At 48.3% G+C, this 140,635-nt stretch overlaps 5 protein-coding genes and 1 non-coding gene across 24 annotated transcripts; 4 read left to right on the top strand and 2 right to left on the bottom strand.

Moving 5' to 3' along the window:
- Positions 1-8,049: 8,049 nt before the first annotated feature.
- On the bottom strand, positions 8,050-17,311 carry CENPM (centromere protein M). Of its 3 annotated transcripts, none has more exons than XM_005302614.4 (7): positions 16,720-17,311; positions 16,353-16,546; positions 15,503-15,582; positions 11,893-11,991; positions 10,632-10,711; positions 10,031-10,122; positions 8,050-9,571 (listed from the first exon to the last, which is right to left on the bottom strand). In XM_005302614.4, exons 2-7 carry the CDS (start codon positions 16,407-16,409, stop codon positions 9,446-9,448), a joined length of 534 nt encoding a protein of 177 aa, XP_005302671.1. In that variant the 5' UTR covers positions 16,410-16,546; positions 16,720-17,311; the 3' UTR covers positions 8,050-9,445. The 3 variants fall into 3 exon arrangements, with proteins under 3 accessions (XP_005302671.1, XP_065419070.1, XP_065419073.1); XM_065562998.1 differs by having other exon boundaries at positions 16,725-16,942; XM_065563001.1 differs by lacking the exons at positions 10,031-10,122; positions 16,720-17,311 and having other exon boundaries at positions 9,432-9,571; positions 16,353-16,544.
- Positions 17,312-26,690: 9,379 nt separating this feature from the next.
- TRNAH-GUG (transfer RNA histidin (anticodon GUG)) lies at positions 26,691-26,762 on the top strand. The gene has a single exon. It is a non-coding gene; the product is annotated as a tRNA-His (tRNA).
- An 842-nt stretch (positions 26,763-27,604) lies between these two features.
- On the top strand, positions 27,605-34,354 carry SMIM45 (small integral membrane protein 45). Of its 4 annotated transcripts, none has more exons than XM_065562985.1 (4): positions 27,605-27,738; positions 28,820-28,901; positions 33,407-33,482; positions 34,011-34,354. In XM_065562985.1, exon 4 carries the CDS (start codon positions 34,013-34,015, stop codon positions 34,217-34,219), a length of 207 nt encoding a protein of 68 aa, XP_065419057.1. In that variant the 5' UTR covers positions 27,605-27,738; positions 28,820-28,901; positions 33,407-33,482; positions 34,011-34,012; the 3' UTR covers positions 34,220-34,354. The 4 variants fall into 4 exon arrangements, with proteins under 4 accessions (XP_065419057.1, XP_065419045.1, XP_065419050.1 ...); XM_065562973.1 differs by having other exon boundaries at positions 34,008-34,354; XM_065562978.1 differs by lacking the exon at positions 28,820-28,901.
- Positions 34,355-34,388: 34 nt separating this feature from the next.
- SEPTIN3 (septin 3) lies at positions 34,389-86,667 on the top strand. 9 transcript variants are annotated; one of them, XM_065562919.1, is made up of 12 exons: positions 44,436-44,566; positions 45,010-45,967; positions 67,096-67,287; positions 67,625-67,753; positions 68,171-68,252; positions 69,436-69,573; positions 70,429-70,546; positions 71,610-71,705; positions 75,558-75,657; positions 76,110-76,161; positions 78,169-78,717; positions 86,184-86,667. In XM_065562919.1, the coding sequence occupies exons 2-11, from the start codon at positions 45,037-45,039 to the stop codon at positions 78,302-78,304; spliced, it is 1,974 nt and encodes a 657-aa protein (XP_065418991.1). In that variant the 5' UTR covers positions 44,436-44,566; positions 45,010-45,036; the 3' UTR covers positions 78,305-78,717; positions 86,184-86,667. The 9 variants fall into 9 exon arrangements, with proteins under 9 accessions (XP_065419008.1, XP_065418991.1, XP_065418997.1 ...); XM_065562925.1 differs by lacking the exon at positions 44,436-44,566 and adding an exon at positions 44,616-44,734; XM_065562936.1 differs by lacking the exons at positions 44,436-44,566; positions 45,010-45,967 and adding an exon at positions 34,389-34,557.
- A 2,688-nt stretch (positions 86,668-89,355) lies between these two features.
- On the top strand, positions 89,356-105,398 carry WBP2NL (WBP2 N-terminal like). 3 transcript variants are annotated; one of them, XR_006172856.2, is made up of 9 exons: positions 89,356-89,493; positions 94,482-94,590; positions 96,277-96,412; positions 98,446-98,538; positions 99,447-99,653; positions 100,231-100,368; positions 102,093-102,169; positions 103,234-104,537; positions 105,002-105,398. XR_006172856.2 is itself a non-coding variant. In XM_005302619.4 (8 exons), the coding sequence occupies exons 1-8, from the start codon at positions 89,435-89,437 to the stop codon at positions 103,279-103,281; spliced, it is 867 nt and encodes a 288-aa protein (XP_005302676.2). In that variant the 5' UTR covers positions 89,356-89,434; the 3' UTR covers positions 103,282-105,398. The 3 variants fall into 3 exon arrangements, 2 of the variants coding, with proteins under 2 accessions (XP_005302676.2, XP_065419037.1); XM_005302619.4 differs by having other exon boundaries at positions 103,234-105,398; XM_065562965.1 differs by lacking the exons at positions 102,093-102,169; positions 103,234-104,537; positions 105,002-105,398 and adding an exon at positions 100,458-101,268.
- Positions 105,399-110,869: 5,471 nt separating this feature from the next.
- NAGA (alpha-N-acetylgalactosaminidase) lies at positions 110,870-132,388 on the bottom strand. Of its 4 annotated transcripts, XM_065562957.1 has the most exons (11): positions 132,125-132,375; positions 128,941-129,042; positions 128,666-128,800; positions 124,146-124,323; positions 119,234-119,408; positions 118,783-118,960; positions 117,767-117,861; positions 115,374-115,535; positions 114,699-114,896; positions 113,954-114,097; positions 110,870-113,114 (listed from the first exon to the last, which is right to left on the bottom strand). In XM_065562957.1, the coding sequence occupies exons 4-11, from the start codon at positions 124,298-124,300 to the stop codon at positions 112,932-112,934; spliced, it is 1,290 nt and encodes a 429-aa protein (XP_065419029.1). In that variant the 5' UTR covers positions 124,301-124,323; positions 128,666-128,800; positions 128,941-129,042; positions 132,125-132,375; the 3' UTR covers positions 110,870-112,931. The 4 variants fall into 4 exon arrangements, with proteins under 4 accessions (XP_065419029.1, XP_042699427.2, XP_005302678.2 ...); XM_042843493.2 differs by lacking the exon at positions 132,125-132,375 and having other exon boundaries at positions 119,234-119,412; XM_005302621.5 differs by lacking the exons at positions 128,666-128,800; positions 128,941-129,042 and having other exon boundaries at positions 132,125-132,388.
- Between the last annotated feature and the right edge of the window lie 8,247 nt (positions 132,389-140,635).

Below are 140,635 nucleotides of genomic sequence, written 5' to 3'. Positions count from 1 at the left end.
CCTACCCCCCTAGCCCCAGCCCCACACATACACCGCAGTCTTGTTTGCCCTCAGCACAGCAGCAAGTTGATGAAGGGGCGCTGCTGAGAAAGGGGCACTGGCACTGCTGAGAACTGGTGGGTGGAGAGACTGGATAGAGAGAAGAATTGTTTAAGGTGGCTGCACCAGGTATAACTAGGGAACAACTGGATGAAAATGAGCAAAGGGTAAATATGGCAGAAAAATTCCCTGCATGATGAGAAAGAATGGGCCGTGGAATCATCTCCTAAGGTAACCCAGCTTCTGCCAATTACTAGAGTGGTTTAAAACTAGATTGGACCAAGCCCTGGAGAGCAGAGTGTAGAGAACAACTGCATCACCCTGAGGTGTGCCTGCATGGTGAACAAGATGGGACACACTGCAGTGTACCAGTCTTTTATCTCTCATTCTTTTGATTCTATGCCACGCTGCATAACAACTCATGATAATTAGTCACCTCTTTCCCAGGGGTGTTGTGAAAATTAATTAGTTGCTGTCTGCACAGTGCTTTGAAGATGAGAAGTGCTATCTGCTGTAAGAGCTATGGGCTGTTCATACAGGATGAAGGCTGAGTTGAACACCGTTCTGGTTTGGGCTTTGCCTGCCAACTTTTGACAGCTATAAATAAGGAGATTGGAGGAGAAAAATAAACACAGACATTTTAACTCACTTGAAACACACCGGAGCAGGAGAGCTTCTAGGGAGGGGCAGAGTGAAGAAATTATCAATGTTGACAGAAAAAATAGGGACAGTGCCTCCAGTTTATGTATTTTAAATGTTCATGATTGTCCATTTGCATCGCTGTTTTTGCAGGAAAGGTCCAGGCAGGGACACTAGTGCTTTATAGATCCAGGAGATCAGAGATGGGTGAGCACCAGGTACCTGGATCCAGGCTTATGATTTGCCACTTGCACTTCTTTCTATATAAATGGACCAAACCCAAACAACCCAAATGTGAAGGAAGTTTGGCTTTAGAACTGGATTCCAGCCCCACTCACTACAAAGACAAGACGTTTGGGTTCAGAAGTGTGGAGGGTGACGTCCATCTCTACGTAAAACTGCCCCGGCGATAAAAATATGTAGAGCACAGACAGCCCTGCTGCCACTGCATGTTAGGAAAGGAGATGGACTTTAATAGGAGAGTTTGCTTTGGTCATCGTCTCTGTGTATGTCCTCTCACTACCTTCCCTTCAGCTCCTCTTCCTGTGCTGTCTGGAGCCCCCCGAGAGCTCTTTCAGCAGGGGAACACAGCTGCACCTGTGCTCAGGGGGAACAGCAGCCTGTGGGTATGTAAAATAAGGTCTCTCTCTCTTTCACACACTGCTGCCTTCGTTGAACCGTGAAAGGATGCGTGAAGGACACAAGGGGAGGGCAGTGGCTTTCACAGCTGTCAATTGCTATCATACCATTACAATGAGTGATGTTCTGTACAGGAAGGAGCCCCCGCCTTAAGCCCTCTAGTTAGACAGTACTGGAGAACAGAATAGTACCTACAGCTCCTCCTTCCTCCAGAAGGACTCCAGTGGATTTCAGGGCCTGTAATAGGGGAAGCAATATGGCATAGTAGACGGTACTGCACTTGGAGTCAGGAAGCCTGGATTCTATTCCCAGAGGTGCCGGAACACTTTTAATAGTGGGGGTGCTGAAAGCCAGCCCCCTTACCCGTGACCCTACATGTGGGTCTGGGAGCAGAGCCTCACATAAACCTGCACCAATCCTGGTTAGCATCTAGGCCAGGGGTTCTCAGACTTGTTTACTGGTGACCCCTTTCACACAGCAAGCCTCTGAGTGCGACCCCCCCTTATACATTAAAAACACTTTTGTATTTATTTAACACCATTATAAATGCTGGAGGCAAAGCAGGGTTTGGGGTGGAGGCTGACAGCTCGCGACCCCCCATCTAATAACCTCGTGACCCCTTGAGGGGTCCCGACCCTCAGTTTGAGAACCCCTGATCTAGGCACTAGAGCAATATAAATATTTAACAAAGAGAAATACGTATAGAGGTTTGCCCGAGAGCTGGGCAGAGAAGGAGTCCTGAAAGTTGGTTTCATTCCATTTCAGGATAAAACCCAGAAATTTCAAAATTCTCTGCCGGGGGAGTGAAGCCCTGGCTCCGAGGCTGCCTGCATGATGGGGCTGTCACACAAGGGCTCTATCAGTCTGCCAGGCGAGCTGGCAGAAAACCAGGCAGGTTTTGATCAGACACCTGCCTAGGGTCTGTCAGAACTTCTGTGAGATCGCTCTGTCTCAGGCTACGTCTGCATGTACAGCACAGGCACTACACGTGCAGCAACATGCCGCAGTGCAAGGCAGGCTGCGGGCACACTTGTCACCGTGGTGCATAGCTATGTGCAGGGGTGAAAGGCTTTGGCAGGGGAAAAGCAGCAGGGAGCTGCCAGAGCCTTTCAGTGCAGCAGGGAAAGGTCCGGCAGCGGGAAACTACACTACTGAAAATGGCAGTGTAGAAATGGAAGGCACTGCTTGGGCATGGAGAGAGCCATGTGGGAGGTATACCCTGGGGATTCAGTCGTGTAAGGCAGAGATTTGCAAACTTTTTGTTGTTGACAGACCCCTTTTCAAATGCAATGTTAATCATGGACACCCCCCACCCCCCCGAGAAACAGATTGACAAAAGTATGCGTACATCATATAAACATGTCCGGGAGGAGTGGGATGCACAGAGCCTGCGGAGCGCAGGAAGCTGCCCAGTCCCCACTCAGCACTCGACAGTGCGGAGCCCGGACATGGCTGCCCAGCAAGGCAGGGAGGTGCTGTGGTAGCCAAGCCCTGAGAGGAGCATGTGAGCACCCGGAGGAACATGGGGACCAGCTTGGACCACAGGAACCTTCTGTGCCTGCCTGTCTCCATGATGAGGCTCCCTCTGCTGCTGGGGATGCTTCTTTCCCGAGCTGTGAGTGCAGTGGGACTTGCCGGGCTGGGAGCTCCCCGGTGGGGGGCTGGGGAGTAGGGTGACCAGATGTCCCGATTTTATAGGGACAGTCCCGATTTTTGGATCTTTTCCTTATATAGGCTCCTATTACTCCCCACCCCCGTCCCGATTTTTCACATTTGCTGTCTGGTCACCCTACTGGGGAGGGTGCAGGAGCCTGTGCCCAAGGGGGAAGTGACGTGCAGTCCAAGAACTTACCGACTCTCCCCCTCTCTGAAGCCTCCACAGCCTGGACCCAGCACCGAGCTGACAGCCCAGGCAGGGGCATCGCTCACAGCTACCAGGGCTCAGAGTCTGCCAGGGGGCCAAGGGGTCCAGAGGTTTCAATGCAGACGTGCAGTGACATTTTTTAAAAATACATTTTGGTAATATTTCGCAGCGCAGTCTCTGTGGGCCCCAGCTTGAGAATCGCTGGTGTAGGGCGCTCTACTCACCGAAGCCATGCCTCTCTACCCTGCTATTTACAGTAGATTCTACTTAATAGCAACCCAGATATTAACTGTTGGTTAATAGCAACTTGTTGCTGGGACCCAGTCCCATCCCACTGACTTTAATGTTAATGGGATTCAGAGATTGGCAATGGTATGCTGCTTCTTAGCAAGATTTTTTGGGAGACAAGTTCCACCAGCAGGCAGGTTTGCAGGGCTGCAGCCAGGGAAGGCACATCCCAATGGTTCCTACCATGACTGCTGCTTTGCAAACTTGCCTTCTTGTTAGCAACCGCTGGATAATAGAAGTTATTGGTTTGCAACAGAGGGGTTGCTAATAAGCAAAATCTACTGCATGCACATACTAGCTGGGCCTGCAGTGTCTGTACTCTGCATGCTGCCATAAGCATAGACGTACGCGCAGGAAGAGGTTTCAATTTCATTGCATCAGTAAATCCCGACAAAAAGCGTTTTCTCTGAATTTTTCCAGTCAACTCTACTTTGCACTTCTATCCCACGCTTCATCTGAGGGGCTCAAAGCCCTTTACAAATGTTCATTCATTCTCTTAACACTCCGGTAATTCACAGAGATGTGACCCCTGTTTTACAGATGGGGAGAGTGAGGCACGGAGACTTTCAGAGACATGCCCTAGGCCATGCAGGAAGTCAACAGCCGAGTCAGAAAAAGACCCCAGCCCTCCCGCCGTCCAGTGCTGTGCCACATCAGCCATTGCTTTCTCTTGCCCACGACTCATCCCTCCCCCCAACGGGCAGCTAGTTGCAGGCTGTAGAGTGGCAGCTGTTCAACAGCTTAGGCTAGGAAGTGAATAGGGCACGCAGTGGAAACTGCAGGGGGAATTAGGCCAACAGACCGTAAATAGCACAGCTGGAATTTGGCTGGGACTAAGCCCCCCGTTCGTACAAAATCAAAAATGAAACCAGACAAAAGGAAAACAAGTATTTTCCTTTTCTCTAATCAGCATTGGGACCTTTGGTTTGTGTCTCTTCTGGCAGTGGAGACCTGCAGCTATTCAGTGGCCTCTAACACCATACAGTGCCATCAGTTCAGCATCGACTCCACAGAAAGTGCCCCGCCTACCATCTCACTAGCGTCACCACTGATTGCAACACTCAGGAGAGCAGCTACCAAAGCTTCACTCACAAGCGTCACAACGACATCCATCATCTAGTGTAGCCCCTGCACTGATTTTACCTAGTGAGCACCCTCTAGCTACACTACTTGGACAGTTAGATTATTTGGTAACTACCCTTAGTAGGCTTCAAAAGATAAACATTGGAGATATCCTTAAACAGGAATCTGAACTCACAGACTGTTCCCCAACCCCACACCAAATTGCAAAGGGTCCACATTTAAGTCCCCAGATCTGAACCCATCTCTATGATTCTGGTTCCAAGTCAATTCCAAACCCAGGAATGGCCTGTTTTCTGAGTCTGGTTTAGAACTGTTTATACTAGTGGCGCCAATACTAGTTTGACTGGCATAACCACCAGTACAAGCACTTGTATATTGATATAACTGTGTCTACGCTAGGAGGGTTTTGATGGCATAACATTAGTAGATTCATCCTCACAGCATCTGAGGGAAGCAGGGGAAGGAGGCACAGAGAGATGAAGGGCAGGATAGTGGCATATTGCACAAACAATTGATTTTCACTAGATTTCTACAATTTTGGCCAAATCTCTCATGAGAGTTCAACATGGTGGAGCCTAAATGTAGTCCTAGTTCAGCCTCCAACTCTTCCATAAACCTCATCTAGATGTGAATGCCACCTCCATAACCCAGCTCTAGTAAGTATTAAAGCTGTGCTTTGAGTCTAGCTCAAGATATTTTTGGCTGTCTAGCCCTGCTCCATGACAGACCTTGCTGTCTCCTGTCTAAATAAACAGCCAGCAGTTCCCAGAGGTCTTTACATAGTTGTGGTTGTCACTTTAGATGAGTCCCAAGAACTTCTATTTGTAAAATGTAATGGACCTGAGAGACAGCGTCGCACTCTCAGGCATGCTCCAGTTATCCTGCCAGTTATATTACAGAAAGATCAGTTGATCAGGGCTATAGGTAAAAGGAGGACATCCTTTCTAACTATCAGAGAAATATTTGCCATGGGAAAGGGGGGGAAAGAACAGCTGCTCTTGAAGGAACTAGATTTCATCTTGAAGCAGTAGAGATTCAACCACCTGTAAAAAGTCTCAGAGGAGAGTAGGACAAATGGGTTTCAGCATTTTCTCTCTTCAAGGGTTGTGGTGAGGGAGGATATACTGTACTAAAACCATGTTGGGGTACACAGATTGGAGTCTGAGGGTAAAAAGGTAAGAATTGGTAACAGTTGTACAAGTGGGTGATAGTGAAGAGCACAGTGAGGACTTTCATCCCAGAGTAAAAATTGTAGACTATCATTAAGGGTACGATTCTCTCACAGAGGTCACGGATTCTGTGACTTTCTGGGACCTCCATGACTTCCGCAACAGCCAGAGCAGGGGCCCCCAACAGCCCCACCCAGCTACACTCCCAGTGTTAGTTTCCCCCCCACACACACACGTATTTTTAGTAAAAGTCAGGGACAAGTCATGGACTTCTGGAAATTTTTGTTTATTGCCCATGACTTGTCCCTGACTTTTACTAAAAATACCAGTGACGGAATCTTAACCTTAATTCCCAAGAAAGTGATGGCTATTAAATAAGTGATATGTGCAAAGTCATGCTTGTTGGGAAAAAATAATCCCAACTAGACATATAAAATGATGGGGTCTAAATAAGATGCCAGCACTCAAGAAAGATCTTGTAGTCATCATGGATAGTTCTCTGAAAACATTTGCTCAATGAGCAGCGGCAGCAGTCAAAAAAGCTAACAATGTTAGGAACCATTAGGAAAGGGATAAGCAAGACAGAAAATATAATGCCACTATATAAATTCATGGTATGCCCACACTTTGAATAGCAGTTCTGATCACCTCATCACAAAAAAAAGTATTTTAGAATTGGAAAAGGTACAGAAAGGGACAATAAAAATGAATAGGGATATGGAACAGCTTCTATACAAGGACAGATTAAAGACTGGGACTGTTCATCTTTAAAAAAAATGACTAAGGAGGAATATGATAGAAATCTAAAAAAATCATGAATGGTGTAGAAAAAGTTATTTATCCCTTCAAATAAGAAGAACCAGGGGCCACCCAATGAAATTAATAGGCAGCAGGTTTAAAACAAATAAAAGTAAGTACTTTACACAATGCAGTCAACCTGTGGAATGTGCTGTAATGGGATGTTGTGATGGCCAAAAGTATAACTTGGTTCAGAAAAGAACTAGGTAAGTTCATGGAAGATAGGTCCATCAATAGCTCTTCGCCAGAATGGTCAGGACATAACATCATGCTTCAGGTGTCCCTAAGCCTCCAACTGCCAAAAGTGGAGACTGGACAAAGGGGCTGGATCACTTGAAATTGCTCTATTCTATTCATTCCTTCTGAAGCATTGGGCACTGGCCATGGTCAGAGACAGGATGCTGAGGTAGATGGACCACTGGTCTGACCCAGTACAGCCAGTCTTATGTTCTTAAACGACTCATCTGATTTCTACTGTCTGAGTCACTTAAAAGTAGACTGGACAACTGTCAGGAGAATATAGTATAAGGAACCATCCGGCATTGGCTAGTGAAGGGAACAAAAGAACATAAACTGGACTTCTTCCATTTCAATTACCCACCCACATGAGTTTAAACCTGTGCTTCAAGATCACATTGAAACTACTGGCTCCTCCAAACTGTGTGCTGGTTTATTTCACGAGCCCTAAAGGGAAAGCAGGGCTGAGACAGCATACTCAAAATATACAGGAGGAAATAGAACCTCATTTCCTTTTTGGCACCACAATAATGCCAATAGGGACAAGGCCTTGGCTACTGAGATCATGATCCACAAAGCTAGCTGAAAATAATTCACATTGATTGAGCTGCTGTGGGCTTTGAATTCTTGCTATATGGGCATGAAAATCCACTCCACTTTTTCCTCCCGTGAGTTGCAGCCATTGCTTTTGGACACAGAAATACAGCTTAACATTTTAGCTCTTTTGTGCGAGCTGGCTGCTGGAGACCTCTCCATCTCCCTCCCCACTGTCACGGTGTCAAAAGGATTGTAGATGGGATTTGTGTGCCCTCTGGGTGTTAGCTCAGGCTCTGCGCCTCCCTAAGTCCTTTCTGTGATGACTGCAACACCCAGAGCTGATTGAACCTGCATTGCACTTGGGACTGGGGCTCTGTATTCATTAGTTCAGTGTGAGGGATCACCCCTCATCCTGGTTTAACTTAAGGGACTTCTTTTAAGAGGTTTTTTTATTCTAGAAAAATATTTATTTCCTATTCAGTATGGAAGAGTCTAGACTACGTGTTCAGGAAGGCTGTTGAGATGTTTATTAGGGGGTTTATTCCAGTGACGAGGTCTTAGCACCACCTTGTGGATTGAAGTGGTAATTGCAACCCATCTTAAGTTAATACAACAGAAGCTAAACATGGTGGTAAGAACTCCTGCACTCACTTTACACTGTTGGTAGCACCAGTGTAGCTACACCACTGATGAAAAATACCTACTGTTTTCCCAGCGCACCCACACTATGTATAAGTGAATGTTACCAGAGACTAGTTTTTAGATATTATACATTTTATTAACTTAATATTCCAGCACACAGTATCAGATTCATGGTATATTCCCAATACAACTACTGCTATTTATGTCTTGACAAGTATAGTCTGACTTTGGGGTTTATAGGCACATGTAAAATGTTTATAGGCAAATGTAAAAGCACGTTATGCAGCACGTTTATAGCCAGGTTAGCCACATTACACCTTTCCACCCATGAAGAAAGAGCAGAGATGGCACAAGATCCAGGGAAGCTAGAGGAATGCAGATTAAGGGCCTGACTTTCAGAGGCACTCAGCAGTTCTGAATGTTAGGCCCCTTGAAATCAAACTTTGTTAGAGAGGAACCATTCTGTGGATCTTTATTTTTAGAACTAATAATAAAACTCATTGAAGAGTGACTTCTGCACTTTTCTGTGTAATAGACACACTTTCACCACTGCACTGAGCAAATCCATGCCCCCATTCACACACCTGGACTAGCAACACTCCCCCACCTCCTCTGATGCTCTGATATTCTCTCTGTCCTGTGGAGACTTTTTGACTTGCAATGGCACAGCATTGAATGTGACCGTCAGACTCATTAGTCAGGTGTGTGTGTGTGTGTGTGTGGGGGGGGTGTTACCTGCCAGGCAGTTTGCTGGGGCTATATAACAAAAGATGACCATTTTTTTCAAAGAAAGAAAAAATGCCAAATTGCTGGGCTGTCTCCTTTAAGCCCCTCCTCCCTCTCTGCTTAGATATTTGGGGATTAGAAAGGCTAGGCCAATCTTTCTTTGCATATCCCCCAACTGCTTGTTCATTACTGCCAACTGCTGTATGTATGGCGGCTACTAAACTGGCTTCCTTCCTTTAAGGGGCTTTATGGGTAAGTGAATGTTTTGCATTTGAGAGAAGTGCCCTATTTCAATTTGAATACTGCAAAAAACTCTTCCTAATGCTTTCCTATGTTCTCCCTGGTGAAATAGTCCATTGGTACTAGGCAGAGAACAGGCAGCAGCCTTGCAGACTTCTGATACTTCTTCTCCATGACTGCTGTGCCTCTGAAGAACACCTACCTGCTATGATACACACTGACCTAAGGACATGGCCATCTCCCACTTCCCATACAGCAATCAGAAGGCTACACAGCTCTTGGTCACTAACAAATGGGGTTAATTCAAACTGGGACCTAGGAGTGAAAGGAGATTCACTAGTACGGCTCCAGCCACCACCCACCAAATAGGAACTAAGCCTTTCCTATAAAGGTAACAAAAGCAAGGAGCAGCATGGGATGAGCTGGCCTCATTACAAATCAACAGAAAAAGCGTCTCAATAAAATTCCCATTACTGTCTATTTCTGCAGTTTGAAACAGCATCAGAGTGTGGACAGGAAGAATGGCAATGGATTTACATCAAGGTTACTCATCAATGGAGCTTTTCATCAAAGAACTGAAGAAGAGGGCAGAAACCCCCGGCATGTGACCAGCGCAGATCTGCAACATCCGGAGCAGCCGCTGAGCTGTGGCAACTCTGATTCCTTCAGACTGGAAGCAGAGGGAGAAAAAAAAAAAAACCCCAAAACCCACAAGTTATTTAAAAATAAAGGGAGGGAAATGAAAATCTAGTTGGTGCTGAGGCGCAGGCAGGAACCAAAGTTAAGTGGGACCCAGATCAACTAGACATAGAGGTTCCCAAACCTGCTCACCTACTTGTCTAGGACCAGTGGGAAGGAGGGGGCAGAGTCACAAAGATTGAAAGCCCCTTTGAAGAAGTACTGTGGACCCAAACCCACTGGTATGAGATTGGGGAGGGGGAAGGAGGAGTGAAAAGGGGCAGCAGAGCCACAGGTTGATGAGGGAAGGTAGGGGAGGTATTCACTAGATTCAGGATGACCAACTATGTGCAAGGGAGCAGCAAGCCATTTCCATTATGCAAGCTCTCTTCCCCCAGCCCTTCAATCAGCAACAGTTGATTAACCCCTCCCAAAAATTAAGCATCCTTACATCCAGCTCACAGAATAGGACAGGGCTGCAGTAGAGGTTTCCCAGTTTCCGGACAGCATTCATCTCTACGCTGCAGTGATTCATCCTACCAACTTCAGAGAGAAAACAGGATGGCATTAGGGAGAATTTTGCAATATTTCACAGCCCATCCTCAGTGGAGAAGAGAACTGAGGAATGTTTAGCTCCACAAATGATCCAAATCTAGCATACAGCATAGTCCTCATAATAGCAAAGCTCATTCAGGCAGTAATGAGCAGGTCAAACAGAATGGCATTGAGACTACCATTAAGAAAAGTCCATGGGAAGACACACTGCAGTTCTATACAAATCAATCTTGCAATTCGTATCCATGGGGGCAAGGGCAGAAGAGACACCTGATTGGAGGAAATGAAGGGAAGGACCAAGTGAGGTCAGAAACATGTTCTGAGCTGGGGAGAAGAGAGGAGATTCAGCAACATTTAAAGAAAAGCTTCTGTGACAAGCTGTTGGCTTGTTTTGTTTAAGGTGAAGAAGCCATTCCAGGTATTTTAAGGAGTAGAAGAAGTGATGAAACACTGGAAGGAGGAGGAGAAAGAAAAAGGTGGATACTCAGCATACATACCACCTGTGATGAGGAAGCACACTTTCCCAAGGAAGAAGTTGGCATCCATGTGTGATAGTGAAGCTTCAACATTCCTAAGACTGATGGAAAAGGAAAGAAAAAAACCACATCATATAATCCAGTTAAACCAGAGGTTAGGCTAGTGCTAGTACCGTCACTAGCACACCAGAAAGCCAGGGCAGCACGAAAGGAGAGACTTTCAAAAGGCACGAATAGGAGATGGACATCCACCTCCTACTGAAAGTCAGAAGGACTTGGGTGTAGCTGCCATTTATGCCTTTCAAAGTCTCTCCTCTTTGTGCTTAGATACTAATGATGGGTGCTAGAGAAGCCATGAAATAGACAGAAAGGAGAACAAAACTCAAGAGTAAGAGGATACTGTTCAAATGAATGAATATCTTGGTGAAGATCTTTAAGGAGCCCAAGGAAGTTAGGCATCCAAATCCCACTGGGCACCTAACTCCTTTAGTCTTCTTTGAAAATCCCAGTCCTTGTATTTTATAATGACTTTCATCTGGATAGCTGTCCAGTGTGACCTGTTACTTTTGAAGATCTGTTCGAGTCCAGAATCAAAGGTCACAAATGAAGCGGCTTTGGCAACACTCTTACCTTTCCCAGCAATGAGGTTTTATCCTCATTATAAAAATACAAACAGGATTGGATTTCTCTTTGTATCAACACTGAGGTGCAATGGTACAGCTGAGAGAGGTAAGGGATAAGATAGACAAAGATCAAAGATCATATTAGTCCTGCTGACTGATGGAGCTCCAATCCCAGAGGGACCTGGTTTAGCAATTCCATCATAAAGAGTACCTGCACACACCATTGACTCAGATCTGACTGTTAATTAAGACTGCCTAGGGTAGGCCAGCTATCAGAACACCGTAACACCCACCACCAACTTGTATGTTGTTTCCATTTTACAGATGGTAAATTTTCAGATTTCATGCACCTGACTCTACATAAGCAGATTACTAGCGTGATCAGAAAGAAATTCCACCCTCCTTGGTATGGCAGAGCACTGCACAATTAGGTGTGTTAAAGGAAAGCAGGTCTCACATTATTCATTAATTGCCATAGGCAGGATAACTGCTGGAGGAATTATTGATCTGTTCCACAGCAGTGTTTGAAAGCCAATGGCTCCATGCGCTTCTAACCATCACAATGATGCAGCTGCTGGATCAGTTTACCCCAGGTTAAACTGACAACTAACTCCTTCCTCAAGTTCTCCCTCCGCTGTTCCAACCCCTTCTGCATTTACCTGTGTTTGCTTTGCATGTTAATCATAAAGGCAATCAGATCAATCCGGGGCCGGATATGATCTCTCTCAGCAGGTAAAGGGAGGGAGGTCGCCACGTGGCTGAAAGACAAAATAAGTTTGCAGGTTTACCCAAACTGAATAGATGGGCAAAGCAGAATCCATTTCGCCAGCCACTTACTTAGCTAGAATGGTTAGCAAGAGCAGATTTAGTGCCATGCATTTCAATGGCCATAAGCAGTTGATGAGACTCATTGCTTGGTTAAATGGCACTCCTGGTGTCCCCCATAAGCCTATTCATAGTCATTAAGAGCCACAATTGACATTTGGTAGCATAAACTTTGTTCCCTCCAAGCTGCTTAATGAGGCCATCCCGTATGACAACAGCTTTCTCCAAGGATTCGTACTGTACTCTTCCCTATAAAAGCCCTAGCAAGGTATCAGGAATTGTGTGCTGTTAGAAGTCCATCTTTCAGATAAGATGTAGACCAGAGTCATTAGTGACAGCAGGGTTGTTTTTTGTTTTTCCTTTTTTAGTTGTCAGAAGGAGGGTGTTAGCCCTGGTCTCCTTGATCAACTTCAAATCAAGTAGCTGTCATGGTCTTGTACCAGATATGGACTGGCTACAGAGTTTACTTCTGAGCAAACTATACACCAAATCTGTTCATCATAGGATCCTTTAATGCTCTGCCAGCTATGGCTTTGGTTCGTTTAAATAAGATATTTTACTCATAGCACACCTAATAGAACAGCATAATACAGTTTGTCTTTCCATTACAATAATTACATTTTAGGGGCCTAAAATTTCTCATGTAACTACAGTTGAATGAAGCACTGTATTTACTTGGCAACACTGCATGTGTGTAGGATAATGTCAGTAAATAGTGCTTTGCATTCTACATCAGAGTCTACTTCAGTAGCACATGACTATCCTGTAAATCAGTGGTTCTCAAACTTTTGTACTGGTGACCCCTTTCACATAGCAAGCCTCTGCGTGCAACCCCTCCTTATAAATTAAAACCACTTTTTAAATATATTTCACACCATTATAAATGCTGGAGGCAAAGCAGGGTTTGGGGTTGAGGCGGACAGCTCACAACCCCCCCATGTAAGAACCTTGTGACCCTGTGAGAGGTCCCAACCCCAGTTTGAGAACCCCTACTGTAAAGTACCTTGAGGCTCTGTAAGTTAGGAGATACAGTATTTTTTTATTTATGTATCACAGAGAGAGTGTAGCATCTTCCCAGTTAAAACTTCTAACCAGCTCTCTATGGTATATTTAATGATAACAACCCCTGCAATGCTCAAAAAGTGATCTTTTCGGCTTCCAATAGAGTGTGTTTTATGTGTGGCTAAGGGAGAATCTTTTTGGCCATATTTTGAAAAAAAAAAATGGAAGTCATTTCTGAGATATGACAGTTTAAAAGTCAGGGGTGAAAACTATCTCTGGAAAATACTTTTGTTTGTAACTCCATTTGTCAAAAATAATTTGGCTTAAAAACTTCAGATGACATTTATGGAAAAGTTCAGGGACAGATCTAGTGACTTTTATCATGTTTAAGAAGTGGAGCTGCACATTTTGGAAGGTCTCCATGGCTGAATTACAATCAGAATGGTTTGGAGGTCCCCAGCACAGTTGATATCTGGCAAATCTTGTACCTTTGTAACACTTACATCTTATAGGTATTTGCTAAGTGAGGCAAAGATATAAAGTTAAGGCAGTAATGCAGTGGTCTTACAGGTCTTGATGCTTGTAGGCCAATAGCTTAGCTAAACTAATTAGGGCATAAGGCCCAAAAAAACTTTAAGCATAAGTAGCTAACAAAGACCAACCATAGATCATAAGATATCACAAGACAGAATGTGGTAATGACTAAACTGCTGACAGGTAACCACAAGATGCTAGTTTATATCAGCTTGAGATATTTTAAGCTAGAGACATCAGCAGATGTCTGACCACAAGAATGCCATGTAACCTGGCTGTACCCTGGCCTGTGTGCCTGGGGAGATGCCAGGGTGATGACCATTGATGATGGTGATGACAGTGAGGGGGAAAGACTATACTTAACACTTCAGGTTGTTCTGCAAGGGATGGTATAAGTATAGGGATGCTCCACTCATTCTGTACTATATCTACCTACCTTGCTTGGTTGGAGCATTTGTGATTTTGCTGATTGTGTTAATAAAATTATTACAAATACAGAAGGTTTTTCCTAAGTGTGAGTGTTGTCATTGCTGTCTGTGCACATTGGAGCTCCCAGCTGAACAGTAATTCTGATAATACTTGGCCTAACCTTGGGACAAGAACCTACCAAATTCCAGAGTGCTAATTGTGGAAACTAAATCGGTAATGTAATTCACCTACAATCAATGGATCAGGCAAGACACTTGCCAATGGACTTGAATGGTCCAAACAATGTTATGGATTTTGGAAGTTTCTCAGGAGTTCTGGTGGACAATTATACTGCTCTAGAATCACTAGTTCTGCAGCAGCGAGAGAAATATACCCTTCTCCCAAAAATCCAAGTTAATGCATTTCCTCTTGTGGATATAATTGCCAAAGTCATCACATTAGCAATAAAGGGAATTCCCAGACAGAAGTTATCATTTAAGCTGGAGTTAAAATTCCAAATGCAAATCAATAACGTGAGGAGGAATAACATAACAAAAGGGTGCGTGTAGGACAAGAATTGTAGCTAGTGGACATTTTACAAGGAAACTTGAAATCTAATCAGTTTAAAGTAGTGTGAGGCACTACACCTGCCTGATTCCCCCTGTTGATTTCAGAGAGTTTCCCTTTTTGGATGGAAGACCCACACACAGACGAAAAAAATCTATTAAGATGCTTATACTGCACCCAGCACTGATCTTCAAGCACCTGGGCTACATATGGGGTATGTCTACACTGCAGCTGGTATCAGGGAGGGCAGACAGACTTGTGCTAGCACACTAAAAATAGCAGCGGGGCTGTCGCGGCACAGGTTGTGGCTCGGGTTAGGCACCCAAGCTCAGACCCAGGTGTCCGTTGCCAGACAGCTATTTTTAGTGTGTTAGCTTGAGCAGAGATAGTGCAAGTCTGTCTGCCCACACCAGGAGGCATGTCCCCAGCTTCAGGGTAGACCATTCCACAGAGGGCTAAGTATTCTCCCCCTCTAATCAGGTGTGGGCTGCTATTTCCTGAAGAAAATGCAACTTGTCTCTTGTACATACACCTAAATCCTACTGAGAAGTTGTAACTTGCAGTTGCACAACCACATCGATGCAATATTGTGCTCTGGGGGTTCAGAGCAAATTCTATCCTTGAAGTGAATGCCCTTGGACTACACTTGATTCCATTGCTACCACCGTGGAGATTGGACCTGTGAGTGAGCTTCAGGTCTGCATTTGACAAGCACAGATGCAGCCCTACTGAGCCACTATCCATTTCCTGCAGTGCCTCAGTTTTAACTTAATCTGCCAGAACCAATACTACTTCCACAAGCCTATCTGACCAGATCTCAACTTGAGACTGAGTCTAGAAGAGAAAAAAAAAAAGACACAAATAAACCTTGGCAAAGAATAATTTCAGAATTGAATTGGGAAGATTTTTGTTCCACCCTTTTCCATCACTTACATATTTATCTTGAAGTTTTTTTTCTCCTTAAGAATTGCCTCTGCTAGCTGCTGCTGCTGACTTTCATCTGTGCCCACCAACTGCTCAGGAAGGGAAAATGACTTGTAAGAGATGCAACCAAAAGATGCAGGGGGGGGAGTCACTAGCTAGTGCCCTTCACCTTGAGAGGTCCCAGGGCACGTTATGAACTACAAGGCTCGGGGAAGATGGTTCACACACAGGCAGCCACCTCTGGGGCAGGACGGGGCACCTGGTTAACACAAAACAGCACCTCTGTGGGGAGAGGTTGCAGCCACCTGGCCCTACATTTTGGGCCTGCGCCCATCAAACCCCAGGCACATGTGTCCAGCTGTGCAGGACTCTCAAGCCCCTGGCACTAGGGGAACACCTAGCACAGGTTAAGGAGAACAGAGGCGACCAGAGTGTCAGTGTTGTAGCCCAGCAGAGGAGGTGTCCTCGGTAGTGCCACATCCCCCACGGTCAGGCTGGGGCTCAGTTAGCCATCCACAGAGCACGCATGGCCCAGTCACCCCACCAGCCCCTGCTCCAACCGGGTCCGCTGTGCAGGTACTGACCAGACAGGATCCTGCTTAGCCAGAGGGGAGGGCACGAGGGGCGGGGCAAACAAGCCTCCCCGCCTATCAACACAGGCCCCTGGGGAGGCAGGGCGACTTGTTTGCATACTAAAATCAGAGCACCAATCAGGACGTAGGGCGTGGCCAAAGGCGCCGGAAGGCGCCGATTGGCCGAAGCCTACGGTTAACTGGAGGGATGCGGCGGTAACGGGAAGGTTGGTTCCGGACGCCCCGGGAAGGGGACGGGACGGGACACGGGTTCCTCACAGACCTACCAAGATAGCGGCCGAGTTGAGCGTCGGGAGTTTATCGAAGGGCCTCACAAGCGACATCACTGCAGAGTACCGCGCGGGCTCTGCCGCGCCAGGACTTCAAACCGCCACCACGTGCTGCGTCATCACCCGCCGGACCGCCCAATGCACGCAGCGTACGCGGAGCGAGATCACCGCACACCACTGCGCATGTGCGACTGTGCGGGGAGGGGAAGGGAGAAAAGTGTGAGGTTGAGCGACGCGCATGCGCAGGTGTGTGTGTGCGCGCGCGCGCGCCCGCCGGAGAATCACACCGCGTGCTGTGCGCGCTTCCTTGGTGTGGCGTGAGGGCCCGCGCGCTGCGCGCGCGTGTGCAGTTCGCTTCCGTTACCTTACTTCGGTCTCCCGGCGCGTGACCGTCTGTCGCGTGCGTCACTCCCCCTCCCCGGTGCTGCTTGCGCAGCGTAGTCTCGCTAGGGGTGAGCCGAGGCCGTGTTCCTGCGCGTGCGGCTTGCGGCGGGCTGCACGTGCCTGAGCCGCCTGGGTCCCAGCCGCGCGTTAGAGAGACGGGGGAGCTTGGCCCAACAGACCTGCGTTGGAGCCTGCGCAGGGCTTTTCTGCTCAGGGCCTCTCAGTCCCCTGGCCCAGGGTTCTCGGCGGGGGGCAATATAAGCGCTGGCCCCGCCTCACTGGGTTTCTCCTCGGCCCTGATGCCAGTAGCCTGGCTCATAGCCCAGGGGTGAGTCGGGGCACGGGAGGCTGGGGTCAGGTTCTGCCCCGGAGGGGGGGGCTGGAGAGCAAGCTCAGCCCACAGTAGTGGCTCCTGTGCCAGGTGAGGCGTTCCCCCGCAGTGCCCTGCGCCTTTCCTGGGGCCACTGGGTCGCCTGCCCCGAGTGGGGCTGTGATAGGCCAAATAAAATGACCTGGCCAGTCAGATGCAGCCCCATGGTCACCAGTTGCCATCTCTGAATAAATGTGGTATTGGGACACCACTGGCATTAATCATACATATTGGTCACTCAGTTTGGACGTTCATAATAATAAATAATACTTGGCAGTTTTGTAGGTGCTTTCTATCCAGGTTCTACAAAGCCGTTTAATAGAGATGCCTGGTGTTTATACAGATATTAACTAATCACAACAACCTTATGAGGTGGGCTGGGAGGATGAATATTAGCTCTATTTTACAGAAGGGAAAACAAACACAGATTAATGCTCCTAGAGGGAAATAAGAATTAAAAAAACCGATTGGGGGGTTAGGCAAGAAAGGGAAGGAGTTACACACCAGTGGCATGCTGTCTGTATACAAGGCTTGCCTTGTCTGCATGCTTGAGTGGCTGTATGTTGTCCAGCTGACAGTGCTCAGGATGACTGTCCACTCCTCGTGAAGGATGGCATTTGTGAGGATGTAACGTCAAACTGCATTTGTAGAACAAAATGGCATCTTCTGCACAGCGTGATCTCAACCCAGGTGTGACCGGATACATGAGGTCATGCCACATGGAGGATGCCATTTTGGACCACCTAAACATGTGAGTTGTTGCATGCCTTACTAAAACCATCATAACACGCCACTGCTACATGCAAACTATAAGTCATTTTCTCACTATTAAAATGCATCTACCTTTAGGATGAAATACAAAAGATATTTATGAGCACACAGCAACACTAATCAACAATTGAGATGGGAAGTGAATGTTTTCCAGTCCTCTTCCTCACTATCTGCAGCACAGAGTCTCAGTACAGTGCTTAGTCATTGTCTGACTACTGACCCAGAGACAAGTGATCCTAGTTGTTTGACAGCACCAGCAGAGAGGCATAGACTGATGAGAGGATTGAGAGCCAGGAACTCGTTAGGTGTAATCTTCAATCTCACATGGATTCCCCCTGACTTTCAGCAAGTCACTTAACCTGTCTGTGCCTCAGTTCTTCATCAGTAAAATGGGTTTAATGGTCCCTACCTGCCTCCCAAGACTGCTGAGTGGATTCATTCATTTGTGTTTGTGAAGAGTTTAGAAGATGGAAAAGGGCTAAATCCTACTACCACACCCTGATGGATTTCCCCTGGAGCTCTCCCATTCACTTACCACCCAGGCATCCTGCTCTTTTGCTTATAGTATCACTGATATGAATCAGTTAGTTTACAGAGCAATTTGAAGATGTAAAGCAATATATAAAGGTTGTGTTATCACAATGAATTTGTAATGAGATTATAATCTGAAGAGACACCTGACAATCTAATGCCCCTGGAGAGGCAGTCCGTCACCCTCCTTGATCCCAAGATATAAAACTGCAGTCTGTCTTGCTGCAGCCATTGTTGCTTGACTGCACTGCCATGCAGAGGTAGCTTGAATCTTGTATATAGTTAGCAGCTTTGTTTCATGCTGGGCTTGGGTCACTGCCTGAGCTTTAACTATAACCCCGCATAATAGGGAGTATTTGTGTATGCTTGGGGGCAGGGAGAGGCTCAGAAGGCTCGAGGATGATGTCATGGGCTAACGAAGACAGTGTGGACAGACTTGCAGGCCATACCTTTCTCTGTCCTCTGCTGAGTGCTCATAGGAGAAGCAGGGTGGTTGTGGTGGGTAATATAGTCTGACATCATATGGCTTAGATGCCTGTTTTGATCCTGACAAAGGCAGACAGCTCAGCTCATTGCCAGCACTAGGCGAATTACAGGTGAAGCAGAAGGGATCAGAGAATATTTATGGTTCCTGTCAGATTCAGTTGGGAGGGAATCCAAGACAGGCATGTTCCAAAGGTTCGAGGCAGACAGAAGCATTGAATAACCAGAGGCTGCTAGTTGGGGTTGGAGTGAGAAGATAAAGGTTCTTTTATTTGCTGAAGAAATTAAAATGTGCTAAAAGATGCAGCACCAAGTTAATAAGAGAAATGATTCTCCCCACTCCTCCCCTCCCCTGCTCTCTATATTGAAAGAGAGAGCTGTAGCTAGGGATGAGGTCATTGCATAGTATGGGACACACTGGCTTCATCCACTTGTCACTGCAGGCATTTCAAACATCGGTTTTCAATTTGAGAGCTCCAGCACTGATTAGCCAGTTTATCTTGATTCCACAGTTATCTAACTGTCCATACTAGGCATTTTTACTCTGCTCATTGCCATGGTATCTGAGTACCTTGGCACCATGTGGGTGGGTACTTCTTCAACACACCACCTTCTAGGTATGAGACCCTCCTATCTTTGTATGAGAGGAGGAGAGATCTGGTAAGTGCTAGGCTCCCCACTCAACCTCCATTTTTATTCAGTCTTGGGCTGTCCCTTTAGAGACTCCCACTGCCCTTGGATCTCAACTCTATCCTCTCATGGGGTAAGAGGAATTCAGTCTCCATTCTTCTTGTTTGCTCATTTCTGCCCTGTTCCCACGTTTTAAGTGAAGATGCTCACCCTCCTTAGCTAGCCCCGCACTCATTAATTAGGGCACTTCAGAAAGTGCCCCTTGATCCTCTGCTATAACTGCCAAATAGTTCACAGAAGTGGCATTCTCCCTTTAATCCTGCTGCTGCTTTGTAGCCTCTTACTGAAACATGTGCTATGCAATCTGGGGCACTGGAGGAAGAGGTAAATCAAACTTTCTTGAATAACAGTTATGAATGGCACAAAGAATTCAGACAAAAGCAAATTTATTTATTTATTTTTTGGGTGGGGGAGGGATGGTGCCCCAAACAACCACTTCACAGTGAGCCCATTTCCATGGGTATGAGGAGATGTTGGGACTAATTCTCCACTGCTTTGCACCTGGTGTAATCATTTACAGAGGGGTCAAGAAAATGTGAAACACACCCAAATCAGAATGGTAGCATTTTACATTCACTGCACAGGTGGAAATGATGGCACAGGAGACAATGCAACAGGGAATCAGTTCTGCTAGGAATACAGGCTCACTAAGAAGAGGAAAGCCGGTCAAGGAGGACTGATCTGTGTATAACAGTCCAGATTTCTCTAATTAGTTTCCTTGTTTAAAACTATAAGAGCATCCAGAAGGCAGACGACACCATGAAAACACTGGAATATTTGATTTGAGATATGCTGATATACATCCAGAGGGCTAGTCTCTCCATGGGGAAATCAATTATGCTGAAACTGGGTATTTAAGCACAAGTATTTTTGTGACACCTGTTGGAACGCCTCCTGCTTGTAAACTTGAGGGACATCTAGTTTTGCAAACCTGTGCTAGTAGATCCTGGACTTGGGCAACTGGATATTAGTTCACATGGCTTGTTACCTTATAAGCTCTGCAAGTGCCGACAGTGCCAGCGTGTTTCTGAAGACACACAATAGATGCTACTCATTCTGAAAATTGAACAGGTTATAGGACATCTTGGTTAACCACATTCTCTTCATGTTTTTCAATATAAGACTGAGGTACCATTCTAGCATGGCATGAGTTCATCTTTACCAAAGCCAGCCTATGGGCAAACACATCAGCATATTTTCCACATAACCCTCTTTAGGACACTGGATATTTTATTTACCTTAGACCAATGAGGCAAAGGGGCATATCCAGCTGCATCCCAGTAATGACAGAACCGACTCCATTGTTAAAACCAGAAGTAAAAATTATAGGGCCAGATTCTTGGTGGCACAAAGGGAGTGGAAACTGGGTGTGAGTCCCCCAATGTGTCTCCTATGCCTCTGTCCCCAGAACCCATAGCATGATGAACTCCAGCAATCCTCAGTTGTCCCTGGAAGGTCCCTTGGGGACCATAGTCAGCTAGTGAAGATTAGAGAAACCCCCAGGCCGAAAACCTGGCTTGGCAGAGAATCAGGGAGCTTTAACCAGTTCCCTGACAACCCTATTTCTGCTGTGCCCAGCAGAGGTTGGACATAGCAGATACTCTGACCTGTACTGTTTACCTTGATGAGTATCTTACTTTTACCTTGATGTAATCAACCCCAAACCTCCAATTTTTTTATATAAGTTTTAAATGCACATTGTGACCTTGGGCTTTCATCTGTCTGTACCTTGGGTTCCCCATTGTAAAATGGGGATGAGGATATTGACCTCCTTTGTAAATTGGTATTATAGTCCCATACGAGTTCCAAGGCACCATACCGAATGCTTTATTAATATATAGGGCCTGATTCATTACTGCCTCACTCTGGTTTTGCACTGAAATCAATGGACTTACATCAGTGTAAAACTGGAGTAACACAGTGGTGAATCAGGCCCACGTTTTTCAAAGAAACGGCAGCCCTGGTATCCCTTTTTGTTTCATGGTTATTCATCAGTATTTTAGCACATAATAATGAGTTAAAGCATTTCTATGCTGTCAAACAGTATACAGTTCATCAGTGTCTGGTGCTGTCTTATCCATAGTAGTTCTCATAACAAGCTGCATAGTATCCTTAGCAGACTCTCACCAATGTATCCTAGTGATCTGCAGTTCCAACAGTCTAGTCTTTTGAAGAAGCATGTAGCACTCAAGCTTCCCAAAAAAAAAAACAAAAAAAAAAAAACCACCTCCTGAAAATGTTCTAATTTGTTTTCTATTATTACAATTTGTTTAACAACATATGGGTTTTGAACTGCTTACTGCCAACCAGATGTGCACTTTGTTTGGTCACATGAAAATGTATCCTCTCTCCACAGCCATGGTTAGTGTAGAGTCTTGTATGGGTTACTTGGAACAAGCACTCTTTTAGTTTAGGGCCACCAAAGAATGACAAAAGAACTGCCATGCAGTGCTTCACCTAGGAATAGCTCAAAGCAATATGTTCCTGCTGCCACTTTCTTTACATCTGTCAGGGACTTGGAGCATGTTTCCCCTTCTAGCTGTTTCTCAAGCGTGCCTTGTAATGCTCTGCTTTAAGATTTGCTCCGGAAACATAATATCCCTTCAAAATGTCAATCCAATTTTTGTCTCATCTGGTTTTTGTGGTGCTCTTCAGTCAGTCCATACTCCATTTGTTTTTCTTCCTAATATGGTCAAAAATATGCCCTTTCAGGTTATTTCTTCTATAATTTGATTAGTGAGGAGATAATGATCCAAAATGGTCAACTAAATATTAAAGCTCTTTTCAATTATGTTAAAGTAAGGGCTTCAGCTGCATCAAATGCAGCGGTTTCAACAGTTCTTTCTGGAAAGATACTGTATTCATATGCAGCCAATCTTCTTAGAACAAATAGGAAAGACTTTCATCCTAATTGGATTCCCTGTTATATAGCAGAGAATCACAAGCACCTACTTAGAATTTCTAAATTAATGTTAACTTTTACTAAACACATACAAATTCAGCAAGGTGTGAAAGAAATCAGATAGCATCCCAAGCAGCTCTCAGCACAGCTCTGTCTCCAGCTCATTTAGATACAGATGCAGACTAGAATATTAGCTGCTACAATGTATTACCTTTCAACATTCCTAGCTCTAGCCAACAGGAGCACAACCAGTCACATGACTCTATTGCAGGCCATACATATACATTCTGAACCCAGTAATTCTTTAGTTGCTGAAAGTTCATTTATTGTGGAAAGTTCATTTATTTCCACTTTATTGTGGAAAGTTCATATCTAAACATTACTCCCCTACTCCTCGGGATCTGGAGTATCCTTGGGCCAAATAAATTCAGCTAATTTGGAATGAACCCAAGAGAGGAGTGTTCTGAATCAGAGCAATCAAGTGAGACAGGCAATTTGGAGGCCAAATTATGTTTTAACTCAATCAGTTGGGGTAAATAGAAATCAGTAAAATTGGGAATAATCACAGGTAAAGCAGAGTTAGTTGTTTTAGCAGGAACTACTATTTAGGCTTATACCATAATCTACTGTAAACTGTTATGTACTGTATATTTACTATTATCTTAATCAAACTCACTTTATAGGTAACAATTTGCATTTATGAAATAACAGATTTTTGAATTGAAAAATACAATGCCCTAGAACATAAACCCCACTGTTACATGGTCCTTTTTCAGTTTCCAGCCTCTGTAAGCCCAGAATTTGGAGGAAAATTTGAGTTATATCTTCAGCAATCTTCGTTTACTGTTTTGAATTCCAGGGTAAATAAAAGCTTGTATTCCTTGACACTGTGTTTTGGCCACTTGATTAAACAATTATCTCTTCACTCCTTTCTGGTTCACAGTCCTTTGGTCTCTGACAGTTTCTCTATCCCTGTCACTTCACCTTATATACCATAATATGGTGTTTGGGTTTTTTTTTTTCCTTTTTACAGTCCTTTTTCTTACATTCCATACAGCACACTTCCTCTTTATTCTTAAGTTTGTTTCTCTTTAATTAGTTTCTTTTATTACAGCTTATTTCTTTCACATTTCACTCTTGCTTTACTTTCCTCAGTTTTCTAATAATTTCTTAGATTAGACTCTCTAGTTATTTTCCTTTTGTTTAACAGTACTGTTCTTCCTTTAACTTGTTCTCTTTTGCCCTTATATTACTGTCTTTCCTCTTTGTAGGTACTGTCCCTTTTGTGGCTATTCCTACCGTTCCTTTGATCTCTTGTCTTTCCTATCCTTCCTGAACTGGACTTTCTCCCTTTCAGCTCTGTTCCTGCTGCCCCTTTGATGATACAACTCAGCCACCGAGGTCCCTACCTACTAACTCTCCATTACTGCATCCCTTCCTTTCTGGTACCAGTTGCTGCCTTGCTCGCTACTGGCATCTCTTTCTCCCAATGCTGGCCTTGCTACCTCCAGACTCCACCAAATGTTTCCGTTGCTGCATCTTTCTTTGGCCTGCTCACAGCAATAATCTAGGGAGGAAGCTGCTGCCTGGTCAGCCCTACTGTTCCCATTGCTCTTTAGACCCAACAGCCTCCAATACAGGTGGGGCATTACAAGGGCAACTGTACTGACTTTATTGGAGTTGCAGCCATGTACACATATTCAGCTCCCAGACCTCACTGAGTACCTAAGCCAGCGACATAAAGGAGAGGCCCACAACAGGTTCATCTTGATGGGTAGGTGGTATCAGGGAGTTTGTAGATCCCAAATTGTAGGGTAGGCTGGGAGGTCCCTGGGTTAGAACTGGTTGAAATTTTTTGGCAAAACATTTTTATGTAATGTAGCTTTTTAATCAAAGGAAATTTTTTATGGAAATTTTTCATTCTGGTTGATTTTCCCCCTGATTTTTCAATGAACTATTGCGAACTAAAACTCGGTTATTGGCAAAGTCAAATCAGCTTTAGTGGCTTTAAAAACATATTTACTAAAAAAATTTTTTTTTAACAAAAGTGCTCTTAAAAACAGATTTTCTGGTTAGGGCGTTTTTTATGTTTTGCTAAAAATGAGTTCTTTGCATAAAATAAATAAACTCCCATGGCCTTTTCTGCCTAGCTCTACTCTGACTAGTGGAGTGAAGGGCAAGGGGTTAGAGTGGGGCGCCTTGCATGGTTACAGCTACCTTCCCAAGCTCAGTCCCAGCTGTTAAAATCCTCCCTCAGTCCCCATGACAAGATTCCCGCCTCCCTAACCCTCTTATCAGTTACGAGTCCTCCTATCCATGGGCTTGGCTATAATAGGCCAGGGGAGGCTCTTGGGAAAGAAGTTTTTGCTTTATTATGCCCCATGCAGGTTCCGGGAAAGCTGAGGAGGCGGTATGTGCTATTTCGCTTCCTGGGTTCATTAGTAACCTCCCTGGACTCCAGGGACATTACTGATAGACCCATGAAGCTGAGTAGCAAATACCACATCATCTGTGGCCACAGAACCTACATGGGACAGATCAAAGGCTTCTTTGGACAAGAGCTGGGTGACCGCATGTGAGGAGGGACAGGGATTTTCTTAGGGTGTGGGGATCTCCTGAGGCAAGCTTAGTGGGTCGGCCTGATTGCATCCATTTGCAAAGAGAGGCAGCAGCTGGTCCCTAGTTTCTGCTTGGAAAAGGAAAGTCAATCAGGAAAAGAGTAGTGTGGAAGAGTAATAGGAATTCTTCCTGGGCGCCGCGCCAATGTCCGGAAGCAGCATATTCCATCCTGGAAAGGGCTGAGTTTGGAATGTCCAGCCACTGCGCGTTGAAGGGAAGGATCTATGGGCCTGAGAAGCTGCGGCCCTCAAGAGGCACTTTGAAAGCCAAAGGGGCCTTGGGTGAGTTTGTGATGGTGTGACTTTGAGGAGCGTGTGAAGTGTGGAAGGGGGAGGGTGGAATGAAAGGGTTGTGAGAGGAAGAAGGTGCTGAGCAGCCCATCGGTGAGGGAAAGGTCCCAGGCAGGTGTTGTGGGAAGAGCTGTGTAGCCCCCAAAGGCGGCCTGCTGGGCAAGCGCATGTGAGGAGGGACAGGACTTTTCCCAGGGCTATTGCTTCCTGCAGCCAAAGGCTTTAGGAAGAAGAGAGCAAGGGATCTTGTTCCCTGGTGGAGGCTGTGGTGTGATCAGGATCAGCTCTAGCCACCAGCAACGCAAGCACGTGCTTGGGGTGGCACATTTCCGGGGCGGCATTCCAGCCATCTTTTTCGGGACAGTTGCGCTCTCGGAGCTGCGCCACTTAGCCGGGGCGAGGGCGCCGCACCCCCGGTCGTAGTGGGAAGGGGAAGCCTCAGCCCCGGGATGCTGAGCTGCCAGGGCCCAGCCACTACCTGGGGAGGAGAGGGCGAGTCCTGCCACGGAGCCGTGGCTGTGCCACCTCATCTGTGCATTGGCTGCTGTGCTGCTTTGTGCCACCCCTTATATCGGGGCTTCTCTGTGCGGCTGGGCGGGGGAGGGGATAAAGCCCCTGCAGGCGCTGGGAGAAGGAGACATCACTCCCTCCACTTCCAGCGCAACCTGCAAGCCCCAGCCCCACCTAAGCTTGGGGCGGCAAATTTTTTGCTTGGTGGGGCGGCAAAAAACTGAGAGCTGGCTCTGGGGTGTGATGTAAGCTGCCCTGTAGGAGCTCCATACAGCACACAATCCAGCCCCATTTCTTGTTTGTATAGTGGTGCATATCCCTGCCTGGCAAGTGGGGTTTGATTCCCCAAAGGGGAGAAAGAAATGCCTAGCCAGTACATGCCTCACTTCCTCCTTCTATAGTGACTTCTGTTCACACCCTGCAGTGTGGATTTTCAGCTCCAGAGAGACAATTAGCCCGCAAGACCACCCCTGCCTGCTTGTCCTAGCAAAAGCCTCTACATTGCCTTCTGCCATTGGGCCCAGCTTCAAGACCTGCATGTCTGGGCACTTTTTGGAGTCGCAAAGGGAAATATTCAGCCAAATGGGGTGGCAGCTGGTCAAGGGGCCAGGAAGAGAGAAAAGTGGACAGGCAGCACGCCGGCCTCCTGTCTTTTTTTCCTTTTGTTATGATTTTACCTGTGACAGTAATGGGGAGACTTGAGAAATAGCTGTGGCAATAGGTGGCCACTCCAAGAGTGCAGAACTGAGCATTTCACTCTCTGTTGCTTCATCAGCTGACAGCTGGCTGTGATCGTATAGTGGTCAGTACTCTGCGCTGTGGCCGCAGCAACCTCGGTTCGAATCCGAGTCACGGCATTGCTTTTGGATGGGGAATCTCCTGATGCAAGCTTAGTGGGTGAGCCTGATTGCGTCCATTTGTAAAGAGAGGCAGCAGCTGGTCCCTAGTTTCCCCTTGGAGAAGGAAAATAATAGCGGAGAAGAGTAACAGGAATTCTTCCTGGGCACCAACGTCCAGAAGCAGCATATTCCATCCTGGAAAGGGGTGCTGAGCCGCCCATCGGTGAGCGAAACGTCGCAGCGTAAGAGCCTTTTCCCTGCGTTAGCTTGGGGTCTGCGGAGGCGCTGCAGGGCTTGGTTAAGCCTGTGTGCAGGAGGGGAAGGCTCTGGGCTTCCTCCACTAAGGGGGCCTCCACCCGCCCCCCATTCTCAGATCACCGTGGGGGGCGGGGGGAAGAGCTCCTGAGTCCCGCCCTTTGCTCCCAGCCGCCAGCCCTTCACACCACCCCTGCGCCCAGCCCAGCTTCCCCCAAGCCCTGCCGCCCTCCCGTGCAGCCCAGCCCAGCCCCCTGGCTTGCCACTGGCTCGCAATCAGACAAGTCACAGACAAGCCGATCAGCCCAGCCGGAGTCCACCAGCCCGGACAGACCCTCCCGCCTAGGTCCCTGCGAGACGGCCCGCATCGCAGCCCGGCTCGCTCTGTACCACGTGCGCTGAAACGCTGCTAGCCTTGTTGCTACGGCAACAGCACATAAAGGCCTCCGCGCCGTTTCGATTGGTCGGGGAAGGTTTTGCCCCGCCCGGGAGGGGGAGGCGGGGCCGCGGCCGGCAGAGTGCCTCGCAGGTTGATGGACGAGGGGTAGCCGCGGGGGGCCGGCGCGCGTCGCTCTCACGCGCTCTGTTCCGCCTGTCCCGCTCCACCCCTCCCTCCCTCCCTGTGGTCCTGACACGCGCAGCGGTGTCACGCGCGAGGGGCGCCCCCGGGGTCTCGAGGACCAGAGGCTCGTCCGCGCGCTGCCCGAAGCCCCCGCGCGACCCACGCTCGTAGAGCCCGGTAGGTGGCGCGTGCCGGACCCTTAGGCGGGGCGGGCGAGCTGCGCCCCCGGCCAGCCCCGTGCCCCCGTCCCAGGCTTGGCTGGAGCCCCTCTGTGTCCGGACGTCTCCAGCAGCACCCGAAGGGCGCGCTGCGGCGGGGAGGGCTCGGGTTTCCGTCTCGGAACCACAGCTCGACATGTTCCCTCCCAGACCTGGCAGGGGAAGAATCCCGCTGCTGAACCTCTGTACCCCGGCCAGGGCCCCTAGTGAGCCAGCAGCCCCCTGCGTATCTCGCTAGCCCGCCTTCACTTGGCCAGTGGAAGGAGGCTCACTGGCAAGCGTCGGGCGGCCCTTGCAAGCTGTCTCCGGTTCCTCCTGCCCAAGTGGATTTTGCTCAGTCCCTTGGGACTGGTGCTCAAATTCCTGGGAGGCCCAGTATGCCATCATAGCTATTTCCACAACACCTCTAGCCAGCCTGGTGTCCAGCACAAATGATCAATCCGAAGAGGTGCTGCTGCAGGGGGTTGTTGTGTTGAGGGTGGGGTGCATCATGGGTTTTTAAAAGGAGGAGGGATCCCCTTGAACTTAGTTAACTGAAATCTCAGCTCAAATGTAGATGATGTTTTTCACCTTTAAAAAGGCATGAACTTAAGTGAAAAAAACCACTGAAATGTTAGCACAATGGGGGTTAAAGCCCGCTTAAGGTCAGCAAACCCACGGTGTAAAACCGACACATTCTCTAGTCTGAATATCTGCTCTTGGGGTCTTTCAGTCAAAACAGCTCATTTCACTGACCAAAACAAGAGCTGACTGCAGAGCTAGTGTATCGCTGTGGGAGAGCGAGGTGGGTTCTAATATGCCTCACAGTATGTCCAGCCAAGATCTGATTGCAAAATTCTTCATTTGGGATGTCGAAGGCAGAGGGAGTAGAAGGACTGGCAAAGCCAAGGTGGAGTTTCAGTTGGAAGCAGATAGAAAAATCATCTTTTGACTGGTGAACTGAGGATAGATGGGAATCTGCAGGTCACAGGGGGAGTATAAATAGAGAACTCGCGGTGCTATTTTTACTGTCACTTTTTGGACTATAACTTCACTTTCAGATTTTGAAAGTGGACGAAATGTGGGAGGGAAATTACTCATGCAGTCAGCCTTTCCCCCACCACCTGTGGTAGCTTAGCAATGGTAAGTTACCTGTTCATTTCCCCTCCCTCTCCCCATTCCTGTCACTTCAGGCATCCCTTACATTAGCTGTGACTTGATGTAATTTCCTCTGACACCTTTGGAAGTTGGTCCTGGCAACTTTGGTCCCCACTCAGATAGCTCAGTAAGTGCCAAGGTGAAGAATGCAGGGTCGTTTGTTGTCCATGGGTAATATGGAAATTTCACTGGCATAATTAGCCTTTGAAGAAGTAGGTTCCACTGGTAGAGAATGGATAAACAGACATCTAGATTGAAGGATCTTCTACCATATTTCAAATCCCAACCTGATCGGTGTTTCCTGACATGGGGGACTGGTTCCTTTTCCACCACTTATCTCTCTGCCACCCTTCATTACAAGACTGGGAGTGAATTACATTCCATTTTTAGATGTAAATTTCCCCCCTTCCCACACAAAACTATTGTTGTCCCAATGTGGAGGTTTTTAAAGTTATTTATATAAGATGTCCAGAAATGAAGCTGAGGTAGAGACTACCTGTTTAATTCCAGGGTATGAGGAGGAAGTCATATCTCCTGTCACTGAGAGGTTCCCCCCCTCTAACAGATTAAGGGAGATGTTGGGAGGCTCAGTGAGGAGGATAGTGGACAGGACGAGATGGGAGCCTGCAATCAAGTGAGAGGAAGAGAAGAATGCTCAAGGACTTAACAAGGAGATGGGGATGCCAGGGAGGTTGCAGAAATGTTGAGTTGTAGAAACATGACGGAAAAAGGTAGGCAGGAATGAAATCTCAGCATGTAGGATAAACCCACCTGATCCCTCCCCCTCAAGGCTTTAGAAAATGAATAAACTTCCAAGATCCCTGTGAATAAGACTGGGGAAGGGAGATTCCTTCCCAGCCTCAGATCTGACAGTTTGTTGTTTATCCCTGTACATGCGAGTGAGACTCCCTGGTGGTTTGATATCTAGTATTGTGAATCTGAGGCGATAGAAAATGCGATTGATAGGGTTGAAATGAACATCATGTTCACTCTTACACTTCCTGCTGACTTGCTCTGCACTAGCGGGAGGGGAGGGGGATCTTGGTAACTGAGGGAAATCAGCTGACAGCTTAGGTAGGGGAAAAAGAGTCCCACACATGCACTTTTATGCAAATTTGCTTTGGTTGATTGCTCCAGTATTAAAAATCAACAAGAACTGTATGAAATCAGTCAGTATGGTACCAAATTAGCTAAAACACTTAACATGTCATAAAAAATCAGAGATGGAAGCAATCTGTCAGGTCACATCCTGTCCATTCCTCCACTGTGGTTTATGCAGAATTGTTCAGTACATTTTCCAGGACATTGTCCAATTTTGAATAATAACTGAGTGATGGGGTTTTCATCACTTTGCTTGGAAAATGGTGCTGTAGTCCAATGCCACAGAGGTCCCTGTTACAAAAAGGTGTATTGATCTCCATCTTAAATTTCCCCTTTGCTCAGATACTTCCTGTTGCTCTTTGTCGTATTCCTGGATCATCCTTAATAATTTTTCTCCCTGCTTACTGTTTACACCCTTCACATTTCATTTTCTCGCAGTCTCCTCATCCTTAAGAAGGCATTTGCCTTAGTTAATTTTATGCTATATAATATTTTAATTAGATATATTCCTGGGTGACTGGCAGTCTGAGCCAGCAATTTGGGGATATCCCTAAGGGATTTTCAGAAACTCTTTGATGAGATCCCAGTAGCAACGATACACCATCTGCTTTTAAATATACTGCCCTTCATGTATAAGATCACTGAATACATCTAGAGAGAGATTTAAAAGGAAATTGTGGAACAGCACAAGAGAAGGAGTGATTCCCATCCACTTATCAGTTAGGGAGGATGTTGGGAAGGTTTGACTGCTAACTTCCTGGATTTGGTACACAGAACAAGATAAGTGTATCATGCGGCGTCTCTATAATCCAAGTATTATGTTCCTTTGTGGTACAATCATGCTGCAACATAGTATCACAGGGGCATGACATACATCTGCTTTGCCCATAGGACAGATATATGATGTAAGAATATTATTGGCTGGGAAGAGAGGAGAATGTGTCTCACCTGGTTTGGAGGTAGGGATGGGACAGAGATAGATGGACAGTAGTAGCAGCAGAAGTTAGTGTGACAAATCTCCCCCCCTCCCTACCCTTGACCAACTCTGGAAAGGCCCGAGGAGTGGGACAGAGATAAGCAGCTAATAGTGTAGTAATAAAGCCCAAAACATAATCAGACTATCTCTTTGATGTGACTGTCACAGTTTGTAGGTAACTGTACCTGTATTCTCTGCTCTGTGGTCCACTCCAGGAGTGCCCAGTCAGGTCTTCAGCCATCAACTGTCTCTGGCAGGAATCCTTGTCCCACTCCCATCTGACTGGGGGATTTAAGGCTGCACAGCTTCCTGCCTTACACTCTGATAGCCCCAGCAAGCCAGTCTGCCTGACAGCCGGAACCTATGCATTGCTCTCAGTCTCTGAAGGTTATGACCAGTGTGTAGCCAGCAGTAACAAGTTAATACACTGTTATTTCTAAGCAAGCACAACTATTCTTGAAGTAGAAACAGTACAGAGAAAACATAAGAAACTAATAAACAGATTTAAACACACACTAAACATACCAAGAGTCACCCATCAGTCTTAAGGGGTCCTAGTTGGCCAAAGTGTTTCCAACTCTTGGACAAAAGGTCCTGTCTGTTTGCTGGATCATAAAGAAGGCCTGTGTCAGTTCAAGATCATCGTCTTAAAACAAAAAAACCCTTTCTCTGCTAGTCCCTATAAAACACAGCTTGAACCAGTATATGCAAACCATTCCAGGGAGTGGTACTCTGCAGAGCTGTTTAGACTCAGTGACTTGCCTTAATCACCCCCACTGTTTTTAGCTCCAGGAGACACTGTGGTAACCTTCCCCCATGGAGTGGAACACAGTCTTACATAAACCATTCATAAATGTAATACAGTGGCCCCCAAAGATACTGCAGTGTCTGTCACAGTGTCATTTTCACGTATTCAACATTGGCCTAACTCTGCTCCCTTTGAAGTCAATGGTCATTTTACCATTGACTTTAGAAGGAGAAGAGTTAGGGCAATGCTGAGTGCTTTTGAAAATCCAACCCTAAATAGGCCTCCATTGTGACTTCCATCTAACTGCAGATGCTTTCTGAGCTTGTCTTGCTTTCCAAGCCTTTTCTCTTGTGCTTGAGGATTTTTGTTTTGCTCACCAAAACGTATGGTGATCAGAAATTAAAATTAAACCAAAAATCCCCCGCACAACGTTCAGAGCTGTCTTCGGTGGGAGTTGGTCCTGCTTGGGAAAAGGCTGACTTTGGTCTCCTTATTCTACCCCTGCTTGCGAAACACTTAGGGCAGTGTTTTGGTAAGAGCAGGGAACTGGGAGTTCAAAAACCTGGTTCTGTCCCTGGCTCTGACACAGATGTCCTGTGTGACCTTGACCAAATCACCTCTCTTTAACTTGCTTTAAATAGGGAGACTAATACTTCCTTGCCTTGTAGGGGGCCTCTGGGAATGGATTTGTTACTGTTGGCAAAATGCTTTGTGTTATGAATGGTGAAAGTTGCAGGAATGATAATGCTGGAGGATGGGTCCCCTATTTATGTAAAGATCAGTAAGGTTACGATTTTGTCATGAATATTTTTATTAAAAGTCACCGATAATAATGAAAAATTAACAGAAGCCCGTGACCCGTCCCGGGGGGAGAGAGGCCAGGGAGAGAGCTGGGAGCTTCAAGGGTCCGTCCCCACCCATGGGGTCTCGGAGCTCCAGGATCCCCGCCGTTGGCGGCTCCCAGTGTGGTGGAAAGCTGCGGGGTTCCCCACGGCTTTCTGTGGCCACTGGGAGCTCTGGGGGTTCCCACACACACACACTGCCGGTGGTGGCTGGGAGCTCCAGGTGTCCCCCCAGCTGCCTGCGGAGGCAGAGAGTTCCAGGGGTACCCCTGCCACCCATGGTGACCAGGAGCAGCGAGGGTCCCTCTTGCCGCCAGTGGTGGCCAGGAGCAGCGATGGTTCCCTGCCACTCGCAGTGACCAGGAGCGGCAGGGATCCCCCTTGCCACCTGCGGCAGCTGGGAGTAACGGGGGTCCCCCCTATCGCCCACGGCGGCTGGGAGTGGTGGAGGGCTCCCACCGCTTGGGGTAGCTGGAGTACCCCACAATTCCCAGCCTCTACAGGCAGCAGGGAACTCTGCAGCTCCCAGCTGGTGCTGGCTGAAGTCACAGAGGTCTTTGGAAGTCCTCCATGACCTCCGTGACTAAATCGCAGCCTTACAGGTCAGACATACTACAAGCAGCAGCCATGCAAACTTCCCCACCCTCTTTCGCCAAGTGCCTCATCTCTGATGTGAATGTAGCTGCTCTGAGAGATTTTTGGTCTCTATAACCCATTCAGCTCTTGGCCTCTCTGTTGAGACTAACAAGGCAGATAGTTAACGCCAGTGATGATGGGTTTTGTGTCTGGGTAAGTTGAGTGCTTGTTGTTTTGCCTTTCTTAGGGGTATATTGGTTTGAAAAGGGAACATCACAAGCCACCCAAGAGTGAAGTCTGATAAGAAAAATCAGCTGTTGGAGGTAAGTCACTTTTTAGGCCCACTTAAGCTACGGGCATTCTATGAACATTTCACATCAGTTTAGATGCATTGCAGCCAGCAAATGATCTGAAGTCAGAGACCGAGTCAAATGAAAACCAGAAGTTAAAAACATGAATATGTTAATGAGAATTCAAAAAAAAATCCAACCCCCCAACCATTGCAGTCTAAATGCCTTTGTTTGTACACACTGGAAGACTAGAGAACATGCAGTGCGATCTGAGGGCGAAGATGCTGCTTAACCAGGGCAGAGTGGGGCATAATTGGTGCTGAACCTTACAAAGTAGAGTGCCAAACTGGGGCAAAGCAGGGTACTAAAGGGCAGAACTAGGCATTAAAATAGGGCAAAGCTATGTTCTAAACTGGATGCAGGAGGGCTGTAAACGAGGATGGAGTGGCCTGGGTACTTTTAGTTAGGTAATCTCTGCCATGTCTCCTTATGTCTGATCAGTTTCATGTTGTCACTCACCTTAATCCATCTACATTTGCTTCTCTCCCCCTTCTCCAGCAGCCATGCCCCACTTCTTGGATTGGTTCGTGCCAGTGTATCTGATGATCTCCATTCTCATCTTGGTGGGCTTCGGAGCTTGCATATACTACTTTGAGCCGGGCCTACAGGAGGCCCACAAGTGGCGGACGCAAAGGCCGATCATGGAACGAGATCTTCGGAAAACACTGATGATACGGGATAACCTTGCCTTTGGGGTGCCTGAGGTCTAGTGTTCTGTGTGTGGGGTGTTTCTAGAGCCAAACAGAGCCTTTTCTGGATGGGCCCTGGCTAACAAGATTTGGTCTGGATGCACGTTTCTCCTTACTCAGGAGAGAATCTTCTACTGTCTAGTGACTGAAGAAGGGTAGTTTTACTCTTTGCTGACACGGGTCTCGGTTAATCACCAGAGTTACCTCTTTTTCCCCCCATCATCTTCTCCCTTTCTAAGGCAAGGTTTGTGCACCTCTATTAACTCAAGGCTTTCAGGTCTACCCTAGACAAGATATTCATCACTCAGCAAAGGATCTCCTGCACCACTCCATGACCTGGATTTTTGGATCCACCAAAGGTAAAGGTCTCTGTTATTCATTATCCAATGGAGGATATCTGTGCCTATACATTACCTTTAAAAAAAAATTCTTATGGGCACCAGATCATAACAGATAGACTTGATATGGGACATAGATTCTTTAACTGCTAGGTCACTGGTTTAAATCTAGCCCAATTTGCTAGCGTCTGAATGGTGTTATCATCGAATGCCTCTTTGGTCACTTACATAAAATGAATTTGGTGGGTCTCAGGCCAGTTCTTCGTGGATAACTGCATATCACAGAAAAGATCAATGCCACTGAATTGCCACCTGTGCTGGGAGTCTCATTAGGGAGGCCACAGATTGAATGAGCCATGGAGAGTGAATTCCCTACTCACCCCTAGAGGTGATCTTCCCAGCTCAGGAGTGAGACACACAGGAGGGGCAATGGGAGTAAAGATTGCTTTATTGGTGCCCATGTTGTACCTGTTTCGGGGATAGAGGACTTCAGTCTCCAGGGCTGTCAATCTGGTACTTTTATAGAATCATAGAAGATTAGGATTGGAAGAGACCTCAGGAGGTCATCTAGTCCAACCCCCTGCTCAAAGCAGGACCAACTTTCATGAGCACTAAATTCACACACAATTTTCAGCTAAGGAGGTCTGTGTTGATCCTGCCAGGAAATCTGTTGCACCTCTCCTTGCCCCAGGGCTCTGGATTTATCGCATAGGCCTCAACAGATTCATTGGATCTTCTGCACCTGTCCATGACCCAGGGATCAAGGGTCCTTTATTATGAATAGATTTGCACTCGTTCAGTCCTCTGTCTACAGCATTTTTTGAAATGGATCCCTTAGTGCATCAGTTCTGGTGCTGCACCCTCTTGACTGTCATCCACATTGAAAACTGTGAAATGCTCCTTGGAGAACCCTTCACTGTGAATCTCCGGTAAGGGACGCTGAGCCAGACAGGTGGAGATGGGGCACTACTAATGACTGTGCTTTCTAGATCCCACCTGTATACCATATAATGTGTATATGTACACTGTTTTTGCACTTTCCTCCACTCTTCCCTAGGGCTGATTTGCTAACAAAGTACTGTAAGAAAATGTGACTCCATGGGAGAGTGGGAATCCAGCACCTTTTTCTTCATTGCGAACAATGTGCAAATCATAGCAGATAACACTGGCCCAACTCAGAGCCTATGACTTAAGGTATTCCACAACAGGTACTACTGTGCCACACCTGCTTAGAAATCTAGTAAGACACTGGCTCCTGTTCCATGGTGCTTTGTATCTCTGCTGATCCATCATGCCCCTGACTGTTTCTCACTTACTCTGCTAACATGCCCCTGCTACCCCATTGTCCTCATTTCTATACATTATATATTATAAAACCCCACTCTTGACCAGTCACGCCCAGTTATCTACATTCCATACAGTACCACTGTCGTATGGCACCACTGTGCCATTGTCAGTGCATTCCATACCAGTGCAGCATAGCCATGACCACCTTTTGATATACCCTGCTGCATATTTGATGATATTATTACACAGCCATTGTTGCCCTATTGGCCACCCTTCTGTACATTCTATATCATTGTAACACAGTCCCTGCTGCCCTACTGTGCACATGTCTGTACATTCCATACCATATGCACACACAAAGTGTTGCTGTTTTGTACATACTTCAGTACATTCCATACCAGCAGACTGCTCTTGGTGCTGGTTCAGTGCCACGTTCCCTGATGGCTCCACTGTGCAGCAGGAGCCATTAGACGCAAGGGTGCACACAGGCTCCTCCCCTCCTCATGGCTGCTGGATCAGCTCACAACATATAGTCCCTAGGATGAGAGTTTTGGAGCCAGTGATAATTTTCACTGGAAACTGTTGACAGCTTTTTCATCCATTACTGAATGAAGGATGGAGAACATCTTATGTCGATTTAAGTGGGTGACTTGTCATTGGGGGTTGCTTGGGGAATAACGTTTGTTAGCAGTGATGGCTGTGGTACAAATGGAAACTGTCCTCAACACCTGGCAAATGTCATTGGCCTTTATTGGCCATTTCATCTGCCCAGGTCAGAGAAGGCATCATCACCCACACCAAGGTCCCAACTGATGGGACCTTCTTGGGTCTGTCAATGCGGGACAGTTGAGTCCCTACATTCAGACTGGAACATGGTGATCTTGATGCAGATATCATAACATGGGACCTGATTCAGCAAGGTACTGAAGCATGTGCCTAAATGTACGCACATGAGTTATCCTACGTGCTTCAGTACCTTGCTGAATCAAGGCTGTGAAAGTGCAAATGTCACAGTGCAGCATCACCGTATCGTCCGGTGATGATTTTGTTCCTCAGTATGAATACAGATAAATGGCAGCCCTCAATCACATTGACAATATCTATTGCCCAAAGGTCACTCAAATTAATAAAGCCATAGTTTCTGAGTGTCAACTTAGAGACCTGCTTCTTGGACCTTGACTGTTGTAACCTGGTGGCTAGGCCACCAATGTAAATGGACCCCAGGTTGAGCAACGGGGTAGCAATAAAAACCCTTTTCACTAGAGGTCAGGAGCTCAGAGATGTCAGGGACAGGTTAAAATATCCCCATAAGACTGAGGTTCCATGTTTTGAAAAGACTCAAGATAAGGAAATCTCTCTCTCTCTCTCTGGTGATCCCAGTTTCTCTCTCTATGAAAGAATCCCTATAACTGTGTGTATGGCAGTCATCCCACAGGTGCAGTCTGCCCTCCAGAAATGGCTGGGAGCCAATTCAACCACCCACTTAGTCAGAGGTCTAACAGTTCCTACGGAAAGGGTCAGGAAGGACCCAACCGCAGAGACTGACCTCTCCTCTCCACCACAGGCGATCACTCCAACCCTGGATGGATGTACATTGTCAGGAAGTGATGGGGAGTTTGTACTGTGCTCCAACTGTCCGTGGCGGGGGGGAGGAGGGGAGAGGTGTGGGATGGAGACTTCAGTCTCCAGGAATGTCACCAGCATGAACTCCACAATCGCTCTTGTATTTCACCAGCAGAAAATTCACCTTCATAAACTAAGTCAAAAGAAGGGGAAAAAAAAAAAAAAGGAAATGAGTGATTGAGTCTTGTGCCAATGCTCTGTGGGATGTGGCAGGCAGAATGACTGTCTGGGACACCTTCAGTGTGTGTGGGAAGCCCTATCCATGTGCGCCTATTCTGGCTCGCAAAGGAATCCCCACAGACCCCCCTCTCTAGGAAACAGAGTTACAAAGTCCTGCTGGAGTATGGGCTGGACAAATAGGTTGGTTATTTCTCTCCCTGTATCCTCTGGACCTCTTTCCTGTTCTGTGCCATTCTCTGTGTGTAGTCTCAAGTGTTTTAACCCCACCTCCCCCAGGCCCTGGATTAACTGGATGAAATTGACCAGAAAGAAATTTAATTGTCAGAAATGGAAGAGAAAACATTTCCCAACAGTGGGATCCATTAGGTCTTGGAATAGTCTCCCAAGGGAAGTGGTGGAAGCCCTGTCACTTGGGACTTGTTAAAGCTAGACTGGACAAGGCCTTGGAGACTCTAGGGAACAATCCTTCATGGGCAGGGGGATGGCCTAGGTATGATATAGCAAGTATCTGCCATCTTTAACTTGTATGATACCTCTCTCTATTCATCTGTCTGATACACCAGTACTGTGAACACCCCACCTTTAACCTAAGAGCTAAAATAGACACAACTTCCAAAGCTGTTAAATGTTATTTTTTTGCGGCATGTGTTTTGCACTGTCTGGTCCTGATGAAATTATCATTAACCGTCAGGTGTTTTATTCTCATTAGAGTCAAAAGTCTATATAATAAATGTATGTAATAAAATATCTATAGAGACATGAGTTTTCTGGTGCTTTATTGTCCTTGGGGTTTATTTTTAACATCATATTTTGGGGTGTTTTTTATTCTCTCTGGGATTAAACAGGTTACCAAATATGAAGGTATTGGAGCGGGGGGTGGGGAAATGTCATCCCACCCTCTCCCTTAGAGGTCTGTTAGCAGGGAGCTTGGTGATGGTTTTTTTACCTTCCTTCAGTACAAGGCTTATGCACCATTTAAGCCCCTATGGGCCTTAAGAGGGACTTAGGTGGTGCATAGGCTTTGTAGTGGCCCCTTGCACAAAGGGGACTTTCATCCATAGAGCTCAGAGCAGGGATCACTCAGAGTAGGTATTTTGAATCCCTCATGATCATTCTCTCATGACTTCAGGTGTGGGAACTGGTAGAATTCAGTCCTTTATCTTCTATGCCTCTGTCACCATTTGCACATCTCCCAATGATGCTAATGGTGAAGATATGTGCCTCAGGCAGGAGGAGAGAACCCATATAACTGAGCATCCCAGTTAACTAAGCAGGTATGAGAGGCACAGGTGATATAAGAGGCGAAAGTATGGGACAGGGAATTGGGAGATTCCTAGCTCTGACTCCTGTATGGCCTTGGACAAGTCACTTAACGTCTCATTTTCATCCTCTAGACTGATAGGATTAGTTGATGGCTATGCCATATGTCATTGGAAAGGTAATTTTCTCGGCTGTGCAATTGCATCTCAGAGTTGACCCATAGCCTTGATGTTACAATATTTTGGCCATTCTTAATGTACTAGCTCCTAGAACAGGTGTCTCCAGAGGTAATTGACAGGTGGCAGCAATATTTGAATAATATTCCTGGGGGAGAAAGAAAAAGAAGCTGTAATTTATCCTCAAACATCAGGCAGTCACAGCCTACTCAAGACATCAGGTAAGGATGTTTGTAGTTAATGCAGGCCAATTCTTTATCTCAATGGTTTCAGTAATGGATGGTCTGAGTATATCTTGGAGTAATTAAGCAGAAGGAAAATTGCTGAATGTCAGGAAATATTTCCTCCCTGTGAGAGAGAGCCAACTGTAGATGATCCTCTCAAGGGAAGGGGGAGTAGCCCCAGTGCTTGGAACATTTATAACTACACTGGAAAAAGCTCTAGAGAAAAATACTACAGGACTGAGAATAATGCCGCACTGGCCACAAGAGAGGGGTGGACTAGATCAGTGGCTTTCAAACTTTTTTTCTGGCGATCCAGTTGAAGAAAAATAGTTGATGCCCGCAACTCAATGGAGCTGGGAATGAGGGGTTCAGGGTATCGGAGGGGACTCTGGGCTGGGGCAGGGAGTTGGGGTGCAGGAGGAGGGCAGGGTTCTGGGCTGGGGGTGCAGGCTCTAGGGTCAGGCTGGGGATGAGGGGTTTGGGGTCCAGGAAAGGGCTTCAGGTTGGGGGGGGCTCGGGGCAGGGTATCGGGGTGTGGGGTTGGGTCGTGGGCTTACCTCGGGCGGCTCCTGGTCAGCAGTGCAGGGCGGGTGCTAAGGCAGGCTTCCTGCCTGTCCTGGCACCGAGGACGACGCTGCGCCCCAGAAGCGGCCAGCAGCAGGTCCAGCTCCTAGGCGGATGCGCGCAAGCAGCTCTGCGCAGCTCTCACTTGCAGACACTGCCCCCCCCCCAGCTCCCATTGTCCAGGAACTGGCCAATGGGAGTGCGAAGCTGATGCTTGGGGTGGGGGCAGCCCGCAGAGCCCTGTTCGCCTCCACATCCCGCCTAGGAGCCGTACCTGCTACTGGCCACTTCTGGGGCACAGCGCGGTGTCAGAATAGGTAGGAACTAGCCTGCCTGAGCTGGGCAGCACCGCCGATGGGACTTTTAACGGCCCGATCAGCAGTGTTGACCAGAGATGCTGCGACCCAGTGCCTGACATTCCGTGACCCAGTACTGTGTCGTGACCCACAGTTTGAAAACCATTGGACTAGATTATCTAATAGTTCTATTTCCATCTCAATTTTTTTTCTCATGGGACCATAGAAATTAATCAACCTAATAAATTATTCACTTAGAAAACCAGTGCATGGTAATATTTTCTCTCTCCCCCTACCTCTGCATGTGCTGGTTTAGTGTAAATCCAGGCATCCAATAACTAGCAATCCAGTTATTTCCATTACAGTTGGTAATTGGTTGCACTACAGGGAGTACATTTCTCTCCTTATTTTCCATGTGCTGAATCCTGGTCCAGGGATCTAAAACTTCTCTTGTGTTGGAGTGTTTGAAAACAGCCTCCAGGAATCTGAATCACCATAGCTTTAGATTGTGGGCCTATCTATTCAGAAGGGTCTGTCTGACCGTATATGACTGGGTTGCTGTGGTATACATTTGCCTCCTCATTTTCTTTCCTTTTTGTTTGTATTTTTCTATGTGTCTTGCTTTTTGTCTTCTGGGTTGACCTTATGGAACACAAAAGATGAAATAAAAAGACTGCATTTAAAAAAGGACCTGCAGTTGTACCAGTGCAACAAACCACAGTTGCACCAGTGAAGTAGGGCTGGGAGTGGCCAGTACTAGGATGACACACACCTCCCAGGAAAACAAAGGTGCTGATGATTCAGCAGGTAGCATTGAACCAATGCTGCAGCAGGCTGCCAGGGGTGCTGTGCTGCTGGAAGTACTATATTTCCATGGTGTCAAGTATCAGAGGGGTAGCCGTGTTAGTCTGAATCTGCAAAAAGCAAGAGGGTCCTGTGGCACCTTTAAGACTAACAGAAGTATTGGAGCATAAGCTTTCGTGGGTAAGAACCTCACTTCTTCAGATTCACTTGCATCTGAAGAAGTGAGGTTCTTACCCACGAAAGCTTATGCTCCCAATATTTCTGTTAGTCTTAAAGGTGCCACAGGACCCTCTGTTGCTTTTTATATTTCCATGGAGACATGGAATCAAACTCCAAGACACTTGGCACTTTTCATAAGGAAAGCGTTACTAGCTCTTGATACTCTAGCCAAATTCCAGTGTGGGTAATTATATTCTGCCCACCTACAGTAACCCCCAGGCAGCTTCAGACAGAAAAGTTATTCTTCACTTCCCCTTCTAAAATACCTATTGTGTTGTTTGTTAAACAGCTGTTAGGTTGCACACCAGCCATGGCTGCACTGGTAGGGAGAATGCATGATTCCTGTACAGTATATATCCTTGATAAAACACTTTGGGACCCTTCTGGATAAGAGATGCCAAAATAATAACAATTAATAAAATCTGGTTGGAAATTGTATTTATTCGTGAAAAGATACCCTTTTTAAAAACCCCAAATTTTCCACAATTAAAAAAAATTGTTTTTGCAGATTTTGATTGATATCAAAAATTTTGAAACTTTGCCATTTTTTATTTTCATTTCCCTCCCCTTCTCTTTCTCCCTTTATTCCTGTTTGCCACCAAATTCAGCAGAGTGAGTGCTCTCTACATTTTCCATTTTTTCATTTTGCCACATTGTAATGTTTCAAAACTTCCTCAACTTTGGAAAAGTTACAGAATAGCATCATGAAACTCGGTAACTTTTCAAAAGTTGGAGAAATTTCAAAAAGTTACAAAGTAGCAAAAAGAAGAGAAAAAAGTGTGTGTGTGTGTGTGTGTGTGTGTGTGTGTGTAATACAAACCCTGGACATAATTAATTTCATTGGATTTTTTGCAGGGGGAGGGGAAAAGGGAAGAAAAGGAAAAAAACAAAAAATTAAAATCTTAAAAATTTAAAACTTTTCAAAAATATTTGTACTAAATAAATAAATACATAAAATAAATTTTGTTCTGTTTTGGCCCGTGTGAAACAGAAACAATTGAAAATGTTCACAAAATTGGTCCTTTAATATAAATAATAAAAATTCTCATAGTGTGCCATCTCAGTAATACATGGAGTATATAGGTTATTGTATAGATACATAGAAGTGCAGCATGTTTTGATAATTTCATCTGTCTCTGAGGAATCCACACCTCTGGTTATGCCATGTGGATGGACTCAGCCTTGGCCGGGAATGACAGGGTTAGGGAGGCAAGAATGTGCTAGGGTCACAGGGCAGGAATGGCTGTAATTCTAAGATTCCAAGCCCTTCAGGCCCTCCACAAACAGCTCATTGTTCCACCCCCTGCTGCTCTTGTCTCCTGTCAATGCTGGGTGTGGGTAGGGGAGGGGATGATGATGATGGGGGTGATGTTCCTCTTCCTCCCAATTACTGTAAGTAGGTCAGAGGCTGGAGGTGGTCCAGGATGCTCTGCCGAGGCTTTGAAGCTTGATTCAGGCAAGGCACACAGCTCGAACAGAGAAGCCAAGCCAAAGGGCTCCAGAAAACTAAACAAGGGCAAAGCTGAACAGGAAGAGGCTTATACACATCGATAGGGAATATATTTAAAAGCACCCCCTGTACAGGGCTGTTAGGGCACTTGTAACCCAGCCAGCTGCACTCACTGCTATTCCAGTCTCACAATCCCCTAACACAGCTCAATCAATGCATGCGAATCCAGCAGCTCCCCTTCTTATCAATCCAGTGCCCGGGACTCACAGCTCTGGTGATGCATCTCTTTGTAAACACCCAGTTCTGGCCCTTCTCATGGTGTTGCTTCATCCTGACTGGTTACACTCCATGTTACTCCATCCTGGGGACCCCCAGTTGACACAGCTTTGCCAGTGCACCGCTGTCCTGACCTATCACGCCTTATGCTTTGCCTTTGCCAGTCCCTCGCACAGCTCCTGCCTTTGGAGAAAATTGGTGGGAGTTTTCAGAAATGCTGACAAACCAGATGGAAGCAAAGGTCTCACCATTCAGTACAGAAGCAGGATGGTAGAGAATGGAGGGGAATCCAGACACTTGCACGTTCCCTTCCAAACATCTTTCTCAGATTCACACATCATTCTGTTAATGTCCGCAACTGGGGTGAAGATTGAGAAACCCACAGCCAAAAAGGGCATTGGGAGATCCAGAACCAAGATTAAGAGTCTCATTGTCCTTGCTAGAGCTTGGCTTGGATCAGGGAAGAGAACCATGGCACCTTGGCTTATGATTGTGTCAGAGTTCATAGATTAAGCAGGGCTGGGGCTGGATAGTGCTAAATTGGTGAGAAAATCCCCAATAAAAAACCAGGGGGCTGCGGGAAATGCCAGGAACTCAGCAGGTGACATAGTTCAATTTAGGTAGTATATTTGCAATGTCCCAGTGTGTTGCTAGGGGATGCTGTACTGAAGGAGGTGCTGTTTTTCAGATGAGATATAAAACCGAGGCACTGAAGCACTCATTCTCTTTAAAGATCTTATGGCAAAATTGTTAACCCTGACCTCCCAAATATAGTCTAACTTTGATCAATGCATTCTGCTGGTCTAAAAAAAATCTTCCTTTGGTGTCAGGTGAACATGGTTATCCTCAAATTGTCATGCAGCATTGCTGGCTCAAAATGTCTGCAACATTCCTCCCCAGCATAAGATAAGAGAGTGTTGGGTGGGAGGGATGTAGAGTGAAACACAGCTCCCGCTTCTCTCCTTGGAGCAGCATCCCCAGACTACTCCCTCTCCTTCTTGACTGGAGCGCCCCTTCCTGTTTCAATCTACTGTAACTGCTGCTCCCCAGAAGTGGCTGCACTGTAGCAGTAAGTAGGTGAACAAAACCTGTGTATCTACTAGGCTGTACAGTGCTTTGCAATCCCGCAGATGAAAGATTCTATGTAGAAATGTCAGCCATGAATATTCCCATGTGCCTCAAGGCTATTTTGATTCCCTTGTCCTTGTTTTTCAGTTCCTAGCCTGACTTTTTATGAGTGCTCTCATTCACTCTCTGCCCACTCCCTCTTGCTGTTGGGGCCAGCTGTGTTCCACCCCAAGCTCTCCAAGTCTCTTTCTCTCCCACTTACTTTTAACAAAGCTGGGAAAAACTTCCTACAATGAAGAGAGAGAAGGAGAGAGAGATCAGGAAGGATGGATGGCAGGAGGAAGGGCTCTGGTGCATTTTCTGTGGCTGGCTCAGCCAGGACAGAAGCCAGGAGATCTGAACATCTTGTGATCAATGCTCCTGCTAAGCACTGATGTGGTTAAAATCTCCCAGCTGGATCCAACACAGTCTGTGGGAGATTTGGTCACAGCTGCCCCCTCTCAGAAATGTGGAATGTTCCTTTCACCGGCTGAGGGATCTGGGACATCAGCTGCTTGGTCCCCGCTGACAGTCTACCCTCAGTTGCTGAAGTCCAAGAGCCAGGTAAGCTCTTAAATTTCCCCTTCATTATCAGACTCTCCTCTGAGAGTCAGCTGAAGAGGACAAAGGGCTGGGTAAATCTGAGCCTTCCTTGAGCTGATTTTGACTTGACCTAAGAACTGCTGCACCTGATCAGTATCCAGGATGCAGGACACTGCAGAGAAAGGCAAGGTAACACTTCCTCCCAATAGTACAGTTATGGAGGGTGTGGGGGAAATTCTTCCTGGTCCCAGCTGGGGATTAGTGTGTGCCCAGAAGCATGTGGCTTGAAGCCCTACTTGACTGCTCTTATATTTGCTATCTGCCAGGGCAGAGTTGAGGCACACTGGGCAGAGGACAGCACATGGGGAAACCTGTAATGTCACTGCCCGGCCAGTCCAAGCCCTTCTGCCAGCAGTAAGCCTTGTAGGTGAAGACTGATGCTCCCTTTGAACTTGTTTCTTTAGGAAGCATAAAAGCGCCAAGAGTTTAGGATGGACAAGGACTTCGCTCCTTCCCCTCACAGGGTCCGCAGATGTATTCCAACTCCGGGAGCCTGCTCCAGCTCCAGCCGCATCCCAGGTTTATCAGCCCGGCCGGTGGGAGGAGGGGGACCGGCGCCTCTCAGCCCCAAGCTGAGAAAGGAAACGCATCCTGACTCCTTCAGCCAGGACACCGCAGGGCAGAGTCGACTTGCAAAGGGGAGAATGAGTGCCAGGCCTAACTCTAGGCTTGCAGGCCCAAGGGAGCTGAGTAGCACCGGGCTGCCCATCCCGTGCCCTCTTCCCCCTTCATCCAGGTCCCTTCCGTGGACTACTTCTAATGGTTTGGCACCACGGAAGCTGAGCTCCATCTCATTTACCCTCCGCCGGAGCGGCTGTGCACCTCCACCTGACCGGCAACTGCTCCCACCAGCCTCTGCAAGGAGAAAGCTCCACTGTCTACTGGGGAAGGAAGCACCAGGAGGGGAACTGCCCTTGTCGAATCTGCAGCCATTACCTGGAGTACAAGCCATGTCCCCAAGAGTGCCTCTTGGCTGCATGGAGGAGCAAACAAATATCTGGCATGATGGGCAAATCAGTGCTGCATATCCAGGGTCAGAGATGCCCACCACATTGCTTCCCTCAGGTCCAGATTTCCAGAGATGCTTGGCCCGTGCTACCCTACTTCCTCCTCTGCCACATCCCCAAGTCAAGGGGAAACATCCCATGAACTCATCCATGACAGCAGCTGGTCAAGAGGACCACATGGCTACCGAGAGATACAGTGACCCACTTGGCATGGGAATTCTCCAAGGGCCACTTGGATGTGGGAATACCCCAAGTCCCATTCCTGAGCTGTGTGCTCAGGGGCTGGCTCTGGGGGGCCAACTCTCTGCTGCAGATACCATGATGTCTTCTGTGATGGACACAACTGGGCCAGCATGTAAGTCCAAAGAGGGCAGCTAGACTGGGTTGAGTTTGGGGTCTTGTCCTGAAACATGCTGGGGCATGGAGGTAGAAACAGGCATGAGGGTTTAGCCCTGAGGTTTCATCTTTCATGGGGTTCCATCATGGTGTTTCATGTGGTGAAGTCCCAGCTACCAGACAGTCCTGACGGAGCATTACATCAACCGGGAGTGGGGGTGGCAATTTTCCTTCTTCACATTTCCAGTCACACTGCATAATCTTAACGGTTCATCATTTATAAAAGTATATAAAGGGTTGATAGATGATTAATAGATGTTGTGAGCATGGTGCATCTGTACTGTGTGTAATAGATGGTTACCAGCACGTCCGAAGAAGTTATTCTAGATGTTATCCTAGTTAATCTAGCTAGCAATTGTTTTTAAGCAACTTCTGAATGTTCCCTTAATAGAAAGTGGTATCTAATTTTCTTTTTTCTTTTTACATTTTAAAAAAGGAGGTTTTCAAAAACCTCACAAAAGAACTAACCCTGCCAGCCCTGACTGGCATCTCCATGGGCCAGCCCTGTGCTCCCCCCGGATCTCAGCCATTGTGACTGTGTGTGTGTGTGTGGGGGGTCCTGAAGTGAAAATACAGTTGATTCTTTTTAGGCGGCAAAGCGCTGAATGCCCCCTTTAGCCAAACAGAGGAATGCTCTGTAGTCCTCACTGGGTTTTAGGCCCTAGCTATCTCAGAGATTCCTGTCTCACCACATCAGGACAGCTGCGACTGATGGAGACATTGTACCTGATGGAGCCCCAGGTGAGGTCTGGGGCATTCTCAGTGGAACGCCCTCCGCTGTGGAATTCCATGTCACTGGAGATCAGGATGAGCCTTCATGGCCAGGTTTCAAACACATCTCTTTGAACAGACTATCCTCCAGGCACGGCGATGGCAGAGCAGCTTGGCAGTGTTTCTCTGGCAGATAAACAGCAGGATAATCCCACGTAAGAAAGTGGCACAGATCATGGGAGGAACGGAGGGTACGGCCTTGCCAGATGGACATTGGTTTTCTTAATCTTATCTGTGGTGCCTAGATACTGCGTTGCCAGGAGCATCACAAATAGACGGACAGGCATCATATCCCGAAAGTGGAATGTAGAGATTTGATTTTTAGTTGGCCTCTAAATTCCCTCTCTTGGGCCACTATTTGGCAGAGACAAGAGGCCTGATTTTTGTGCAGCTGTTTGCTGCTGGGCACAGTCAGTGTACAGTGCTGCCCTTCTGATCTGATAGTGTTTTAAACCCACTTTGCACTCCCTGGCCAGGGGCTATGCTCCTCCATCCCTGTGCTGGTCACAGAGCCACAGTACGGAGCAAAGCCACCTTTGCATTTCCTGATACGCTCTGTGACAGGTGGCCTGCTCCTTTAGGGGACAAGAAGCCTGGGCCAGCCAGGCCTGTTCAAAGAGCCCCACGTGTGCCTTAATTATCTGCCTACCAGCCTAAGGGGGCTGGACTAATTGGGGTCGGGTGACTGCCTTAAACACCTGGGCTTAAAACAATTGCTGAGAAAATTCCCTTTGGAGGAACCATAGGGAGTAAGTTGGGCTCTTGTGGCAGGGTCTAGAGAAGGTCTGTAGTAGCCTGGCCTTGGAGTCAGTGCCCAGGTGCAGAGCAGGGAAGAGAGAAAGATTGCTCAAAGGGGCTGAGACTGAGAGGAAGCCTTTAGGGAAGGAGGCTGGGAGTCAGGGCTGTATCCCAGAGCCAGAGTGACTTAAAGGTAACTCAGAAGGGATGGGGAGCTGAGCCAGGCGGTGGGGTGAAGAGGAGCCCCAGAGGACGGAAGAACCTTTTGTTTGTTTGGGACTTTTGTTTGGATTTTTGTTTCCCCAGAAAGGGACTGAACTCTGAGAATGGCACAGTCCGAGGGCAGAACCATGTGAATCCCTGGGAGAGACAGAAAAACTGGATGAGGGGAAACTGAGGCATGGGTGTGCCTACAGCACTATGCTTGGCCACTAGGGGGTGCTAGTGTGCAGACACACCCTATGACTCTGTTCAAGCACCTGTGCAGCCCCCAGTGTAAACTAGAGCAGACTTGGGGCTATTCTAACTCCTATTTGGACCACCCATGGCCTGCAATTGTGAACAAGTGGAAAGCAGTATTCTCAGGCTCCCTCCCACTTCATCTCCGCCCCTGGCATTTCCTTGTATCAGAAGCTGCAAGGAAGGGTGGCATAGAATTGTTCTGCCAGCTGTATGCCAAACAGCTGACACTTGTTCTGACGGGGGGGCAGTGGGTGTCAGTTTTTGGCCACTGTATGGCCTTGTGTATCACTGGAGCAGCATACAGATCACAGGAGAGTAGAGAATCAGGCCAGTTTTTCACAGGATTACACCAGGAGGAAGACAGCAGAGATCCAGACCCAACATCCCTCACAGAGATACACGCTAGTCACATCCACGTAGATACCCATCTTCAACCACATGCATATACTCACAGTGACATGTGCACAAAGATCCAGACAGACACAGATGCCTATAGGCACCTGGAGGGAGACAGTGTATGCACAGTGACACAAAGATACGTGTCTCCTTTCCCTGGCTGACACACAGGCATTGGCCTACAGACACTGCTTTTCTCTTCCCTCCCGCCCCACAGAGGATGGCCCACTCTCTGCCTCTGGCCAACAACCAGACATCCACTTACCAGGCAAAAGGCTTTGAAAGCCCCCCAGCTGGAAGCCTGATTGGCTTCAATAGAGTGACTCCTGATTGTCCCTGGTGTAAGTGAGATTGGAGTCAGGCCTTGGAATTGACACTCCCCACATGCTTAAAATCTCCCAACCTGTTCTCAGTCCTCTCTTTGCGAAACCCCTTCAGCAGCCCGGCGAAGGGTTAAATCTCTCTGCATAAACAAGTGGCTGTGGCTAGAGATGCTCCATAGACAGAAGCATATGAAAACCGCCTGGGAATAGGGAAGGAGAGGAGGGAGGGAACGAGTTTGTGTATGGCGGGGGGAGCATATTCAGGGCACATCTAATCCATTCATCACAGCACCTCCCGTCCCCAGCAGCAAGCACACCCTCTTGTGACCACCAATCCAGCCGGGGTCTTGCAGCAGCAGCTGGGATGAAGCTTTGGATCCTAGGAGAGGAGGGAGGGAGAGAGTGGGGGAGATTTTGCAGGGATGTTTAATATTCAGGTCACATGATATGACCATGGCAGCGGCAGCAGCAGCAGCATCCCTGCTTATCTGAAACATCTAGTGGAGGAGAGAAAAAAAGAGAGAGAAGGAGAAAGTGAGAAAGAAAAGCAGAACCTCTGAGACAGCCACACTGCACCGGTGTCAGGAGAGAAAAGTGTGTGTGTGTGGGGGAAGCCACCGCTTGGGAGCATATTCAGAGACAAAGAAAGATTCATGTTCAAAGGTAGGTGGTCCATGCTGATGCTTGCACACTGGCATGGTTTTGTCAGGGCTCAGGGATGCTGGAGGGATCCCCTGATGTTGCCGGCATATCGCTCCCTACACACGCGCACACACAGAATGGTGACTTGCCAGTGCTGCAGATAGGAGAGAGAACGTTTTCTTTATGCCTTTTTCCTCTTGATGGCAAAATTCTGGTGTCCAGGAGAGAGCGGGGCGGTTGTGCTGGTGATGGTAAATAGCAGTCACCAAGGCTGCTCTGAAGGAGGGAAATAACCCCAGCAGCTGGCCCAGAGGTGGGAGAAACCGCAAGCTGCTTTGTAGCTGGCTTGGCCCTTGTCGATTGCAGATGATTGCGCTCTGGGCAATGGGAATGTCCTGTTCTAATCCCCAAGCATCCAAGTGGGACTCAGTGGGCAGGCAAGGAAACCCAGACATGGATGCGGGCCCTTAGGCTGACATGGGATTGGAAACCCATACTCCTGGGCTCCAGGGCAGAGCACTCTCCAGGCTGCCTCGTGGCACAACTGTGCAACAAACCCTTTGGGGCATGAGGGTGGGAGACAGAGTGCAGCCAAGAGCTTGGGGGCTCTGGGGAGATTGGCAGCATGGAGAAGAGAGGTGTGTGCTGATGTGGGGCTGAGGGGCAGGCATGGGAGAGCATAGCTTCCTCCTGAGGACTGGCCCAGGGGTAGGACATGCTCGGGGGGAATGCCCCAATGGTGAGATCTTAGAGACACAAGGTGGGTGAGGTAATATCTTGTATTGGACCAACTTCAGTTGGTGAGAGAGACAAACACTGGTGCTTACACAGAGCTCTTCTTCAGGTCAGTCCTGTCAGAGCATGGAACAGCTTTCCAAGGGAGCCCCGGTTGCCTAAGCCATTTCAACCTAGAGAATCGAGAACCCTCGTACTGCAGCTGAGGTGGAGTGGGGGAGATGACCTAATAGTTCTTCCTCCTTTCTAGTTTCTGTATTTTCAGTGAGGCTTCAGCGTGCTAGATTTCACTGCAGATTGGAGAGAGATGGGCTACGGTCTGGCCCTGGTAAACCGGGTGGTTATTAAAGGCATATTAAGGAAGGCTGGGTTTGGGGAGAATGTAGCAGCCCCGAAGAGCTGGAATAAGTCTCTCTGTCCTACTTGAGATACCCTTGTCCTTAGTGGGGGGGGTGGGGGGGGGGAAATGAACTGATTTGTGGCCTCCTAGTCTAATGATTTAGATTGGATTGTCCTGCACTATACATTGTTTGTATTGTACGGACGTACATGCTGGAATAAATGGCCCCCTGGTAACCCTGGGACCTAGATAAAAATGAAAGGCATCTCTTCTAAAGCTTAGACAAGCGAGAAAAAATGATTAACTATGACATTTCTCTAGGTCTGAATTAACAAATGTTAATGTCTGCAAACCACATGGAGATTTGGCTTAAACAATAGCCACTCGCTTTCTCAGGGGCATACACTAATGCGTGGAGGGCCAGATTCTGATTTGCACACTAAGAAGACCCCTTTATTCCACCCTGGCAGTGTAAAAAGGGCCTTAAAGTGTGTGTAGGTGTAATTACGTTGCCAGGGCAGTGTAAGGGAGCTGTAGTGTAAATGGGAATCTGGACTATTGGGAGCTTTGCCCTTGGCTTCAGTGTCAGGATCAGGCCCTTATTGAGTGGAAGGAGATATACAGTAAAGCTATAGCTGTATTGCCTGAGTAATAAATAGCAGTTTGTTCCTAGAGGCTGGATTCTTTGTGATTGAATGTTTCCACCCCTCACTCCTTTTGCCATTCAGACAAAGAACAGGAAGGCGGGGGGAGGGGATAAGGAGCCTTTCATATCTAGGTTACTGGTTCTAATCTTCCCCTGGGGCAGTGATGATTGAAAGTCCTTACCATCTGATCTCTGTTCAGCAGCCTATGTGTAATGAGTTTGTGGGGCTACATCCAGCTTTGGGTGGCTGCTGTAAATATAACAGTGATGGACATGCTAGATGAATGAATATTAATTATGTTGAATAGCAGCAGTCACAATTATTCATTATTAGCACTTATGTAGTGCTTTTCATCCATAGATCTCAATGTGCTTTAAGTGTCACGGTCACAGGGCTAGCTGCACCTCAGTCCCCTTTCCAGTCCCTTTGATTGCACCCCCTCAGTGTTCAGCCTTGTGCCCTTATCTATCCTTGAGGGGCATCTTGCAATTCTCCCTCTTGGACCGGGATCTGGGTACAACACCCCGTCACCGTGCAGGTCTGACTGGACACCTGCATCTCTTCCCTTGGGGAATCGGTGCTATAGTGACCAACAGCCTTCTTATAACAACTATGTTTATTAGGCCTCTCTCACCAATAGAAGTCTCACTCACCTTGTCTCTCTATGTTTATTAGCACATGGAACAAAGCATTAGAGAAAAGGATGTAAAACAAAGAGTCAACATGTATATTTGGTCTTATCTAAGCCTATACTTCACTAACAATTGAATGCAAGAGGCTTCCCCCTTGAGTTCCAGAAAAGAACAGACCCAACTTCCATTTTGTTGGAAAACCAAGGAACTCTTGAAAGCCAGGCTGGTCCCAGCTTGTGTCTCAGGGCTTGTCTACACTGGGACAGTCAGGAAAGCTAAGGTGAACTAACATAAGGTGTGAGGTTAAAGCACATTAGTTCAAGTGCATTTAGTTTCTGTGTGGATGCTCTCATTCAGAAGGAAAGTGGCCTTAGTCCTCTGTAGCTTAATCCACAGTGAACTAAAACCACTTTCCTACTCAAACTAGGACAATCCCAGGTAGCAGGGATGTCTAGTCTCCTGCTGCAGCTCAGGAACAAGGTGCAGTGGCAGCACTTTGTGGGCTCGGAGACAACATGATATTGGGGAGCATCTGGGTGAGGACTGATGGGCATTGGCAGAGCTGCAGGGATGCCCATGACTGGGATATCAAGGAGAAGGAGTAGCAGGGTAAGCAAAGGGAGCAGGAGAGCTGGCTGGTTGAGCTCTGCATGTTTCATCTGATATCTGGACTTTCCTGGCTGGCAACAGCTTTGAGAAAGCTGGAAAAAGACGACAGCAGCCTTGAGGGATGCTTTGTCAGCATAAAAATCACAAACTAGTTGTGATGTGCAGAAGAGTGACTTCCAGCTGAGAAAATCTCAACTCACCAGCTATTGCCTCAACCTTGGGGCTACTGCAGCCTTTCTTTTGTATAAAGAGATAAGAATTGCTAGGCTGCGTCAGACCAATGGTCCATCCAGTCTCCTGTCCACTCTGCACACCGGACTAATGTTGGATGCTCCAGAGGAAGGAGCAAATAACTTATAATGCACCTTCTCAGTTTAGAAAAGCAGGGAAGGGTGATTTCTTCCCGACAGCCCTTTCCCCTGCAGGCAAGGATTGGATGAAGGCTAAATGGATCTTGGATCCACCAAATGTTTGGGTTTCTCTTCCTCACCAAAGCTGTAGGAAGCTGTGTGGGCTGGAGCGCAGGACTAAGCATCAGGAATCCACGAGTCCTGATCCTGCCTTTGCCACTGACTCACTGGGTGGCCTTGGCAAGTCATGTGTGAGGGACTTTTCAAAGGGCTCCTATGAGTGCTCTGGAGAAGACTTGGGCCCTCAGACAAAAGGGATGTTTTCAAAGCAGAGTGTGGGCAGTGCCGGTTCCTTGAAAATCTGCTCTTGGTACTGGGGTGCCTAAACTACACTGGGTGCTCAGGTTCGGCCTGGTGCTCAGCCACGCTGGGGTTATCGAAACCTCACTGCAATATGATGCTTGGCTCTCCGGGCACAGCTATTATCCCTGGCTCGGAATGTCCTTGCCTCCTTCCCCTGTCCCCCAGCTTCAAGGTTCACTCAAGACATTTCTGCAATCCTCTCATCAGGCGCCCATGGCTTGCTGTGACAGCACAATGACATCAGCAATACTAGCCAATCAGGGCCCTAACTGGGCTCCCAGGTTGGGACTAGGCATAGAGCTGGTTGAAAGTTGGAATTTCTCATTTGCAGGAAATGTTGACATTTTGAAATGTCTTTTCTTCTGATCTGGAATCAAAACCAAATATTTCTGAAATTTCCCACAAGACAGAAAATCTGAAAAATGTCAGTTCTGGGAAATTTGAATTTTGTTTCCAAATTTCCTTTTTATTTTTATTTTATTTAAAGGTTTTTTTCATTGTTATAGTTTATTATTTATGCATTCAGTCATGCCATGTTGGTAGTAATATGCATTGCTACAGGCATATTATATGACATCATAGCTGAAACTTTCAAAGTGTTACACTGTTTCATTGCAACACAAAGAGGAGTCGCTTTGCTCGAGAAGAGCAGAGGTTCCAATAAGTACTAAGTAGCAGCTGCCCTTAATGAGTTTAAAATAAAATAAAAATAGAATATTTAAACTATTCTATGATGTCATACCATGACACGTATATCCAGACACCTCTTTCACCATGTCAGCCTCAGTGTTTCTCCCTCTGGCAGGGGGATGGGATGAGGGAGCTGGAGTAGATCAGTCCTACTATGGAGGTTTTTAATTCTTAACTTTGGTTTATTCACAGTATTTACAAGGTGGGCCTCAGGGCTGACCTGAGTAGTTCTCGTAAGCAAAAAACCCCACAACACAAAAGAAATACATCTCCTTGCCTCCGCCTGAGCACTGCTTGTTATGCTGGCTTCTGGTGGCCAGCACTTCCCCAAACAGAAGTACAGGGAGAACAGTTCTTTTCTCCCTGCTGCCACTTGTTTCTTCTCTCTCTTCCCCATTTCACTGGAAAGGGGATGTTTATAAAGGTTGCCAGTGGGTCCTAATTGGACTCAGGTGTCTCTAACTAACCTGAGGTAACCTTTTTTTCAGTTCCTAGGAACTTCACAATTCTAGGATGGATATATCTGCCTTCCACCACTCTTACAGTGGGGTTGGAGGGCAGGGTGTCTGACTGGCTGTGGAGGTGGACGGGGCTACTCCGGTGCCTCTCCCTGTGAGGGAGGGCACTGGTTCTCAATCAGCTAGTCCTGTCCAGCATGGACAGGCATCGGCTCGACACCCTGGTCCCAGCCCCGGGATTCCTGACCGATATTCAGAAGCTGGTTCTGGAGTTCTTTTGGCCAGGACTGCACTGGGTCTCTGCAGGGGTTCTCCATCTCCCCCTGGAGAAGGGAGGACAGGGCCTGACATGTCTGTGCACTCAGGTCCATGTCTTCGCCTCCAGGCTCTGCAGAGACTCCTCTGTGGTGCAGGTACTCCAGCTTGGAGCACGTTGGTGCACGCCTTCCTGCGCTGCTTCCGAGGGCTCTGATATGACTGGCAGCTCCTTTATCTCCATCCAAGAGGTCTTCCAGGAGACCTCTCCAGGCTGCCGGTCTTCTACAAGGACCTCCTCCGGACCTGGAAGCTGTTTTCAATGACCAGGTCTGTGGCGGCCACCGTGGGGGCTGATCTCCTCGCGGAGCCCCTGCTACACAACCCCCAGCTCCGTGTGCAGGTGGCAGAGTTCCCCATGGTGCGCCAGAGGTTGGTCCTGGCAGAAGTCACCAGGGTCGGAGACCTCCTGGACTATGACCGGGGAGACTAGGTGTATCCCCTGATGCTCACTCAGCACGTGGGACTCTTCACCCTTCATAGTCCCCGGCGCATACTTCAGGAGGTGAGGACAGCCTTACTGCCCGCTGCTCGGGTTTACCTTGACTGGGTCCTGTGGGAGGGTACTCCTCACCCACCCTGCACCCCGGGCCCTCCGGACCTTTCCATCAGGCCTCTGCCCCATGAGTCCTTCTGGTTGTCCCACCCATACACCGGGGAGCCGGCTGCACGATTTGCAGCCGGTTCACTTCCAGACCACGCCAAGGAAACATCTGTACACACTCATGCTTCTCATCCTTCATTTCCTCACCCTTGTGTCCCACCCCGATACGAAGTGGCAGGACCTATTGCCACCTGTTGAGAGTGAGGAATCCCAGTGGGCCAGACTATATTCCACCCTAGTCCCAAGGCCTGCCAGGGATATTAGTTGGTGGCTCCTTCATGGAGCCGTGAGCACTGGCATGTACTTGGAGCGGTTCACCCCCATCCCCGACATCTGCCCCTTTTGCGGCATGAGGGAGACCCTGGTGCACGTATATCTGGAGTGTGCCAGGTTGCAGCCCCTGTTCCGGCCCCTGTTCTGTAACATCCTTTTACATTTCTGGCTACACTTTTCCCCTCACCTTTTCATATACACACACTCTATCTGTGGCCCCACAAAGTCACGGGACCTCTTCGTCAACCTCCTCCTGGCGATGGCCAAAGTGGCCATCTACAATACGTAGAAAGGGGGCTGGCTGATGGGGTTCTTTGCAACTGTGGGGCCTATTTCCGGTCCTCCCTCCATTCATGTATCCAGCAGAGTTACTCTGGGAGGCACCCGTTGGCTCCCTTGACATCTTCGAGGAGCAGTGGGTGCTGTCCGGGATTCTCTGCTCGGTGTCCCCTTCAGGTTCCCTTTCTTTGACCCTTTGACCTTCACATCTGCCCCTGTTACATTTTTGGTTTCCCCCCGTAATTATTCGAGTTCCTGGACCTTGTGGATCCTCCCCTAAGGCTGCGGAACCCAATAGGACCACTCTTACAGCTGCCAGGTCTGACTTTATCAGCAGTAGTGCAAATTATTATATTATGCACTGTTCCCACCGGCATGTCATGAAATAATGTAAACATACAAATAAAATACAAATGGAAAAAAAAGAAACAAAATGTCAAAATGCAGAAACAAAAATGACAAATTACAAAACATTTTTCCAGAATGAAGATATTTTCACTTCAAAATATTTTTTCTGCAAGAATTTTCCTTGGAATATACACATTTTTTTTAATATATTTTGATTTTTGACAAAAATGGCCTTGTCTGTCAGAAAATGGTTTTGATGGACATTTTCCAACTAGCTTTGATTGGGAGCTCAGGGGGCTTTCAGGGGGGTGTTTGGTTGCCCTCAAGATGCCTGAGCATACAGAACCAGATCTTGAAAGATATGTAGGAGCTTAACTCCCACTGGAAGTTGGGCTTCTAAATACCTTTGAAGACCTGGGCCACAGAGTGCCTGGCAAGATTTTCAAAGGTGACTGTGAATTTCCTGGGAGTTCAGAAATATCCATTAGGTTTATATTGGCATGTGTAAATCACTAGTTTACATATTCTAGTGAAGCTGAGGCACCTAGATGTGAGCAGTTTAAAAGCAGCCTATTTTCAGATGCAGTTGGGGAGAGACAAAACCCACAGCATCTGGGGCAGGTGACCAGGGGGATGACAGAGAAAGGGACATGGGGGGCGGGACAAAGTAGCAAAAAATGCTCCTGATCCCTCTCTGCCCACCCCCTTTTCCCATCTCCGTGGGCTCAGGCTATCAATGGGGTAAGTGCTGTGGGGGACAATGGCAGGACACATGGGTTGTGGCAGGGTCCTGGGTATCTAGCTACCATGGCTATGAATACCTTCTTTGCATCACTATAGTGGGGTAGTGACCCCGCTCCGGCCCCGAAGGGGTTACCCTGGGAGAGAGCTGGGGCGGCAAGCCAAAGATGAGGCTGATTGGGGAAGCAGCCACAGCTGGGGCCATGCCCCAATCAGGCCACAGCGGGCCCTATAAAAGGCTGTGTGCCAGGAGCACAGGCAGTTTCTCTCTAGCTGTGGAGAGAGATGGGCCTGGCTGCTTGGGAGCTCAGCAGGGTATGTCGAGTGGAGCAGGGCTGGGGAAAGGCCTGGGGAGCTGCAGGCCTTGGTAAAGGCCAGGAAGGGTACTGGGGTTGCAGAGGTGCAGCTCAGGGTAGGCAAAGGTAGCAGCTCCAAATCCCCCTTGCTGAGGATGAGTGGTATAGACTGCAGTCTGCCCCAGTGAGCGAGGACTAGATGGTGACTGGCAGTAGCCACTGAGATGAGGTGGGGGTAGAGGGTTGGGGGATCCCCTGGGTGGGGAGACCTAGAGAGTGGGGGGCACTGCCAGGGGGTGACACCCAAGGTAAAGGGGAACTGGGGTCTGGGAGGGACATGGGGGGGCCTGAGGCAAGCGGGTTACCGGCCGGCAGAGGGCGCTCCAAGACTGGAAAATCCCTGGATGACCAGCAGCAGGTGCCGTGCCGCCGAGTTGTCGCCCACTACAATCAGATACAGCTACCTACTATAGACCACCAAATCAAGAAGAGGAGGTGGATGAGGTATTTCTAGAATAAATAACAGAAATACCCAAAACACAAGCCCTGGTATTAATGGGGGGCTTTAACTACCCAGACATCTGCTGGAAAAGTAATACGACAAAACACAACATTTCCAGTAAGTCCTTGGAATGTACCAGGGACAACTTTTTGTTCTGGAAAGTAGAGGAAATAAACAGAGGGCTAGTATGTTAGACTTGATTCTCACCAACAAGGAGGAATTGGTAGTGGATCTGAAGATGGGAGGCAATTTGGGTGATAGTGATCATAAAATGATAGAGGAAAGTAATGAGTGAGGGCAGCAGAATAAAGACCAGGGGCTTCAAAAAGTAAACTTTAACAAACTCAGAGAACTGGTAGGAAAGGTCCCATGGGGGAAAAAAAATCCAAGGGGAAAAGGAGTTCGAGAGAGCTGGCAATTTGTCAAAGAGACCATATTAAAGGCAAAATTGCAAACTATCCCGATGCAAAGGAAAGATAGGAAGAATAGCAAGAAGCCAATATGGCTCCATCAGGAACTCTTTAATGATATGAAAATCAAAAAGAAATCCTGCACCATGTGGAAACATGGACAAATTGCTAAGGAGGCGTACAAAAGAACAGCACAAGCATGCAGGAACAAAATCAGAAAGGCTAAGGCACAAAATGAATTACACATAGCCAAGGATGTAAAAGGCAATAAGAGATTCTTTAAATACATAAAAAGAAAGATGAAGGAAAGTGTAGATCCTCTTAATGAGGAAGGAGAGTTAATAACTAATGGCATCGAGAAAGCTGAGCTGTTTAAAAAGGTTATTGGTGACCAGATACTTGACACAATTAATATAAACAACAAGGGGAAAAGAATCCAAGCCAAATTAGGGAAAGAACAGGTTAAAGATGAGTTAGATGTATTCAGGTCAGCAGAGCCTGATGAATTGCAGCCTAGAGTCCTTATGGAGCTAACTGAAGCAATCTCGGTATCAGTAGGAATTATTTTTTAACTCCTGGAGGACAGGTGAGGTCCCAGAAGACTACAGAAGGGCAAACATACTACCGATCTTTAAAATGGGGAACAAAGAGTACCAGGGAATTATACACCAGTCAGCCTAACTTAGATACCTGGAAAGATACTGGAACAAATTATTAAACAATAAGTTTGTAAGCACCAGGGCCGGCTTTAGGCCGATTCAGCTGATTTGGCTAGGGTTACCATTCGTCCGGATTTACCCGGACATGTCCTCCTTTTCGTGCTAAAAATAGCGTCCGGGGGGAATTTGTAAATAACTCACAATGTCCGGGATTTCCCCCCTCCCCCCCCGGCAGAGCAGAGCGAGCGGCTGGGAGGGCTGCAGAAAAGTCCCGGGCTGGATTCCGGAGCAGCTTCCTCCTCCCTGCATTCTGAGCCGGCAGCTCCTCCTCCTGCAGCCCAGTCCGGCAGCACTGTGCAGGGCCAGGGACCGGGTTTTGTTGTGCTGGGGAGCTCAGCCATGTGTCCGGCTGGCACAGAGCCCAACACCCTGTTCTGAGCAGCAGGGTAAGGGTGCCAGGGAGGTTCTGGAGGGGGCAGTCAAGAAATGGGGGGGGGCTTTTTGGGGGGAGTGGAGAAAGTTTTGGGCAGTCAGGGTACAGGTAGGGGGTAGGGTCCTGGGGGGCAGTTGGGGGGGGTCTTAGGAGGGGGCAGTTAGGGGACAAGGAACAGGGAGTCTTAGGTAGGGGGTGGGGTTCTGGAGGGCAGTTAGGAGCAGGGGTCCCAGGAGGGGGCAGTCAGGGGACAAGGAGCCGGGGGGGGGGTAGGGGGCTGGGAGTTCTGGGGGGGAGCTGTCAGGGGGCAGGAGTGGGGAGAGGGATCGGAGCAGTCAGGGGACAGGGAGCAGAGGGGTTTAGATGGGTTGGGAGTTCTGGGGGGAGCTGTCAGGGGGCAGGAGTGGGGAGAGGGATCGGAGCAGTCAGGAGACAGGGAGCAGAGGGGTTTAGATGGGTTGGGAGTTCTGGGGGGGGGCTGTCAGGGGGTGGGGAGTGGTTGGATGGGGCGTGGGAGTCCCAGGGGTCTGTCTGGGGGTGGGGGTGTGGGTAAGGGTTGGGGCAGTCAGGGGACAAGAGGCAAGGAGGCTTAGATAGGGAGTGGAGTCCTGGGGGGCAGTTAGGGGCAGGGGTCCCAGGAGGGGGCAGTCAGGGGACAAGGAACGGGGGGAGGGTTGGGGGTTCTGGGGGGGCGGGAAGTGGGAGGGGCAGGGGCGGGGCTAGGGCGGGGCTCCTCCCGTCCTCTTTTTTGCTTGTTGAAATATGGTAACCCTAGATTTGGCTGAATTGGGCCCCGCGCTAAGAGGGCCCCGCGCCGCAGCTCTCCACCCTGCCCCCAGCTCACTTCCCCCTCCTCCCCTCCCCTGAACGCTCCGCCCCCTGCTCCTCCCCTGCTTCCCGCGAATCAGAGGTTCGCGGGAAGTCTGAAAAGAAGCAGGGGCGGGCAGGCAGCACCAGGTAAGCTGGGGTGGCGGGGGGCGCGAGAAGGGCTCCGGGGAGGCGCGTCTCAGTCTGGCCCCAGTTCCGGCCGAGCGCGCCGGCCCCAGCGGGTCTGGGCCTACTTGGCTCCAGCCCGGCCCCCGCGGCACGGCTCGGATCCGGCACGGCCCCCTCGGCTCGGGTCCAGCCCGGCCTGGCCCCTGCGGCTCGGGTCTGGCTCGGGTCCGGCCCTGGCAGTGGCCCCCGTGGCTCGGCTCGGGTCCGGCCCTGGCAGTGGCCCCCATGGCGCGGCTCGGGTCCGGCGCGGCTCGGGTCCGGCGCGGCCCGGCCCCCACGGCGCGGCTCGGCTCGGGTCCGGCCTGGCCCCCATGGCTCGGCTCCAGCCGCCGAGCGGCTCCGGTCCGGACCCAAGACTGGCAACCCCGGCCGGAGCGCTGCTCGATTCCTGGGGGTGGAGCTTGCGACAAGCCCCGCCCCCAGGAATCGGGCCCCGCTCTTGCTAAAGCTGGCCCTGGTAAGCACCTAGAGGATAATCGGGTTATAAGGAATAGTCAGCATGGATTTGTCAAGAACAAATCATGCCAAACCAACTTAATTTCCTTCTTTGACAGGATTACTGGCTTAGAGGATGGGTGGAAGCAGTAGATGTGATGTAACTTGATTTTAGTAAGGTTTTTTTACACAGTCCTGCATGACATTTTCATAAGCAAACTGGGGAAATGTGATCTAGATGAAATTATTATAAAGTGGATGCACAACTGGTTAAAGACCATTCTCAAAGAGTAGTTATTATTGGTTTGCTGTCATACTGGGAGGGGGTATGTAATGGGGACCCGTGGGGGTCAGTCTTAGGTCTGGGTCAATTTTCATTAATGATTTTGATCATAGACAGAGAGCATGCTTGCAGATGACCCCAAGCTGGGAGGGATTTCAAGCACTTTGGAGGACAGGATTAGATTTCAAAATGAACTTGAACAAATTGGAGAATTGGTCTTAATTCAACAAGATGAAATTCAATAAAGACAAGTGCAAAGTGCATCACTAAGGAGGGAAAAATCAAATGCACAACTACAAACTGAGGAATAAGTGGCTGGGTGGTAGTACTGCTGAAAAGGATCTGGGAGTTATAGTGGATCACAAATTGAATATGAGTCAGTAATGTGATGCAGCTGTGAAAAAGGCTAATATTATGGGGTTTATTAAAAGGAGTGTTATATGTAAGACACAGGAGGTAATTGTCCCGCTCTTCGTGGCACTGGTGAGGCCTCAGTTCGAGTAGTGTGTTCAGTTCTGGGCACCATACTTTTGGAAAGATGTGGACAAATTGGAAAGAGTCCAGTGGAGAGCAACAAAAATGCTAAAACGTTTAAAAAAACTTGACCTATGATGAAAAGTTAGAAAAAAAAAAAGGGGGCATGTTTAGTCTTGAGAAAAGTGAAGGAAAACACAGAGGAAACAAGAGGTGGGAGGGACTGATTTAAGGGGATAATCTGTCATTTATTATTTAGATTGGAGTAGTGCCCACAATGTGCTGAATGCTTTGCAAAGGCCATGTTCACTGAAGGGAGGACAAGAAGTAATGGGCTTCATCTGCAGCAAGGGAGATTTAGGTTAGATATTAGGAAAACCTTTCTAACTATAAAGGTATTTAAGATCTGGAACAGGCTTCCAAGGGAGGTTGTGGTAGCACCATCATTGGAGGTTTTTAAAAACAGGCTGGATAAAGACCTGTCAGGGATGGTCTAGGTTTAGTTAGTCCTACCACAGTGCAGGGGGCTGGAATTGATGACTTCTTGAGGTCCCTTCCAGCTCTACATTTCTATGATGCTATAAGCATATACATGGCATAGGTAGGATTTCTATCCTTAGAGAGAGCAATGTCTTCCATGCGTACCCACCCTCTGGGAACTACGCTCCTTTAAAGAGTCTCGGGTAGGACACTCAAACATTGACACACGCTCCCTAAATCACTGCCACTTTTGGCCTTAGGGCTTGTCTGCACAGGGAAATTTACCAGCGTGGCTGTGGTGGTATAATTATGTGGCTATAGTTATAACTAAGGCTACATTTATGTCACGGCATCCCTGACTTCCAGAGACCTCCAGTGACATTCTCTGCTTCAGCCCCAGGAGCTGCAGGACTTTGGAGCTGACAGCCAGTGGGGCCCTGGCAGGGTTCCAGCGACAGCAGTGACAAGTGACTGAGCCCCGTGCAAAGTTCCAGTGACAGGTGACAGACTCCTGAAGGGGCCCTCCTCAGGGTTCCAGCGACAGGCGACAGACTCATGCGGGGGGAAGGGGGACGCCTCAGGCAAGCGGCTGGGGTGTCCCATTTTCTCTTTGGGAAATATGGTCACCCTGCAGCTCCCAGCCACCGTGGGCAAAGCGGGAACCCAGCACCACTGTGGTGGGGGAAACCATGGAGCTGCAGCAGCAAAAGTCACAGACTGGTCATAGCTTCTGTGAATTTTTGTTTATTGCCCATGACCTGTCCATGACTTTGACTAAAAATAACCATGACAATTTAGTTATAAATTTATACTGGTATAGTTATGCCAGTAAATTTCCCTGTGTGAAGAATCCCTTAATGTTTGTACAGTGCTTTAAATGAGGAAATGTTAAGCAGTTCCTCAGTCACCCAGACCGGCTCTTCCTCCCAGACCATCTCTGTCTTGAAACACTCCTTGGAATTCTTCCTATCTGTGACTCCTTCCTACCCTGTACACTTATTTTTGCTGCAGCCCATGATGTTGGTCATTGGTGCCTCTGGCCCTTGGCATGGTCTGTGGGCCCCAGATGTCTCCTCCTCCAGAAGCAGTGGCTGCAACATGCCAAATGGTAGTCAGGCCACAAAACTGCTTACTTGCCACTTTGGATTGCCAACTTCCTCAGGTGTGGCTGGGGCAGGGGAGAGCAGAGGAAACAAGAGGTGGGAGGGATTGATTTAAGGGGATAATCTGTCATTTATTATTTAGATTGGAGTAGTGCCCACAATGTGCTGAATGCTTTGCAAAGGCCAGACAAAGGAAGACACTGCCCCTGCCCTGGGAAGCTGGCAATCTAAAAACATACAAGCGAAGTGAGTGGAGTGGTGATAGCCAGGGCCGGCTCCAGCACTTCTGCCACCCCAAGCAAAAAAAAAAAAAAAAAAAAAAGCCGCGATCGCGGCGGCAGTTCAGTGGCAGGTCCTTCGCTCCTAGAGGGAGTGAGGGACCTGCCGCCCCCGAATTGCTGCAGGTGCCGCCCCTCTCCCTTGGCCGCCCCAAACACCTGCTTGTTAAGCTGGTGCCTGGAGCCGGCCCTGGTGATAGCACAACAGCTTACAAGGATCACGACTGTTGTTTTTTTTTAAATAAAGATACTAAATTCTTCTGCTTCCCTTCCAAATTCAACCTTTATGCATTCCCCCCATACCGATTCCCAGTGCTAGTTCCAGTGTGCATATACTCCTCCCTCCCAGCAATCCCACCTGCCATTCAGCCCTCTTCCCTCCATGTATGTGAGCAGTTCATTAATGAGATAAATCAGTGATTTAGAGAAGCAGATGATTTACTATCCCAAGCAGAGCTTTCTCTAACCCAATAAAGAAAAAGAGCCAGAGACTCCATGAAACCCAGTAAGGACTTCACTGTTGTCTCTCTCTTTCACATGGAAGATGGGGGAGAGAGAGATTGAGTCAGCTAGCTTCTTTCTTTGTAGGCACTGCAGAAGTAGTGGGTCTTCAAGCGTACTAGAAATGAGACGATAATGGCCTTGTGGACCAGCTCAGAGAGGGTGTTTGTGCTTTGTGGAGAGGGTGGTATGGAAGAAAGCACAGAGATGTATGTGAGGGGGCAGACATTCCAAGAGGTGGTGGTGCTGAGGCAGTGGTGAAAGTAGAATTCATTTCATACCAGTACACCGAATCAGCTAAAACGGGGAGGCACGTGACCTCCTCATGTGACTCTGCCCCACCACCAGCCCAGGCCCTATGCTCTTCCCCTCCCCTCCCCATGATCCATCCCATGTTACCTGGTGGAGGGAGAGGGGGCTCTGTCCTCCTCCCACTTCGCCGGAGACTTCTCAACCACAGGGCTCTCTGGAACCGCAGTGGCAAAAGGAGCAGACAGTGGCCCCACACCGGCAGCTCCTCCGCTGCGGCTGTACAAGCCCCACCCCCAGCCCTGCCCTCCGGTGGGGCTCCTGTACAGACCCTAGACAGGAGACACAGGCACACAGCTGCATGGAAGGGCTGGGGGTGGTACAGCCATGCTGGAGGAGCTGCTGGCGGCCCCACGTTCTGCTCCTCCTATGTCTTTCCAGTACGCCATGCAGGCTATAAATAGCTTACTGGTACGGCGGACCGGACTGGACCGTCCCACTTGCACCACTGTGCTGAGGTCAGATGATCCGAGTGGCTGTGTTTTGGTATGGGCTGGAAGGGTACAATGTGGGTGTCAGGCTGGCCAGGGAGAAGGAGGTTACAGTGACCCAGAGAGGCAATGATGAAGGCCTGGACAAGAATTTTAGCTGGGTGGACAGAGAGAAAAGGTTAGATCTTAGAAATCTGTGGGACCCTCCCTGGATGTGTTGGCTGAGAGAGAGGGAAGTGATGAAATAATGACAACACCTTGCACTTCCCTTGTCACTTTCATCTGAGGCCCTCAAAGTGCTTAACAAACACTAATGAAGCTTCACAATGTTCCTGTGAGATAGGTGCTATTAGCTCCATTTTTGGCTGAGCTTGCGAGGCCCTACACTGAACTTGTCTGACTGTCTGTCTGTCTATAATATGACCATTTTGAATACTGAATCCAATCGCTTCCCAAGTGTCAGGAAGGTTCTAGGGAGAGAAGGTGGGTGAGGTAATATCTGTTATTGGACCAACTTCTCACCTTGGCTCTCTAATATCCTGGAACCAACCTGGCTACAATATTGTATAAAACAGGGCATGTTCAAGGCATCCACAGCCAGATTTTGTTGAAAATCAGAAAAACCAAAAGCAATGGAGGAGGCACAGAGCCCCTGGCATCTGGTTAGCAGAGCTACTTCTTCAGCCACTTCTGTATTAGCTGATGGCAGCCATTAACCCCTTCCAGCATAACAATACCCCTCCTCTCAGCTCTGCCCATCACCCCAATACTGTGTAAAAATGCTGATACCCTGAAAGAGAAAGAAAGAAAGAAGAAGGTCTACACTGACACGTATATCGGGATAACTTATGCTGTTTAGGGGTGTGGAAAAAACATCCCCCTGAGTGATGTAAGTTACACCCACATAAGCCCCGGTGTGGACAGCGCTATATCGGCAGGAGAGCTTCTCCCACCAACAAAGCTGCTGCCGCTTGCTGGGGGTGGAGTAATTATGTCAATGGGAGAGCGCTCTCCCGCCGGCATAGAGCGGCTACACAGGAGATCTTACAGCGGCACAGCTGCATTGGTACGACTTTGCACTGTAAGCTCTAGTGTAGACATGGCTGGTAGGGACCTTAGTCCAGGGGTCAGCAACCTTTCAGAAGTGGTGTGCCGAGTCTTCATTTATTCACTCTAATTTAAGGTTTTGCGTGCCGGTCATACATTTTAACATTTTTAGAAGGTCTCTTTCTATAAGTCTGTAATATATAACTAAACTATTGTTGTATGTAAAGTAAATAAGGTTTTTAAAATATTTAAGAAACTTCATTTAAATTAAAATGCAGAGTCCCCCGGACCGATGGGCAGGACCCAGGTAGTGTGAGTGCCACTGAAAATCAGCTTGCGTGCCACCTTCGGCACGCGTGCCGCAGGTTGCCTACCCCTGCCTTAGTCCATCCCGTGCTTTGCTGCACATTAGGCTACCCACATTTACCATCCTTTGCCTCTCAATTGCCCTTCTCTCCAAATCTTCCCATTTCATGTTGAGGTGCTTGATGTCATTCAGAACTGTTCATTTCCATGTTATTCGCGGTCTTCCTCTCTTTCTTCTTGAGTTTTCTGGCTTCCATTCAAGGGCGGTATTTGGTAAGTGTTCTTTTTCCATTCTCAGCACATGTCCGAGCCACTGATGTCTTCTTTTGTAGATTATTTGTGAGAGGGGGCTTTGTCCAGTCATTCTTCTGACTTCTTCATTCATCTTCCTATCTCTATATGTTATTCCCAATATTCCTCCCAGACATTAGTGATGAAATGCATCCAGCTTTTTCATATCTTTCTTGGTAAGTTGCCAGGTCTCACTGCTATATGTTGTGATGGCAATAACAATTGCTTTGTACACATTCAGTGTAGGGACTCTCCCTACCAGCCACATTCAAAAAATTGAATGTGGCTGGTAGGGAGAATCCCTGCAATAGAGGGGGATTGGAGGGTGGCACAGGGAGTCTGTGGGGGGAATGGACGGATACAAGGAGTCACTGGGGTGCAGTGAGCTCTGCCTACACTACCTGTGAAGTGGGTAACCCCATATAGATGGAAGAACAGGCACAGAGAGGTTAAGTGACTTGCCCAGAGACGTGCAGTGAGTCTATAGATGAGTAAGAAATAGAAGCTGGATCTCCGGCTTCCCACACTCTTGCTCTGATAATTAGCCTAGTCTCTCCTTAAAAGAACGAGAAAGTGACAGCTAAAGAGGGCTATGATAGCAGAAATACAGTGTTATATTTAGGTTGGGCCGCCTTTTCAAAAGTGCTCCCGGATTTTGGGTGCCTTCACTGTTGAGTACCCATGGGAACACTTGAAAATTTAGACCTACATATTAAAAACCATATGGTTAAACCCACAAGACCATCCAGCAGCAGTTGCTGAGAGCCAGTTTTCAACCTGATGTTGAAGGGGCTGATTCTGCGGACATTTCTAGGTCAAAGGGGGGAGGGCCTTCCACAGTCCTGGGGCCACAGAGGCAACGAGACAGACGTTTTCCCTCCTGTCCCCCCTGCACATGCCATGCTCTAGGGGCCCCATCCCTTGGAGCTCCCAGGATGCAATGGTGTATAACATAGAGCCAGAGCCTCAGAAAGTTAACTGTCCAGTAAGGGCCGTAAAGCTCAAATCTGTAACCTAATTCATGCCCAGCAAGCAGCCAGTAAAACACACATCCGAGACCCAGCACCAGAGAAGGGCAGAGGGAGATTACTAGTGGTGCCACCTGAATGACAGTTCTCCCTCCTTTCTCCCGGGCAGGGTCAGCAGACAACAAGATTGAGGCAGCTATGTCTGAGCTGGTGCCGGAGCCCCGGCAAAAACCAGCAGTGCCAATGAAACCTGTTGGCATTAACTCCAACCTGCTGGGCTACATTGGGATCGACACCATCATTGAGCAGATGCGCAAGAAGACCATGAAGACAGGCTTTGACTTCAACATCATGGTTGTAGGTAGGAGGGATCATCAAGGCCTACGGAGCCTTTGGAGGGCATAGAGAGAAGCTTTGTCGGGCTTTGACTTCACTCTCACAGGCACAAGTACAAGAGGTTATAAGGGTACAGGGGATCATTGGGAGTATGGGTGAAGGACAGATGCTTTAATATCAGGCCATGCCTAGTTCCAGTAGATCCCTAGTCCCTGTCCTTGTGATTTTCCCTTAAGGTACATATGAAGGGCAAGAAGATCCCGTACACCCAACCTGGCAACTTCCCTGGGTTTAAGTTCTTCAGCCTATTGTCAGGGCACAGCTGTGGTGAATGCTACATTCTTCCCCTTTACGTTTATCAGGTCAAAGCGGGCTGGGGAAATCAACACTGGTGAACACCCTCTTCAAATCCCAAGTTAGCCGCAAGTCTTCAGGCTGGAACCGTGAGGAGAAGATCCCTAAGACAGTGGAGATCAAGGCCATTGGGCATGGTAAGAACCAGGGAAAGTATCCCGAGGACCACCAGTACTGGCTGAAAGAGCATAGGGGGTGCTGGTGTCTTAGTACAGTCCTGTCAAGGACTTTTACTAGGGCTGGCTGGAAAACCAGAATTCGAGATTTAGTTTCACATTGAGATGAAACCGAGACCTTTCCAAATTTTTGAGAGCAGGAGAGAGAGACCCTGACCCACTCCAGACTAGCCAGTAGCCTGGTGGTTAGGGCACTCATCTGGGAAGTGGGAGACCTAGGTTCAAAGTTCCTGCTCTGAGTGAGGCACGAACTGTCTCTCCCTTGCTTCTGTGGTGGTGGAAAGGGCAGAACATCGTCATTCCCACATGTGTCATAGAAGCCTACACAAAAGCCGATCTCGAGGGAGATCATAAGGTCTTTTCTGCTTTCTTCCCCAGTCATTGAAGAAGGTGGTGTCAAGATGAAACTGACGGTAATTGACACCCCAGGGTTTGGTGACCAGATCAACAATGAGAATTGGTGAGTGTCTGACCTCCCCATCTATCTTCCCCCTCTCTCTGTTTGCCTCTTGGGTAGCTGACCTACTCATGCAGAAGAGTCAGCACCCAGCTCTAAGATGGACCCCACCTCTGGAACACAGTAAACAGGTCAGTATGAGCTCAGCTCCAGGCTGAGTCAGCGCAGCAGGATGGGATGTTGGTGTTCTTTCTGATTCAGTTCTGAACCAGTCCCCAGCATGGGACTGGGGGTACTCTGTGGCTCCAGCTGTTGTCTTGCATACAAGATGTATTCGTTACAGATCCCATAGTAAATCTGAGAAGAATAAAGGTGTTAGAGTAGCATCCTGCCAAACTCCAATCTGGATAAAGGTATTCGGGGGTTCCAAAGGGATGTGATGTTATTCTTCTCTTCCTCGCTTAAGGCCTGATCCAAAGCCCATTGACGTCAATGGAAATATTCCTATTGCCTTCAATGGGCTTCGGATCAGGCCCATATACTGCTGTGAAGTGTTGCTGTGAATTGTTAAACTACCAACATGTTCCACTCCAGAGGTGGCTGCACTTCAGTGGCAGGTGACATGATTCTTATATACACAGCTTATAAAGTGTTTGGGATCCTACTAGATGAAAGAAGCTCAGGAAATGTTCAATCCTTATCATTATTATTTCATTTATTTTACTTAGGCATACACATGCTATAAAGGAGTGCCTATCGCTATGCTCTAGGACCCTAGGCATAACTTAAAAACTCAACAAAATTCACACCCCAAGTGTAATTTTGGTGCAGCAGTGCAGTCAGTATAATCCACTACCAGCAAACCAGGCAACGCATCCTTCTCAAGTCCCCCTCCCAGTCCAGCAGTTCCCCCCGCCCCGCTTGCAATCTTCTGCTCCCCCCTCCCCCCCCGCAAAATAATTCAGCAGATTCTGACTATTTTGGATCAGAGTAAGGCAAATTCCAAAGTCACGGGGGGCCCTCACAGAGAACGCCCAGCCAGCAGCCCCTTCCACGTATGCCACTGGGGCTTCAGCTTGAGCACCTCTGCTGATCAATAACCCTGGCAGGAGCTGATCAGGCTAATGGATGATACCCTCCCACCCTGTAAACCCTCTTAGTTCCTGTAAGTGCCAGAGGCACTGTATGTATGAAGCATGAGGAAGGAATGTGCCTCTCTCTCTCTCTCTCTCTCTGACCTTCACAGCTGGGAGCCCATTGAGAAATACATCAATGAGCAATATGAAAAATTCCTGAAAGAGGAAGTGAATATTGCAAGGAAAAAACGAATCCCAGACACGAGAGTCCACTGCTGCCTCTACTTCATCTCCCCCACGGGTCACTCGTACGTATCCCGCTGCTGACTGCTTCATCTCTCCCACTCATCACTTATATGTATCCCAGTGTTTCCCAAACTTGTTCCGCCACTTGTGTAGGGAAAGCCCCGGTGGGCCAGGCCGGTTTGTTTACCTGCTGAGTCCGCAGGTCTGGCCGATCGTGGCTCCCACTGGCTGCGATTCGCTGCTCCAGGCTAATGGGAGCTACAGGAAGCGAAGCTGGCCGAGAGACATACCGGCCGCCGCTTCTAGCAGCTCCCAATGGCATGGAGCAGCGAACTGCGGCCACTGGGAGCCACAATCGGCCGGACCTGTGGACGCGGCAGGTAAACAAACCAGCCCGGCCCGCCAGGGGCTTTCCCTACACAAATGGCGGAACAAGTTTGGGAAACACTGATGTATCCTATCTCATCTCTATCTTACTGCACCTCTACTTTAGCTCCCCCTATGGACCAGTCATATGTATCTCACTACTCCCTCTACTTTATGTTCTCCACGAGTCTCTCCCCCCCCATGCATCACTCCTACATACATCCCACTCTGCCTCTTTCATCTCTCCCATGGGTCATGCATAGGAATCCCACTGCTGTTTAACTTTTCCCTACTGGGCTGGACACTGGGAAGGCTGTACAGAAAAGCATTAGAATGGGATAGACAGGCCAGCTCTCCCCATAGGTTTTTTTCTAGGCATTGTGTGAGGAGGAAGGAGGAGAAGAGATCTAATGGGAGCATCTCTTGGGGGATACGCAGGAGAGCTCTCCCTTCCCCCTCTCGTCTGGACTCTGGGAGGGAGAAGAGCGGAGCCAGCATTAAGGGTGATGTGGTAAAATGACTCTCACTTATTCCTTTTTATCGGGCTGCAGCTTGCGACCCCTGGACCTAGAGTTCATGAAACATCTCAGCAAAGTAGTAAACATCATCCCTGTTATCGCCAAGGCAGACACCATGACCCTGGAAGAGAAGACTGAGTTCAAACAAAGGGTGAGTACCACCACGCCTGTGTGGAACGAGTCTTTCCCAGCCTCACCTGTCCTGGCAGGAAGGTGAGAAAGGTGGTTGTATCCTTCAGACTGGGATTATATTGTCTTGACCACTCAGACATCCTGGTGTTTCCCTTCATGGTTCAGAACAGCACTCAGCTGCTGCCACGGGATACAATATTGGATTCTTCTCCACTGACAGAGTCCAGCTATCGTGCAACCTTAAAACTGGACCTGGTTCTGTGTCAATGTGGGGCGTGTGCGATGATCTGGGTGTGCTCATATGGCAGAAGATTGCCTAAATCGTTCAGACTAATATGGGGAAGGCCACCTTTCCAGCTGGTAGGATATCACAGCAATTCAGCTCTTTCCCAAGTTGCCGTACATTCCTGACAATATGGCCTTATCCAAGAACACGCTTGTCCTTTAAATGAACCTTCGCAAAACATGTGCCCACAGCGGGTCAGAGCTGACATTAGCATGTATCTGTGCTAGTGAACCCTACCTCTGAACTCAGACTAATTGATAGGAGAATGTACCTTCCTAGCCCAAATGAGCCTAAGGAAATGATCAACTAAGACCACAAAGAATAATGCTGAATGGTCTGCTAGGGGCACCACAATGGAGAATTAAAAATGGGTGGATCTTCTGGTGAACTGAAATCTACTAGAGATCACCCTGGGCAAAAACTAACTGATGGATGCATCTATTGTGGAAGAGCAGCTGTTTCTATGCTGAAGTCTCTCACAGGGCATTTGTCACAGTGATGGCAAGGGTTTCACACCTGTGCTGTGACCTGCCAAGATGTCTTTCTGCTGATCCCTGTTCTGTGACTGGGGTATTAATCCTTCATAACCCTGACCAATGGGGCCAGTGAATAAAGTCCAATCTCTTGCCAGCACTGCTGTGTGTCACAACTGTATCACACACTCCTTCAGGAGTATTCCCTGCAGGCCCCTTCCCCTTGAGCATGTTGCAGTAGGAATGTAATACCCCTGCACTCTGTTGTCTGCCATAATTCAGTGCTTGCACTGCTTTTTACTTTCCAATGTTTCCCTGCCCAGGTGCGCAAAGAACTGGAGGTGAATGGGATCGAGTTTTACCCCCAGAAAGAGTTTGATGAGGACCTGGAGGATAAAACAGAGAATGACAAAATCAGGGTAGGACACACCATATCATGAGAGAGTACTGAGGAGTGGTTAGATTTCACTGAATGCAGAATGGAGACAAATCACTCTAGTTTTCAAAGTGCTTTGAGATCCTTGGATGAAAGATGCTATAATGCAAAGTATTATTATTACCGTTTATATCCAGTAGGGAGGGTGGGTTCTTTTATCCTTTCTAATTTAATTTGCATTGTCTCCGTTCATTAGCACCATAGAGTGCTGTGATTGCTGAATTTAAGAGGACTGTTTGTTTCACTTCATCTTGCTGGTCACTGGGTTTGGGCTGGGTTTAACTTCCCATGTGACCTGTTGCTGTTTAAGCCCAGCTTGTTCTCAGCTTGACCCCTCAAACTCTTATTTTTGGGAATCTCCCAAGTAAAAATTTGATCATATTTCCCTTTCACGTCAATCATCATTGCAGCCATCTCCTGTAGAAATGCTGGGGATATCTGCAGACCAATCTCTAGGAAGCTGGGGACATCTGTAGAAGACATCTAGGGCTTTTCCTTTTGGGGGTTTATGAATTTAATTTGCAGGGGGGTTATTTTTAGCAATTTTTGAGTTTTGTGTAGATGTCAAAAATCTGTGGTTTTGGGGATTTCTCTATGTATATACTTAGGCTTCGCAGAATTCGATTTTTTATTTTTTCATAATTTTGATGGATAATATCAAAGTTTATTTTTAAGCAGTTTTTTCAATTAAAATTTTCACAGTGGGTGAAATTGGGGTGCTGGTCAGATGATAGGGAAGATAGGACAATAATTATTTAATGACAGTAGATGTTGAGATTCAAAAAGTTAAAGCTTTATAACCGTTCAAACACAAATTGTCAATATCACATGTCAAAATATAAAGAGTAAATATCCTTAAATCAAACCCTAGTAAGTTCTCAAGCAGCATTTTTCTTACTTTGTCTATCTGTAAATTTCAATTATCATCAGTGGAAATATTTTTCATCAGTTTGTGTGTCCCTTAAATTGATGTTTACCTACTTTTACCAATAAAAATCTAATTCTTCCATGCCTATATATATTATACACATTACAGTAGTATATACACTAAAGAATCATAGAATATCAGGGTTGGAAGGGACTTCAGGAGATCATCTAGTCCAACCCCTGCTCAAAGCAGGACCAATCCCCAGACAGATTTTTGCCCTAGATCCCTAAATGGCCCTCTCAAGGATTGAGCTCACAACGCTGGGTTTAGCAGGCCAATGCTCAAACCACTGAGCTATCCCTCCCCCCAGGAGGAGGGATGAATAAAAGGCCAATCTCTTTGTAATGTTCCCTAGTGCACTTTAAAGTAAAGCTGTTTGCAGGGCCGGCTCCAGGGTTTTGGCCGCCCCAAGCAGCCAAAACCAAAAAAAAAAAAAAAAAAAGCCGCGATCGCGATCTAAAAAAAGCCATGATCGCGATCTGCTGCGGCAATTCGGCGGGAGGTCCTTCACTCCCAGGCGGAGTGAGGGACCGTCCGCCGAATTGCCGCCGAATACCTGGACCTGCCGCCCCTCTCCGGAGCAGCCGCCCCAAGCACCTGCTTGAGAAGCTGGTGCCTGGAGCCGGCCCTGGCTGTTTGAAACAGTGCTACACTAAAGTGCACTAGGGAACCTTTAGTGTGAACCAGCAGGGTCTACACAGACCAATTAATGTGCAACACATTAGTGTGCTTTAGAAATCATACCTCTGTCATCCGCATTACTGCTCCGTGTAGACAAAACTTTAGATCCAACTAACCATTTCCCATGTTTTCCCCATGTTTATTGAACACTGATTTCATTTTTTATTGGGATGTTTTACTGGTGTTTATCAGTTAATACTGAAAATCAGAAGCCCTAAACTTATGGAACATTGTGGAGACCTGCGAAAACCTATGGAAATATTGGGGGATCTCCAGACTAACCTATGGAAGCAAGGGATTTCTACACAGGAAGTGTCGGGTACCTCTGTGGACTGTCACATTTATAGAACTAGCTGCACCTCTGCCCCCTCTTGGTATTTCTTCACTGCAGAGTAAACATGGAGGATCAGCACCTGGGTTAGCCTAGTCTAGGTGTGAGTGGCCACTCCAAAGTTATTGTGTCCTCATTGATGCTGCAGTCCCCTGTGTGTGTGTGTTGCTAGGACTTGGGGGGCGGGAGGGGGCATCTCCCATGGTTCTTTGTGCTGCAGTGAGATGAGCCACTCTGATTCTTTCCCAATGAATTGTAGGAGAACTTGTCTGTCCTTCTGGCCAGATGAGAGGAATTGTGGGAAGGCATTGGAGGACTATCAGCACTGGAATGATTTAATCTGTGTCCTCACTGCAAAGTGAGTGGGTTATCAGCTTCACTCAGCCTTTAGCCCAGGGGTCGGCAACCTTTCAGAAGTGATGTGCTGAGTCTTCATTTATTCACTCTAATTTAAGGTTTCGCGTGCCGGTAATGTTTTTAGAAGGTCTCTTTCTATAAGTCTATAATATATAACGAAACTATTGTTGTATGTAAAGTAAATAAGGTTTTTAAAATGTTTAAGAAGCTTCATTTAAAATAAATTAAAATGCAGAGCCCCTCGGACTGGTGGCCAGGACCCGGGCAGTGTGAGTGCCACTGAAAATCAGCTCGCGTGCCGCCTTCGGCACATGTGCCATAGGTTGCCTACCCCTGCTTTAGCCTATACCCCAGGACAGGACAGCTAGTTGGGGTTGAAAACACCACTAAACTTGGGTGACAGAGTTTTGTGTCTGGAAGGGAGGAGAGTTAAGGGCAACACCTGAGTAAAAGGCCAAGTTAACTCTGCAGTGAAGACAAACTCCCTTAGTGCATCTCCTCAGGTGATAGGTACAGGCAAAAGATCTATCTCGGGGTTGGAATCATGTGATTCTTCCACTCTGAGCCTGGGACGTGGGTACAATGCTCCATGTATAGCAACCTCTTATCACCCAGTGATACAGTGACCTGCAGCCTCCTTAAAACAACATATAGCTCATGGAATGGAGCACTAGAGAAAAAAATAGGATTTTAAAGTAACAAACAGCCTTCCTGCACATCTGTCCTACCTCGAGTCCTACCATCCCATACTGGTAGGCCCCAAACCTAGGTAGGCCTAGCTTCTTCAGACACCCCCATAGGTTCCTGTGTCTGAGTCTTTTCAATCTCATGCACCCCCTTGCAGTGTCCTTTCTCCCCCCCTCCCACCCCATACACACACACACACACACTTCCGAGCTCTTTGACTTGCAGGAGCTTGGTCAAGTGTTGGTGGCTTTTGCTGTCTGGTTGAGAAAGTTTCATACCCTGGCAGGAGACTGAGTAGGGTTGTCAGAGCGAACAATTCTGGCATTGTCCCTTTAGGACTCATAGGTGACCATCTTGAGCCATCTCCTCTTTCCTTCTGGGAACCACCCCAGAGAGACCCCTGGGGAGAAATACTTACACCAAAATATGAGTGCAGCAAACACCAGGCCAAAGTCAGGCCAGCATACAGTATTAATAAATGATTTTAGAGAGCTCCATATTCATCACTCCTATGATTCAAAAATGCCGGTCACATTTGAAGACTCACCTAGAACAATACTGCACCCATCTGCAGAACCCACGGAATCACTGGGAACCTCTGCAGGCTCAGCTCTGGCAACAGCTGTAAACAACTGTTGAAATGCTTGGGATATTGTCATAGTCTGCAGTGGCCAGTCATTGGATGGTCATTGGCAATGAGTGCCTCTTGTCCTGCAGAAGACCGTATGCTGGAGGGAAGAGGGTAACAGGGAAGGGTGGAGAGAGAGAAGTAGTACTACAGCCCATATCTCATTGTTGTCTAGTGCGCAGAGGAACAGCTTGACTAGGCTTGTCTACCTGTCTATCTCCAGCAGGAAAGCATGCCGTTTGCAGTGGTGGGCAGCGACAAGGAATACCAAGTAAATGGCAAAAGAATCCTGGGCAGGAAAACTCCTTGGGGCGTCATTGAAGGTAAACAGGTCCATCCTTTTGAGATGGATGTATCTACCTAGGCTCAGGCACGCAAAGCTCCAGGTACGCAGCAGAGCACTACCCCTCGCACCTATAGTTAGACATATTTTTTAATCAAAATAAAACAAAGATATTTTCAAACACTTCTGCTGAGGGGAATTGGAGCTACCACTGTGGTATCAGCAACTGGCAGGGTATTGCTGCCACTCTAGAATATGAAAGGTGCCACGTTAGGGCCCATGAGGTCACCTCGCTTTTCAAGTGAACCCTCCCTTGTGGTTTTAAGAACTGACAAGCCCAATAGACTGCATGTTATGCACATATAGCACTGTATGCCCTGTTTGAAATATAAGATCTGTGCCTGTCAGCCCACTGTCTTGACCATTATCCCATGCACTGTACTAATGAAGGATTTTTTTAACACCCCATTTCCCAATTTTCTCTGTTTACAGTGGAAAACCTCAATCACTGTGAATTTGCCCTACTTCGAGACTTTGTCATCAGGTGAGGCCAGCGGTTATGTAACTGTCTATTCCTGATGAGAAGGGCTACAGTACTTAACAGACTTTCAGATAGAATTTCCTAGTGACGAAAGCCATGATAATGGAACAGTCTCCAAACGGATGAAAGTCATATTTCTTAAGACAATTCAAGCTGGGCTGACTACTATAGGGAACTAATGGACAGGGCAACCTAGCTGATCTTTAATGTCTATGATTGCTATGCCAACAAGGGGGTTAGTTGTGATGGTGCTTGGGTGATGTGAATGGCCTGTGTGACAAGGAACTGGAGTGATATCCTCCCCCCTGCCCCATTATGCAAACACACAATAGATGGGAACACTTTTTAGTTGCTCCTGACTTAGGGCTGAGTTGGAATCAGTGACAAAGAGGGAAAGACTCTTCAGTCCATTTCCAATTCTCAGACCATATAGTCCTCCTGATTTGGGGATGGATTAGAATTGACCAAGAGATAAAAAGCTCCATATCCCCAATCTCCAGTCCCCCTTCTCTCAAGTTCATATATGGATTGAAGCCCTTTCAGGAGAACTGACATCTGGCCGAGATTCTGTGGGCAAGTCCCATAGTTTGAAGGCGATGGAACTATGGGACCAAGGGTGCTGCCGCATCCCCTGGCTTGAAGTGGTTTCCATCATATCCAGGGTTTACAGTTTGGTTCAATGGCTTTCAGCACCCCTGTTTGAAGGTAATCTCTATGCCCTATAGACTAACAAGGTAGGTATTTTTAAGAAGCCCAATGTAAATATACATCAAAGTTAAAAACCAATCCCCTGTATGCTTCCTGTTGTCATGGTGTTTTGGCATCTGGGAGTGATGAAACCTCAGATTGTGACACAGTGATGTCATGGTGACATTACAATATTGCATTGTTTGTCCCTCACAACAAATTCCTAATGCTGGTACCATCTAGCTGTCACTGTTGGGCTTTCCCCAGATCTTTCAATAAAAGGTGGTCATTAAACAATGGTGGTCAAAGCCCAGGCGTTTTCTGGCGGTTAATGACTGGTTGGAAGGAGTTGTGGCTGTGGGGACTCTTCCGGGGGGCTGGTGACAACAGCACAGCTACTCTGGGCTCCACTGCACAACTGACCAGATGCATCATGGGCAGGGCTGGCTCCAGGCACCAGCCGAGCAAGCTGGTGCTTGGGGCGGCAGATTGTTCGAGGCGGCATTCCGCCCAATCCTAGGGCAGCACGGCCGCTTTTTTTTTTTGTTTCGCTCGGGCCGCCCTGTAGGGGGTGGTGGCGCGGAGGACGGGAGTGCCCTGCAGCAAGCCTGGCAGGGCAGTCCTCGTCCTTCCTTCCCAGCCGACCGGAGTGGCGCGGAGCCTCCCAGCAGACGGCGCAGCAGTCGGGGCCGCGTGGCAGCCCCCTGCTGAAGCCCTGGCCACCCCTCTTCTCTCTCTCCCCCTCCCCCCGCTTCCTGCCCCTCCCCCTGCTAGCTGGGGCACATCTGCAACGCAGGGAGTCCCCCTGCACCCTGGCTCCGGCTGTGCCGCAGGTTTTTTTTTTTTTTTTGCTTGGGGCGGCCAAAAAGCCAGAGCCAGCCCTGATCATGGGGAAGTTTTACCTTCTTTGACGCATCATATATTAACTGCTGCTGGAAGACTGATGAACCAGATGTCTTAACTGATACAGCAGGATGCAGAATAGCTGGCTCAATGGACCATTGATTGGTCTGATCTGGTGTAGCAGGAGATAGCATACTGCACTGGTGAGGCCAGTGATCGGAGCCAGTGTGACATATCCTGTGTGCCTATTTTATTTTGCTGACGGATGCAGTTTCAATTGGCTAATGTATTATGGCCTCCATAAAAAAGACTCCAAGGACAGACAGATTGATCAATGAGCACAGTGCCTTCCGAATGTTCATTGGCCAGCCAGACTGTAGAAACTGTCCCATTTATCTTAGGAAATAAAATAGACCCAGAAAGAATAACATTGACCCAGCTGATTATTTTTCTTATCCTCCTTCTCTCTGTCTCCTGCAGGACCCACCTCCAAGACCTAAAAGAAGTGACGCACAACATCCACTATGAGACCTACAGGGCCAAGCGGCTGAATGACAACGGGGGGCTCCCCCCAGTGACCGCCGAGACAGAGGAGAACCACGAAAGTAATCTGTGAATTACTCCTCCCACTGTCTGGATATTACAACCCGTCCCAGCTACCCTTGACTTTACTGTAGGCCTGTCTTCAAAGCATGTGGCACATCCTCTGTGTGTGTGTGTATGGGAGAAGGAGCAGGGGCATACCTTTCTCCTTCCTAGAATGTTGTCATTCTTGTTTTTTTGCACAGCAGGCTGTTTGTTGTCTTCCCCTCTCTCATGTTCTGTGGTTCAGTTGCGTGTCTTGGTGTGGGAAGTAGTGGAGGGAATGCTGGGAGATTTGATTTCTGGCATTTGGAGTGTTTGGAGAGGATGACTTGGTTCTGTGTTTGCACATTTGAAAAGCATAGAAAGACTCCAAGGACAGACAGATTGATCAATGAGCACAGTGCCTTCCGAATGGTGGTGGCATCGGAGAACCTCTTCCTGCATGTGAGTGGAGTTCCCTGGTGTAGATGGGAAAGGTAGGCGGTTGATTAGGGGGAGTGATAGGTGGCTATGGCATATCCCCTTTTCTCACTGAGGCCTGTTCAAAAAGGGAAGGGGGCGGGGTTAGTGGTAATTTGTGTCTGGGAGGAGAGATATTATCATATTTTCCAGTCCATGTTCTAACTGGAAGATGGGTGGTGGTGGGAAGTGAGCACAAATTAGATCTTGGACCTTAGGGTTTCATTGTAAGATCTAGAAGGTGTTGTTTTACATTCCCGTCACAGGTGTCTGGGAGGGGAGAGACAACAAAAAACCAGGAACACTAATTGAGGGACAAATCCTGAGGTCTTCACTGAGGGCCAAATAGTGGCATTTAGCCACTGCCCTGGAATTGGCAGGGTGTCTCCCTACCCCAGCAGGCAGGGGGCCTGGGTAGGCTGCCCCATCTTCTAGGATACTTCAGCTTGCTGCCCCCAATGTGCTCAGCCCACTTTGCAAGCCAATGCAAAGGGTGAGGAGAACAGGCCCAGGCATAGCTCTATTGCTTCCCTTCCTGTGGGGCAACATACACCTGCTGGGACACAGCAGAGGGGCAGGCCCTGCACTCCTGCAATTGACACACAGGGTAGGCTCCTTATGTAGTCACCCATGCAAGGGCCACCCATAATCTGGCCCCCAGGAGTTTACTTAGGCAGAAGTCCCAACTAAGCAAATGGGCCAAGCTCTTAGTCCTCACTCAGTTTTTACCCAGTATTTACTTGGACAAACTTGTCTCTGAAGCCATGGGAGATGTGCCTAAGTAAAAAAATGAATGAGGGCCTTGGAATGTGCCCTAGAGTTAATCGCTTGAAACGAAGCCAATACCAGTAAGCATGAGTTGCATGTACTAATGTGAACATGAGACCATCCCTTCTTCTTTCCTTAGCACAAAGAGCTGGGTTCACTGGAACTAGCTCATGGACAAATGGGGCAGAATTTTGGCTGGCCTGCTGGTCTTGGGTCAAGTGATCCCCTCTACACCTACCAGTTCCCGGCACACTCTCACTAGTTAGTTATTGAGGACGTCAGAGGATGTATAGAGGGGGGAGAAATATGTGCTAAGGGAGGGTGAATGAGAAGGGAAAAGGGATGTTGACAGCAGAGAGGAAATCATCTTTCCCAGGACTGGAGTGAGTTTCCACACAAGAATACCTCCTAATTCTGTTGGGAAACATCATGGGATCCCTTTATCTGCTGCATAGGATTCTGCGTTTAGGGAAGGAAGAGAGAAAAATACACATGACCCTTGCCTCCCCGGCCAGGGCCACCCACTTTTGACATAGTGCTGGAGGATACCAGTCCTTGAGCAAGTGAGAACTGTGAATATCTTGTGAGGTTCCTCGCAGATTTTCCACACTGGGAACCTTTCCATTGGCTTACCCTGGGGCCCGAGCCTCTACTGTGCTTTTAGATCCTTTGGGATGAAATGTGGACATTATAGAGATGTAAAGTTCATATCTTATTTAATTGCTCGATGAAGAAATGCTTTTTAATCCCCTGGATTTCTTGCACTAGGGATCCCTTTCCCCTTCCCAGTCACAGCTATATCATTCTCCAGCTGCCAAACAAACATGGTCAGTCTCTGCACAGCTTCCAGATGTGAATCGCGACTGCTTTATCAGTTTCCCCCTCTGATCTTCCAGGAGACGGCCTGGTATTTGATTAAGGGACTTGTCTCTCTCTCAGCACTGAGCCTGAGCCCTAGATTAGGGGTAGATGTAGTCACTGAATGGTTATATCAGTTTTCTTAATATTAAGGCCTCTATTTTGTATTTTACCTGTGGAGAAACAGCATTGCATAAGAACATAAGAATGGCCCTACTGTGTCAGACCAAAGGTCCATCTAGCCCAGTATCCTGTCTTCCGACAGCGGCCACTGCCAGGTGCCCCAGAGGGAATGAACAGTGATCCATATCCTGTCGCTCATTCCCAGCTTCTGGCAAACAGGCTAGGGACACCATTCCTGCCCATCCTGGCTAATAGCCATTGATGGACCTATCCTCCATGAATTTATCTAATTCTTTATTTAACCATGTTATGGTCTTGCACATCACAATATCCTCTGGCAAGGAGTTCCACAGTTGACTGCGTTGTGTGAAGAAATACTTCTTTTATTTGTTTTAAACCTGCTGCCTATTAATTTCATTTGGTGACCCCTAGTTCTTGTGTTATGAGAAGTAGTAAACAACACTTCCTTATCTACTTTCTCTACACCAGTCGTGATTTTATAGACCTCAATCATATCTCCCCTTAGCCATCTCTTTTGCAAGCTGAAAAGTCCCAGTCTTATTAATCTCTCCTCATACGGAAGCCGTTCCATACCCCTAATCATTTTTGTTGCCCTTTTCTGAATCTTTTCCAATTTCAATATATCTTTTTTGAGATGGGTCGACCACATCTGCACACAGTATTCAAGATGTGGGCATATCATGGATTTATATAGAGGCAACATGATATTTTCTGTCCTATTATCTATTCCTTTCTTAATTTCTGTTCGCTTTTTTGACTGCCACTGCACATTGAGTGGATATTTTCAGAGAACTATCCACAATGACTCCAAAATCTCTTTCTTGAGTGGTAACAGCTCATTTTATATGAATAGTTGTGATTGTGCTTTTCAATGTGCATTACTTTGCATTTATCAACATTAAATTTCATCTGCCATTTTGTTGCCCAGTCACCCAGTTTTGAGAGAGCCTTTTGTAGCTCTTTGCAGTCTGCCTGGGTCTTAACTATCTTTAGTAATTTTGTATCATCTGCAAATTTTGCCACCTCACTGTTTACCCCTTTTTCCAGATCATTTATGAATATGTTGAATAGGACTGGTCCCAGAACAGACCCCTGGGGGACACCACTATTTACCTCTCTCCATTCTGAAAACTGACCATTTATACCTACCCTTTGTTTCCTATCTTTTAACCAGTTACCAATCTATGAGAGCACCTTCCCTCTTATCCTGTGGCAGTTTACTCTGGTAAGAGCCTTTGATGAGGGACCTTATCAAAGGCTTTCTGAAAATCTAAGTACACTATATCCACTGTATCCTCTTGGGCCACATGCTTGTTGACCCCCTCAAAGAATTCTAGTACATTCATGAGGCATGATTTCCCTTTTCTAAAACCATGTTGACTCTACCTCAACAAATTATGTTCATCTATATGTCCGACAATATTGTTCTTTATTATAGTTTCAACCAGTTTGCCCGGTACTGAAGTCAGGCTTACAGGCCTGTAATTGCCAGGATCACCTCTGGAGCCCTTTTTAAAAATTGGCATCACATTAGCTATCCTCCAGTCATCTGTTACAGAAGCTGATTTAAATGATAGGTTACAGACTACAGTTAAGTATCAGAGGGGTAGCAGTGTTAGTCTGGATCTGTAAAAGCGGCAAAGAGTCCTGTGGCACCTTATAGACTAACAGACGTATTGGAGCATGAGCTTTCGTGGGTGAAAGCTCATGCTCCAATACGTCTGTTAGTCTATAAGGACTCTTTGCTGCTTTTACAAACTACAGTTAGTAGTTCTGCAATTTCACATTTGAGTTCCTTCAGAACTCTTGGGTGAATACCATCTGGTCCTGGTTACTTATTGCTGTTTAATTTATCAATTTGTTCTAAAACCTCTTCTAATGATACCTCAATCTGGGACAGTTCCTGAGATTATCACCTAAAAAGAATGGCTCAGGTTTGGGAATCTCCCTCACATCCTCAGCCGTGAAGACCGATGCAAAGAATTCATTTAGTTTCTCCGCAATGGCCTTATCGTCCTTCCTTGATCTTCCAGTGGCCCCACTGGTTGTTTAGCAGGCTTCCTGCTTCTGATGTACTTAAAAAAAAATTGCTATTACTTTTTGAGTCTTTGGCTAACTCTTCCTGCTTTGGAGCGGAGTCTCTAACACTGAAGCCCAAGCATTCCTCTATCTCGCTTAGCTGTTTAGAACGCAGCGAGACTGACAAAGATGGCAGACAGCTGCTGGAATCAGTCCAACCTGACAACAATTGCAATGAGTTTGGTGATTTCTGATCCTAAGAGGATGCAGGTCCCATGATTAGTGGTCATCCCTTAGTAGTAGAAGAGCAGTAGGTCACATCTGAGATGCGTTAGCACTGCTGAGTCATCCAGCACGGCAACCAGCAGAAAGAGCTGCAGGTCAGGACTGAGGTGTTCTGGGAGTGTTGCAGTTGAGGTATGCTGGCAGAACCATGTGAAACCCAGGACTGGAAGAGCAGGGAGCGCTCTAGAAGTGACATGCATTAGCAGAGCTGCGTCAGAGAAGCCTGCGCTGGGTCTGTGGTGTTAGCTAGTGCTATCACTGCAGGCCAAAGGGCTCTTCAGCATCGCTCTTGTCTGTCCATACAGATCAGCCATTCTCAACATTACTAAGTGTAAAGGTCCCCTCAGCCCTACTCTGTCCATCCATCTGTATCAACTCCTCCCAGCTCCATTGCACGGAGAGGGCCTTCATTGCTGCTCCCATCATTCCATCTGGGCCAGGCATTCTCAGACCTAGTGTAGGGCAGACCTAATGGAGGGTGAAAACATCTTCTGTAGTGCTTTTCTCCATCCAGGGCAAAAGCCTCCGCAGAACAATTCCTGTTTGTCCATCAAACTCAGCTGTTTTAAACCCCACTGAAGGGCAAAAGCATCTTCAATGCCGCTTCTGTCCATCAATCCGTCTCAGCTGTCCTCAACCCACCAGGGGCCTCTGCTCCTGAGCAGCCAAACATATCAGCTGTCCCCAACCCCGCTGCAGAGTGAAGGTCTCTTCAGTGTTGCAGCTGCCCATAAGCCTTCATCTCAGCTGTTCTCAGCCAGCTGCTGGGGGAAGGCTGCCCCTGCCCATACAGCAGGATGAAGATTCCATCAGTGCTTCTCCTAGCCATCAGGCTGAAGGATGGAGCCTAAGCCCTGCCATGCTGGGGAAACTAAGGCTATGTCTACACTGAGATAAAATGCCTGCCGCACAGCTGTGGCTGGTCTGGGTCAGCTGCCTTGGGTTGAGGCTGCAGGGCTATAAAATTGCAGTGTAGGCGCTTGGGCTGGAGCCCGGGCTCTGAGACCTCATGAGGGGGGAGGGTCTCAGAGGCCAAGCTCCAGCCTGAGCCAAAATGTCTACAATGCAATTCAACAGCCCTGTAGCCCAAGCCCCATGAGCCTGAGTTTGCTGCCCAGAGCTCCGAGACTTGCTGTCGCAGGGTTTTTTATCGCAGTGTAGATGTACCCTAAAACGCTCAAGCTGGCTTCCCCACTAACTGCACCTGTTCATGCTGAACATACCGGGGTATTATCAACTCCAGTGACATCAGAGTTTCTTTGTGCAGTGGTAAGGTCATTTCTGCGACTTTGGGGCCTGAAGAATGGTCATTGCAGAGTGTGGATATCTCCCTGGCTAACTGAGGAATGGCCAGTTCCAGGCCACATGCACAAAGGTGACCAATTTCCCTTTGTCTGTCACTTGGATTATAAGTACTAGGGCTATGCTCTGTGATCTGTGTCAACGGGGCTCGTGTATGTGGAAGGGGGGTAGTAGATATGGTCTTCTGTGGAGGAACTTGGGCCTGGTCGTCCAACCAGGGATTCCAGTTCTCTCGTGCCACTCACGGACCCCCTGTGTAAGATGATCTTCCTTAATAGATATTATTTTACTGGCACCCACACAATATGCTAAGCATTTTCCTAACATATAGGGATTGATTGTCCAACCTTTTCTCAAGCAGGTGAACACTTGCTCATGCAAGCAGCCCTAGTGACTTCAAAGTCTCTCTGACTCCTCCAGTTAGGAGGTGTTCACCAAGATGAATATGGGTTGCACAACCTAGCCCATATGGGAAAGGATGGTCCAGTGATTAGGGCACTGTCTTAGGATGTGGAAGATCTGCTTTCAATCCCCTGCTCTGCCCAGACATCCTGTGTGACCTTGTGCAAGTCATTCAGTCTCGCTGTGCCTCAGTTTCCCGTCTGCACAATGGGGATAATAATGCATCCTACCTCACAAGAGGATAACTGCATTACAGATTGTGAAGTACTTTGAGATCTACTGATGAAAAGTGCTATATAAGAAATAGGTATTCTTATTATTACTGTACTGGGAAAAAAGTGTCCTGTTAGCATGTTAACTAACATGTCTTAACTAACATGATGTTAAACATGGTTTTACCCTTGGTGTGAACAAGGACAGTTGTGTTAAAAAATGTGTTAACTCATCATGGTTAATCCTATGGGGAACTAACCCTGACCAGCTCATGTTTTTAAACATACCTGTCCTTGTTCACACTAAGGACAAAGCTGTATTTAACACAGTGAGGTCCTATTCTATGCCTATGGCACCTATGTGTTATGGTTGGTTCGTAAATAAGTAAGTAAATAAATAAGTTAATTAATTAATTAATAGCAGCAACATTGTGTTAGTCAACACATTCTCTAACAGGATGTTTTCATTCCCAGTATAGACCAGGCCTAAGTAGGCATCTGGAAAGAGGTAAACATATAAGTGAAGTGCTCAAGGACTGAACTGGCCGTGTCTTGGTAAGAGGGAGTGTTTTCTTGGGGTTGGGGTTTTTTGTAAAATGTAAAGATTTTCCCCTAAGGACACTTAACATTGTCCATCAGTAAATATAACTGGGAAAATTTTGAACCTCACTGGAAACATCAGATGCTGATGCAGATCAGATGCTGCAGTAAGTTCTTCCCTGGAGAAAATACATTATTTAATAAAATACAATAACTATTAAATTAAAGACAGTAATTAAATACAATAACTATACTTTGTAAGTAGGTAGTGCTTTTTATCCAGAGATCTCAAAGCACTTTACAAAAGTGGGTAACAATTACTCCCATTTTACAGACATAAACTGAGGCAAAGAGGTTACACAACTTGCCTAAAAACACCCAGCAAATCAGGGGCACAGCTGTGACTAGAATCCACACCTCCTGAGCACCACAGCTATGCTGCCTCCCCCATCACCATGTGCTTTTAAAAACCAAGGATGGGGAACATCCTGTACCTTGAATGAACCACTTGTTGTTGTTTGAACAAACCATAAGGAATCTAGGGTCACTTCTTAACAGGTTATTTCTTCCCCCAAAGCATGGTCCAACCTCTGAGCATGCCCCTCTGATGTTGGCTGTCATGCCCACACTCTCTCCCCTTTCCAGCCCCCATATCCTTTATGCAGCACCTTCCCGTGCAGTACCCCTGAGCTTAAGAAAGATATAAGGCTGCTGATTTCAGAGCAAATGCCAGTGCAGTGCAGTGGATGGATTGGTGATGCCCAACAACAAAACAGGTGACTCCACTCTTAAAGCTGCATGTTCCCGCCCAACATATTTCAACTAATAGTGGGTGACAAAGCACCCCGAGTTTTCCTTTCTCCCTACTGCCAACCTGAAAATCATTTGGTACATACCAAAATCTGATGTACCTTATTACAGAACTCTACAAAGAAGAATGAAAAAAGCCCCTTAGCAATCAGGGGACGTCTACTCCCCTTCGATGTTACTTATGAATCTGTATGGCAGCTCCAGGACACCAAGGCTTACAGGGCAGAGAGAGAAAAGAAATAAATGGTGACTCCTGCCTTGGTTCTGGAAATACTGTGCCACCATCCGCCATTCAAGACGCACCCACAGGTTTTCAGAAATCTAGACTGTACTTCTTTCTTTTGGAAGCAAGTGCCGTGGAAGACAGTTAATTTTACTTGAGAGATGGTAGAGCAAAAAATGGAAGCATGAACAAGCAAATGAAACCGGGTTCCTGGCACTCCCGTACACTGACAGTATCATGATGGAGTCTTCTTGTATCAGTCCAGCGCTGGTCGAGATAGAACGAAATCACACAAACTTGTGGTGTAAATGTCGCTAGACTTAACTTTCTATCTGTGTTGTATGATTAAACAAAATGTCGCCATTTGAACAAGTGCCTGTCTTGTTTCTTCTTTGTTTTGTTTTTTTACACTTCATTTTTTTTACTTTCCTTCCCCTGTACAGTTAGAGTTGCCCCAATATCCATCTGGCACTATCCTTGTGTAGCACAATCCTGCAACTACAGGCAGGGGCCTGTCCAGGTAACAGGAATAATAAAAAATAAGATCTGGAAAAGAGCTGTTAGGTCACAACTTGCTTGCTGCCTCCCATTTAGGGTGACCAGATGTCCCGATTTTATAGGGACAGTCCTGATTTTTGAGTCTTTTTCTTATATAGGCTCCTATTACCCCCCACCCCCATCCCAATTTTTCACACTTGCTGTCTGGTCACCCTACTCCCAGTCCCCCATCCAGTGCTCACTGATTCCTTACATTTTGTATATTATCCTGGACTTTGTCCAATCTGATTTTAATCACTCCAGTGATGAGACTTCCCCCTATTCTCTTGGGAGAACATTTCACTGCCTAATAGACTAGGCAAAGTTCCTTGATATTTGGCTGGGATATTCTTTTGCTTCCTTTAAATTACAGCAGAGAAGACCTATTAGATAATCTTCTCATGCAGGAGAGTTTCTAACTAGAGGATGTGTCATATATTAAAGTGGTAACCCCTATTATTCCTACTTATACTCCCCTAAAATATCCTGAACTATTCTTCTCGCTGCTTGGTGTTTACACCCTTCAGAGTCTCTCAGTTGTCATTTAGCAACACTAAATATTTCTCTCTCTTTCTTCACAAGTCAACATGCCAGCCTCTTTAATGATCCGGGTTGCTCTTCTCTCAACTCCCATCAGTGTTTGGATGCTTTTCTGAAATCTGTTGATGTCATGAAGACCAGAGCTTGACGTAGGAAGGCTAGATGGAATCAGCCCTTCTAGAAGATCCCCCTCCAAGCTTCTTCTCAATTCAAGGTCTGGCCTAAACCTGCACAAGCCAGGGTCCACCCAGGCAGGGAACTGGTGGAGATTAATAAGATCGGCTCACAGAACTGGAATGCTGGGTGGCAGAGGGGGATTGAGTTTAACCTCTATGTACATACAGTTGGAAATCTGGAACTGTCGTGAAAGCTAGGCTCACAGGTGTGTAGGGTAGAGCCAGTAGATTGAGGACTGCCTTCTGAATTGTAGGACAGTCGGAGAATCCTTTTCCCACACATTTATAAGTGGTCCTTCTGTCATTGGCCTGCAAGGAGTGATGTGAGGTCTCTGCAGAGCCCGACTGAGCAGAAGGGCTGTATTGAATAGCTTTTTATGGAGGGGATGGTATGACGTGATTGTCTACAATGGCATGTAGCCGATCTGTGACTGGCAAATATCCTCTGCAGCCAGAGATGGGCCACTAGACGGGGAGGCCTCTGAGTTACTACAGAGAATTCTTTTCCATGTGTCTGGCTGGCAGGTCTCACCCACATTCTCAGTGTCTGATCACTAGATCACTGATTTGCTTCTCCCTGTACCACATGGGACCATGCCAGCTGCTCAGGCAGTGTTTGAGAATGGGGAACCCAATAGCCACTGTGCCTGAGACCTTGAACTCTGGCTTTTATGGTTTGTGTCCCTACCTCCCTGTTAGTCAGAAGTCAGATTCTCTCTGAGGTGATTATCCACGCTGAATAGTATTCAAAACCCACTTACGGTACTTGCAACTAAAAATAGATTTTATTGGCAAATTATTGAAACCAAGAGAAGAAACCATAAGAGGATAAGTAAAATCTGCACTCACCTGCACAGCTACTACAAGAAAGCCGGCCCAAACCTTAGGCTACAGAATATTGGGTTAGATACATGAAAAACTACATGGTAGAAGAGCCTTTGGTCTAACGGCAAAGCTGTCTCTGTCTTTCAGTCTGTCAAATGTCCCGAGGAAGGTCTATGGGGAACTGGAACTCCTTTACCCCTTTGTAAGGAATACATCACTTTGGTTCTGTCAAAAGGCACCTGCTGCCCTTCTGAATCAAGCTGGTGGTCTGCACATTACATTGCCTTACAAAACCATATTAGCAAGGTGAAACCATCTGGAATCTGGTTCAGTGGCCTCATCCTTCTGCTGACTCTCAACCTGCATTATGCTATTTTTCTTCTCAGCTGTCCTTTCCCATCAGGTTAATATTCTCCTACCTCTTTGAGTTGGCATTTTAGTAACAGGTTATCAAACCAGCCCTTCTAGACCAATGAGAAACAAGCAAACAAAAATGTGGATTTCACCAACCTCAAGAGCAAACAGCTCTTTGATTAAAAAGTTTAGGAGACAGAGAAATTAGCCATTCAGATACAGCTTTGTCACAGCGCTATAAAACTGGAAAAGACCCATCCCTCCCATCCTTCTGTCTGTCCATTGCCATCCCTCCCATCCTTCTGTCTGCCCGTCCATTCACTTCTCTGTTTGTCCATCCACTCATCCCTCCAGTCCTCTGTCCACCCATCCGCTCCTGTGTCCGTCCACGCACCCGTCCCTCTGCCCCTACCTGTCTGTCCATCCACCCATCCCTCCGTCCTTCTGTCTGTCAACCCATCCTTCCACTCCTCCGTCCGTCCATCCACCCATCCCTCCAACACCGCCCCATGTGTCCAGCCCCGCTTCTGCCTGGCGCTCTAGCTACCCGCCCACGCGACTCCCTCCGCCCCCGGCTCTATCCCGAGTCCCCGCGGGCGGGGCTGTGCGCGATGAGGTCACGGGGCGGGGCTGTGCGCGATGAGGTCACGGGGCGGGGCCGCGGCATAAGGCGGGCGGGGGGGCGCTCGCTGCCATTGGCCGGGAAGATGGCGCTGAACAGGAACCACTCGCAGGGCGGCGGGGTCATCGTCCCCCCCGGGGAGAGGTACCGGGGCGCGGGGGGGACCCGCGCGTGCCGGGTGGGGCGCGGCCCCTCCCCTCCGAGACTGAGGCGGGTCCGGCCCGAGCCGAACCAGATCCCCGGCCCGGCCCCTCCGAGCCCCTGCGCCTGCCCGTAGCGCGCTTCGCCCGGCCCCCGCGCAGCGGCTCGCCTGGTCCGGCCGCTGGCCCCAGCCCTGCCCCGTGCCGGGAGGATCCGATGTCCCTGCTCGGCCGCCCCGGGCTGGGCTTTTCCCGGCCCGCCCCCGGCGCAGGACTTGAGGCGCTTCGTTTGTTTACGTTGCGGGCGCCGCGGAGGCCCCGGGGTTCCCCGGCCCGAAGAGCGGAGGGACGGGGAAGGGGGGCTGTCCTGCCGCTCGGGTCTCGCCCTTTGGCCCGGCTGAGGCAGCCCTGCCCGGGACACTCGCTGTTGCGGATTAATCCGTATCTAACTTCAGTTCTTCAAACCCGATCCCGGTAGCTTCAGGCCTGACCCAGGTGCCATCGGTCACTGACTGCCGAGTAATTAAAAAGTTGGTGGGAAAAGTCGGTGTGTCGGGTAGTGAGCGGAGACTGAGGGGGCGGGGGGGCGTAGCACTGTCAAGCTCTTTAGGGGAACTGGCCAGAGGCCGCTGGGAGATGAGCAGTGATTAGATCGTTGCCCGGATAAACCCAGCTTCCTTTAGCCCACTCTCTTTAAGGAGCTTTTCTTCTCTACAGACTGTTTCCTTGAGTTCGGCATCAGTTTTTTTCCTGTGCTCTCTGACCAACTCCCAAGTTGGCAGCAGGGCAGTTTGTTTTTTTTCTGAAAGCTGTTGCTCACTAATAATGGGCGTGACAACCCCAGAGGAAATGCATAGGCGTGAATCTGTAGTCACATGAGCTTTAGCTTGTCAGCAGATTAGTGTCTGAGCTCCATCACAAGGCATTACCTGCACTTTCATTAGCAGTGTGTGCAATCCTAGGTCATTAGCAACATCTGCATGGGTTTGGGTGTGTGCTGAGGTCTGAATTAAATATGCTCAGGTTGCAAATAGGGAAGTAGTCACTTTCTGAATAGACCTGCAGTAAATTACTCCAATAAACATACTCTAAATATTAAATGTACCTCTAGTTTGAGACCTAATTCTCCCTGTCCACAAATCTGCACTAGCTTTAAACTACTGAGTATGTACAGGAGGTACTGACTTTCTAACTCCTATTTTGCTTTTTCCAAATGAGATGTAATTCTGAGTCTGACTGCTCATGGCCATTAGAGATTCCATAGTATTCTTAGGGGACTATGCCCAAAACAACCCACCACAAAATCAGTTCAAACTCTGGCTCCTCACTTCATTAGTGTACTCTTAAGGAGACTACAGGACTACTGCTATTCTGGTATCCCTAAAGATTCATCTAGACCACTTCTCATCTCTCTTCTGGTAAATAGTGAGCTGGAGAGGAGTGATTTGGACAAGCCCTGTGTTTTCCTGGTCTGATTCTGTATTAAGGTTTGGCACAATTATTCACAACTGGTGAACCATCAAAATAAAGCAGCACCTTTACAGACATTAATCCTTTGCATTAAGCTGCACCCATGGTAGTAGTATTAGATTGTTTATTCAACCTGTTGTTCGTGCTTGGGCTTTCCAAAGCTACTGAACATTTTTTCTCTCTCCTTCTTTGTTTATCTAGTATAGATGCCATTGGCAGTTGGTCGTTTCAGACCTAGAACAACCATTGCAACTGCCCCGTTTCCCTCTGGATAATCTGCAGTCTGAAAAGATTGAGATTTCAGAGTTTGGGAATGAGCCCTTAGGTCGGAGTGGCCATGGTGGTGCTTCCTGTGTTATCCAAAATGGTCCTGGAGCTTGAGGCTGTGGCTTGGCCCTAAGAGCACCCTGACGGATGGTCAATGTCTGGGCTGCTGGTATAATCTAAAGGCACATAGTCATGCTAAATCAGGCCCTTTAAAAAAAAATCAATACAGAGGGAGTTTTACCAAACTTGAAACAAATAGAATGATTTTGTGCCATTTAAAAACAATGGAGTCACGGGGTTTGTTTGGTTCCCTGGCTGCCCCGAAACAGCTGCACTAGGTTAGTGCATGAAAAAGGAAGTAAACCTGGTTAAAAATCATGAAACTGGTCAGCCTAGTTTCACTATTCAAGCTTGGTATTTATTTACTTGTATTTCAAACAGCATCACTGGTGAAAAGTCATCAGCCTCTGGGCAAAATGGTTGTATGTGAACAATCTGCTTTCAAATATGATTGTATGTTGGCCTATCCCTGTTGGGGAGATGTACCCTAATCAGTACCACCAAAATCAATCACAAGTTCAGTCCCTTGCAATGTAGATGACAAAACAGTAACTAATAAGTAGGGCAAGGATGGAACTAGCAAAATGCTGTCTCTGAAGATGGGGGAGGGGGTAGGTCTGAGCAGAGCAAACTCCTCACCTCCTTGTAGCAGGAAGTAACTTCACTTATGAAATCCAAACCAGGTGTCTTGGGATGGTACTGCCACTAGTACTGGACCTGATCTGCAAGTCAGGAGGCAATCTGCTTAAATTGTATGAAGGTAGCTCTGAGATCCTGGACAGACACAAGACATTGAATGGAGAAGTGTGGGAAAGAAAACTGCCTTCTAGATTACTAAATTGTCCTTTAAGCTGCGTGAATAACAGAAAAATAAATAAGTAATATTATGAAGCTCAAAACTTTAAAACTTGTCAAGTAATATTTGGCAAATGTTATATGACCAGCTGTAGTTTTCCTTGTAAGCTGCTAGGCCATCTTGCTGGACAGTATATAAATTCCCAACAGCAGCAGAATTTCAGTCTTCTTCAGGGACGGGTTTACATCTCAAAACTCCAACATAAATTAAATAAACCAGGTCCTGGCCCCTTTCCAGATCCTTCCCCATATCTGCTATTTGTTGGCCTCTTAACTAAGAGCCAGGTGACCTTCCAGAATCACTTGATCTCTGACCTCAAACCTATTACCTGGGATAAAGCTTAGTCACAGGTGGGGTGAAGCCAATTTGCCTTAAGGGGCCAGCCCTCCCTGTGACAGTCCTATATTTATAAGTAAAATTGTTCAGTCGGTTTAGTGTAATTACCACTGCACTGGTATACTAAAAGTATTAAGTGCTGTTTTACCTACATACGTATAAAGTATGATTAAAAAAAGCTCTTTAAAAAGGCACATTTTAAATTTAATACATGACAGTTATTTTTACACGATGTAAAAGTGACCTATGAAATTTGCTACCATAGAATATTGCTGAGGCAAAGAGTTTGGTGGGATTCAGAACTGGATTAGACATGAGCAATTGCCCTAGTTAAGAAATGTCTCCCCATAGCATCTGAGAATTGGAGAGAACCTATTAGGCCTGTGGCTCTGGAGCCATATGCGGCTCCTTACCTAGGCACTGATTCCAGGGCTGGAGCTATAGATGCTAACTTTCCAATGTGCTGGAAGGTGCTCACTGCTCAACCCCCTGCTCTGCCCCCAAGCCCTGCCCCCACTCCACCCCTGTCCCAAGGCCCTGCTCCTTCCCCTGAGCCTTGCATGCCCTCCCTCAGCATCCTGTGCACTGAAACAGCTGATTGTGGTGGGAGTAGGTGCTGATTGGTGGGGGCTGTGGGCAGGCAGGAGGCGCTGGGGAGCTGATGGGGAGAGGGGAGGCTGCTGATGTATTACTGTGGCTCTTTGGCAATGTACATTGGTAAATTCTGGCTCCTTTTCAGGCTCAGGTTGGCCACCCCTGTATTAGGTAACTCAGTCTGTCCCTCCCAGCCTTGCAGGAGTGTGACTAGAGTATTGCATTTTCAGTAATCCCCTACATTTCCCTCAGTCCTTGACAGCTACACCTTTCAGGTACTTGTGGATTGTTATCCTGTGTCTCCCTTAAATAGTTCCACTAAATGTTATCTAGCTTTCAGTTTACTTCAGAAGCAAGTCCCTTTAATTCGTCCCTTTCAATAATTTTGCTGTTTTCTAATTTGCCCATATTTCTGTAGCAGGGTCCCTAAAACTGAATGGAGCATTTGAAATATGGTCTCATCAAGTCCTATGTAGCCACCTCATCTATGATGCCTCTGTACGCTGCTCAGGATTGCAGTGCATTTTTGTTTGTTTGCTGGCATAATACACTGCAAACTTATCACTCCCTAAGTCTTTCAGTATTTCCGCTTCTCTTTGATTGTCTGTCTGCTTTGGATCACTTCCCCCACATTTTCCCAAATTGACTTTTTCTACTCACATTTGTTATCCCTAAGTCCCTCTATATTATTTCCTGTCATTGCTAGTGTTCACGGGTAGTGTCTGTAGCAAACTTCACTAACATGTTGGCTCTCTGTTCTAGATCATTGAAAAAGATTAAACCCCACCACTAGGAACAGTGTTTCCCCAGTTCTCCTATCCCTGGATGCATTGCTCTTTATCACTAATCTTTGCTGATAGTCCTCGGTCATTTACAGGAAATAGTGACTGCATCTGTAGTTAGCCTGAAGAATCGTCGTCTTTAGTACAGTGGACACAACTGGGGTTGCATTACTGGGGTTATGCTTTCCTGTGTAGCATCAACATATGGATACTGGACTAGTCAGACAGGGACTTGCTCTGAGGCAACGCGCTTATTCCAGAAAGAAATATTGCAGTTAGTTGTGCTTATTCTGTGCTGTGACCTTTTGTACTGAGTCTCTTTCAATGAGAAATGAACAGTTTCCCCAACAACTGTCTCAAATGTCTTTGGAAATGCAGGGAGAAACAAACTGTCCCGAGGCTAGAGGCTTCCCTTGGCAGAGTAGGGTTGGGTGCTCTACTTATTGAGAGAGTAGCGTAAACGGTGCATGCATACGCGGAGAGAGAAGGTGGGATCCATATCTGAACTGAGCCTTTTAGGGAAATGACCTGTTCCTTGGCATGCCAACTAACGTATGTTGATTGCACATGCCTTAGGACTGTTTGATACTATGCATCCCTGATGTCTGTCTCTTCCTCCTCCTGCAGTATTCTTAAGCATTGTAAAGACGTGGAGCTTTCCTTCAGCGATGTGTCTGACAAGGCTGAAATCTTCAAAGGCACCAAGAAGGGAATGGTGTACCTCACCCCCTACAGGGTAAGTCTTGAGCCAGCAGCATTCTCCCACAGGCTTCTAGTCCTGGAGGCTTGTAAATGATTGGCTAAATCTCCTAGTTATGAGGAGGCTAGAAATTCAAGATGGGAGAGGGTGGTGGAAATAGGTCCATGCTTGTCCTATTCTCCACAGTCCTTTTTCCCAGCTAGGGCTGGTGCCAGATTGTTCTCTACAGCATGTTTTCATGTGTCTTGTACATTGTCCTGTTTCCAGTGTCAGTCAGTGGGGGTTCCACCATTTCCTTTGAAAGTCTCCTTCACAATCCTTGCGCAGAGAGAGAGAGAGACACAAACCCTCCATACGCACATCCAAAGTCTCTGTCCTGAACGCCAACCACTGTTTAACGTGGCTTCTCAGTTCTCATGCCTGTTGCCGCTGTATGTAGCCTTTTAAACGGGAACAGGAGTTGACTTATAATGTACTCTAGATCCACGTAAATGGGCATAGGCTTTGACCTGTTATGGCTTATCATACAGGCACAGTGGACTAACCTGATTGAAACAAGCCCCTTCTTAGTAAACATTTGAAAGCTGGAGGCAAAAAACTCTCTCCTGCTGTTCCAGGGATTACTGAAGGTGACTATGATGCTTCTGCAAGTGTTTTGATGAGTGAAAGTACAAAGGACTAGGGGAAACTGTTCAGTGTAGTCCAAAAAACTGGACTAGGAAAGCCCTGGAGAACCTCCTAAAGGGGTCAGTTCTGTACTGGCTTGAGGGGATGGACAGTAAATCTTTCCTGTCTTCAGTCCTGTGGCTTATGATATGGCTCATGCAAAATTTTGCATGCCCACAGGTACTCCTCATCCCTTTGGACTGTATCCAGTCTTCGGGTGCCAGCAGCACTCTAGAATTCTTCACTTAGCCGGTGCTTCTCTAGAGACAGTCACCAAACAAACTAAGCTGGTCTGAATTCACAGCTTTTGGTTTGTAAGTCTGTAGATGGACACTGCTCATTTGGTTTGAGTGTCCTGTTTTGACTTTAGCTTTAACTAGATATGCTGCACTGAATCTGCCAAAGCACTGGACGCACCAATGAGTTAGATCCCGGAAGGGTGTAATAGCTGTGAAAGATGCAATGCAGCAGCTTTCCTGTATGCTGCAGTGAGTTACACATAGCCTGTGACATTAGACCTTTTAATGAGAGAGGAAATGTTAGGCCAGGGCACTGCTCTTCTATCCCCTGCCTTTGGTTTTCCTTATGTAAGAATGATCGTAGTAACTGCTAAGTTACTATTCAAACAGGCTGCTAGATTTGAGCAGAAAGACCACACATCTAAGCAGTCCAGAACTTCTGGTCCACTTCAGTGCAGTGGAACTTCAAGCTGCAGTGCTGCAGACTGTGGCACGAAAATAGTGCAGTGATTTGAGGTTTTAAAGGGAGAAAATATTTCTCAGTCAACTGCACGCTACTGCGGAAGTTACACGTGTTTCAGGTGTGGGAGCCCTACATATGTGATTGTCAAAGTTCTTTTGGATCTCTCAGGATGAAAACTGCTATGTAGCTGTAGAATAGGAACTTGCATGTTTAATTGTTCCAGAGCTGTAGTTTCTCTTTACCAGCTTTTTAAAGCAGTCTCTGCTTTGAACACTCTTGAAACTGCCTGTTTCACTCTAGGTATAAAGACTGATTGTAAATTAACAACTTTAAAATGTCCCCTCTATCTTGCAGATGATCTTTGTGTCTAAAGGCAAGGACCCCATGATGTCCTTCATGATGCCATTCTACTTGGTGAAAGGGTGCTCCATCGAGCAGCCTGTCTTCGCTGCCAATTACATCAAAGGCGTGATCCAGGCTGAGGCAGGAGGTGTGTGTTAATGCATTGCCGCTCCAAGCACACTTAACTGAGCTTCCCAAGTACTTTTTCCCCTTCTGCTGAATTTCTAGCCCAGAGCTTGTCCACGTGAGAAATTGACTGGCATAGCAATAGTGAAATATGCCAGTCAATTTTCCCACATAGGCATGTCCTAAGTTTAGTGGAAAGCCCCCCAAAAGCCTCATAATGGATATTTTTGTCCAGTATAAACTTGTAACCATGATCCAAATGTTATAAGAAAATTACTTGATCTTTGAATTTCTGCATGTGTTAGTTGTTTCCTAGGCTCAGCTTGAGAGGGAGTTGGAGGGGGTAGGCAAGTGATGGGTTCACCAACTTCAACTGCTGATCTTGTTGGCTGCTATTCACGACTGTACAAAGTGAGCACGCTTCTCTGGAGATCAGCAGACCTTTCTTCGCTGAAATGCAGGCGTGTGCATCTCTGTATATCACTGGTTCAGACTTGACCCCAAGCTAGTAGTGGCTGAAAATTGTTACCATCTGACACTTGTGATGCCCTGTTTGAAATGACTTGGTGGTCTTGTTCTAGTTCCTAGTAGTCATCTCAGAAACAACAGTCACAGTTGGCACTAATTATTGTTGGCACTTACAGAACAAAAAATCAGGACAAAAGGCCCGAGACAACTCCCCTCAGTCGTAGTACTAGCTCCTCTGGGCTCGAGGCACCTGGGTAGGAGAGGGCGATGTGTTGGGAAACCTTACATCTCTGCTGGCTGCTTCTGTATTTGTTCTAGTGAGGGCTAGGTCTCCAGGCTGTGAATCCAGCACCTTTCCCTGGCAATAAAATCACTCTTTGTGGAGATTCTGCTATAGTAATGGTGACTCATGTCCGGGTCACTCTGGCTCTTGAGTAGCTAGAGCTTTCTGCATAACCTACTCTGCACGTACACTGCAGTGGTCTCAGATACCTTTTTTACTATGCCAGTTCATTTGTCAATGCTTCTTGAAATCCTTTCCTTCTACCCCAGCCTTTCTTGCTGGCTTGGGGTGTTGCTTCATGATGGGAACTATAGCGGTAGGTTGCTGATTCATTGGGTAACTTGCCCAAGCTTAACTACTACTGATAAGACAATAGGAAAGAATAAAATTTGAGCAACACAGTGTTTAAGTGTTGTGGAACCAGCCATTCCCTTTCCGTTTATATGCCTGATGGTTATTTTTTTTTATTCCTCCTCTAACATTGTGCAGAAAAACCCCAAACTTCTCATACAGTCTCTCCGGACAACTTTTCTTGGCAGAAGTTAATCAGACAAGGGATTTTGGAACCTGGGCTTTTCGTTTTAAAACTCAAACTTTAATCTCCCATCTGACAACTTGTTTTAAAAACTCCCAATTTGCTTTATCCACGTGTCCTCCAATAAGGAAACCCACCCTTTTGTATAGTTTGGGTGACTTTTCTTGGGGTTTTAGCATGTGCTAATGAATTTCTAAAAACTCCCGTTAGGCCTAAAACTGGGTAATCTTTATCTAAGCTGCTCTGCTTCAAAGAGGGTGAAGAGTCTGCTGATGGAATATTTGATTCCAGTCCTGGCTTCCGTTTCAGGCCCCGATTCAAAGTCCATTTAGTTTGGTGGAAGGGCTCCCATTCAGTGGGCAGGCTCCTGCTGAATGAAATGTGTCCTTTCTACATCGTATTTGTAATTGGATTCTCTGTTAGCCTGCCAGCAGAAAATATAGATCTACAGCAACTCTTGCATGTCCATATTTTAGACTCTCCTTTTAAAAAAAATAAGGAAATTCCCAGATAAACCCTCTCCTGGTCTCCCTGAGATTATCTTGTATACAAGTGGGCTGAGTGACCAGTGCGAAGAAAGCTGGTGGTGCCGTCCTGCTGGCAGGTCTGCAATAGTTGTCCAAACCCTGTTTGGTCTCTTGTTTAAGTTGGGAGCTTCTAGGAAACAAATCAACTAATAATCTGTATCCAATTTCAAACTAGTTTCTTGGTGTTAATCTTTCAGAGTATATTTAATGGTTTCATTTGTAATTCCCACTTTCTCCTTTAGGGGGCTGGGAAGGGCAGGCTTCCTTTAAAATGACCTTCAACAGCGGAGGAGCCATTGAGTTTGGACAATTGATGTTCAGGGTTGCCACTAATGGTAAGTGACCTTCAGAGGTGTGACTATTCTTTAGCTAGAAGAGTTGGCTGGAAAACTTAACTTTTGCTGCAGTAAACTCCTTGGGGTGAGCAGGGGGAATAACCCTTCTAAACTTTTCAATCAAAAAAGATTGACTTTTCCATGAGAACTTTTGTCTTCATTCTACACCCTATTGTTGGTCTTAATGCTCTGGTTTTGGAAAACTGAAAAACTTAATATTCCCAATTCTTGGAATGACCCCCCTATTCCCTTTAAAAAAAAAAAAAATCTTTTCCCCTCTGTCTTCCAACTGGAAAAAGTAGGAAAACATGAGATTAGTATGGGGGAACTACTCTCACACTTAGCTTACCCAACCCTATTTTCCCAAAGGGGAGAAAGTGTATTAAAAATGGAGTGGAGGGAGGAAAACTTCCTATTTTTGGCTTCCAAAAATTGATGATAAATCTAAACAAAAAAATTCATTTTGGTTGGGAACAAACTTCTTGTATAGATTTTCCTGATCAGAAAAACTTCTTAACTGTGTAGGGTTTTTCCCTTAATGAAACCACATTCTTCAGTGGAGACGTTTTTGGCGAGCTTTAGTGGCTAGTATCTGTGTAGATATTGCAGAGCAGGGTTAATCTAAGTCATTTCCATAAGCTCTTCCCAGCTTAGGGTCCACCCCTGCTCCCCAGCGTCCAAGCTGGCAAAGCTAACTACCACAGCAGTGTGTGAACTTGGGAGAAGAAGAGATTATTGCTAGATGGGTTTCAGGCAAAGCCATTGCTCCAGGACCCAGAGGCTCAAAGCTCTGTTGCAATGACAGATCAGACTAATTTAATGTGACCATTCTTTCCTTTTCTTTGCTTCTCCATTTTAATTGCATGGCAGTGTGCTGAGTCAGACTTGCTAAACTTAATTCTTTGTAGCTTCCAGAGGGGCTCCTGCCCAGAATACTGGCTATGGCTATATGCCTGCCTTTGGGGGGTACACCCCTGCTCCAGGAGGCTATTCACCTGCACCAGGGGGCTATGCCTCCCACCCAGCTAATGGACCTTCCCCTTATGTGCCCCCATCAATGAATGGATATGGACCAGCTCCACAACCCATGGGATACCCTTACGCACCACCTCCAGGTAAAGCCTTCTGACGGGCTTCAGCCTCTTGTAACATACCAGTGTTGTGAGAGAGGCAGCGTGCACGTGCTGTATGTACTGGGAGCTGTAAAGGACTGTGTCAGAGTAAAGAACAAGACTCCATCATAGCTGGGGGATGACTTGTATAGCAGCAGCCCATTCTCTCTGAGCAGCATTGTTAGTCTTATAAGGGCCCTGACTCCTCCGGGTCACTGAAGCATTTCCTTGCAAGGACTGGGGTGTCCTGGTAAAATCCAGCTTGAGTATCGTTGCGTCTCCCTACAGATCCAGTGGGACAGGTAATAAAGGATGTGACATCCTAAGCTGGGTGACACCTTCTGGCAGAGAATGGCAGGCAAATTCGGGGAGTGATTGTTGTCTGCAAAGCCCTCTGGGGTCAAAGGCGCTACAGCCATATAAAATCCTGCTGTGGAGCTGCTGCTGTTTAAGCTTGGGTGACTTGTCTTAATCTGTGTATATCCGCTCTGCACAGAAGCAACAGGCCTGTAAACTAGACCTGCAATACGTCCCACAGGAATGGTTTAAAGCACCTTTTTAATGTGTCTCCTTTCTACAGGCATGTACCCAGCTCCTCCTGACATGAACCCCCTGTATATGGCTCCTCCTCCCCCCTACCCTGGCCCTCCTACTGCAGGACCTTCAGCCCCCACAGCTCCCACAGCCCCTACAGCCTGCATGGAGCCTGGAATGCCAGGTAAGGGAGCGGGAGGGACTCTCAGGGTGCAGTTCCAAAAGGGATTTTCTCTGGTGTAGATGTGAATGATGGACTTTCTCTCGTTACAGGCTGAGAGTCACCCTGTCAAGGTTCCTTCCCCACTCTGAACTCTAGGGTACAGATGTGGGGACCTGCATGAAAACCTCTAAGCTTAACTACCAGTTTAAATCTGCTTTTGCTGCCACCACCCAAATTATTTATGAGTTATTTGGGAAACTGTCTACCTCTCCCCCCCAGAATATCTCCCTCCCAAGTACTATAACCCTTCCCTGGGTAGCCTTGAGAGACTTCTCCACCAATTTCCTGGTGAACACCGATCCAAACCCTTGGATCTTAAAACAAGGAGAAATTAACCATTCTCCCTCCTTTCCCCCCCACCAATTCCTGGTGAGTCCAGATCCAACCCCCTTGGATCTTAAATCAAGGAAAAATCAATCAGGTTCTTAAAAAGAAGGCTTTTAATTAAAGAAAGAAAGGTAAAAATCATCTCTGTAAAATCAGGGTGGAAAATAACTTTACAGAGTAATCAGATTTAAAGAGCCCAGAGGACCCCCCTCTAGCCTTAGGTTCAAAGTTACAGCAAACAGAGGTAAACCCTCTAGCAAAAGGAACATTTATAAGTTGAGAAAACAAAGATAAACCTAACACGCCTTGCCTAGCTGTTACTTACAAGTTTGAAATATGAGAGACTTGTTCAGAAAGATTTGGAGAGCATGGATTGATGTCCGGTCCCTCTTAATCCTAAGAGTGAACAACCCCCAAAACAAAGAGCACAAACAAAAGCCTACTCCCGACCAAGATTTGAAAGTATCTTGTCCCCTTATTGGTCCTTTGGGTCAGGTGTCAGCCAGGTTACCTGATCTTCTTAACCCTTTACAGGTAAAAGGTTTTTGGTGTCTCTGGTCAGGAGGGATTTTATAGTATTGTATACAGGAGGGCTGTTACCCTTCCCTTTATAGTTATGACACACCCATTTCTAGGCAGTTTGTGGTGGGTGGGGGAGGATGACATGGCAGTTCCCAGCACTGTACTGGTTCTGTCCAGCATGAGCAAGTCCCTTGCTCTCATGATCAGGCCCAAAGTAAAAGTAAGAGAGCTGGCTCTGATGTTGCAAGCTGGTCCTCTTGCCACCTTTTGTCTCTAGAGTCTGCTTAAGAAAGCTGTGTTAAAAGGTATGGCAGACAGAAGCCACCTGCTATAGCAGGAAGGAGACCCTACTGAAAGTGTTACCTGGGGATCCTTTTGGAACAGGAGGTCTGCGTTGATGACCACAGGTACAGGCCAAACTGCTGCCGAATACGATCAGTTGGAATTGGAGATGTAATGTTCCAGATCATTTTTATACTCTAGCATTATGCCTGGCTAATGTCCACAATTATGCCGTGGTTATCTTAAGGCTAAAATCAAGTGTGACCTAGCTGATGTGAGGGGAGACTTGTCTTACTCCCAGAGAGCTGTAAAGCCCAGGATATCTGTTAACAAGGAAGCATTGTCTGGTGGTTTAAGCACAGCAGGGAGATGCGGGTTCTGTTCCCTGCTCTGCTACAGACTTATTTTGTGACCTTAGGAAAGTCAGTTAACTTGTCTGGGACTGTGTTTTCCCCACCTTAAAAACAGGTATTCTCTCTGTTAGGTGGGGGCTGGGAAGCTGAATTCCTATTTGTAACACTTAAGAAGACTGTGTTTTTTGCCTTACCCTGTAGGTGGCAGTAAAGCAGCAGAAGCAGCTTCGAGTGCCTATTACAACCCAGCCAATCCCCACAATGTCTATATGCCTATGGTAAGCAACATTGAGTTGTCTGTTGGGCTGGAGGGCAAAGGGGCAAGCGGCGCTAACCCACTTGCTGTTCAGCTGCTACAGCTGAATCCTGGGCAGCTTGTCATCCTACTGCAGCAGCTGCTCAGGTCACAGCGCATAGCCCATGCTGGGCCACGGCGCACCAAGTCTAGTATCCTGCTTCTGGGTGTACCTAAGCAGGCTCTTTGCCCATCTATCTAGCTGCGGGCAGTGCTTGATCCTCAAGAGGAGAGTGGACCCACCCACATGCACCAGATCAGTTGAACTTAGATGGGTCTAGGTGTCTCATTTCTTTCTGACCCCCACAGGCAATTGGCTCCCCAAAGCAGGAGGTTTACGATCACGACTATGCTATTTAGAAATGATCTAGCCACTCTTTCCTACAAAGAAGGCTCATCAAAATACTCATGCTTAATCACTGTTCCTGGAATCAGTCTTAGTATTTTTCTGATCTCTGATCAAGAAGGCAGGGAACTCTAAGACCTGCACGAAAGTTGTTCCTGTACAGAAACAATATATTTCTCAGCTTCTGCAAGAATGGGGGTAGCCAGATATAGGAACTTAAAGGGAAAGGGTAATGCAGGTTTAGACTGTTCTGGGCCGGGGAGACGGACAAGATCTGTCCTAACAAACTGCCACAGGAACCACAGAGTCACTGGGGAGGGTGAGAGGAAGATGAGGATCAAAACAATGTCCAATCACAGTGCTGCTCTTAATGAAGTACACACATCCTGATGGGCTTTTAAAGGGACTCTTTTGGTGTTCATCTTTTTTGTGTGGTGCCTCATTTGAAGCATTATGGGACTGGCAAAGGTTCTGGGATGTAACTGAAACTGGGAAGAAACACCCAGGGGTAGCTGTAGCCTAACATATAGGCCCCACCCCTGTCACTGTCAGCTCAGTATCTCTCAAGCTGTAGCCGATGGCAAAGGTTGGGTGCATAAGCTAAGCCTGGGAGTGCCCGGAAAGCTGAACAGCTACACACAACACTGCTGATTGTAGATCGAATCAGTCACCATGTCTGTTTGTTTTTTCTCACTTTGCAGGACCAGCCGCCTCCTTATGCACCTCCTGCTGAGAAAAAGAACAACTAACAGAAGGAACCCACCCACCAACTGCTCACGTTCCTTCTCCCCAAAGACACTTCTGTCCTCACCACCACCCCCTCAGTTCAGTGTATCTCTAGGCTTCATGTGTGTCTAATATACATAGCGTTGGGTGGCCTAACACCTGCCCTCTTTAAACATTGAGTGTGACAATACAAGTGGAACAGCAGAAGCGGCAGCAGCGTTTTCCTGCCTGATTGCTTTCCATCCCAGGGCCAGAGCACTGTCCCTCAGAGGCTTTTGCCATGAGTTTGAGGGGAGGGCTGAAATCTTAGACCAGCAGAGCGAGCGCATCACTAACGTAGGACTAAAACATTACGGCTTCTTGATTTTTCGAGTGAAGGAAAATGGTTTGAGACAGTGGTTTTAAACTTCCTCTGAGGCAACCGTAAGTAAGAAGGACAGAGGCAATGGGCTGCTGGGTTTCCCCATGTTGGTATAAAGGAGGAGCATGTTACATTTTTCATGGGTGCTGTTCCGTTTGTAAGGGAATCGAGTGAAGTGCTGGAGGCTTGTCACCTCCGCTTCATTGGAACTGGGCCACGTTGTAACCTGGGAGACGGCTCCTGAGACACACTCAACCTAGTTAAACATTTTGCAGTGTGGGCTTCAGTGTAGAGAGGCCAAGTACAATGCTAACTAAGCAGTAGCAGCAAGGGAGTATGAACTGGCTTTGGCTAAATCACTGGCTCTGCGGGAAAGAGGAGCAAACACAGGTGCAGTTTTACACCTGCCTTGGACACAGCGAAGCCCCCCGTATGCACCTGTCTCCTTTCCCAGGAAACCTGCCTCTCTCAAAACGGGAGATGGCCGGAAGAGGCGAGATGCCTCACTTGGTGGAGTGTGCAGACATCCAAGGATGCCTGGTTCTTCCTCCTCCTCTCCCCTCTATTGTGAGAAGCTTCTCTTCTGTATTGTAAACGTACTTCTGAGGAGAGGGGGATGTGTTCAGTGCAGTGGAAGCGAGACTCTGTGTCCACCTGCTGCAGGTGGCCAATGAAAGACTTGGGAGGAACCCGTGCGTCTAACCTGGAAATGGGCAGTGGCTGTCTAAAAGCAGTACGCCTGTGTAGCTGGGCAGTAGAAAAGCAAATTGGGACTGGGTGGAGGGGAGTGGAATCTGGGCTACAGAGCTCTGAGCCAATGGGAGTGGGAATTAATCCAAATCTTCCTTTCATTCTCCTAGAAACTGGCCCCTCTGTGCAGCAGTGCTGTGTGCAGCAGCAGCCATGCTGCGGGTGCGGGTGAGTGAGAAGTATTAGGGTATTCTACTCCGACAGCACGTTTCACCAAGGAGAGAATAACCCTTGGCAACAGCCTCACCATAGGGATGGGGTCAGAAGCTATTGCTTTGACTACTGAGCAACCTCATTCCCTGTGCTGGCTTCCTTAGAAAGCACTGGGTGGGGGCGGAGAGGGGTCTGTCTTCCCTCCATGTGCAACTAAAGCCGTGCTGGTGTGAATGTGCTGCCATCCGAACAGTAGTGGGGGTGAGGAAGAGAATCTCAGTGAGTGGGGTGGGTTGGTTTGTTCAATGGCGGTGGGGTAACTGGATGGCTCTTTACTGCTTGCATGGCATCCCCCCGGGGTGAGACAGTGCCCGTTCACCAGTAATAACCAATATTGTTTGTAATGTAGCTGTTACTGCTAACCCTCAGCTGTTACTGAGAATAGAGCAACTCAGTTGGGACCTTCTCTTCTCCCTTAGGAGCTGATGCCTTGCAAACTTGCTTTCCAAAGAGAATCACACTTGTCTAGTGGAGCACCTCTGATTCCCAGTGTAGGGCCTGCTCAGCCCCTCCCCGCCCCCTGTTCTCACTCAGGGTAGGGACTGTTTTTTTTTTTTTTTTTTTTTCTTCCCCCTTTGCTCCCTATGTTCTAGGTTATCGTACAAGCAAGGCTCACACAACGTGTGTGTGTGTGTTCCTGTAGCTGCCTGACATTCTTCCACATAGCAGCCATCTGCAAGGGAGGAACTTTCTTTTCTAAGAAACCTTTTTAATCTGAGTCAAAGATGCTCTAACTTTCTGGAATTAAAAATGTTCTGCCATCAATGTTTGTAATATCTTTTGCGTTGCACTTTAATACAGAAGCATTGGAATCTTCAGGCCTGTGCGTCAGTTCAGTGGTGTGCGTGTAACCACCAGTGTGCCGTGCAATGGGCAAGAAAAATGGAATGGATAGGATAAGAATTGCAAAAAAACATAATTGGTTGTGGGATTGTTTTCGTGGCTTTGTGATCAATGCATGGTCCCTCCCCCGGAGCACTGCTTAGCTGGGCTGTAGAACTAGAGTGGGGAAAATGGCCTCTAGTTAAAAATCCCACTCCACTTGCATCTCCATCTGTGTTTATAGCCTATCCCTTAGGCTGGGAGGGGAGGGAGGCTGCCTTTTGCCATCACTACCTTAGCTGCTGTAACTAATGTCCTAGTTAACTCAAACTGGCACGCTAACCCTTTCGTGTGGCATGCCAAGCACCGCTAACGGGTTGTGGGAGTTCTCTGCTAATGCAGTATTCCTGCAGCTCTTCTATAAACAGCTGTTCTCAAGGGTTTGTTTGCCCTGGTCCCACAACTAGCACTGATTCTTTTATTAGTTAAGGAGCACAAGTGGAAGGTTCCCAGTTCTTACCCCGCTGCCCAGTTGTGATGGTGGTCAGCTGTTCCATCTTCTGGGTGTAGGTTAAATCCCTGGGGACAAAATACCTTTCTTCCACATTCACCTGCACTCATACAGCTTGGCTCGTGCATCCGACACTTGCTTTGCTGAAAGAGTGGCACTAAATGTGGGCTAGCTTCAAGGGGTAGGTAGCTGGAGAAAAAGCAGTCAGACAAAACTGCTTCTCCTGAAGATGGGAGTGAGGGCAGGCTTGGGACAATCACACAAGGCTGAGAATTGCTGCCTCTACGCTACAGCTGCCAGGGAGCCCTGTTACAACACTCCAAGCTGTAGGACACGTAGAACCGCATCTGTCTTCTGTAACTTGACTGAGAGCTTTGGCTGGAGTGAGGCTTTAGCTTAGGTACTGAATGTGCCTAAGGTCCTACTTGTCATCACACTAGCACAGTGTCTTACCCACATCCCTGTGATATGTTTGCAGTGGTGGGCTTGACACTAGTCGCTTGGTTTGCAATGCTACAAAGGCTGTGCTAGGAGAGGAGGAAAAGAAAGAAGCTCTTGGCAAAAGTGTGACTGCAGCCAGCTGTTGCCTGCAGCCAGGTTGGCTGGCTCAGTAGCATAGACTGAGCCCTCTGTCTCATGGGAACAGGGCCGGCTCTAGGTTCTTTATCGCCCCAAGCAAAAACAAATTTGGCTGCCCCCCCGTCCCAGCCCTGGGTTCCTCGCCGCACCTCCCTGCTGCCCAAACCCTGGGCTCTGCCCCACCACCCGCACCCCCCTGCTGCCCCAGCCCTGGGCTCTCACCCCCACCCGCACCTCCCTGCTGCCCCAGCCCTGGGTTCCCCCCCTCCCCCGACTCGCACCCCCCTGCCGCCCCAGCCCTGGGCTCTCACCACCTCCCTGCCGCCCCAGCCCTAGGCTCCTCCTACCCCCCCCCCACCATTGCCCCCATACACAAACACCTGCCGCCCCAGCCCTGGGCTCTTCCCCCCCCCCTCCCCCGACACCTGCACCCTCCTTCCGCCGCAGCCCTGGTCACTGGTGACTTGCTCCCAGGGCAGGTCATTCAGCAGGAATTTTAGATGTGCACAGAACACAGACAGGATTGGTTCCCATATGGTTACAGAACTGCAGTAAAGTGGAACAATTTTCAGCTTGTGTGATTGGAGGATATCTGGATGCGTATTATAAGACTGTCCTCCATAAATGAGGAAAAGTTGAGGTGCCTTTATTATTCTTTTGTTCCACTCTTTCTCTCTATGGGGAATTTGCCAATACAATATCACTGTCTTCCTTTTAAACAAACAAAAAGGCAATGGCTGTTGAAAATAGCAATTCCAGTCCTAAAAACCACTGGAAAGCATTTTTTGCTCAATTTTATCCTACTTTTTCTACAGCAAGTTACAGTGGATCAGTATATTTGATTTGGGAGAAATGAAGTAACAACTGCCCAAACTGAGCTTGAGCACTCCTGAATTTTGAGGTGTTTGAATCTGGAAGGCAGGTGCTGGAGGGGGGGGGGGGGGGCTGTGGCTCCGCAGGGGAGCATGGCAGCATGTATGCAGCAGCGTGTCAGGCACTGCACAAAGCCAGACACGCTGTCTGAGTAGCACGGTAAGGGGGCTGGGAGGTTGGAGAAGGGGTAGGGGGTTCTGGGGGGGGCAGTCAAGGGACAGGGAGCAGGGGGGGTTGGACGGGGCGGCGGTTTGGGGAGGCAGTCGGGCAGGGAGAAGGGGGGGTAGATGGGTCAGGGGTTTGGGGGGCCACTCAGGGGACAGGCAGCAGTTGGATAGGCATGGGAGTCCCAGGGGTTTGTCAGGGGACAGGTAGGGGGTAGGGTCCTAGGGGGGAACTTGGGGGAGGGTCTCAGGAGGGGGCAGTTGGGGACAAGGAGAGGGGAGGCTTAGATAGGGGGTGGGGTCCCAGAAGGGGGCAATCAGGGGATAAGGATCAGTGGGGCTTAGATAGGAGGGGGGTGCTGGGGGCAGTTGGGGCAGGGGTCCTGGGAGGGGGTGATCAGGTGACAGAGCAGGGGGGTTGGATGGGTTGGGGTTGCTATGGGGGGCAGTCGGAGGGAGTGGATGGTGGCAGGGTGGGGCTACCCTCCCTCCCCGTGGAGTGTCCTATTTTTTGAATGTTAAAATATGGTATCCCTACTCACAGTGCAGCTCTCCATTCATAGCAGGCTGTAACATTAGGTCTCAGCTTCCTCACTCCCTCCTCCTCTTTCCTGTTGGTAGTGGCCAAGGGAATGCTGGGAAATGTAGTTCTTTCCCTGCTCCAGGGCTGGCTCTATAGGCAGGGAGCTAACCAAGGAACTACAGCTCGCAGGGCCCCCTGTTGGTTCTCAGCTCCCATGCTGGATCCCTGCCGCCCCTGCAAATGAGCTGCCCCAAGCACGTGCTTGCTTTGCTGGTGGCTAGAGCTGCCCCTGAATAGGAAGGAGAAAAGCTTAAGCCCTTCTTTGAGCTTGCAGCAGGAACTGTTAGGAGGACAGGGCCACTCTCACTGCTGTCCTCCAGCTGGCTGCTCCAACCCCCAGTGTCCATCTAGTGAAGAGCGAAAGGAAGCTGGTGCCAACTTTTGACTCTTTAAAACTCCAGTGAGTGACCTGTGGTGGGGGAGACTACTATTGCTCTGGGAATGTTTTCTGGCCAGTAACAGAGTCAACAAAAGAATTGCACTGTTTATAGAGGTCCTACACAGAGCCTCTGTTCTCTCCCCTCTAGCCAGCCCTCCCCCCAGACAGCATGAGGACAGAAACTGGGTTCGTACCTCATAACAACTTGACTTGCTAGATTGTGTTTGTGGCACAAGGATAAAAGGAAGATCTAACAGTGACTCTTATGCAGGAGGAGACCATCTTAAATTTGTTGTTTTTATGGTAGACAAAGTTACAGGTTTGAGAGAGGACTTTTCATTACAAAAAAAAATCTGATTGGTTGTGGCAGTGAAGCCTGAGTCCTCATTAAGAATTAATCCTGCCCCATAATCACTTTCGAACTAGGCCCTGGTCTGTATCAGCTCACCCTCTCTAATGTACACAATTCCATTTCCTAGCATGGGTTTTATAGCACTGGCCCTCCAGCCTGAGATGGTACATTACAAGTATGAGTGATAACTCGGGTGACCAGACAGCAACTGTGGAAAAAATGGGACAGGGGGTGTGGGGTAATAGGTGCCTAGATAAGAAAAAGTCCCAAAAAATTGGTCTGCCCTTTTAAAAATGGGACATCTGGTCACCCTATGATAACCCCTGTGCTAGCTGGTAACATATTTTACGCTGCTTAGTTGGCCAGCAGTTTCAGCAAAACATAGAGCTGTGACTCACATCTCTAGTTAAAATAAAATCGAGCTAGAAACTACTGTCCTGCCTACAGTGCTCAAGTGCAATTTATTTTCAGTGAAAAGCAATGTTTAGAGTTCTCTTCACCAGCACCTGGCTGGTTCTGCAAAGCCTGTGCCACTCCCTACTGTCATTGCTGGTTGGGGGAACTATGCAGGGAATGCAGAATGTCTGTCCTACAGCAGGGGTCTAGGCTTTTTCCTTGCAGAGGAAGGCGTGAAAACAAACAGCTGGAAATCAATGTTATCAGCTTGCTGAAGTGGAAAGGAACAAGCAGCTGGCTTCTACTTCTGCCCTGGGGGGCGGGACCTAGTAGAGATTCTCACTCATGCCTCAGGCCAGCCTTGCAGCTTGTAGTGCACTAATAAATAGGTATTGATTACATTGTAGGGGGAGGATCACCTCGCAAAAGACTCTTGCAGTTCTGTCCAAAATGGCCAAAGCTGCTCTGCTAGCAGCCAGTCAGTACCCAGCTTTTTTTAAGCATAGGCATCTCCCATTGTATCAACAGTGCATTCTACTGCACTGAGTCAGGTGTTACTTATCAGAACCCGAGGTAGGTTGCTGTATGGGAGATGGGGAGAGCAGTGGGCAGCCATTTGCTGGTGTCACTTGGTGCATGCAAAAGCCTGGCTTAGAGCCCTGTTGCAAAGTCCCCTCACCAACCAGTTAACATCTGCTATGCCACATATTCCTCCAATCCATATGCTGTAGCCTGTCCCATTCATCCAGCCTAACAGGCCACTAGTGTTCTGAAATATTCTTCCCACTGAGTGAGGAGCTAAGCCCATACCACTGGAGGAATTCTGCATCACTGCACATGTGCAGAATTCATGCCCCCTGCAGATTTCTTTGCTTCCCTGCAGAAAAATGACTTCTGATGGGGAAGCCACAAGAGTGGTCACACATCCCTCCCTGGCAACACAGGCAGGTTGGTTCAGGCACCCAGAGCAGCTGGAAGACATAAATCACTGCCAGGAGGGGAGCTGGGCAGTCATATGTGTGTGAGAGAGAGAGAGACCATCCCTTTCACTTGCTATTGTGGCACACTTGGTGTGGAGGGACAGGACTTCAGGATGTTTCTGAGGAGGTAGGCATGGGGCAGGCTCTGTCCCTTCAGGCAGAGCAGACTGTAGCAGCCGGCCTGCTTAGTGAATTCCCCCAGAAGTATAAAACAGTTCTAAAAGTTTTAAGGCTCCTTTACATTGCCAGAGTGGTGTGAAGGACAGTAGGCCTTAAAAATGCTTATGGTGCTTTACTGATTAGAATTGGTCTAAATTTTTGGACTGAAAAAATGTGCTCCCTGCACTGTTTGCTACTGACTTTTCTGGTGATGGTCAGTAACCAATATAAATTGAGTTTGATTCCCCAGCCCTCACTTGCTCTTCAGTTGCCTATGATGTAACACTGAGCATATGGCTGTATATATTGGTTGACTAATAACTAGAAATAAAGGATCAAACCTCGCTACATTACTATTAGGCAAGGGGGGTTGGGGATTTCCTCCAATGCTACTCACTCCCCTTCTCCATCCATTGTATTGTAGTTTAAATAAATTACCTAAATAATTGAAACCAGCATGATTACATTATTTTGACAAATAAAATATGCTGAATTTTGCAAAATTTTAATATAGGGTGCAGAATTTTTAATTTTTTGGTGCAGAATTCTCCCCCGGGTAGCCCATACCCCACTTCCCCCAGCCCTTGAGCTGTCAGTTTGGACACAGCTGGGATGAAGAAGATAGGCTGTTTTCCTTCGTTACAACGCAACTCTTCTGCCCATACAAATACATTATTCAAACATTAATTCTCTAGCACAACTTACACTGTAACACATAGTGACAGAGTTCCCTTTTAGACAATGGAGTGCAACCAGCTGTGGCCCACAATGCAAGTGACAGGCTCCTAATGCAGTCCCCTGGCAGTGTATTAATGGCTAAAAGGCTGTTGGTCATGGAAACTTACAAATACATACACAGCTGCCTTTCCCTGAGAAATCCTGGAATGTTGGGCAGCTAGAGATGGAAGGGAGCCTGTCCCCATCCAGCAGGAACCACCAGCTCAGGTGCTGGGTAGGCTAGTGCTAACATGAGGCAATTCTCGGCTGGACAAGATTGTGGGTACACAAGTGTTTCTGAGCCCCAGGCAGGCAATGAAACAGACACTGGACACTGCTTTCTCTGCTGTGTACATTTAGCAGTGGTGTTTTTCTAACCATAAATCAGTGGAGAATACTGCAAATCTCCACACTGTTCTGTGAACTAACTGAAGAGGCAGGCTGGGTGGAGCAGAAGCCAGGGAGCCAGGCAGTCCTGTTTAATTTCTGCTCTGCCACTGACTTATTGTATAGCCTCCCTGTGCCTCAGTATCCAGCAACAGGGCAATACTAAGGCTCACCCAGGCTGGGAATCTGTGACGATCAAGCTCTTATTTGTAGGGCACTTGGAAAATGTTAAGTGCTAAATATGACTAATAATCTTCAGGTATGGGCGTGGTATTGTCCCCAATTTACAGACAGGGAAACTAAAACTTGGTCTACACCCGTGGTCCTCAACTGATTTACCCTTGTGGGCCACATATGCAGCTCTCTCTGTGTTACATGGGCTGCATCCACACAATATATACACTACCTGTATGGCTGTGAGGATGTCACATGGGCTGCAGCTGTGTGCTGATTGGGCCTTGGGTTGAGAACCACTGGTCTACACTTAAAAATTAGATCAACCTAGCTCCATCGCTCAGGGCTGTGACAAATTATCCACCCTGAGCACTGCAGTTAGGTTGGTCTAGCCCCTGCTGTTGGCATAGCAGAAGAATTCATCCATCGACCTAGCCACCTGCCTCTTGGAGAGGTGGGATTAACAACACCAATGGAAAAGCCCCACCCATCAGTGCAGGAAGGGTCTACATGAGGGTGCTGCAGCCCCACAGGTGTGCCACTGTAGCAGGGGTAGTGCAAACATTGCCTTTACAACTGCTAGGATATGTGCAGAGTCAGCATTGAAATTCATGAGTTTCATACTCCCAGGACCCTGCTCTGGCTAATGAACAATGCTGCCTCCTACAGGCGCTAATGGTTTTACAACTGGAAGGGTGTGAGTTCCACTGACTGAAGTTGTCATTCTAAGCGAAGGAAATGGTAGGAAAGTTCTCCTCCACTGGAACATGTGATTGCCAGTGTAGCACCTCCAGGGAGATCGCTCCTCGTGACAGGTACGACAGGGATCAGCTCTAAGGCCCTACTGCAAATCTAGGGGAAATGACCTCTTCTCCGAGCTGCGATACTACCTTCAGCTCCTACTACTCTAGCGCGGGATCAAAGCCAAGCGTTCAAGTAACGAGAGGTATCAAAGGCTCACAGTGACCGTGTTCTGCACTTGCCTGGTACCATCCAGGGAAGGGTCTCAAAGCACTTTACAATCAGTAATGAATTAACCCTCATCTCATGCCTGGGAGGGAGGTAACAATTCTCTCTGGTTGACAGAGAGGAAAACCAAGGCACAAAGAGGTTAAATGTAGATCATTAGTTTGTGACTGTGAACAAGCAAAATGTCTGTTCCATGCAGCGATGGAAACACTCAGGGGAGTCACTCCTGGCCAGAGAGCAACATGTACCCATTGGGGCTGGATAAAATCACAGCTGGCCCCCCATCCTCTTCCTTTGATTGGCTTCACAGTGCAAATGGATGGAAGCCCCTCCGTGGGGGGTGCTGTCTGACAAAGTCCAAGGGTTGATCCAGGTACATTGTGGGATAGAGGTACCACATGACTACGCCCGAGGGGTTAACGATGACAGTGAAGTTCTCTCCAGCCTTCAGGCCGCTGATGATCCCGCCACTGTACACATCCTGTGCCTGGAAGAGACGGTTGTTACCAGCATTTCCATGGTTCCTCTCATCCCAAAGTATGTAAAAAAACCCTTTACTTCCAAGGCAGATGAGAGATCCCAGGAAGTGTAGCCCGATCTGGCAGGCCAAGTAAGCAGCTGTGCAGCGGGGCACAGTAACGCTACACAACAAGGGCAGACTATTGTATCCAGCCCCAAGGGATTTTGATCAGAGGCTGCAGGAGTGGGAACGACTCCATTGAAAATACCCAGAGTCAGAATGATCCCAGGAAACCCAAGGCCCATGATAATGCTCCCCCTATCACCTCCTAGAAATCTCATCCACACACTGACCAGGCCTAACTCACTTTGATCTGTGAGAGCCACGGGGACCACAGCCTAACTGCAAGCACACCATCAAAGTCCCAGAGCCAGGCTAGTCAGTGATTTGGTACGGTTGCAGCACCATCTTGGAGTAAGAATAGGGGCAGGAGCTTTGGAGCTGTTTCCCCACCCCCACAACGTGTAGGGCCCAGCGCCCACATTCAGGACTGCAGCATTCAGAGTCCAGCCTAATCCCTGGCGTGACTATGCCAGGGGAGGGATGAGTCCCAGCACTAGTGGATGGATGTAACTGGGTCTGTGGCTTTGGCTTGTGGTCTCCAAAAGTACTACGTGTTGTGTGAGGCTGAGGGTGGGGAGACAGAACAAACAAACACTACATTCTGGGGAAGAGAGTAGGAAGGGGGACTCTGAAACACAAAGCATCGTGCGTGAACATGGGGGCTGGGCTCCCCACTCTGTGGAGATAAGGGGCCTGCGTGGCAGGGGCGTTGGGATGGGACCTGGTGTGCTTTCCCTGCTCACCTCGTACATGGCGCTGGTGGAGAAGTTGAGCTTGCTGAGGGAGGTGGTGTAGCGGTACGGCATGTCCGTCCGCCGGCTGAGGAAGACCAGGGCACTGGCTGAGTGGGAAAGCGGGCGCAGGAACACCTCAATATGAGACTTCTCCTAGGAAAGCACAGGGGGGAGTAGAAAGAGGGAGTTTAGGTGCATTTCCAGCTTCTCTGCACCTCTCCCTGCAGCTGCCACCCACTCCCCCAAACGCTCGTCAGCTCTTGGGATGGCTCATGAACCTGCCCTGGCAGGGGCCTGGAAGCAGCATGGATCAAGTCTCTCTGCTGGGCATGAGGTGCCCAGCCACACACTGACACATCAAGCATCAGCAGGAGGGAGTGAACTGGGGTTGTTTGATGGCCGCCCTCCTACCCACCGTGGCCCCAGAGTGAGTCCCAAGAATAACCCATTCCAAACCAAGAGACAAGAAAGGGCATGGGAGGACAAACCAAGCAGCTGAGTCCGGTGGGGAGGGAATGGAGGAGGGGAATACTAGAGCTGTTTAACAAGCATGTCTTAGTTCAACTCTTCCCCTGGGGAGGCCTCCCCAATATTGTGCTTACCCCATAAATTCCCAGCTAACCACAGCCATTCCCTGACTTGGCTCACCTTCTCCCCTGACGCCCAGCCAGTCCCTCTCAACGGCTTTCCCCCCCATCTACTCCCCTCTCCCTGGCCCTTATGCAGTTGGGTTCCCACACGCGCTCTTCTGTACCCTAAGGACTCTGCGGCCCTGGATTCCCAAGGGGTCCTGGTTGATTTTGATCATCAGTCGGTTCTGCAGGATTTCCCTGGAGCTGCGGGAGAGGGTGCGGAGGTCTGTGGACATGAAGAGTGGGGCAGCCAGCACCGTCCATAAGGCCATCTGGGATCGGGACTGTTCATCGCTGAGGCCAAAGTTTCCAATGATCAGCTGTGGCACAGAGGGGGAGGAGCCAGGCAGCGGGGTGGGGTGGAGAGGGAGAGAGTGGAAGAGCAGAAGGGCCGGGGAATACACATTAGCAAGACAACTGCTGCTCTCAGTGGCAGGACCCAGCCCATGGAGAGCACTGGCATCCTGGCAAGCCCTTTCCCTCCCCTGCAGGTGGAGCATGCCCAGCTAACACAGTCGTAAAGATGTCCAGCCCCATCTGTGCTCAGTGATGTTAAATATGTATTAATTATAATACCAACACTTTAAAACCCCACCTTGCCCCTAGTCTAGACAGGGCCTTTCACGGTGGATGAGGGATGTGGCGTGAGGGTTAGGTAGCTCTGGCAGCCTACAGACCTGTATTGTGTGCCACGGGCTAATGAATTCCTGCCAGCCATGATCTCCAATTCTCCACCCTGCTTCTAGACAGGAAATCCCTGGAGACCTTCCTCTCCACCATCCACAGCCCAAAATTACCATGTCTGGGTCATTCCAGTGGCCAGGGCCAGCCACCGGCTGCAGCACATCCTGATTTGCTGAAAACCAGTCCACGATGTTAAGGACGCTCCTCCAGGAGTCCTGAATGTCACCATAGTTACGCCAGAGGTTACAGATGTTCGCCAGGAGGGTGTAGTTCACCTGGAAGAGAATAAGGTGTACAGGGGGAGGCGCTTGGGTGAATGGGAGAGAGGGGATGTGACCACAGAGCTGTGGGATACACCTCTGTCATGGAGCGGGGGGAAAAATACCCCCCCCACACTGATGAGACTCACTGGGAACGCTGAGCTCAGTTCAGAGCAGGGCCGGCTCTAGGCACCAGCAAAGCAAGCAGGTGCTTGGGGCAGCCCATTTGCAGGGGCGGCAGCTGGCAGGGATCCAGCCCTGGGAGCTGTAGTTCCTTGGTTAGCTCCCTGCCTATAGAGCCAGCCCTGGAGCAGGGAAAGAACTACATTTCCCAGCATTCCCTTGGCCACTACCAACAGGAAAGGGAGCAGGAGGTAATGAACTGTGAACTGGGAACAAGTGTACCCAAGGAGCAGGCAGCTTTGGCCCAGATATCCCCTTGAGAAGACATCCCCAGACTGGATTAGGGATACTGGTGTGACCTCACCTTGCAGCCCCCAAAGAAGGAATTGGGTGGAATGAATGGACAGTGCCCCTCTCTATCTGAAACCTAGCAAGGCAGGTACGTGGATCCCACTAGAATTTAAAATGAAAAGTAAGGGAGGGGAGGCTAGAGGACTTGGGCAGCTTTAGATACAGTACCAGGCATGTAGGAGGATTTCCACTTCTGAGCCATGGAAACAGAAATTGACTTTTCCTTTCCAGATTTAGCTAATATTCAGAAAGGGAATCCAGCACCTGCCTTCCAGATTTGAACACCTCAAAATTCAGGAGTGCTCAAGCTCAATTTGGGCAGCTGTTACTTCATTTCTCCCAAGTCAAATATACTGATCCACTGTAACTTGCTGTAGAAAAAGTAGAATAAATTGAGCAAGAAATGCTTTCCAGTGATTTTTAGGACTGGAATTGCTATTTTCAACAGCCATTGCTTTTTGTTTGTTTGTTTAAAAGGAAGACAGTGATATTGCATTGGCAAATTCCCCATAGAAAGAAAGAGTGGAACAAAAGAATAATAAAGGCACCTCAACTTTTCCTCATTTATGTAGGACAGTCTTATAATATGCATCCAGATATCCTCCAATCACACAAGCTGAAAATTGTTCCATTTTACTGCAGTTCTGTAACCATATGGGAATCAATCCTGTCTGTGTTCTGTGCACATCCAAAATTCCTGCTCTATGACCCGCCCTGGGAGCAAGTTACCACTGACCTGGAGAGCCCAGGGCTGGGGCAGCAGGGGGTGCGGGTGTAGGGGGGGAAAGCCCAGGGCTAGGGTAGCAGGGGATGGGTGGGGGGGCACTGGTGGCGGGGAAGGGGAGAGCCCAGGGCTGGGGCAGCAGGGGATGCGGGTGAGGGGAGGCCCAGAGCTGGGGTGGCAGGGGGTGCAGGTGGGGGGAGCCCAGGGCTGGGGTGGGGGGCAGCCAAACATTTTTTTGCTTGGGACGGTAAAAAACTTAGAGCCGGCTCTGGTTCAGAGAGCCTTAGTGGCCAAAAGGTGTTGATGGATTTGAGGGAATCCAGAGAAGTGCAACACCAAGCAACTAAGGGGCAAGGTGCCTCATTTGTGGGGAAAGCGGAACAGCCCGTCTAACCAGCTAGAGGCAACTGGTGGTGGGGGAGGACACAATGACCATCCACGAGTACACTTGAAGGGTGTAAGCAATGGGGGGGATGAGGGGGATTGTTCAGGGTGATTCAAAGGCCTAGAGCACAGGTGGGGGTGGAATGAGAGTGCGCCAAGGGAAAACTCATGATCCACTGTGGAGGAGCCTCCCAGGGGCGTTGGTGGAAGGCCAATCATTGGAGACATTTAAAACTGGACAATGCTCTGAAGAATAGATGGGTAGGGAATGATCCTGGGTTGGCTGGGATAGGGATGGAGAAGAGGTGTCCTACAGGCCTCTTTTCCACATTTAACTTCAGTGATTCTTCTGTAGACATCACCACTTTTCAGGAGTGTCCTTTTACATTAACAACCCGGCCCAAAGATTGGTACCACTGCCCTTCCTCCTGCACCCCAACCTGGCATCCTTCCACGTGGATCCACAGCCTGTCTGACAGCTCACAGTCCCTTTGGGAGATCAGTGCACACAAGCCAATCATAGCAACTGGGGTGGAGGAGGGGTAGGAAAGGAAGGCATTAGGAATTCATACAACGCTGAATAAAAGCTCCCCCCCAGGACAGTCAGTGCAGGACGTTTAGAGGAAAATCAGAGGAACCCCAGATCTGCCAGGGCGAGCCTTACCTTGGGTGGAAGCCCTCCCTGATACGCTGGCCAGCTGCAGGAATAGGCAATGGGACGGCCTGTTGCATTCAAGGCCATTGCCATTTTAGGGTAGCCTTTGAGAGACAAGAAATCCAATTGGTCAAGGAAATGGCTGGCATTGACCAGGGGGAAAACAGCAGCACTTTCTGGAATGATCACTCAGATGAACCTAGTTACATGGATTTTTAATGTGCTATTTTAAGAGACACACAAGTAGAAAGAAAGGGGCTCAGGGATGGTGGGGGGGAGAGGAGAGGTGAATAACAGAAGCTGCCTTCCTTAAGAAATCAAATATTTGAGGGCTTCTCCACCCGTACTCAGATCCTGAGGCTGAAACCTATCCCCCCACACCATCAGAACTGCCAAACCACCAGGTCCCCCACCAAAACACAGATCCATCAGACAAGCCACTCTCCGACCACCAATGGGATTTCTGTAGAAAAATAGCTCTGTCTTATGGCCAGTAAGGACAATCTCCCCCATGCTCCCCATGACAACACCCTATGCACGTGTAAGGGTCTTCTCTGAAGGTTCTGTAGCCCCACTGTAGAGCAGGTATCTTGGACACCTTCTAAAATCTTAGCTAGGGACCTAGCCTGGAGATGAAGATCCAGAACGGGAGGCACAAGGAAATGCCACGATGTGAGTTTGTGCCCGTTAGCAGAGGGGTTCTCAGCCTTTTACCAAGCCAAAGTCCCATATTCAGCCATTTCTGCGCACCCCTCTTGAAACGTGCCACCAGCGTCCTCAGAGACTGCCCCACTTCCCCTGGTGCTTCATGGGAAGCACCATGAGCATCAATGCAATGAGTTATGAAGATGGGGAGTAGGAATCGAGATGGCAGCCCAATTCCCCTGACACGTGCAAGAGCCCCCACAGGCTGCGAGAGCCTTTGCTTTAGCATAAAGAAAAAATGTCTTCTCAGTTCCTCTGACACCGAGGACAGTAACAGTGGTGTGGTTCCAAGTCCACACAGCCCAGGAGACAGTCTTTACCCTGAGCCTGCTCGTCTTCTGATGAGTAGCAGCCATCCAGCTTCAGCATGTCCACGCCCCACTCCGCAAAGGTCAGGGCATCCTGTTCGATCCGGTCCAGCGTGGTGCCTGGGTAGCCACCGCATGTGTAGTTGCCCATGTCTCCATAGATGCCCAGCTTCAGTCCCCGGGAGTGCGCCTGTGCAAAGGAGAGGGGTGTGAGAGAGCCTGAAAGCCCCTGGCTGCCACTTGGAGCAGGTGTGTGTTTGTGGGGGGAGCATGTCAGAGTGGACAGCGCTTTAGCTTCTCTCACTGCTCTAGAGCGTCCCTTCCCACATCTCTCAGGTCACGGACCTCATGCCTCAAGGCCACGAGATGTGATGTGACTGAAATACCGAGAACCCACCCTGCTCCCCATCTCCTGCCCCTTCCCTCTCTGGATCCTGCCTTTACACCAAAAGAATCAGCTCACGTAATCCGCCAAGGCTTTGATCCCTCTGGGAAAACGCTTGGGATCTGGGATCAGTTTCCCTGTTGCGTCCCGCTTCTTCGCCATCCAGCAATCATCTATGTTCACATATACGTAGCCCAGTTCCTTCCAGCCATCGTCCGCTAGACGATCTATCATGTCAACGAAAAGTTTCTCGCTTCCTCGGGGATGGGGAGAGAGAGAACAGGCTCAGAGCAGACAGAGGTAACAAAACAAACCCATTATTAATAACAACACTTAGCACCTGCTCCTCTGTATCCCCAAAGGCTGCTACAAAAACCATTGAGTCATTCAACCTTTAACCAAGATGGAAAAGACCTTTTAGGTTCCATCTTCCCCGTCACTGCCAATGCAGGGGTCGGTCTCCACAGCAGAGTCTCGAAGGCTTTGTCCAGTCCAGTTTTAAAGGACTCCAGTAATGTCCACTTCTCCTGGGAGTCTATTCCCTTGTCCACCAGATCTCATCAATAGGAAATGTTTCCCATTATTCCTCCTTGTAGCTCGCGGAGCCTGAACAATTCTAAGGCACTTATCTGCCCTCCGTGGCTAGTATCTGAGCCCCTCACAATGTGCAATGCATTTATCCTCACCATGCCCCTGTGAGACAGGAAAGTGCTGTTATCCCCATTTTGAAGATGGGGCAATGGAGGCTGAGGTCATATAGGGAGTCCATGGGGAGCAGCAAAATGAACCTGGGGCTCCCAAGTCCCAGACTAGTGCTGTAACCACTGAACCATCCTCCCTCTCTTTACTCGCCTTGCTGTTTACACCCTTCATGCATTTGTCAATAGAAGCTAGATCCCTCCCTCAGTCCTCGTGGCCTGTGCAGACAGACACATTTTGTCCATTCACTCTCTCCTTTCAAATCATGCCCTCCAACCCCCTCAGCAGTTTAGTTCTTTAAATTCTCTCTCCAGTTTCTCAATCTCTCTCCATTACTGAGGTCCCAGAACAGAACACGCAATTGTTGGTGGGGACCTCATGAGGCCTGTACGGAGAGGGGCTAGCCCCCTCCCTCATCGGCCATCCCACCTGGAGTTTGTCAGCTCCTGGGCTCCAGACTGAGCCTCAGGGGGCCCTACCAAAAGGGCTACGACCCATATTGCTGCCAAAGTCCCCTCACCCCATTCCTGGCCTGCTTGGAGCTAGGGGAGGGAACAGAAGGAGTTAGAAACCTCTATCGGGGACAACAGGGACTTGGGAGGCTTCTGCATGAGGTGATCTGGGCCTAGAGAGAGACAGTGAGTGCGGATCAGGGAGTCGCCATTGAACTCCCACTGCTCTGAAACTCTAGTTGCATGGATTGGGCAGCTCCAGCACTGCAGGGACCGGCATCCAGAGAGAGATCGATCCAACCCCGCACGTGCTGCCAAGAGGGAGTTGAGACCAGGAGGATTCCAGGCCAGGGAAGAGCGAGCCTGGCCAGAGTCTGGAGAACACCCTGTCCCGCCCAGGGGTGAAGAAAAAACGTGAAGGTGACTTTTATTGAAGTTAGCCAATGCCACAGGGCTGCAACACTCCATCTCAGGATGCACAACCTCAGCCTAGCATCTTCCTTGGGAAGAAAGGGTTGGAGGAGTTTGAGAGTGTGCGGAGGTGGGGAAATGGCTTATTTATCCATGTTCATCAATTAGTTAACCGTAACCCTTTCTTTCCCCAGATCCTAGCTTCCTGTTCCTAATAAAGTCCCCCTTTGTTATGCAGTTATTTTTGGTGTGCCATTCCTTTGCTGGGATTTGTTTTATTTACTCTATTGTCCCCTGTGTCTTGGGCTTTCCACCCCTTGCCAGCTAATAGTATGGTCACTGATTTCTCAAGGGCTGGCCGCCCTGTGTACCTGGCACAGCAAGGAGTCCCTTGAGTGGAAGCACCAGGAAGGAAAAAGCCAGGCAACGCAAAGAGAATGGACAAGCTCCAAATATTGGTGATTGGTGGGAGAAGAAAGGGGGGGAGGCTTTGTCCACCCCTCCGGGGGAGTGGCTACAGTTATGATTTGTATTATAGTAGCATCCAGAGACCCCAAGCAGGACCAGGACTGCACAGTGCTGGGAGATGGTGCCCATGCAGAAGAGCTTGGCATCTGAGACGAGCTGCTGTGAGGGGGCATCACAGAATGACCACAGGGAGGGGAGGAGGTTGTGCAAGAGTCACAGTGATAGGAATATATAATTATATAGACTAGATAAGTGAAAAAAAATACATGGTCGGGGCTCATTCATATTATATCTACATCAGCAATCCCTGCGGGGCACCCATGCTGTGATGTCTCTTCATACTCAGCTCCAAAGCATGAGTCCTTTCGCAACCACGCCACACTGCAAGATCATCATCCTCCACCTTCCCTGACTGTCAGCAGGATCAAAGAGTGAGGAGGGGAGCCAGGGAAATGGCTGCTTGATCATTTTACAGGGCCGAGAGGGATTGGCTGACAATGTTTCAGACCTCAGGCTGGTGCTACAGAATGCCCTTTGGCCTTTGCTTTAAGCACAGTACTTCTTGGTGTCTTCAGCACAGAAACAAGCAGCCTCCTGATTCACCACAGCGTGGGGGCCCCGGTGTGTTTCTGCTGCTGGAGAGAGAGGAAACATTGTCCCTCTCCTTCAAAAAACAGTGTCTTGTTTCTATGGGGGGGGTGTTGAAAGGTCTGCTGGGATTCCATACACTGGACAGGAGATTCCCAAATTAGATCTGACATTTCCATGAATAAGAACAGCAAACACAGAGACACCCGCTGGAGTACAATTAGGGGATGTCAACCCTGTGACTTCAGGTCACATGTGGAACACCCCATCCCTCCTGTAAGGAGAAGGCCGTTGGCTGCAGCCAGATTGTAAGGCCTAAAGCCTAAGACCTTCGTCTGCAGCCAGATTCAAAGAGCAGCCAAGCAGCAGCCATGAGCTGAGAAGCAGGAAGTCACATCCTCATATTCCAGCTAAATTACATTAAAACAGTGGAATATTGGGCTGTTAAGAAGGGGATCCTGTTCTAATGGCCCCCACTATCACCAGATAAAGAAACAGATCTTAAGATGGTTAAAAAAAAGAAAACCTTAGTTTGATAGCATCCTGTCTGTCAAGAAATCATTATTATTATTATTTATTACTTATCAATAGTTGTGGTTGTGAAATCTTCATTTCTTTATTGTTTTGTCATTATGGTCCCTATTGTTTATCTGTGTGGTCTCTGTGTCGTTCTTTAATTGTTTCTGTCTGTTACATAATTAATTTTGCTAGGTGTAAATTAAGGTGGTGGGGTAGGATTGGTTCAAGAATTTTGTTACACTATGTTACGATTGGTTAGTAACATTTTAGTATAATGATTGGTTAAGTTACAGCTAAAAAGAACTCAAATTTCACTACACCTCTACCCCGATATAACGTGACTCGATATAACACGAATTTTATATAATGCGGTAAAGCAGCGCTCCGGGGGGGCAGGGCTGCGCAGTCCGGTGGATCAAAGCAAGTTCAATATAACGCAGTTTCACCTATAATGCGGTAAGATATTTTGGCTCCCAAGGACAGCGTTATATCGGGATAGAGGTGTATATAAACTGGGGTCCAAAAGGAAGTTCTTTGGGAATCAACTCCAGTACACAGCCCCAAAGATCAGAGCTGCCAGACCTCACCACTCGGCCAATGATACCGTGCAGAAACTGGAGTCCCCCAGATGGACCTGATCCTGACTGGACATCAAGAAAAGTTCATCCGTCTTATTGGGAGTGGCGAGCACTGTATGTGTAATGTATGCATTCTGTTTTTGGTGATTGTTAATAAATAGAGGTGATGTAGTATATTACTGTGTAAGGCTCTTTCACTGGTAAAAGGTCCTGCAGAAGTAGTATACACCCGGAGCCCTATGTACTGGGAAAGGGTGTGGGTACTTAAATTGACTAGGTTAGTTACACCCTGAGCCCTACGAATTGGGTAAGGGTAGGTGCTTTTTGCCTGGAGCCCTACGAATTGGGAAAAGGTGGGGTGCCCTAATGTGTGCAGGCATAATTAATTTTGCTAGGTGTAAAATTACCTAGCTGGGGCCAGGAAGAAGTGTCCCTCCAGGATGTCATATTGCATAATTAAGTGTGTGATGACAATTTTAAGTCTTCCTCTGAAGACTTGGTGCTGCTAGCGGTGGGAGACAGATGAGATGGACCAGTGCGGCGGTTTCCATGTCTTCAATGGCTTTCACAATGTTTTAAAATTACTCTTCATGGCACAGAGATGTGATGGTGCAGGAGTTAGCAATCTTTGCCTCACATCTGACTTGAGTCACACGTGAAATGAGTCTGGTTCTCTCACCTCAGATCCTCATGAGCCGGATGCTATGGCACAACCTAGCTCCTGCTTCTCTGCAGCCTCCTCCGCCACTCCCCAAAATGTCTCTGTTCCAACCCCCTAACTACCACCCACGCCTTTTATTTCCCCCAGCTGCCAAAGAGCTGGTAAGGGCAAGGGTGGGGGGACTCATGTCCAGGGACTGAGAGTGAGTGAGGGGTGTGGAGGAGATAGGGCATGGGAGGGATGGACTCTGACTGAGGTGTCTCTGAATGGCGGGGGAGCACATGGCGGGGGAGCACATGAAAGGAGGGGGATGCTGGTGCTGCTCAGGGTGTGTCTGAGTGAGGTGGGAAGGGGCACTGGCTCAGCCCAAGGTTCAGAGTTCCCCCTCTGCCTTCGCTCCTCCAAAGCACTGAAGCCAAAAGCTATTCAAACAGAGCACTACAAAAAGGTGATGCTTTAGCCCTTGACATGCAGAGGGGAAGCGTGGGAACTTCTCATGGTGCCCTCAGCTGCAGGGCGAGCCAAAAGTGGGGGTAGTTTGCTCTTTCTCTCTTGACGCCTTGTCATCTCCACACAGAACTTCCAGATACAGCCCCCGGTGTTGCCTCACTCACCTGATGCAGTTGTCAGGGTCTGTCTCGCAGTCAGTGTTGCAGCGAAATCTCTCCCACGCCAGCCAGCCCATCGGGGGCGCCTGCATGAGCCCATTCTCCAGAGCCAGGGCACGGACCACTAGGGCCAGGCCAGAGACAAAGGCTGCCAACTTCATTGATCTGGAGCAAGGGATAAATGCTGACAAGAGAGAGACAAAAACCTTTCAGTGGAAAGAGCCCTCTCCTGCCTCAGAAATCAATGGGGTCCACTCGGGGGATCCTCCCTCTGCAGTGGGTCATCCAGCAGGTCACAGGGCTCCACCCACCCATCCACCACACACAGACTGTCCATGGGGAGGAATATGAGGAGATATGGCATGTCCAACCCACTCCCCCAACCCAACTTTATGCAAATCATGGCCCTTTGTTATCAGCTTCAGGCCACCCCAGCTGACTTATTTATGTAGGGTTCTACAGTGGCTCTAGTTGTTAATCACCCCTCTCTGCCTTTGTTTAGCTTGGAGGGGAGGTTGTATCATCCACTCATTACTGCGTTAGGGTTCCTTCCATTGCCCCACTTCCTCTTCCCTCTAGTCCAGCTGCCTGAGAGTGTTGTCGTTGTTTCTCCACAAACCCCATCTCCAGTATAGCAATCCGTGAGTAACCCAGAGCCCAGACTGTAATTATGCATGTTACTACACCACCTGCACCCCAACATTCCACCCATATGGCCTCATAATATTCTACCTGTACGCCACTACGCCAACACATACCGTCCTGCACCCCCAAAGCTCCAGAGGAAGATACTTGCATCCTGGCCCACACATCCTTCAAAGCACCATGGTGTCAGGTCCTCCTCTCAATTACTCATTCCGGTTTGCACAGCAATCCTCCTGCATTCACTCCCTTACGCCCCATGCATGCCAGTCTGCCATAGCAAAATGGCTCAGTCCAATGCCCCATCTGTCCCCCCAAGCACCTCAGTGGTGACAGTTGCACCCCAAAGCACCACTGTATCCCTACCCAGTGTACTCCAGTGCCATCATCTACTAGCAATGGCCCAGCGCACTCAGATGTCCCCAACGTACACTCGCTGCCAGCCCCGTAGTTCAGCGACACACCCTCCCAATATCCATTCTGAGCTGGACCATTGGCTTTGGCTGCGGCGAACTCTCTGTTTCTGCTGTCCTGAGGAGGATGCAGTGTTCTCTGGCTCAAAGCTGTAAGGCCTTTCTGCTCCTGGGCCACAAGTGTGATGGGAACAAGCAGGTGATCAAAATCTCAACGACAGGGTAGTGCAGACATGGGGTGGGGGAGGGAGTGTGTCTACACAGCACACTAACCCCAGGCTCTGACAAAAGTTTGAGCCCAAGCCCCACTTCTGTCCACACACAAGCCAGTCTGACTCGAGTGGCAAGCACTCAGCACCTGGGTCCTAGGGCCCTGCTAGAAGGATGGATCAGAGCCAGGTCCTGCTGCGACTCAGGTCCAAGCCCTGTCATTTTGCAGTGTGGACGCAGCTCAAGCTGCATACCCGAGTCCGTAGTGCAGTATGGACACGTTAGCATGGCTGTGAGCCCCGGGTCCAGCAATTGTAAGCCCAGGTTTATAATGCAGCGTGAGCTCAAGCACAGCGCTCAAAACAGAGTCCACAAGCCCAGGGTTTACAATGCAGTGCACATGTAACTAGGGGGGTCCTCTGTGGTGACTTCAGGCAGCACAGGCTGTGTGGTTGGCTACTCAGGTTGTTACAGAGCCAGAGACAACTACAGAGCCAGTGTGTGTCCAGCAGCCTCAGTAAAGAAGCCCGCTTTGTGCTCATTCCAATGAGCTCTGTCCTGGGAGATACTCCAGACAGGAGCAGAGAGGATCTGGATGCGTGGGGTGCATTCAACTACACCCATTTACTTGGCAGCCCCAGTCCTTCCTGGTTTGGCTTGTCTTTTTCTAGTCTTTGATTCTCACTTCTGCCTTAGGAGACCTTCAATAATAGGTTGAGCGGAAGAAATGTATTTGCTTTGGCTTGCACTGTGTTTAAAGTCAGATCCTGCTGCTTATCTGCACAACATCTCCAAACTGTGTCCTTCCCTCTCCATTCCCACTGCCAAAGTATTAGTCCTGCTCTAGTAATCTCTGTTTTGGCCGTAGCACCTTCCTCCTCTTTAGCCACCCGGCTTCCTCCCTCTGGCCCATTTAACACTTTGCTGCCAGGATAGTCTTCCTTCCCTTCTGCTGGCCTCCAGTCCCTCCCCTCTTCTTGAATCTGCACTGATTTCTCCTCATGTTCACCATACAGCTCAAAGGTCTCCTTGCTCCCCAACCTCTCCAGAATCTGACTCCACTTCTGCTCTCATTTCTTGTTCCTACGCACTCTGCCCTGCACTACGCTCCAGCCACTTTTCCCTCCTGACTGTTCCCTTTGGCGGGTGCTGGCACTCAGGGCTGAACAGAGGGTTTTGGGAGGTGTGGGGCAAAATCTGAAACTGAGGCCCTCCCTTTAAAAAAAAAAAAAAAAGACTACCACTGAAGGGCAGTCCAGGGGGTAGGGGCGGGTTGGAGGGGAGTCCACACCGCACTCACCCCACAGCAGTGGTTCAGCTCCTGTCCCATGCGGTTAGGCCCAGCTCCGCTCTGGGCGTTGTGACCTGGCACATGAGATCACCGGGCCACTCAGGTTTGGCCCTCATTTTGAAGAGGCCACCAGGCCAAATTCCATGAGTGGCACTGCGACCCCCCGGGCCAGGTCTCAATGCCATTCAGCTCTCAAACGGGTGCTCAGGGCAAACTGCCCCTCTCTGGAGCACTAGTACAGACAGGCTGCCAGCCTTCTAACCCTGTTCTGAGCACATCTACACAACACAGTGCTTCACTCACGGAAAGAGGTTGTAAAGGGCTTGCATCAGGCGTTTAAATGTGGTTGTGGTTAGAAAAAGTGCAATGTTGTCAACTCGCGCAATTTCATTGCGACTCTTGGAATAGTTGGTGCTTTCCTTCAAGCCCCAGCTCCTGGAATCATGTGATTATGTGAGATGCTCAGCATTTAAAAAAAACAACCAACCTACAGTTTCTCTCCACAACCATGAAGGTTAAAAGCTTGAGAACATGACCCCCTAAATGCTATATCCCACAAAGACAGAACGAACCCCAAAGGTATTACTTTAAAAAAAAAACTTATTTCAGCCAATTGCATAATTTTGGGGGCCTATCTCATGATTTTGAATGCTTGGGATTGACAATGTTGAACATACATGATTGTGTAAAAATGGTACTGTCTTCCTCATCTGCTCCCTGTGGATCTTCTACCTGTCTGTTTAAGTTAACGACAAAGACAAATTGCGGGTGCTATTTGCCCGGAGTCAGAAGTGAGGATACAACGTAAAGCAAAGCAGCAACCCTGGCACTGCTGGGGAATACCTCTAACATAGAGGCCTCCCTGGCCAGCCCAGAGCTGGCTCTGCACCTCCCCATCTTTGGTGCAGAAGAGCAGCAGGGGCTTTCCTACACCCCAGATATTTACCAGTTCCCACAAGCACCGTGAGATCCAGGGCACAAAGTAAGACAGTCCCAAGGGCTGGTTAACCTGCACGAGGGGCCGAACCAGCCCCCAGCAGCTCCAGAATAGGGCAAGGTCCAGCTGCCCCCCCTTGCACTGGATTCTCCACCAGTCCAGGGATGACACGGGGCCTGTGTTTGCAATTCAAGAGGACCGCCATCAGTACAACTAGAGGAACATCCATCCCATCAGGGGCTGTTCGATAAGGGGCTAGAAAAACAGAGTGGCCAGGCAGTCATACTAGAGGTTTGCACACTTTCTTGTTCATGTAGCCAAGCTGTGTGTATAATCCACTTGCAAACGAAGGCCCAACTGGGGAGGGGCTGACTGAAGTGGAGGGCAAGGGACCTGGCTGGAGGGCAGGGCCTGGCTGAAGTGGAGGGCTGAGTGGCCTCACTAGGGGAGGGAACGGCTGGAGTGAGGAAGGGGCCCGGCTGAGTGTTCAACTCAGCCTACATAAGGAACGAGGTGTGTGACTGACTGGTCTGTTCTATGTGCAGGCAGCAGCTTGCAGAGGGCACCAGAGCTTCCTCTGCCTGCAGTACCAAATGGGCATTCTGTGGGCCTGATTTCAGCGGAAATGAGACTTTTCTGGTTTTCACCCAGCTCACTAGGGTTCTATCCATCGACACCTAGAACATTCCCCGAAATTTTGGAATTGGTCTGGTGCAGTTCTCAAAAGTGACAGAGAAATGCCGTTGAGTGGAGTGTAGGGCCTTGTGTTGCTTGCCCAACCAAAAAGAGAAACTTGGTCTAAATAGAACAGAAAGGAGAAGCTGTGGTCGAGGTCTGGGCAGCTGCCTCTAGGCTTCCCCTTTCTGTTGAACAAGGTATAAATCTAGTCTGGAGATAAGGAATCAAATCTTGAAGTGGTCACAAATTCACAGAGAGATACACACAGACAGCAGGGAGATTACAGCTGTACAGACTGTTTGCTTTTTTGTAACTTTAGCTGCAGACACCAGGGCAACAGATACATTATAAATACCTAGATAGATAAGATAGAATCAAGCATGGCAGGTCTCATTACTCCCTGAGGAGATGGGTCCATATGATGAAAACCTCATTCACTTCAGCTCCAGTCAGCACTGGTGAGGCCTCAGCTGGAGTACCGTGTCCAGCTCTGGGGAAGATGTGGACAAACAGAAGCGAGTCCAGAGGAAAGCAACGAAAATGATAAAGGGTTTAGAAAATCTGACCTATGAGGAAAGGTTACAAAAACTGGGCATGTTTAGTCTTAAGAAAAGAAGACTGAGCAGGCACCTGATAACAGTCTTCAAATAAGTTAAGGGCTGGTAGAAAGAGGACGGTGATCAAATGTTCTCCCCGTCCACTGAAGGGAGGACAAGAAGTAACAGGATTAATCTGCAGCAAGAGAGATTGAGATTAAGATATTAGGAAAAACTTTTTAACTGTAAGGATAGTTAAACTCTGCAGTAGGCTTCCAAGGGAGGTTGTGGAATCCCCGTCATTGGAAGTTTTTAAGAAGAGGTTGGACAGACACCAGTCATCAGGGATGGTCTAGGTGTACTTGGTCCTGCCTCAGTGCAGGGAGCTGGACTAGAAGACCTCTCCAGCCCTACATTTCTATGATTCCATTACAGTTTCTGCACAGGAGGGTCCACATGGACTAAAATAGCAGGGAGAAGGGATGCTCCTTGTCAGGACCAAGTTGTACTGCCAGAGCTGTGTAGAGAAATCTAGGGCAAAAACAACAAGCAGTGGCGGTGCAACGTAGGTCAGGAGTCAGGTGCAGCTGCAATCTGTGTGCAGTAAATTGGCATTAATGAAGGGTGAACAGTAGCTAATCTGAATCCAGTCATATAAAGCAATGAGTTTCCTTTGGGAAAAAATTGGGCCCTTGTATATGGGCCAGATTGTAACCATATCACCAAACTGACTGGGCTGGTCCCAGCAGAGAAATACCTACCTTTTGACCTGCCACAATCAGAGCACCCACCTGCAGCTTACCCACCACTGGGCAAGTATGTTCAGGTTCTCAAGGTCACAAACTCCTCCCAAAACATGAAGGAGAAAATGATTTATACCATACTGAGATGCTGGGCTTATGCTGAATGCTAAAGAAAAGTGGTGCGTAGGCAGCTGCATTTGTCCAGACAATAAAAAATAAAGAGAAGCAGAACTCCTCTGTGGTCTGGAGCACAGGACTGGCTGGAGACCCGTCCCTAACTTCTGCCACTGACATGCTGTGTGATCTTGGGCAAGTCTGTCTGGCTCAGATCCTCTGGCATCACTTTCCCCCCCAATCTCTAAACTGGGACAATAACCTCTCCCAGGGGGTTGTGACGCTTACTGCGTTAACGTTTCTCTAGTGCTTTGAGACCTTCAAAGGGAAGGTCCTACAGAAGCGCAAAGTGTTATTTTTTATTGATAAAGGAGACGTGTTAAAGAAAGGACTGGGACGTGGCCTGCTCTAAAAGCACAGGATCATCTTCTCGCTTTGATCTGTGCACAAAACTCCAATGGATATCACAATATGATCATGGAGATGCTGAATGTGCCCCCTAAATTCTTTAATACAACTGACTGTTCATAACACACTGCTTCTTCCTAGGGGCCCCAGTCCAACACCAGGGAAATCAACAGGAGTCTTTCCCTTGACTTTAACGGGCATTGGATTTTGCAATCTCCCCTAAGATAAAATTGGGAAAGATCCCCAGAGATCTGAGAAGTTTGAGGCCCCCACCTGGGGGAAACAGTAGTAATCTAAACATACTTACAATGAGGGGATAAGCAGCTCAGAGACCTGGGGAACGGGGACATAGAATCTTTAACTTTTAGTTTATTTGTCCCAAACTAGCCCCAGGTCAGTAGCGATTGCAAGTTGTTACCATCTGATGGCTTTCCGTGAACTGCGTGGAGCATTGAAGGGTCTCAGGTCAGCTCCTACCGGGACAGATTGCTCACGTTGCAAAAAATCACCTACACAGCTTGCAGCCTCAGTAGAGGTCAAGAATTAACCAGGTCTAGAGTCGAGTGAACTATTCCTTATGAACAACATAGCTAATGAATTTGATCCTGGTTTCAGGAATTAGCCATGATTTTGACTCATCTTTGTTATTCATAATTGTGCAATGAACATATGTTAGCTTATGGGGTGACTGTGAATTATTAGTTTCAGTTATTCATTATTCAGGGTGTTTTACTGGTTCCCCAAGTCACATGGGACTGTTTATGCTCCTCAACAAAAAAGACCAAAACTTTAATAACAAAATTCCTGTTCCACCCCAGACTTCCTGTGTGACCTTGGGCAAGTCACTTGGTCTCTCTGTGCATCCATTCCCTATCCATACAATGGGGATACTAGCACTTCCCTACCTCACGTACATTAAAGATGGTGAGAGACTCAGATACTACGGTGACAGGAGCCATATAAAGAGGGTGAACACTCCTGACACCAACTGTGATCCCCCTTGTCTGCATCTGAATTCGGGTGTTCACATCAGGAGCAGCCACTCCCCAACGTTGTGCAAACAAAAACCGACTCCAAAAACGTTAAACAAAGAGCCAGGCAAGGGACAGGCTGAGAGGAAAAAAGCAATCCAGGGCTGGGACAAATGTTTGTGAATCGTTTTGCCTCCAATCACTCAGTGCTAGATCATGAAAAATAGGTTATTTTTTTCATCTTTAGGACTAGCCCTGCCTTGAAGTACATTAATGCAGGAAGCTGGTTCAATATGCACTGTACCTACTCTGCAGCTAAGCAGAGCACTCTGGTCTCCTGTGCTAGTCAACTGGCACTCTTCACCAGGGAAGCAAAAGAAAATCTGAATGGCGGGATGGTATTATTGCACCTTATCAACTGAAAAAGAGCAGTCGCTGGATAGGAAGTGACCATAAACCAACTCTGGTCTCAGACAGGGTGGTAGGGTGACCAGATGCCCCGATTTTATAGGGACACTCCCGATTTTGGGGTCTTTTTCTTATATAGGCTCCTATTACCCCCCACCCGCTGCCCCAACTTTTCACACTTGCTGTCTGGTCACCCTACCGGGTGGAACACTGCACGGTCCATGCTAATGGAGTAGTCTGCATCTAGGAACCCAATTCAAACTCATCAACCACTGGAAACTAAGCGCCTGGAAAGAAGCACATGGCTGAGCTCTGTGTAGGCGGAGATGGAAAGACGTAGCTGCCGAACTAGCAACCCGAAGTCTGCAGCGCCTCATCCTGCAGGATCCCAAGGCACTTTTAAGATTGTACAGCTAGAGCCCCCCCCCCCCGCTGCCAAGCAGCCGCCTTTGGAGCAAAGGAACAAGCAGCATCAGCCCTCCCCGCGGCTGGCAGGATCTGTCCGGTTCTTGTGCCTCCTCCACTCCGTGGAGGCCCTTGTAGCCGGCAGAGCGCCAGCCATCCGCCCCAGCGCGGCAGCCCCGTGTGCCCGCAGCCCGCGGAGCCTGCCCGGGCCCCCCGCCGGCTCACTTACCTGGGAGGAGAGGGATGGTCCAGGCGCCGGTAGCTGCTGCAACTGAACAGATCTTACCAACCTAGCCAGGGGAGGGCGGGCAATCACGTGATCCCCAGCCACTGATCTCCTGACTAACCGGTTTGGTGACTTCGGAAAGTCGGGCCGTTCAGAGCGTCAGCTGACCGGAGCCCTGCCGGACTCCCGAGCTGTTGTGTCCCTCGGGAGCCGCCGCGGCCGCTCCCGGTGTGAGAGGGGAGCAAAGACGCCCACTTCCCGACTCCCGATAGGAGGAGTCGGAGGCAGAAGAACAACGCCCTCCCCTTCCCGATTCCGCATTGTGGGGCCTCAGGCTGTACGATCATCATAACCTTGAGAGAGCAGCCTGGCTGGCTGGGGCGGGTGACAGGACAGCAAATGTGAAAAATCAGAACGGGGGTGGGGGGTAATAGGATCCTATATAAGAAAAAGACCCCAAAACCGGGACATCTGGTCACATTAGAAGGTGTGCGATTGCTGAGCCTGTGATCAATACCAGGTCAGCCTGGGCGCACACAGTATTTACCTCTCTAGATATGATTGTTTGGTTCCTAAAGACACTATTATTATAGTTGTAATATGGTAGAACTTAGAGGGGTTCCACTGCATTAGGCCCTATACTCACCCTGTGTCTACACACGCACGATCGTCCAGTGGTTACAGTACTAGCTTAGGACCTGAGAGACCCCACGTTCAATTCTTTCCTCTGCTAGACTTCCTGTATGACCTTGGACAAGGCCCAGATCCTCACAAACATTTTGGTAAAAACAATGGCAGATAAATGCCTAAATACCTTTGAAGATCTGGGCGTTAGGCCTTGTCTACACTGCCACTTACAGCGCTAAAACTTTCTTCGCTCAGGGGTGTGAAAAAATACACCCCTCAGCGATGCAAGTTTCAGCGCTGTAAAGTGGCACTGTAGATAGCGCTACAGCACTGGGAGCTAGTCCCCTCGCGGAGGTGGTTTTATTACAGCGCTGGGAGACCTCTGCCGCAGCTGTGTAGACAACCCTCTGTGCCTCCAGGGGCACTGGAACAATTTTTATACTGGGGGCACAGAGCCATTGAACCAAACTGTAAACCCTGTATATGATGGAAACCGCTTCAAGCCAGCGGGTGTGGCAGCACCCCTAGTTCCAGCACCTATGTGTGCCTCTGTTCGCCACCTGTAAAATGGCTCTTCCCTACCTCCCGGGAATGTTGTGAAGATAGATACTGTCTGGGGTGAGTTGCAACCACACATGCCAACCTCAGAGCAGACTGCAAAGAAGCAGGGCAGAGACCCCAAACTGATGGTATATGCCCAAGAAGACTATCTTGTCACTCAAGCAAGCTGGACTTGGTGATAGTTGGTTGCTATCCACCAAAGATCACAAAATATTCAGGTTTTTCCCAGTCTCAAGAGACCAGTCACTTACACTGGGTCAATTTGTACCTTAGATCTCACACCAAAGATGCTTGCGGCCAATCCTATAATAAACTATCTAAGGATTTATTAACAAAGAAAAGAAATGAGAGTTATTACAAGTTTAAAGCAGGCAGACATGTATACACAAATGAGTTATAGTCTATGGTTCCAAAAGGTGACAGAGTTATAGTAGTCTGTCAGCTGTGAATGTCTTTTATGGCTAACCCAGGTTGACCTGGGGATCTCTGCTTCTGTTTTGTAACTTTGGCCCTGTGAGAGTCCAAACAGCATAAGAGATGAGAAATTTTCTTGTCAGCTATTTTTACTTCCTTCTTCCAGGTTTCAAGCTGATGGGACAAGTCCTTTTGCATCTAGCCTCTTCATAGGTGCAAGGGGGCAATTAACAAAGTCTTTGTATTGTGATGTCACACGATGGCCTATTTAGTTTTGACAGGCCTTCTTGATGGGCAGGAGATGATCCCTCCTGACTGGATTCATAGGCCTTGGCTACACTTGCAGATGTACAGCGCTGTGAGTTAAACCTGACTTCGTACAGTTGAGTAGGGAAAGCGCTGCAGTCTGTCCACACTGACAGCTGCCCAGCGCACTGTCGTGGCCACATTTGCGGCAACTGCAGTGCTATTGGGAGCGGTGCATTATGGGCAGCTATCCCACAGAGCACCTTTTCCCATTCTGGCGCTGTGGGTTGTGGGAAGGGGGCGTGGGTGCGGGGGATTCTGGGTCCTGTCCCAATGCCTTGTGATGCATCACTTTGCATCCCAGAAATCCCTTTGTTTCTGTCCACCTTTGGTGCCATCTTTCAACAGTTTCTGTGCAGCGCGATCTGTCTGCAGGAAATGGAGTCCGAACTGCTGAGGCGTATGCTGACAAGTCTCACCAGCACGTCACGTTTGGCTGTCGAACTATTCCTTAAGATCCAAAGTGACAGTGAGAGTGAGGGTGAGGAGTCCGACGATGCTATCGAGCCGCGTAATGCGTACGACACGAAATTGCTTGTGGCATTTACGGACATGCTCAGCACCGTGGAACGCCGCTTTGGGCTCGGGAAACAAGCACCGAGTGGTGGGATCACATCGTCATGGAAGTATGGGATGACGAGCAGTGGCTGCAGAACTTTCGGATGAGAAAAGCCACTTTCATGGGACTGTGTGAGGAGCTTGCTCCCACCCTGCGGTGCAAGGACACGAGATTGAGAGCTGCCCTGCCAGTGGAGAAGCGGGTGGCTATTGCAATCTGGAAGCGGGCAACTCCAGACAGCTACCGGTCGGTCGCAAACCAGTTTGGAGTGGGAAAGTCGACCGTTGGAATCGTGTTGATGCAAGTTTGCAAGGCCATTAATCGCATCCTACTCAGAAGAACCGTGACTCTGGGTAACGTGCAGGAAATAGTGGATGGCTTTGCACAAATGGGGTTCCCTAACTGTGGAGGGGCGATAGATGGGACGCACATTCCTATTCTGGCACCACCCCACCTAGGATCCGAGTACGTTAGTCGGAAGGGGTATTTCTCTATGGTTCTCCAGGCGCTTGTGGATCACCGTGGGCGTTTCATTGACATTAACACAGGCTGGCCTGGAAAGGTGCATGACGCACGCATCTTTTGGAACACTTGGCTGTTCAGGAAGATGCAGGCCGGGACTTTTTTCCCGGAGCGGAAGATCACGGTAGGGGAAGTTGAAATGGCCATTATGATCCTTGGAGATCCCGCTTACCCATTAATGCCGTGGCTCATGAAACCCTACACAGGGAGCCTTGACAGCAGCAAGGAACGGTTCAACTATAGGCTGAGCCGGTGCCGAATGACTGTGGAGTGTGCCATTGGCTGTTTAAAGGGCCGCTGGCGATCTCTGTATGGGAAGCTGGACTTGGCCGAAAACAGCATCCCCGCGGTTATATCTGCGTGCTGTGCCCTCCATAATATTTGTGAAGGGAAGGGTGAAAGCTTCACTCAGGCATGGACCTCTGAGGTTCAACATCTGGAGGCTGAATTTGCACAGCCAGAGAGCAGGGCTATTACAGGGGCCCAGCGCGGGGCTGCAAGGATTTGGGATGCCTTGAGGGAACAATTTGAGGCTGAAAACCAGCAGTGATATCTGGTGCCCTGCATGGGAGTGAAGTGCAGTAGTTCCAATCTTTAGGAATCAGTGTCTGCTAAGCAGACAAGCAGACTTGCAGTGCCTGTTTATTTCCTGGGCTAAGGAGTCTTTTACTTTATGCAATAAAAAAGAATGTTTTCAAAGCCAAAGAATCCATTTATTGAAAAGAAAAAAAAAAGATTTATTGAAAAGAAACAAGGGGGTGGAGTGGGGAACAGTACAATCACAGATTTGCGTATGTCCTGTCTGGTGTGCTGTGCAGTGAGTGCTGCACTTCAGGATAGCTATAATGCATGATGATGGGGGTTGAGTGCAGAGGGTAAGGGTCGTGGTTTTCAGGGCTGGGTGGTGAAGATACTGGTGTTGGAGGCAGCGGGTGATGTGAAGAACATGGAAGTTGGGGAAAGTGGGTTGGAGGTGACAGTGGGGCACAACGGAAAGAGTTTTGGGACAAGGGCTGTAGGGGGGGTGGCGTTTGCGTTTGCGGTTCTGCTTCTCTTTCTGCATGGCTACCAGCTCCTGGATAGCGTCTGCTTGGCGCTCCAGGATGCTTATGAGCCTATCAGTGCTTTGAGGCCGGTGTGCTGCGTTTTCCTGGTGGATCCTGCTTTCTCTCTCCCTCCAGTTCTGTGCTTTCTCATTCTCTTTAATAGATTGCTGCATCACTTCTTGCAGCATGTCTTCTTTGCTTTTTCGCGGTCTCTTCCTGAGTCTTTGCGGTCTCTGAGCAGGCGATAAGAGGGACGGCTGAGGTCTCAAGGTTGATGCAGCTGTATAGGCAAAATGCAACATTTAACAGAGGCAGTATTGTTTATACCAGACAGATTAATGATTCCCCCCGCACTTAAGGAGTAGAAAACACACAGGGTCTACACAATAGCATAATTTTCCCCTCCGAAACAGAGCACACATATCCCACGGGAGCCTCAAAATGGTGAGTAAGGGGGACTGATTGTTTCAGGGCTGCACTGTCCTCTGGGTCTCTGTGCCTTGGGGAGAGCCAACAGCTTCAGGAGGCACCTACACTGAACACTGTCCCAACATTTTCCACAGGAGTTCATCCTGGACGATATCTCGCTGCTGAGGGTGACCTGGGACGCAAGGGAGGGTTTTCTACTGCAATGCAGCTTCCGTCCTGGCCCATATGCAGCTTGCCTGTGTGCAGCAATGGTCCTCCCGCCCCTCGCGGCACAGTGGCGCGGACACATTAGCCTGGCTGGGACAAGGACCACGGTGGCTCTCCCGATAAACCTGCGCAAGCGCATTGCACACATTCTGGATGAGACATTCGAGGAGATTACCGAGGCCGATTACCGCGATGTGATAAACCATATCAATGCGCTATTCTGCATCTAGGCATGCATGCCTAACCCTCCTCTCCCAAAGAGCCCGCACCAAAAAAATTCCTTCCCGAAAAAAAAACCCGCTTTCTGGGAACCTGCTCTTCTGTTTGTCCTCCACCAAGTACCGGCCGCTGCGACTGGCTACCTTCCTCCTGGCTCCAGAAGAGCTCCTGGCTGCATGGCTCCAGGGATTCCGGGGTATCTCCATCCAGCCCACCACCATCACTCCCGTTTTCCTCCTCCTCTTCCTCCTCCCCCCCCCGCACCTGCTCTGAAGTGTCCATGGTGGTGCTTGGAGTGGAGGCGGGATTAACCCCAAGTATCGCATCCAGCTCTTTGTAGAATTGGCAGGTCACGGGGGGAGCACCCGAGCGGCCGTTTGCGTCGCGGGCTTTGCGGTAGGCACTCCGCAGCTCCTTCACTTTAATCCTGCACTGCAGGGCGTCCCGGTCATGGCCCCTTTCCATCATGTCCTTTGATACCTTCCCGAAGGTATCATAATTCCTACGGCTGGAGCGCAGCTGGGACTGTACAGTTTCCTCCCCCCAAACACTGATAAGGTCCAGCAACTCGCCATTGCTCCATGCTGGGGCTCGCTTGGCGCGTGGAGGCATGGTCACCTGGAAAGATTCGCTGATAGCACTACACACCACGCCGGGCTGAGCAAACAGGAAGGGGATTTTTAAAATTCCCAGGGAATGTAAAGGGTGGGTCACATGGTTGGTTACCCGAGGCCAGGGCAGTAGAGTTTGAACTGATGACCAGAGTGGCTAGAACAGGCATTGTGGGATACTGCCGAATAATTCTGGAGGCCATTCACAGTGCATTGGGTGGCCACACTGGTGCCGCAGCACTGCAGCGGCAGCGCAATACTCGCTATTCCTCTGGGAGAGGTGGAGTACATGCAGCGCTGCAGCCACGGAGATACAGCGCTGCAAATGCCTTGCTAGTGTGGACGGGGAGTGAGTTACAGCGCTGGGGGAGCCTTTATAGCACTGTAACTCGCAAGTGTAGCCAAGCCCATAGTTTCAAAGCAAACATTTTTTACAGTTACAAGCAAAAACTTATATATTACCTTATAGTATGTTTCAGAGTAGCAGCCGTGTTAGTCTGTATCCGCAAAAAGAAGAACAGGAGTACTTGTGGCACCTTAGAGACTAACAAATTTATTAGAGCATAAGCTTTCGTGGACTACAGCCCACTTCTTCGGATCCGAAGAAGTGGGCTGTAGTCCACGAAAGCTTATGCTCTAATAAATTTGTTAGTCTCTAAGGTGCCACAAGTACTCCTGTTCTTCTTTTTGCTTATAGTATGTGGTAAAGATATTATAGGTGAGATTATTGTCTACAGCAACTTAGAAGCATTTCATAAAGTCTAAACACCAAAAACATTGTTATAGGTCCAATACCCATTTTAACACACAGGTGAACAAGATTCATTTCCAGCAACGAATTTGTCAGAACTCGACTAAAGCCTTGGCAAGAGCTGGCACCTGGTCTGCCAGCATCGCAGATACGTTAAAGCATGGGCAGGCAAACTTTTTGGCCTGAGGGCCACATCCGGTTTCCGAAATTGTATGGAGGGCCGGTTAGGGGAGGCTGTGCCTCCCCAAACAGCCAACCAGGCCCGGCTCTTGCCCCCATCCAATTCCCCCTGCTTCTCACCCCCTGACGGCCCCCCCGGAACTCCTGCCCCATCCACCCTTCCCAGTCCCCTGACTGTCCCTAGAGCCCCTGCCCCTGACTGCTCCCCACCACCCCATCCAACCCCTCTTCTCATTCCTGACTGCTCCCCCGGGACCCCTGCCCCATCCAACCACCCCTGCTCCCTGACTGCCCCCAGAACCCCTGCCCGCCCCCCCACCAGCCCATCCAATCCCCCTCTCCTTCCTGACTGCTCCCCCAGGACACCTGCCCCCATTCAAACCTCCTGTTGCCCCCTCTGACCGCCCCAACCCCTATCCACACCCCTGCCCCCACCCCGAACTCCCCTGCCCTCTATCCAACCCCCCTCCCCGCTCCCTACCCCCTTACTGCACTGCCTGGAGCAGCGGTGGCTGGTGGCTCTACAGCCGTGCCACCCAGAGCATCAGGACAGGCACCATGCCACCGCGCAGCACAGAGCACCGGGTCAGGGCACAGCTCTGCAGCTGTGCTGCTGCCGGCAAGAGCTCGCAGTCCTGCCGCCCAGAGCATTGCGTGGCAGCACAGCGAGCTGAGGCTGTGGGGGAGGGGGAATAGCAGGGGAGGGGCTGGGGGCTAGCCTTCCGGGCCAGGAGCTCAGGGGCCAGGTAGGAAGGTCCCCTGGGCCGGATGTGGCCCGCGGCCATAGTTTGCCCACCTCTGCATTAAAGACTGTGAGATGCTCAGATATCACAATAATGGCAGCCTAATAAGTACCTCAGATAGATATAATAGTGACAGCCACAGCCCCAAAGATCTTACCATCAAAGTGTAAGTCTATAGGCAATACGTGGATAAAACAAAGAGGGAGCAGAAAAAAATGATGGGACTACATTGGTCCTCATGAAAGACAGTGGTCACAGGAACCAGCTGTCTGCCTACTGTTACAGGTGCTTGTTAGGGGATGCAGGCTGCTAAGTGCAGGGAACTGAAATATGTCGTACAATCCCCATTTCCCAGCTCTTTCCTGTGTGCCAAGAAATATTAAAGAACTCCACATTTATTTCAGGCTTTGCCTCATCATCCATTGGCACAATACAACGATGTCAGTCTGTGGTACTTGATGGCAGTTATCACAACCATATCTAAGAACCAAACCACAATTAATGTTTGCATGTAAAACAAGTTAGCAAGATGAAGAAACAAACGCTGACTTGCATCTGAAGAAGTGAGGTTCTTACCCACGAAAGCTTATGCTCCCAATACTTCTGTTAGTCTTAAAGGTGCCACAGGACCCTCTGTTGCTTTTTACAGATTCAGACTAACACGGCTACCCCTCTGATATTAAACGCTGTCATGTAATGATGGTGTTCCACAGAAGAAATGCGATGAGGTGGCACCTCCCAGTGTAGACAAATGGGATGATTGGCTACCCCGGCAAAGCTTGTTTGTTGGCAGTCTCAGCAGAGAAGCTAAAGATCAAGAACTATAAGACTTAACCCCACCTAAAGCTGTCACCTCCTTCTTATGACAAATGGACAGACTGGCAGGGGATAGCTGTGAGATGCATGCACAGCCAGTGTCTTTATCATCCCCCTTCTGCAGATAAACAGAGGACTGCAATCTCCAGCTCGGTCAGGCAAGCACATTTCATCAGCTCTAGAATTATTTTGAAAAAACAAACAAACCCTCAACCTCCCCCCCCAGATATTTTTAATTAATGTCTCTGTGCAGTTTAAAAAAAACAACAGTTTTTTCTCCGTGCCTCAGGTTCACCCCCCTGTAAAATGGAAACAACCATACTCACTTTCCCAACTCACAAGAGGGGTGTGAGGATTAATTCCCTGATGTTTGTAAACTGCTTTGAGATCCTAATATGGAAGGATCTAGAGAAGTGCAAAATATTATTATTTATTAATAAATTACCCAGATACTGCAGAGATGATGGGAGCCACAGCAGTACCTGAGCCAATAAAATGATGTGCACATTACATAATTTAATTC

The sequence above is a fragment of the Chrysemys picta genome, chromosome 1, assembly GCF_011386835.1.
Source record: "Chrysemys picta bellii isolate R12L10 chromosome 1, ASM1138683v2, whole genome shotgun sequence".
In the NCBI taxonomy this organism is placed as follows: domain Eukaryota; kingdom Metazoa; phylum Chordata; order Testudines; family Emydidae; genus Chrysemys; species Chrysemys picta.
The sequence above is the reverse complement of the archived record's forward strand: the minus strand, read 5'-3'. Positions and strand labels throughout refer to the sequence as shown.

Excerpts from the sequence above, each read along its gene's own strand:
- CENPM (XM_005302614.4), bottom strand. The coding sequence starts at position 16,409 with ATGTCGCTTGTGAGGCCCTTCGATAAACTCCCGACGCTCAACTCGGCC. Across the intron at positions 10,712-11,892 it reads AACATGCAAAGCAAACACAG|TCTTAGGAATGTTGAAGCTT; the intron begins GTAAATGCAGAA and ends CTTTTCCATCAG. Across the intron at positions 9,572-10,030 it reads TCCTATTCTGTGAGCTGGAT|TCTGAAGGAATCAGAGTTGC; the intron begins GTAAGGATGCTT and ends CTCTGCTTCCAG.
- SMIM45 (XM_065562978.1), top strand. The coding sequence starts at position 34,013 with ATGCCCCACTTCTTGGATTGGTTCGTGCCAGTGTATCTGATGATCTCC.
- SEPTIN3 (XM_065562919.1), top strand. The coding sequence starts at position 45,037 with ATGGACAAGGACTTCGCTCCTTCCCCTCACAGGGTCCGCAGATGTATT. Across the intron at positions 68,253-69,435 it reads CAGATCAACAATGAGAATTG|CTGGGAGCCCATTGAGAAAT; the intron begins GTGAGTGTCTGA and ends TGACCTTCACAG. Across the intron at positions 71,706-75,557 it reads CAGAGAATGACAAAATCAGG|CAGGAAAGCATGCCGTTTGC; the intron begins GTAGGACACACC and ends GTCTATCTCCAG.
- WBP2NL (XM_005302619.4), top strand. The coding sequence starts at position 89,435 with ATGGCGCTGAACAGGAACCACTCGCAGGGCGGCGGGGTCATCGTCCCC. Across the intron at positions 98,539-99,446 it reads GTTCAGGGTTGCCACTAATG|CTTCCAGAGGGGCTCCTGCC; the intron begins GTAAGTGACCTT and ends AATTCTTTGTAG. Across the intron at positions 102,170-103,233 it reads ACAATGTCTATATGCCTATG|GACCAGCCGCCTCCTTATGC; the intron begins GTAAGCAACATT and ends CTCACTTTGCAG.
- NAGA (XM_005302621.5), bottom strand. The coding sequence starts at position 124,300 with ATGAAGTTGGCAGCCTTTGTCTCTGGCCTGGCCCTAGTGGTCCGTGCC. Across the intron at positions 119,409-124,145 it reads GACCCTGACAACTGCATCAG|CGAGAAACTTTTCGTTGACA; the intron begins GTGAGTGAGGCA and ends TCCCCGAGGAAG. Across the intron at positions 117,862-118,782 it reads AGAAGACGAGCAGGCTCAGG|GCTACCCTAAAATGGCAATG; the intron begins GTAAAGACTGTC and ends TGTCTCTCAAAG.